General features: G+C 32.6%; 13 protein-coding genes and 1 pseudogene across 16 annotated transcripts; 7 read left to right on the top strand and 7 right to left on the bottom strand.

The window, feature by feature from the left end:
* Positions 1–5,032: 5,032 nt before the first annotated feature.
* Positions 5,033–10,138, bottom strand: LOC130823993 (two-pore potassium channel 3-like). The gene is made up of 2 exons (XM_057688856.1): positions 8,955–10,138; positions 5,033–5,742 (listed from the first exon to the last, which is right to left on the bottom strand). Exons 1-2 carry the CDS (start codon positions 10,136–10,138, stop codon positions 5,583–5,585), a joined length of 1,344 nt encoding a protein of 447 aa, XP_057544839.1. The 3' UTR covers positions 5,033–5,582.
* A 2,738-nt stretch (positions 10,139–12,876) lies between these two features.
* Positions 12,877–15,393, bottom strand: LOC130824221 (60S ribosomal protein L35). The gene is made up of 4 exons (XM_057689129.1): positions 15,270–15,393; positions 15,046–15,181; positions 14,806–14,962; positions 12,877–13,088 (listed from the first exon to the last, which is right to left on the bottom strand). The coding sequence occupies exons 1-4, from the start codon at positions 15,271–15,273 to the stop codon at positions 13,014–13,016; spliced, it is 372 nt and encodes a 123-aa protein (XP_057545112.1). The 5' UTR covers positions 15,274–15,393; the 3' UTR covers positions 12,877–13,013.
* Positions 15,394–19,014: 3,621 nt separating this feature from the next.
* LOC130824181 (probable starch synthase 4, chloroplastic/amyloplastic) lies at positions 19,015–35,869 on the top strand. 2 transcript variants are annotated; one of them, XM_057689078.1, is made up of 16 exons: positions 19,015–19,334; positions 22,032–22,341; positions 24,890–24,971; positions 25,059–26,124; positions 26,226–26,277; positions 28,176–28,298; positions 28,405–28,480; positions 28,696–28,880; positions 28,958–29,152; positions 29,230–29,301; positions 30,787–30,996; positions 32,639–32,764; positions 33,297–33,446; positions 34,830–34,891; positions 34,973–35,048; positions 35,203–35,869. In XM_057689078.1, exons 1-16 carry the CDS (start codon positions 19,192–19,194, stop codon positions 35,377–35,379), a joined length of 3,105 nt encoding a protein of 1,034 aa, XP_057545061.1. In that variant the 5' UTR covers positions 19,015–19,191; the 3' UTR covers positions 35,380–35,869. The 2 variants fall into 2 exon arrangements, with proteins under 2 accessions (XP_057545061.1, XP_057545062.1); XM_057689079.1 differs by lacking the exon at positions 22,032–22,341 and having other exon boundaries at positions 19,194–19,334.
* An 805-nt stretch (positions 35,870–36,674) lies between these two features.
* Positions 36,675–40,872, bottom strand: LOC130824180 (LRR receptor-like serine/threonine-protein kinase FLS2). The gene is made up of 2 exons (XM_057689077.1): positions 37,560–40,872; positions 36,675–37,268 (listed from the first exon to the last, which is right to left on the bottom strand). Exons 1-2 carry the CDS (start codon positions 40,723–40,725, stop codon positions 36,919–36,921), a joined length of 3,516 nt encoding a protein of 1,171 aa, XP_057545060.1. The 5' UTR covers positions 40,726–40,872; the 3' UTR covers positions 36,675–36,918.
* A 4,051-nt stretch (positions 40,873–44,923) lies between these two features.
* On the top strand, positions 44,924–49,190 carry LOC130823617 (mitochondrial ATP-independent inner membrane protease subunit 1b-like). Its single transcript, XM_057688299.1, has 4 exons — positions 44,924–45,188; positions 45,302–45,526; positions 45,616–45,726; positions 48,149–49,190. Exons 1-4 carry the CDS (start codon positions 45,078–45,080, stop codon positions 48,179–48,181), a joined length of 480 nt encoding a protein of 159 aa, XP_057544282.1. The 5' UTR covers positions 44,924–45,077; the 3' UTR covers positions 48,182–49,190.
* Positions 49,191–49,519: 329 nt separating this feature from the next.
* Positions 49,520–60,768, bottom strand: LOC130823616 (tobamovirus multiplication protein 1). Its single transcript, XM_057688298.1, has 13 exons — positions 60,197–60,768; positions 58,083–58,133; positions 57,444–57,477; positions 56,236–56,322; positions 56,095–56,146; positions 54,210–54,384; positions 53,991–54,086; positions 53,574–53,634; positions 51,411–51,475; positions 51,249–51,323; positions 51,048–51,123; positions 50,088–50,254; positions 49,520–49,970 (listed from the first exon to the last, which is right to left on the bottom strand). Exons 1-13 carry the CDS (start codon positions 60,299–60,301, stop codon positions 49,947–49,949), a joined length of 1,068 nt encoding a protein of 355 aa, XP_057544281.1. The 5' UTR covers positions 60,302–60,768; the 3' UTR covers positions 49,520–49,946.
* A 7,276-nt stretch (positions 60,769–68,044) lies between these two features.
* On the bottom strand, positions 68,045–74,626 carry LOC130823432 (cation/H(+) antiporter 15-like). The gene is made up of 5 exons (XM_057688051.1): positions 74,429–74,626; positions 72,188–73,207; positions 71,064–71,633; positions 69,824–70,564; positions 68,045–68,179 (listed from the first exon to the last, which is right to left on the bottom strand). Exons 1-5 carry the CDS (start codon positions 74,624–74,626, stop codon positions 68,045–68,047), a joined length of 2,664 nt encoding a protein of 887 aa, XP_057544034.1.
* Positions 74,627–75,807: 1,181 nt separating this feature from the next.
* LOC130823868 (uncharacterized protein ycf23-like) lies at positions 75,808–80,739 on the top strand. Its single transcript, XM_057688682.1, has 9 exons — positions 75,808–76,108; positions 77,074–77,139; positions 77,722–77,796; positions 77,888–77,950; positions 78,650–78,709; positions 78,791–78,880; positions 79,572–79,679; positions 79,771–79,893; positions 80,327–80,739. Exons 1-9 carry the CDS (start codon positions 75,905–75,907, stop codon positions 80,459–80,461), a joined length of 924 nt encoding a protein of 307 aa, XP_057544665.1. The 5' UTR covers positions 75,808–75,904; the 3' UTR covers positions 80,462–80,739.
* A 3,077-nt stretch (positions 80,740–83,816) lies between these two features.
* LOC130823869 (ubiquitin-40S ribosomal protein S27a) lies at positions 83,817–84,585 on the bottom strand. The gene has a single exon (XM_057688683.1). It carries the CDS (start codon positions 84,492–84,494, stop codon positions 84,024–84,026), a length of 471 nt encoding a protein of 156 aa, XP_057544666.1. The 5' UTR covers positions 84,495–84,585; the 3' UTR covers positions 83,817–84,023.
* A 2,915-nt stretch (positions 84,586–87,500) lies between these two features.
* LOC130824132 (3-oxoacyl-[acyl-carrier-protein] synthase I, chloroplastic-like) lies at positions 87,501–92,864 on the top strand. The gene is made up of 7 exons (XM_057689020.1): positions 87,501–88,214; positions 89,439–89,870; positions 91,132–91,305; positions 91,419–91,532; positions 91,649–91,750; positions 92,239–92,305; positions 92,546–92,864. The coding sequence occupies exons 1-7, from the start codon at positions 87,765–87,767 to the stop codon at positions 92,611–92,613; spliced, it is 1,407 nt and encodes a 468-aa protein (XP_057545003.1). The 5' UTR covers positions 87,501–87,764; the 3' UTR covers positions 92,614–92,864.
* A 1,928-nt stretch (positions 92,865–94,792) lies between these two features.
* LOC130824283 (DNA replication licensing factor MCM3 homolog 2-like) lies at positions 94,793–101,482 on the top strand (annotated as a pseudogene).
* A 932-nt stretch (positions 101,483–102,414) lies between these two features.
* On the top strand, positions 102,415–105,601 carry LOC130824545 (uncharacterized protein At2g34460, chloroplastic). Of its 3 annotated transcripts, none has more exons than XM_057689602.1 (5): positions 102,415–102,639; positions 102,803–103,000; positions 103,985–104,104; positions 104,938–105,039; positions 105,142–105,601. In XM_057689602.1, exons 1-5 carry the CDS (start codon positions 102,508–102,510, stop codon positions 105,304–105,306), a joined length of 717 nt encoding a protein of 238 aa, XP_057545585.1. In that variant the 5' UTR covers positions 102,415–102,507; the 3' UTR covers positions 105,307–105,601. The 3 variants fall into 3 exon arrangements, with proteins under 3 accessions (XP_057545585.1, XP_057545583.1, XP_057545584.1); XM_057689600.1 differs by having other exon boundaries at positions 102,417–102,639; positions 104,767–105,039; XM_057689601.1 differs by having other exon boundaries at positions 102,417–102,698; positions 104,767–105,039.
* A 922-nt stretch (positions 105,602–106,523) lies between these two features.
* On the bottom strand, positions 106,524–110,656 carry LOC130824546 (uncharacterized protein At4g18257-like). Its single transcript, XM_057689603.1, has 3 exons — positions 110,106–110,656; positions 108,163–108,483; positions 106,524–107,257 (listed from the first exon to the last, which is right to left on the bottom strand). The coding sequence occupies exons 1-3, from the start codon at positions 110,381–110,383 to the stop codon at positions 107,089–107,091; spliced, it is 768 nt and encodes a 255-aa protein (XP_057545586.1). The 5' UTR covers positions 110,384–110,656; the 3' UTR covers positions 106,524–107,088.
* Positions 110,657–115,083: 4,427 nt separating this feature from the next.
* LOC130824544 (probable WRKY transcription factor 14) lies at positions 115,084–121,746 on the top strand. The gene is made up of 3 exons (XM_057689599.1): positions 115,084–116,157; positions 118,405–118,545; positions 120,815–121,746. The coding sequence occupies exons 1-3, from the start codon at positions 115,631–115,633 to the stop codon at positions 121,557–121,559; spliced, it is 1,413 nt and encodes a 470-aa protein (XP_057545582.1). The 5' UTR covers positions 115,084–115,630; the 3' UTR covers positions 121,560–121,746.
* The last annotated feature ends 202 nt before the right edge of the window (positions 121,747–121,948 follow it).

Below are 121,948 nucleotides of genomic sequence, written 5' to 3'. Positions count from 1 at the left end.
GCGGTGTCCGGACTCTAGAAACAGCGAGAACACGTGTTAGCCATTTCACCGGCTTTTGACCGTAGCCGACACTTGTTTTAACCTTTTCTTCTGGAAATACTAATCCATCTCTGCGGCTTTACGTACGATTCCTCCTTCACATTACTGTTTACACTTCCGGTATTAGCCATTTTGCTCCATTTTATTTATTTATTTTTAATATGAAGACCACTAAATTGTTTTATACTGAGGGGATAGGGAATAAGTGATTTCCCTCAATTGTCAAATAACTAAAAACTATTTAGAATAATTTAATTTTTTATTAATTTTTTACAAAAATTTAATTTTTTTATTAACAATGAATAATCTCAATTTTAGATTCACTTACCCGAAAACATTGCCCAAATGGTGACTGCTTTTTAGATGTTAATTCTACAAAAAAAAACAAAAAATATTAACAATTAAAAGTTAAAATCAAAAAATAAACTTATTTCATTTTTTAAAAAAATTTTTAATTTATTTATAAGTTAATTTTGTATTTATTTTTTTTTTATGCAAAATGACTTAGTGTATATGTAATAAATTACTTTGGTGCATTCTTAGCAAACAACCCTTATAATTAGATATTATTCATATTTGATAAAAAAAAGCAGTAAAAAATTAGATTTCTAGATAATTTTTCCTTTAAAATATCAAGATAATAATAATAATAATAATCATCATTATACTAGTAGCAAATTTGTTAGACGGATCTTCTAAACTTGCAACTGTATGTTTAACTCAGAAAGAGAAAACAAAATAAAAAGGCTATGTAAGAGGAGCAACATAAACAACCACAATAAGGATTGCCACCAACCATATAGTTGTAGAAGGCTGAAAAACAATTTACTACTAAATATTCATTTTTTTTAAAAAAATATTTTATTTGCTGTTAAATATTAATTCAAAGGGACGAAATAGTATGCTTACATGTAGACTAGTTAATTTTTTATCTGATTTGAAATTAACTTTAGTTTAGCTACTCGACTTAATTAGAAGATAAAATACATGTAGCGACCCCTTTGTGATTTTAGCTGGCATGGGCTATGTTTTCATCCATAGAGCATTCGTGTATACAAAGATTTAATATGAACGTAAAACCTTAATCTTGTTTAGTCCGCGAACCATGACAGATAGTTGGCCTAATTTTCGATTCTTAAATGAGACTAGCCAACATGTGCAACATAACGAACTAACAATTAAATCATTTTTATTAGAAAAATCACCCTTTTAAATACTTATATGATACTCTTCATCTTAGTTTCTATTTTTACGCAATTTTTTTTTACCGCCAAATCTTAATTTTAGAAATTACAATATTTGAAATAAATTTGTGAAGATGATGATATGCATACGCAATACATGCACAGAAGATATATGTAAACTAAAAACTCTAAAATTAAAAAAATAAAAAATAAAAAGAAGCAGTATTAATTCATATCTATATATTACAAGTAGATGTACTTTAAACCTAATAAAGTTTGATGATGATAGAATAGTGTTCCTTAACAAAAGCCAATTACTGCAACTTTAATTAGAAAGGTCAAGGCAACAAATTGTAAAATGTCAAAAGAAATCTTTTAGCAGTTGGGCCCAATTACATTCACTCACCTTTTTAATGTCAAGCTAAAAAAAAGTTTGGTCAAGCCCAATAAGATTTCAGTTTATACTACTCAAGATTATTCTATACGGTCTCACCGTGAAACAGTTCTAACTTCTATATGAGTTATACTTAAAATATTTATTTTTAATTAATTAATGTCTAATACACTTTAGATATTAAATATTCACTTAAATTATTTAAAAGATGAGCTACTTTATGAGAGATCGTCTCTCAGTGAGACGAACTCAAAACAAGGAGTTCATATATTAATAATTATATTAATTGGACTACTCGTGCCAAGGATGCATCTCATTGAGGGACGGTCTTTTTACAAAAATGGTTGTTTTTTAGCTGGTTTTTAATATTTGGCTTTTAGTATTTGGTTAGTCAAACAATTAAAAATATTTAGTAGATAACTTTTAAGCCTTTTAAATTATTTACTAAATAATTAAATAATATTTAATAAATGACTTTTAGTGACTTTTAAGTCTTTTAATCATCTAATCCATAAAAACAAATTCTTGTGAGAGACGGTCTTTTTGAGAGACCATCTCTAATTAGGCCGGCTCATTATATATTTTGTAAAATATTATAAGTAGGCATTAAGAATGATGTAAGTAGATATTTAAGATATTGAAAATAGGCATTAAGAATACGAAAAATAAGCATTATATAATATAAGTAGGCATTAAGAATACGATAAGTAGGCACAAATTTTTAATGAATTGGACTTGAAATACGTCTTTAAAAGAGATGGTCTCTGAAGATACTAGGTCATCCATAAATTTGTCCTTGATCCCTATAAACATGAATATAAAGGTAGGAGGCATTTTTATGGGAAAAAAGTAGGTAATTATTAAAGTCTTTTAATTAAAAATAGCTGGTGGAAATTATTAAGTAACCATTCACCAAATCTCATTGACTACAAAATATAAGAGTAAACTTAATTGTAACAAGGATTTCGTTAATTAATATACTCATACTCGTACATAATAAAAGTTAAGTTTTATAATTTACTAAATAGATTCGAATCACGGTTTATAAATTATTTAATTTAAAATTTCTAATTATATATATAATTAAGTTATCATATAACTCCTTTAATATATTGAAACTATAAATATACAAAATTATTTTATTGAAAGTATATCTTTTACATGAATAACTAATATTTCATCCGATAATTATCCATTATAATTAAAAGATACTAAATATCTTAATTGATTTTATTTGGTAAAAAATTAATAAATAAGGTATAGTTTTAAAATCTTTTGTAACTAATTAATTAAACTAATCTGATCAGAAAGATATGACATGATATGCTAAAAAAATTTTACCTAATTAGAATTTGAAAAGAACGGAAAATTATTTACTATAAAGTCGATAAGTGTCCTAATTTTTTATGCATTAGTATATTGTATAGATTCGAGAATCATATATTATCTCAATTGGAGCAAATATATTCTCCTCAGGTAATGATCCTAAATTAGATTTTCATCTAGCTCTCACATTCCCTCGGCCTATCTCGTGATTATAAAAAGTCTATTATCGATTACAAATTTAATATACAACTAGTAAATATCATCCACATGATTCATCATAATTGTTTTAGTTTTATAACTAGCAAATCCTGCTTATAAAAGCTATAATCAACCACTACATTATTTTACATTATTGTAAAACACTTCACTTCGTTTCCTTTTATAGTTTTCATTTTGTTTGGTTATTAAATTGTTCAATAAATATATTTGACCATTAATTTTTTACTATATTTTTATGTTTGTGTTAATAATACATAATGTCGATTTCTATTTAAATTGAATATTGACCATTCTATAATAAGTTCGACAAAATTATATTTTTGCTTATAAATCATACTTCTATATAAAATGGTTAGAATATATGCTCCAATTCACTAGCATATAAAAGGATACTTTTTTCGAAAATATTTAAATTAGGTACTTTAGTATTGCAAAAAATTGAATTTAAAATTCTCATCTTTTGTTCATAGGATTTTTTAAATTTCACAATTTTAAAATTTCATTAATAAGCGGCTAAATCACTCTTATCAAATTTCACTTGCAAGTTGCAACCCATTCTCTCTAGTATTCAAGTGTACCCACTTTTTAAAAAATTTACTGCTATGACATCGTCTTATTATAAGATGAATTTATAATAATTTATTTTTGTAATTGATAATTTTAAGATCATAAGTAATCGTTTTAAGGTTATAAGTAATCATTCTAAGACTATAAAAAGTAATTATATTAAAATTATAAGTGATTATTTAAATGTTATAAGTGATCATTTTAAGACAAAAAATATAAATTGGGCAAACCTAATAGAAATGGTCTCATCGTGAGACCGTCTCATTCAATAACTAGTTGAAAATTTTATGTAAAATAAATAAGGTAATATATTATTTCAGATTTTAGTGCTAGTTTTTTAACAACTCGAAAAACAATATATATATATATATATATAAGAATTATCCTCTAATATTTAACTCATTTTATTTTGTCAAATTATATTACTCATAAAATTGTGAATAAAATTATGTTTCAGTTGAAAAATAAATATCACTTATTAAGAAATATTCAAAATTTAATTCTCACCTTACAATCAATCTTTTTTTAACAGCATATCCGTCATGATAGAAAATACTTATTAGTCACAAATTCATAACATGAAAAAAATAAAAATTCCTTGTTTGTATTTTCAACAAAGAACGCCACCCTTGAAGTAGAGGATTGGTAATGTGTTAAATTTAGAATACGGAAAAATATAAAATTAAAGTAAGAAGTCAAGCTCTAAAAATGATTGCCCTTTTTGCTAAGGTATCCTGAATTTTACTTACTCCACCACTCTCCAAAATATAGGAGTGATTCTAGAAGCTTGTCTTGTAATTTGAGTATTCCATCAAAAAGCATCTTATAAATTAGTGGTATAAAAGCTTTTCTGAGTCATAGGGTATAAATTTAGAGTGACATAGAAATTAGTAATAAATAATAAATTTTCAGTTTAATAATCAGATAAACTCATATAATTAGTTAATTTCTCTAATTAATCATTTTAATATTGTATAATTTTTAAGATTGTGGTAATTAGTTACTTTAGATTACAAAAAATGACCACTTTAAAATTATAAATAATTATCTTAAGACAATACATTTACGTTAGTCGATCCCAACAAAAATGGTCTGAATTAATGATAAACTAAACAATAGAGTATGCTAAATTGGACTTCTAGTGTGAACTATCTTTCTTAATCAGATTCTCTTATTTTAATTTTTTAATTTTTCTTTTTTCCATTGTAGAATTTAAATTCAGCATGATATTTAAATACTTGGTAGTGCTTTGATGAAGCTAAAATGCTATTGTAAAAGAATAAATTATAAACCAATAGCCATTATATAATAATCCACATAGTTAAACTTAAATATCAAACAATTACAATTTTTACCACTATAGTAACCCACAAGTCACGGTCAACACTTAACCTTACAGGCTCTGTTTTGATCACAATCGCAGTAATAGTCATAAAACAGCTTTCACGATCAAATGAAGTTATTCATTGCAGTTACCTTGGCAAACTAATACGGGCGACATTTTATACTCTCTCAACATGAACCCGACTCGAAATTGTAAGGGATTTATATTGGGCAACCCAGATAGAAACTAATTTTCACTTATCCAGAGCTCAATTTGTAAAGCATAATTTGTATTACTATAAATATAAACAATTTGCAGTAACAACCATAGCATGGATGAAAAAACTTCCAAATAAAGATCATAAAACTAAATTATTACGTATCATAGGAAACAAAAAGCTCGTATACTCGAAAAAGAATCAAAACTTTTGGCTCGATCTGATAGAATCCGAGAATCAAACTGAAGGTGTGAATTTACGAAACAAAATCTGCACTGAAGAGACTGAAAATTCGAGCCCTCGTTTCGAGTCCTATAATATGTCGCGTTGATGAGGGTGCATAAGATCAGTTAGAGTAATTTTCCCACAATTGCCAGAATCCAGCTGATCAAATTTCTTGCAAATCAGAAGAATGTCTTTATCTGACACTTTACCCATCTCCTTCAGTTTGTAGATTACATATTCCGACTTACTGCAACGCCAAATAAAACGAAGATCAGCATCATAACGATATAACGACTACAACATGTATGCATTAACATCTTGAACAATCATGAATCCCGAAAAAGGTAAGATCAGGATGGTTTACAGGCAGCAAAACTTTCAGGCAGAAGGGTATTTCCTGAAAGGTAGCATTTGTATGAATGAACTTGTGCAGTGTGATGATGAGAAAGCAAGTCACTTAATCAACGTGGAATTTCGTCGTTGCCCCCATGCGGGAATCTATGCCCGAGCGTGTCTAGGTCATAACCCGAGTATTTGATTAAAAATCCTATTAATATTAAATTGTGTAAACATATAACGCAGATAAATAGAGGTGTTCATTCCGGTCATCGTGTTGATTTCGAGTTAGATACTTTGGGTCGATTTGAAATCGAGTTTCGTGTCCATGTTGTTTTTTACATAATTGTAAATCTCTTTTGAAGTCGGGCCAAATCGGATTTGGTTACAAGGTTGGGTAAGGTTTAGGCCATCGGAGCTGTTTTGAATACCTTTATAGATAAATGACAGTTGTACACATATATAAATGAGTGTTCGGCCCCTCTTATACATATATTTTATATTTGCGTATTATTGACACACCAACTTTCCTACCCATATCCCTTTTTAGTAAAATATCACACATTTTCCACATTTATTAATTATTCACAGAATACAACCAAAAGGAAGTTCTAAGAAAGTTTCTAAAGATGTAAAATCTTCCGGCAAAGAATTAAGTCCAAGGTTCACACAACAATAGCCCACAACTGTCAGCCTACACTATAATCCAAAAAACAAAAAAAAAAAAAAAATAATTAAATCATCTTAATAGTTCAAATCAAGTGAGAATACATCATTCCTATTTATAGTTTTGTTAGTTGATGAAGTAAGAGCATTTGAAACTTGCAAAAAAGGTGATTTGCTTACTATCTATAGAAGTATAATTCAACATCAACTATAGCACAAAACTAAAAGAGGTGAAGATGAAACAAAGTCAAGAGGGAAGTGGGGAATGCATGCATAGGAATGAAAGCAATTGTGCAGTAAACAAAATAAGGAAATTCGAGTTGAAATTAAGGCAAAACAAAAGAACATTAGAACGTATTTTTTGAAAAATTTCACACCCAAACGGCTTATCTTAGTTCGGAATTGGATTTTTTAAATAAATAAAGAACATTTCAGTTCTCAAGATGGTGCAGAAACAAGGCCACATCATATCAGATCGGTGCTTCGTAAAGGTTTACAAATTTATAGAATCGGTATTACTCGCATTGTAAAGGTGTAAAAATAAACCACATTTTATGCCGCTTTAAGCTATATTTCATGATTTAGGACAACATTTGGCAATATGACAATCACATCACCTCATTACCGCACCACTGTGTGTCTATAACGCATTTCAACAATATCTAATTTAGAGACTAAAAATTTACTTAAAATTTTATTTTCAAAAGCTATACAAATATAAATATTCCTTAAAAAATATTGAAGTCATGCAACTTGGAACACATGGGCACTATCTAATAAACAAGTATCCTAGTCTTTCCCCGCCTTTTAACATCAAAATACAGAAAAAATGTCAAAGCCTTAATCTCAATATGGTATCAACTACATGAACCAAAACAAATCAACATGGCAGATCTTCGGTAACAAAATTGCTTTCCCATTCGTCCCTATCTAAAACTTTGGCTACATGAACTAAAAGTTTGCTCCCATAAATCAATCTCATACATTATTTCCCTCTATCGATTGTCATATACACTAGCATATACCGATTCCACCCAACATCGGCATAACAAATGAAATGCTATATAAGGGTATATAACAATAGGACTATTCCAGACCTCAATCTCAACAAGCTTGTGCTATAAAAAGAAAACCACACAACGTGAACCAACACTTCCTTGTCTTACCAATAACTCATAGCCATATCAGACATAGATGATCAAGAATCCCTAATAGGTTTCTGTAAGATGTACCTATAATTCAACATGAGCATGGAGTTTAGCTACAACTTACTTATGCATCTGTGTCGTTAATTTGTAACAAAAAAAAGTAAGACTTCAAAAACCCCAATGAATCCAACCACGGGTTTTGATGTTATTGTTTCAAGGCTTAGATAATCCATAGAGTATAAGAAATTAAGTGCTGAGCTTGAGCAAGCACGTGAATGCACAAATCCAACACGGTCATACGAGGGATCAAGGACATGTTTGGGTCTTTAGCTAGCATGTTTACGTGAAGGGTAAAGAAGGGAAGAAAAAGAGAAGAATTGTACAAGCAATCCAAAGGAGGGGAGCTTGTGGCTATCATTAACGGCTGCCCAAGGAGGGAGCACTGGCGTAGCTTGCAAATGGTTTGGAGGCCTTCCAAGTTGGTGAGCATTCCTTCCCCAAGTTTTTTCATACTTGTTCATATTCTTGTTTCCTAAATTCTAGTTGTAATTAGCTTAGGAATATTCTATAACTCTAGTTTGATTAGGTGAGGGTCATTCCAAAAGCTATAAAAGGGTGTTTGAGAAATCATATTCCTAACAACCAGTTGGAGAATCAAGGTACCAAAAGCTTTCAGATTGAGAAGGTGAACGCAATTGTAAGATTACAAAAGAATTGTAGCTCAACATTTTAGAACATGAAGGTGATTTTATCCCTTACTTGATTATTGACGGGTTCTTCTGCGTAAATACTTAGCCTTGTTCAGTTGTTCTTAAGTTGTACACCTCTAAAATTCCATTGTTAACTGTAGCGAGTCACGCTTTTGCCAATTCCTAACATAAAGCTCCCTTATTAGTGTTTCCTTCTCCATCACAATTCTTTACCGGAAAGAACTCCTAAAGTCTAGTTTCCACAAGTATCTTTCCCCCAGGATTGACTTTTCCCTTCTACCGTTGTTATAGAGTTCAATTCTCACCACGTACAGGAATATCAATCCCTCCGTCCCTCCCCCTTTTGCATTTAGGAGATTATCCTTACACCAAAATTAAGTCAAAACATTCACTTGTTCCAAAATCCAAATATAGAAACACAGACAAGCATATCTGATATCACCACTAGTACAAGGTAACTAATACATTAGAGCACACAACAAGTAGCATTCAAACTAGCAATCTTTAAACAAAACAGCATATTTAGCATAAATCTATCGAAACTATACGAAACAAGAAGCAAAAGCAACGATAAATGATGAAAAGCATCGGGATGTTACCTCACAAAACCGTTGTTATCCATATCAGCAGCAAGAAACTGTGAGACAGTCATATCCTGACCAAGCACCCGTTTCGCCAACAACCTGTTACGCTTATCGATTCTAGCTTCAGCCAAGTAAAGAAAGGCCCTTGCAACAGCAAGTGTGGACACAAGCAACCATATCGAAGCAAAAATACGACCGGACAACGATGTGAACGCCCGATCACCATAACCTACTGTGGTAACTGACATAACTGATAGATAAAGTGAATCCACCCATCCAAGTTTCTCAACAAAATGCATAACACAAACCCCAACTCCAATACAAAAAACCACAACCCCTAATGCTAATGTAACCTTCATTCTAATCCTCATCCTACCTTTTGTCACATCAACAAGCAAAGACCTAGCTTGATCCTCATGTTTCCCTGCCTTAACAGTTCTAAGAAGATAATTTTCTTGCAAATCCAGCACATATGTAACCATCCCACTTAGTAAAATATCAACAAATCCAAAACCAACCAAAACAAACAAAATTGAAAAGATTTTAGTAGTGGTAGAACTAGGTATAATATCCCCATAACCTATAGTACACATAGTCACAATACAAAAATACAAAGCATCAATTACTGGATGAGTCTCCCTCACTGAAAATTGCTTTCTATTAAACCAGTATATAGTAACCCCAAATGACAAATATATCAAAAGAAGCACAAAAGCTTGTATTACAATAAATTGAGAACTAGGTTTAGGGTCTTTTTCTATGTCTTTCTTTTTATCAAAATCCTTTGAAACAGTCATAGCTGGGGCAGTTTTAGACCTATGAAGAAGGGTTTTCTTGCATTGGTAGATAGGATCAACCCACCATTGATTTTGATCATGAAAACTTGTAGATTGTTGTGATTGTGATTGTGCTTGTTGTTGGGTATCAAATAAAAAGGAAAGATTATATTCTGATGGAGATGAAGATGGTTTAGGAGAAGATAAAGAGAGTGATTCTAATAGAGAAGAAGAAGCAGCGTTTTGAATAGTAATAGGTGAAGCTCTAGGAGAAACAAGAGAAGGGCCAAATATGAGTAAATCTTTATATTCAGAAGGAGTTAAAGGAAGAGAAATTTCTGCATTTTCAGGAAGAGAAGATAGTGATAATGGTGATGGAGGTATTTTCTGCCTCAACAATGGCAAAAGATGCTCTTCTTCCATTTGGGTATGTCAAAAATATTGTTTCACAGAATCCAGAATGCTGTTTCTGCCATGAAAATGGTTCAAGCTTGAATCTTTAGCTATGAAAATACAAACCCATGAATCAAAATTTGATATTGAGATATATTGCAACAAATTTTACATAAAAAACATAAAAAATTGTACCTTGCAACAATAAAGTAATAAGAAACCGTCGGAAATTGAAAGTGGTTACAAGAATTTAGGAAAATACGTTAAAAATTGCGTGGAAAAGAAAATTAAGCGGTGACATTGATGAAAAAGCAGGGGATTAGAGTTCATTAATGGCGAGAAGATTGATGAAAATTGATTGAATATGAATATAATCAGTTAAGCAGTTACACGTTGAGGGATATGGCAGGGAGAAGAGAAGTGTCAAAAACACGAGTCATGCGAATTATGGTGCAATGGCAGTGTTGCACTCTTTTCTTTGTGTCTCGAAACTCTATTTTTTTTTCACAAAATCTTGTGTGTGAGGATATTTTTTGTATATATATATATATATATATATAGATATATAGATAACCTAAATATATATATAGATAATTTAATAATTTAATCACTCTTTCTATATATATATATATATATATATATATATATATATATATATATATATATATATATATATATATATATATATATATATATATAGATAACCTAAATAATTTAATTAATAAAATATTTTATATTTTGGGAGGTGTTTAAACTAGATTTGATGACTTGATGTTCATCCGACTTTAAAACCGAGTTCGATATGGTCCGACTTAAAAATGGATTTATAATTATGTAAAAATCAATGTGGAAATAAGATTTGATTTTGAAGCGACTTAAAATATCTGACCCGAAATCAACCCGGTGACCCCATGAACACCTCTAGTATATGGACTTCTTGTTTTTCAGATTATCTCATTGAAGACAATGTCTCAGAAAAAGTAAGCTCCATTTTTTTGGAAAGTATGTTGAGAAAATTAGGGCAAAATTAAATTTAATGCTTTAATGAGAAAGTTGTACTTATTTCAAATGAGATAAGATCTAATTTTAAATTATACAAGTTTTTTTATTATAATAAAGGGTAGAGTTGAACTTGGAACCGTGCATAAAAAGATGGTATTTGCTTTATTTGAGACAAAACTCGATTTTCAACCCTAACTTAAATCTGGGGTGTAATATAATAGTTGACCCGTTTGCTAAGTCTCTCGTGTTGATTTTTTATAATTTTTATTTGTGGTAGGCTAAGAAATCATTAAAATAAGGAAGAGAGGAAAGTAATTCTTGATATGTATTGCGAGAATTAAATATTTTTCACAAGATAAAAGAAAAAGTGTTCGACCACTAATTCAATATTCTCCTCATACTTATTCTACTTTCTTTGTCTTTTAGATATTCCGGCGGTGAGATATGACACAAAAGTCAAATAATGGTGAGGATTTAATTTATATTGATATAATATTAAAAAATTTGTGAATGAAACCTAGAAAATCAAATAACGAAAAATAAAATGATGTTAAATCATTATTCCTCTATTTTCCTTTTTAATATTAGGGAAGATCAATAGTTTTGGAATTTCTTATCTTAATTTTGAGAAAATATGTTGTGTAATAGTTGAGTATGCTTTAAATTAATCAATAGTTGGATTTATTTTGAACAAATAGACAATCATTGAATTTATTTAATTTTTAATGAATTTCCTAATATAAATATCATTTTTGTTGGTCATGGTTGAAGATTTAATTTATAGGAACTTAACAATTTAAAATATATTTACAATAAAAAGTCTAAAACAACTGCTAAAAAGAAGAAAAAGAATCAATGTGAGCATAGATGATTTATGATAGTAAAGGGCAACACGTTTCCAAAAAAAAAATATTGAAGGGCGACACATTTGTAACAATTTGCCTAAGGCCTCAAAATCTCCGGCCCTATCGATGACTTCTATTTCCTCCGATAGTAGTACTAACGTCTTATTTACTTTATTCACTTTATTCAATGCGCTTATTCAATCCTTAATATCTCTAATTGTACATTATTAAAAATTATGGAAAGTTACATAAATAATCCTTGCATTGAGACGAATCAAACAAGATCCCACATAACTATGTTTTAATTTGTAGATTAATAATAAAATACAAATTAAGAATAACAAATATATAGTGTCCAAAAAGCAAATGGGACTATAGTGATGAATTGGAGAGATTATTTAATTTGATGTTTATTAGACCGATGCTAATATACGATAGATCAGAATATTAATCTATTCGGAAGAATTATTGGACGCAAGGATAATCCAAAAGCAACTGTTTAGAAGTTAGATGGATAAATAAATAAATAATCATTTTTGAAGAAACAAAAACCATTAAAAAAATTTCTAAGATAAATAAGTCAGAACTAAAAACATGAAAAAATGTTGGATTTAGATTTAAAAAGAGAGGGAAAAGATCATAAACAACTTAAGAACAAGCACGACTAAAAATTGGATTCTAATAAATTGTTGATAGATAATCAAAATAAATAAAGAATATAATTTATGTCGAAAATCATTAAGACCAATTTTGTCCATCTTTTGGGATTAAAGATCAGACATATTATGTACTGAGTTAATTTTTAGGACCTTATGAATGTTAAACGGGGAACAAGTATGCGACTTCACCTATTCATATCTATATTGTAGTTCAATTTTCTCATCGAAAAACCGAAATACACGGCCACAATGCTACTTCCTGTTATGAAAAACACCATACATTGAATAAAATGGCAGAAACAATTGTTGGCAAAAAGCAATTATAGAAGATGATTAACAAAACGTCTGAACAAAATTTCCTTGGATTGTAAAAACCTTCCTAGATGGGAATAGCCTAGCCTACACCTTGATGGCATACTTCCTCATTGGATAGTACATCTCCTTCTTCTTCTCCCTTTCCGTCTTCAAAGATGCCTGGATAAACCAACACAAATTTTAGTTTATAAGATCTCGCATGATCTTCTAAATCTAAAGAGAAACGGGCAAATGGTAAACCAAATTTCTCAATAGCACACAAATTATAGTACTATCTACACCAAGCTACTTCTTAAGTTTTTGGTAATATACACGTCTTTGTAACCGAACTCGATTTAACCCAACTTAATAAATTTACAATTATGTAAAAACAAACATGCACACAAAGGCCCGATTTTAAACCGACTTGAAACACATGATCCAAAATAATGAACACCTCTAATCTTTGGTAATTGTCACACAATAAAACACATCACATGAGCATATCAATAGAATCATTACTACATCCATTATGGGTTATGGCGCTATAGAAAAAAAGCTTTCCCTCAAAGGTCAATGGTCAATCAAAACCCCAAACCCAGTAGCAAATCAGCGTTTGTGTTTTGAACATATTTCGTGAGACTTGGACATGAGACTTGAGACATTATAAATCCCCTTGTTAAGTGAGTTAAAAGTCTCACCTTTTATTAGGCAACATTCTAGTGAGACTTGAAAACAACCCCAAAAAAACTAGCACCAGAAGAAACTGCAACAAACTTCCACAATCCACTCACCATTTTCAGTTTTGTAGTGATGCATGTTTAAGTTCATAAGATAGGATAAGCAGGCAGAAAACCAATTGCTGGTAATTTTCAACAATCATTTAGTACTTCCTCGCGAAAGCACAGCCACACACAAAAGCAGAAATTCAACACAGTTATAAGCATAAATAAACTTCTACCTGGAGGCTTCCTCCAACAAACTCACACCCGAAATACATCCTTCCCCTGTTCCATAATACTTGCACCAAACAAGCTTTTGTGCAATCGTTTGTCAGATCATTTATATTTAGAGTTGTACATAACTAAAAATTATAAAAATTTGATATTATGAAAATATGCAACGAGACGAATAAAACAATTTGCCACATGACTGTGTTTTATGATGAATAGTGCAAAATTTGATTTGGTGCAAGTAATATGGAACGGAGGAAGTACCTCATTACAAATTTATGTTCTTCTATCTGAATTCTAAGCTACACATTGGAGCTTAGGTGGTCATGCAGTAGAGAGACAAAATATAACTTATGGGAACAGCATCTAAACCATCCATAGACGTAAAAAGACCAAAGCGGCTAAGCCTATTCCTTATTTTTATTTTTGGATGAAAATGAGATTAAATAAACAAAATAGCACTTCACGACCCAACTTACAAAGTTACATCAACATATACAATAAGGATAATGCCAAAGCTTAACCAACAAATTGCAGTAACAAATGAAGATCTAAAAAACAAGATGACAACCATTGAATACTCCATACTAACAAACTAAACCATTTATAAAATATGGACTATCAACTAGTACCATTGAAAACACAGAAAAAAAAAGACCAGAATTTCCAGATCTCCTAAGTTCCTTAAAACCATTAATTTACCACCATCATTTTAAACACTGACAGCATATCGCATGGTACGAGACCTCAATAGTCAATACACAATACACAGTACAGAAACAAGAAAAATGTAGGGGCTATTCCGCCAATACTATACTATATCCTGGATTCGCACACTTTTCGATTCATCCTCCATCATACAGGCAGCAATAAATATGACAAAATCATAGTATTAGGTGAGAGATTAAACAAGTAGAGGTGCAAAACAGACCAATTAACAATACCTGGTGCTTAGTGAGGCGACGACGAATGGCACGGGTCTTCTTAGGACGAAGATCAAGAGGCAAATACTTCTTGTTCTTGTAAGCTTCCCTCAATGCCAATTTTTGCTTCTGTGACATTACCGTCAAAACTTGTGCAATCCCCAATCTCACCACCTTACTGTCGAATTTCAACACCAGTCAATAAATCAATTACATCAAAACTCAAGGATGAAAAAAAAAAAAAGAAAACTGAATAATTACATCTTGGAGAGCTTGTTCGGTGCACCACCGGTGACCTTAGCGACACGAAGGAGAGCCAATTCAGCCTTGAGATCCTTGAGTTGAGTCAACAACTCTGCCTTTGTTTTCTGCCTCAACTCGTGAACCTTGATCCGAGCTGCACATATTTTTCACAAATTCAATCAGAACATTGGGTTTGAACACATTCAAGAACAGAGATGGAGAAAAAAGGAAGAACAATTTACCCATTTCTGCAGCGGAGATGAACGGCGACTATGGATGCTCTGAAACCCTAGAAAAGAAATGGCTTACCTTAAGGAGATTAGGGTTTATAGGTTGCTTCTTTTATTTATGCTAAATCTATGGACCATAAGTCTGATTCGGGCTACCTGGGAAGCTAATGGGTTATGGGCCTATGTTGCAAAAACCTATTCGGGTTACACAATTTTTTTTTCTTTTGAAGTGAGGCTACACAAATTTTCTTGTCCAATTATATTCAAAAATAAAATTGTCTTAAAGTTAATAAAAAATATATGGGACAATAAGCATTAAAATATATTAAAATTATAATGATTAAGGCTAATCAAGTCAAAAAATATAATATAAATAAAAAAATTAGATCACGAACAACAAATAAAATTGACTAAGTTGAAAAATGTGAATATCAAACATACACGAAAGGACAAAGGAGTATTAGTTAGATTATTCAATTGATGTATGAAGTCATCTCACAGTGAGACTGTATCATACAACAATTAGTTAAATCGAACATGTTAAAATAATGCTTACTAAATTAGGTTATTTTACAAACTGTTCGGCCTCTTAATTTCTAAATATACTAAGTATGTTTCACATGTTTCACTTGTTATACTATGTCAACTCTATTGAACATAACCCTACCAATAATAACCAACTAAAACCTATTTCTTTTGTGTTCTTGGTTGTTATATTTTTGTTTTTTTACGGTATCCAATTGATTAAATCCTCAATATCTCTAACTACTTATGATTAAAATTTGTAAAAAAATATTATGAATCTATGTATTGAGTCATATAAAGAAATATTATAATTGATTATAATAATTTACATTATACACGAGTAGGGAGTATATACAAAATAAGATCAATTAATTAATAAAAAATCGAATAAAAGTACAATTTATTTTTTTTGTTATGTTAAAACCTATAAATTATAATAATAATAATAAAATCATTTAAAGAACATGATCCACTTAAATGTATCCTACATAAATACGCAATTTCGACTTTTTCTTGGTGTATATGCAAATTCTTAAGTAATAAACTCAGAAGTTGGAGTAGAACAAAGTAAAATTATATACCTTTATTTAAGTTTTGTTGTTAGTTGTGAGGATTATTTAAAGATACATAATATTTAATATTTGAAATAAATATAATTGTTATTATTAAGGTAAATGTGAAATTTATCTTGAGAATTTTTTAAGTGTTTTACTTAAATAAATTAAAACAATTTCGAAATAAAATTTTAAAACAATACCAAAATAAATTTTAAACAATCTATCGACAAAGGAAGTCGAGAAAAGCTAAAAAAAGAAAGCAAAGACGTGAGAAGGTGTCAATGAAAGGCAGACATGGCACGTGAAAAGCAAATGGCGTATATTATTGTCTATACTCTGCACACTCGTCTAGAATAGTAAAAGTCTTATATAAACTTAGTTCATATTATTTTAGTTCGAATCAAATCTAATGATAATAAGTACTTTTTAATGATTTTACTTATCAAATAAAAATATTTTATATTTTTAAAAATTAATTGACTTAAACTCAATATGATTGTCGTCATTTTTAAGAAATATAAAAATTGTGCCAGCATATATTAAATCGTATCGTTATGAAATGTTCAAAATTAGTAATTTGTCTTTTCTTTAATAGATGGTCTATACTCTATACGCTCTTTAAAACACGAACTCTTTTATAGATTTGGTGTGAACAACATAATAATAATAATAATCATGACTCTTTTGTAAATTTTGGAGCCCGTATGAAATTTATGTTATAGACCTTAATTTAAAGAAAAAAAATCAAAACACTAGTGTATGATAAAATCTCTCCATGATTATACTAATAATATTTGTCTTTTTATTACTTGGTTACTCTCGTGTAAAATAGTGTATATGTGTTCACAATAATTGAATCAATAAATTAAATAGGTACAAAAATGAATTTTTAATTAGGGCCCCTCTAATAATGGAGCCTTATGCGGTAGAGCCACTTTACACATGCTAATTGACAGCCATGATAACAATAAGTATTTTCTAATGATTGTACTTATTAAGGAAAAATACTTACTATTTTAATCTTTTAAGGTTAATGCTCACTAAAATAGCGTGCACTAAGTCTAGACAAGACTTTTCTTTAAATGTGGTCTACACTCCTATACACTCTTCTAAAATAGTAGGAGTAAAAGTCTTTTATAGACTTCGCCCACGCTATTTTAGTATGAACCAACTTAATAATAACAAATAGTTGTATTTCCCAAAATTGTACTTAATTGTACTTATCAAGTAAAAATACTTATATTATTTTAATATCCTTTACGACCTATTTGGTTGTTGGCACTAAGCAATGACAATGAGAATGATTTGTAGTGTAATTTTTTTTAAAATGTATCATATTATTTCCATAGAAATAAAACTTTGATCATATAAAGAAATTTATTTACCATTTCTATTACCACTAAATACCATATCACAAATTCTTATGAGAGACGGTCTCTTTGAGAGACCATCTCTAATTGGCCCTATCGATCATATATTTTTTGAAACATTATAAGTAGGCATTAAAATGATTTAAGTAGACATTTAAAATATTAAAAATAGGCATTAAGGATAATGTAAGTAGGTATTAAAAATACAATAAGTAGACAATAATCTTTAATGGACTGGATTTAAAATACGTCCCTTAAAGAGACAGTCTTTCCATAGACTAGCTGATACCATATTTTCATGATAATACATTAAAATGAATTTTGTAAAAATATAATTAAAATACAACAAACATAACTATATAAGTTGTCAAAAAATTTTCCTATTAAAATTACATTAATTTTCTATTACTATTCCGATCATTTAATATTTACCCGCAGCCGTTAAGGTTGGTGCATAGCTCTACACTCTACATTCTACAAGTATAAAAGATCCATCACTATTCACTACCAACCGTATAACCCACGTACATTCCACAAGTTACGATATACCGCGTGTTACAGACAACAATCTATACAATATATTAATGAAGAAATGATTAGGACACATATCGACTTTACAATAAAAATTTTCCTGCTCTTTTCATTTTCTTATTAGGAAAATATTTTTTAGCATATCATTTAGTATCATATTTACTAACTTTTTACCATATACAATCATCTAAAATATGTAATATCTTTTAATTACAATGGATAATTATCGAATAACATATTAATCATTTACGTAAATTATTAATTTTTATTAAAATAAATTTGTAATAAATTAAGAGAAGAAAATTATTTTAAAAGTTTTTCATAGATAATCCTGTATATTACTTATATGGCTATATTAAAAAAATGCACAAATTAAATAGTAAATAATAATTAATAATTAGGATAAGATATCGGTGAAATAAATTTCAAATGATATTTTATCACCTATGTTAGACAAGTTTATAACACATAAATACTTAAATTAAGTTATATGTTAATTATTATAATAAAAAATATGTTCTTTAGCTGAAAACTTATTTTAAGGTTTTAAAAGTCATTGAACATTTAAATTATTTTTATATTATTTTTTATGTGTAGAAATTAATTACTTATAATTTATATTATTTAGTGCATAATTTTATAATTATATTTTGTATAATAGTAATATATTAATAATATATATCTCAATCTAATAGCAATACTTTTACAGATTTAAAACAAATCAATTTATAGTTTCAATATACTTACAAAACATGCAAAAATTATGGAGTACGAAAACATTTTACAATTTTAAATGGATAAATCTCAAAAAGCTCATACTCCATGTCTCTGAATCAGCAATCTTTGTGGCGAAGAAACCATTGCATTTCATCTTCGTATCTTTCTTCTCCTTCTTCACCGATCATTTTGTCTCTCCTATAATTCCGCACTGTGAATGTGAGCTTTGCTACTATGGCGGCCAAGCTCCATACCTGTTTTTTAAGCCATGGATTGATCGGAGTTAACGCTAAACACTTTAATATCTATTCTGCTGATGTTTCTCGTCATTCTCATCGATTGCCTCCTGCTTCTTGCCGAATTCAGCGTAAATCGAGGTTTTTTATTTTAATTTTTTGTATATTTGTTTGTTTTATATGATGATTGATTGTATTTTTGTATGAGTTGTTAGATTGATTGAAGGATTTTGGTTCAGTGAATGTTTTGATCGGTTGTGATAATTTCTGTTTTTTTTTGGGCGAGATTGACGTTTTTGACGATTGTTTGTTGATTTCCCTTTATGTTCAATTGAAATGTCGTTTGGTGACTTAGGGGCATGATCAGTGAACCGAGAAGTGAGAAATCAGGTTAGTCTTCCCATTTCTATGGAAAAACTGTCACATAAGAAGGAGAAATGGTTCCATTAGTAAAAAAATGGAAGTATAAGGAAACTAGGACAGGTAGCAATTGAGTTGCTTAAGCAGCTATTCTTAGTTAGGAGCTGCTTAGAATAGATAACTAAAGAAGAAGGCTTAGAAGAACACTAGACAAATTACGTAGAGTTTTGTGTTATACTCCTCCCTCCTTTGAGTTTGACACACTAAGCTGAAAAACTATCACGTTGAAGTATGTCAAACTCGAAGGGAGAGATTTCTCCTTAAAGGAGTAATGGGAATATCAATCAACCTACCCAATGTAAACATGATTCTCATGTTATTATAATTTGTCAGTGTGCTGTGTGCTAGTACCTTTTTTTGATCCTTGACACTTTGCTGTGTGTACGGATATTGGAGTATGACATTTCCATTTGGCATTTAAATATGGAAGTTTTTTTTGTCAATAACTGAGTTTCAATTCATATCCATCATATGAGCTCTTTAAACCAGCAACCTAGCTCTTTCCCTCCATTATGAGTAGCTCTAATCCAAATTTAGGAAAAATTGTAAGGGGCACCTTTGTAAAGTATTTTTTTTTGTATAGAGGTATCTTGTAGGTCTGTTTTATTTGCCAAAACAGAATTTAAACAAACTTTATGGCAACAGACTTTTTAGTCCAAAAGTTGATTCTTCTACCAGAAGTTAAGTTTTATGACTGGAAAATTGAGTAGTTTTATGTGACAAGTAAACAAGTTGTATATGATATACTTCTTCCTGAATTTTTTCTTATAAAATTTACTTCTCCGTAAAGAATCTTATAAAGGGACTTACCTGCGATTCTCCTATTATTTTGAATCTTCAATCTGTTTTTGACTAGCTAGATTATTTCAGAGTTTGTATAATTTCCATCTCAAGCTTCATGTGTTTTCTTTCAATGAACTTGTATTTTTATCGAGTTTTTGATTATCTGCAGTATTGATAGGAGAGTATTGAGTTGTGGCAAATATTACCCACATCATCATCACGACTATATTCTAAAGGTTTTTTAGCTAACCATGACGAAATTATAGGCAGAGACCACCTCAAACCATCTGCATTAATTGCGAAAGTTAATTTGAGTTTCATGTTCATAGAGTGTATAAGATATAAGAACTGAAAGAGTGCGTAAAAAGTTGTTTAGGAACAAAATATGAGGGAAATTATGACTTTGAATTTACTACCATTTTAAACAATATTAATGCATTATATTATGTGGTTTGACATTTTGTTTGACGAGGTGGTTTGACAATGGAGTGTGCGTTTGTCATTTGTTGATGTTTGGTGACTTGAACTAAGTCTGGAACATGGGAAGAAACAAGTGGAGTGCTCGAAGAAGTTTCTGCCAGTAACATACACTAATCTTGGTCGAGATTATCTTTCCACTTTCTGGTTTCGGCAGCTGTTAGGATTTAGTTTATTCTGTAAACCTAATTTCCTTTGTATATGAGGGTTACTATATAAACCCCCTATTGCTTAGGTTTAGGGTTAAGAAGAGAGGAAATATTTGAGAGCCACAAATTGAGAGTTTTGGTGAGCAGGCAAAATGCTTCGTATCATCTTATTTCTGATCTCTTTACATAGTGAAATATTGCTCTCGGTGCCCAGTGGACGTAGCTATTACATTGATAGTGAATCAAGTTAAATTCCTATTGTGTTTCCTTATTGTTGTTTATTTGTTTTATTGTTTCTTGATTGTTTTTGGGCGAACGCTTCCGCTGTCCACACAACATCATTTCCCTTTGTGCGTAATATATCTTACTGATTGACATTTAATGGCCAGATGTCATAGAATTGTGATGACCCACTTTATTTGATCATGCAAAATCACTTCGAATCATCTTGTGTGATGGACAAATTGTCATAGTTGTGCATAATCACTACCTCCAATTTTTTTGGGTTTTGGAGAGGAAATGTTCCAGGATAGGTGGGGGCACCATGATTTTTGGGGAAAATGACTCGGAAATAGTATGACTCATGTTCGTGAAAGGTAATATTGAGGGGATCACATGGAATTATAGAAAGTTTTGAGAACAAAAGAAGAACACTCATATTTGGAAAGCGCCAAGAACAAAAGAACAAGTAAATTGAGGAGGGAGTACATGTAATATGGTTTTGTCAAATATAACTTAAAGGGTATAGGACACTGTTTTGTTTGATTTGTCCAAGGGTTCCTTGTTTAGAGAATTCCATAGTTTAACGGATTGTGTTCATATGTTTTAACAGTAAATGTGTGCTGTTTGAAGCATATGATTCCTTTTCTTTCGGGTGAACTTATGGATGCTTAATGTGAAAATGGCATCATAATTTGGGGACTAATGCATATAACTAAAAGTTTCAATTATAATGGATAGTTGTCGGGGATGCCACTGATATTACTTCTCATTTTATATTTTATCTCAGTCCTCAAAATAAAAAGCGGCAGGTGAAGAAAGCTTCTTCTAAGAAGATACGTATAGATGCGAACCTGCAGCCAAATCACAAATCAAATGCGGAATTTGAAAATACTTCAATCAATGGCTTCTCAAGCCCAGAACAAGAGAATATACTCAAGAATGATGTTGAAAGCAGTATGACATCTAAACAGAACAATGAGAATAGTTTGGATGACTTGGCAAAGTTAGATGATACTGTCTTCTTGTTGCCACCACCACGGAACGGTGGAAGCATCGTGTTACACAGTAATGATGTCAGTGGTGATCCTAAGCCTTTGGTAAGCTTTTTGGCTTATTGAGAAATCATTAATCATTGATTATTGGTTGAGTATTCCTGGTTTTAATATGAAAAAACTGAAAAAAGAACTGTAGCTGTAAATTTCCTTCATACTTCATAGAAACCATTAGGCAGTAGGTTGAAGAAACTTCCAGCAATGTGATTAGCAAGAAATATTTAAACTCTTTGCTACTTTTAGGATTTATGCAGGGGACTTCCTCCGCATCTTTCTAAGTTGATATTGTGTCTCATGGTGGCGCAAGTGTATCAATTTACATTATCTGAGCATAACAGATCCCTAGGACAAAAGGTCAGTCCAGCAGGCGGTTTAAACCTGCTAGTACAAGAAGACAAAAACAGACAAATGTCACATGCCACATTAAAGAATTAGTAAAGCTAGCTGACTGTACAGTGTTGCAAGGATGAATTACGTTGTTTCAGGTTGTTATATCTGCTCGTGATGATCATCTTATTTACGTCATAAACTAGCTCGTTCCAGAAAAGAACAGTAGGGGTTTGGATGTAGTCAATGGTGTGAGGCGCCAAAGAATTAGAGGGTAGAAAAGAAGAAGAAGCTGAATCTGATAGCAAAGCCCATGCCGCTAAAAAGATTCCCATTATGATTAAGTATGATTAGGTTAATAATGGTCCACTTAAGCCGGGTTTGTATAAAATTAGCCGGCAAACCGACAATACAGACGTTGTTTAATGAAATTAATTAATGAAGAGACAAAGACAAAATGTTATTAGTGATTTTGTAATGGGTTGTACGTTAAAAACTTTTTTTTTTTTATAATAATAATTGTCGACCATTCCAACATTTACACATCTGATTTGGGAGTATTGCCACCATTGGACATTGTGATAACCTTCACAGGAGGCTAGGGTTACGGTAATGTACGGTGTTCACACAGGAAGATTGTATAAGGTGGTAGCTACTTGTCAATGGTACACACTTAAATAATAGTATACTGATCACAAATATATTGTCTTAGGATGACCTAACTAGGAGGGGAAATTTGGGCTAGAATTTAGGATATTTATTTGACAGCTGTGAGTATGACGGCAAAAAGTGTATAAAAATAACATGCACGTAAAGGGATATGTATTCAAAAAAATCTTTCTGACACGACACTATGTTAGCACATTTATAGCAAATCGACGAACAAGGCCATAATGTAAGAATACCCATTGAACAACGACGTCCACGTTAGCCTAACAATTCACGAGTATAGTTTGGCCACATGATATCAAATGCTTAGCCTAGACTATAAATATAAATTCTCACAGAACCATTAAGGTACGTCTTCATTAATACTACAAGTATTTACTTTGAGCAAACAATCCTGTACTCTCTATTCCTTCATTGTTTATCCAAAAGAGGACCTCACATTCACAAATAGGTCTTAATCTTTCACATTCTGAGCGAAAGGCCATAGTGCACTCAGCCTGTTGAATTAGGCACCTTTGTGAGTGATCTTACTAACTCAGGCATCGAAAAATGTCCCCTAGATTACCCCAATCGACCTTCATTTGTTTATCTGTGCAGGACAACCACAGCATAATATAAGATAAATCTGATGGACTGGTTGATTGGGGTTATCAAGTCTAGGTTGTATATTGTTATTCTCAGACAGACTTGACAAGCTGTGAATTACAGATGATGAAATAAAATTATCCCTGTAGCAAATTTTCAGTGAAGATAAAACTACAAACTTCAGATTAACCTTGTTAGTAATAGAAAGAGGTTGTTCATGATTAACCTTTGGTAGCAACTAGCATAAATCATCGTGCAACTTCACACAAATAAGAAGTGCACATGATTTTATGAGCCATTTCCATATAGTTCATCATAATCCAAAATTGCAGAACTATTAATTTTGGGCCCCACCAAGAATGGACATATCACAAACTCTGTTTCAACTAGCAAAAAATTTTTGGGCATACCTTTGGCTCAGTCACGGAAGAAACATTGTTGCCTAGAATTCATAATACTAAGTCCAAAATGGTTTGAAGAAGGTTAACCAGTGTCTATCGAGGAGATTTATAGAGTGGTTTTCAACAAACTAGGGTGACAATAGAGGTTCTGACAACAAACCATTAGGTTGTATATGACCTTTTCTTGAACATGTATATGTGATATAAGACTTGTTCTTTCTAAATTACTATTATTATTTTTAGTAATTTGTTTTTGGTGGACAGGTAACTTTGCTACTGTTTGGTATGGAAATTGCTTGTGATGTCATCCCAAAGAGTAGATTTGATGATGCTCGAGGAAGGAGGAAGTGGGAGAGAAGGGAAGAGAAGGGGAGGAATATATTGTTTTGTACAAATGTTCCTTCCCTTTATTTCCCTTTCCTCCTCTTTGCTATCCAAGTCCCTTCATTTTCCTTTTTTTATTTCTCCTTATTTCTTGGCATCCGCACATAGCATAACAACTTGTGTTACGAACCTTACTCTTTGATTAGAAATGTTTAGAAGCTAATATCTGCCTTTCCTTTCTTCCAAAGTTCTGAATTATGTAATGGTATGTTTTTTCCCTTTTCCAGTCCATGAACCTGATTGGTGAAGAGCAGATCTCGTCTCTTCACTTTGAGGATTTGATCAACATGATAAGAAATGCTGAGAAAAGTAGGCTAGCTTTCTTCATTTCATTAACACTTTGTTTGGTATTGTTATCTATGTGTAGTAGCTAATTGATGTTCGGCTATATGTTAGATGTTCTCCTTCTCAATCAAGCCCGAATCCGAGCACTTGAAGATCTGGAGAAGATTCTCCTGGAGAAGGAAGCACTACAACGAGAAATCAATAATTTGGAGTTGAAACTCGCTGAAACTGATGCAAGGATCAAAGTGGTTACCCAGGATAAGATACATGTTGAACTCCTTCAAGATCAGTTGGAGAAAATAAGGAAAGAATTTTCTAAGAGAAGTGATGCCGAGGGTGCATTTGAAATTTCTGACGTGGAAGATGTACAGTCATTGGACAGTGATTTTTATAGTCCAAGCAAGGAGCTTAGTGCACTTAAGGCTGAAAATGCGTCGTTGAATGATGATATAAAGGCTCTTAGAGCTGAACTAAGTAGTGTTAGCGTACCAAATGGACAAGTGACTTCATTGGAGAAAGAGCGCTTGGATTTGCAATCTATTGTGAAGGACTTGGAGTCAAAGCTTGCAGCATCTGAGGAGAATGTAACTGAACTTTCAACTCTCAAAAATGAATACAATAGTTTGTGTGAGAAGGTGCAGAATTTGCAAATTCTGCTTGATACTGCCACCAATCAAGCTGGCCAAGCTATACCCGTCTTGCAGCAAAACCAGGAACTTCGAAAAAAGGTTGAGAGTTTGGAAGAATCTCTTGCTGAAGCAAACTTCTATAAGCTATCGTCAGAGAAGATGCAACAATACAATGAATTGATGCAGCAGAAAATTAAGGTGTTGGAGGAGCGTCTTGAAAGGTCTGATGAAGAGATAAGCTCTTATGTTCAGATGTATCAAGAATCAATGAAGGAATTCCAAGATACACTTAATAATCTGAAACCAGAGAGTGAGAGAGCTGTTGATGGACCTGTTGATGATATACCCTGGGAATTTTGGAGTCAAATGCTGCTAATGATTGATGGTTGGTTACTTGAGAAAAAGTTAACATCAAATGACGCAAAGATCTTGAGAGAAATGGTGTGGAAGAGAGAACGGTGTATCTATGATGCATACTTGGAATGTAAGGAAAAGACTGAACGTGAAATGTTGGTTACATTTTTGAGTCTGACAGCTGCACCTACACAGTACGTTTCTCATTGACCTTAAAAATAACAGTGCCAGTTTCTTGAATGCTATTTCTCTGTTTCGTTAATAAGAAATATTTGGAAAAATTGTTGATGCTCAGGCCTGCATTACATGTTATTCACATTGCAGCAGAGATGGCACCAGTTGCAAAGGTACATAAGACTTCCATCTTCTGGAACATGTTCTATATGTGCATGCTTGTATATTTGTGTTTAAAGTGCATGTGTGCATAGAGCCTGCCAACAGATGTCCATCAGATTGTAAAATGTCTTATTATATAGATATATAGAATTTATTATACTATAAGAGTGGTGTTCTTCTCTAACTAGGTACTTTGAAATAGCAAGTGGTGCCCCCAGAATTTTTGTTCCTACTCACTTCATTCTCCTTAGCTTGAATGTTTGCTTAACATTGATGTAAGTTAAAATCCCTCCAGTTTTGTTTGTTCAATCTAACTCTACATAATAATGAGGTCATTCCATTATGGAATTCTTTTAAACTCTCTTTTACGATCATATCTGTCATTTCATATGTTTAAAACCATACAAAGCTTCAGAAGGTACTACCTGCATTTTATCGTTGTTAGTTGATGTTACTGTAGCCAAATACGAAGAAACACAATGTCATGCTGATTAAACCCAACAAAAGAACCAGCACAGTTACTGCAGCAACCACATCCCCCGCCACTGCACTACAAGCAACCATCGTTACCTTCATCCTCCTAGTCACTGTCGCTATCCTCCTGTCACATCAATGAAAATCAAATACCACCTTGAATTAGTGGCCTTTTTTCGCAATTTACTCCTCAATGACAAATTTGTTGCAACTCACCTGTCAGTAATCTAGCCATCCATGAATATTTTTAGTATTAATTTCAAAACCATTAATTTTAAAACCCGAGGAACCTTTCAGCCTCATTTAATTTTAAGCTTCACCCCCTTGACTTCTCACAGAGCTTCACTTTCTGTTCAAAACCCTTCTTGATCCCCAAACCAACAATATAGAAATTGGGAATTCCCAAATTGCTAGGAGGAAGGTATGAGATGGATTGGCCTTAATTGATCTCTGTTTTTTTGCTGCTGTTCTTATGATCTTGCAAGACCCTGCGTAAATTTCGCCACTTGCTTACTTTTTCCAACTGCGAGAAACAATTAACTAGGGTAGCGATGTAGTTTTAGAAGATTAGAGGAAGGAAATTTATAGAATTGGAGAAATTTTTATATTTTATTTAGAAAAATTAAGGAAGAAGGAACACAGAGGTGAAAGCAAATAATTCCTTGTAATGAGCTGATCGTTTGATCTTCTTCAATACAGACTATATATCTCTGCTCCATCGCGTTTTTTCGATGATTTTCTTTTTAAATCTCCATGAATTGTGTCATGAGAGTGAATTAAGATATATCTTAGCAGAACACATTAAAAAAAATCAAGTTCCAGTTTCTCTGCAATTATGTTCAAGTGTTGATGTTTGTCACGTATCTGAGAGTCGGACTCGAACGCCTGAAATTTTGGGACATGGGCATGGACACGGAGACAACTATATTTATATCTTTATGCAAAAAGGTATTATAGTGAAGTAGCATGTATTAAAAATGATAAAGAAGTGCAATTAAAATTTTATTATTTAAAATTGATGTGTTACTTTGAAACTTGAAAGGAGTAAAGCCTGAGTAAATTAAAATATAAAGTGAAATATAAAGATAACAAGATAGCTCTGCCTGAGTACAATTTCACTGGGCTGGGCCGATATGGCATGGCGACGCCGACCACATGTGTCATGTCCGGGTAACGTAGCTCCACAGTAGTCCCACTCATGTTTTGATAGCTTAGTTTCAAATATCAGAAAGTTTAGTACCTGACATTTAAATCAATGGAAGCAAGAGGGTGACTAATTTTTGTAATTCCAGCATCCAGCAGGGGCTACTTTTTAGTTTAATACACGAAAAAGGTCAAAGGGTGAAATATTTTTGTATGTATAATCAAATTGGCATAATTTTATATTTTTGAATGGTTTCTCTTGGACTTACTGGTTCTTACTTGTGCTTTGAAGGTTGGAGGACTTGGAGACGTGGTGACTGGTCTCAGTAAAGCACTTCAGAAAAAAGGACACCTGGTGGAAATAGTTCTTCCTAAGTATGATTGTATGCAGTATGATCTCATTCAAAACTTACGGGTACACTAACTATTGTTGTCTTTCGCATTATGGTCAATATCATCTTATTCTGGATCTAGTATTGCCTATTATAATATTATGTTCCTTAACTTCATTGCTCATGCAGGCTTTGGACATTGAAGTAGAGTCATATTTTGATGGACATCTATTCAAGAATAAGATTTGGATTGGCACAGTTGAAGGTGAACGATTTTATGTGCTTGCACCTATATTGCTAGTTATACCTCTTGTGCAGCTCAGTACTTCAGTTTAGAAGTATTTGGAAGTCACAATGTTGATTATTTCTTCCTTAACGTGATCCACTTATGTACTTGATATTAATTAAAATATTAAAATCAGGCTAACTGCAAAAATGAATAAACTTGTACTTGCTCATAATTTCTCGAACTTTTTGTAGGTCTTCCTGTGTATTTCATTGAGCCTTATCACCCAGATAAATACTTCTGGAGAGGACAATATTATGGGGAGAATGATGACTTCAAGAGGTTTTCGTTTTTCAGTCGTGCTGCACTAGAGTTGCTTCTTCAAGCCGGGAAGAAACCAGATATAATACACTGCCATGATTGGCAGACAGCTTTTGTTGTATGTGTACAGCAACGTCATGTTCTACAGCTTATGTACATGATAATATTTTTGACTGAATTACTGTTGTGTTATAGGCACCATTGTATTGGGATCTTTATGCACCGAAGGGACTAAATTCAGCAAGAATTTGTTTCACATGCCACAACTTTGAATATCAAGGTTCTGCTCCAGCTCCAGAACTGTCTTCTTGTGGTCTTGATGTTTACCAGCTCAATCGGCCAGACAGGATGCAGGACAATTTTGCTGATGATAGGATTAATGCCGTCAAGGTAGAGGAATTTTCATCTTAAACATCTAGATTTTAGTCACCTAGACATTCCATTCTGACACTTTAATTGTATTTTAGGGCGCAGTTGTGTTCTCCAACATTGTAACAACAGTATCTCCCACTTATGCACAGGAGGTTCGGACGCCTGAGGTAAGAATTGGATAGTCTTGAAAGCTATTATTTTATCACATCATTGACCCCTGCAAAAGTCGCAACAAGTGTCTTCTTATCCTTTGTATCTCTTGAATTACTTGAATTAAAGGTTATGTGATTGGTGTATTTCTAAGCACCTATCTGGTCTATTTTACTATATTTTTCTATGGTTTTCTGATGGAATGGAAAATCTAATTGAATTCTTAGGGTTAATACAATTATTTAATAGTAATCGGTGAGCCTGAAGAAGATCTTAAATTCTGTTAAATAATTATGAGTGTTATTTGAGCCATGATTGAGATAATAACTTGATAAAAGTGTAATTCCCCATTCAACCTAGTAATTATTGAGTTTATCAATCCTACAACTTGATCGCATCAGATCTCTAATTTGTGACAACAAACCAATTGTCATAATTTTTAGGTTATTTTTATTTTGTAATAAACTTTTGATAAAATTAGAAATTAGTTCTAAACTTTTAACGCTTCCTGTAGGTTCGACCCTGATTTGAAAGGCTATCAACCGACACAGTGATTTTATGATCCACTTGGGAGAACCTCTGGGTTTGCTGGATAACCCCTTTTTAACCTTTATGAGTTAACCTCAATTATGATTTTGTCCACAAACTAATGTCTTCAAATGCAGTTTAATCACCTATCCCATACTCTTTACTTCTTCACAAGGAGGATTAAGTTTTTATTTCACATATGTTCCAACTTCCAATAGAAAAAGTCTTGGGGCATGTTCGTTAACATTTTCAGTTTGAGTTGTCAGTTGTCAGTTTTCAGTTTTCAATTTTCAATTTTTAGAAACCAGGAAACTGTTTTCACTTTCCGATTTTCAATACTAAAACTTTATATAGTTTTTGTTTTCTGTTTCTTCACAATAGTCTCCTTATGCTATTTCTAATCCTCAAAACAGTCAAAAGTCAGAATCAAACTATTAGAAGAAGAAATATTTGTTGGTGCAAAGCTTTTATCTTAGTACATATAATTTTGCGTACGGGCAAAGCCTTAAAAGGATCAGCTATGGTCTGCAAATTTATTTTAAAGATAGTAGTTCTGGTGTTTGCATCTATAAACTCATTGTCTGTTTCTTTTTCGTTTGCTCTTATACTTACCTGTACATTCTTCCTTATCTTGCGGTTGCGGTAGGTGTTTTGTACTATGTTCAAAACCAGCCTCCTTTTGTGTGGGTGAATGTTTATTATATGTTAAAAGCTAGTGTCCTACCAGCTAAAAGTAATCTGCTCAACCAAAGAACAAGGAACTAAGCAGCTTCATCACCATTCACCCACAACACATCAGGATCTAGTATATCCTGTGAAAAAGTGACGGAAAATATTACGCGTTTACTCACTCTCCATTTCCATGTTTTGCTTCATATGCCCTGCCATGCAGTATCATCTTGGACTGTTTGTGCTAAATAATACTTGAGATTCAGCTTGTCAAGTGCTGCTTACAGCATTTTCAAATTTTGCAGGGTGGAAGAGGCCTTCACACAACGCTTAATACTCACTCTAAAAAGTTCATAGGAATTCTTAATGGGATTGATACTGATACATGGAATCCTTCAATCGATTCACATATTGAGGTTCAATACAATGCAAATGATCTTCAGGGAAAAGCAGCAAATAAGCAAGCACTAAGAACGCAGCTTGGACTGCTTCATTCAGATTCTGTGCAGCCATTGGTTGGTGCTTTTACTTAAAATTTTTAAGGCCATTATATTTCAGTATTTTTACCATACAATCTGATGAAGTGCTTCACCTTTTAACGTGCATTTCACGTGCTTCTAAAATTTCTTCTTTAAGTTGCTTTCGCATTCCTCCCTAAAGTCTACAATTCTCTCTTTTGATGTACCTTTCAACTCTGTTCCATGTGATGATATCGTAAGATTTTTGTGTATGCAGCTAGCCAACTATCATGATTAATTTTGACTTTATAGTGTTAGCGAGTTTTAAGAAGCATGTTCAATTGTGGTTTTGAGAGAAAATTTTCAGTTCTCATTATAGTGAAAAAAACGCGATTTTGATTGCGATTGCGGTAATGACCACATTTGAGTGCGGTTTTTGGTTGTCCTACCGCCAAATATTAGTCGAGACAATGAAATATCTCGTATACCGGCCTGATGTGAGTATCGTTTCAGTAGATTTGGCAATCGTTACAACTCGGCCGATATGATATGATGCAACCTTGTTTTTGCAATATGGATCTAATCATATCGCAAAATCTCGGATGCGGGCACGGGCGTGGTAGCGGTTGACTTTCGCACCCGATGCGGATGATTTTGCGGTTGTCTTGAACTCTTGGCCTATATCATGGTAGTGGTTGGCTCGAAAAACATTACAATGCAATGCAGACGATATTTGCACTATGTCAACTGTAACATTCCATTACCCATTAAACAGGGCCGCATCGTATTGTATCGACCGTATCGTAAAGGTTTTCAAATTTATCAAACCGGTGAAAGAACCATATTTTAGGTCCAATCAAGCGATATTTCAAGGGTTAGACCTAAATCTGGCGGTATGGGCGAATGACAACCGCATCACCCTCGTTACCGTATCATTGCACCCGTTACCTCAATCTCGAGTTTGTGACCATCACTGTATTTTTGCACTATGCTATGGTTCTACTGTACATTCCATTCATTACCCTAATTCCATCAAGTGCTTCCCTCAAGTAGGGTTTGGGATGTTGGATATACGCAACCTTACCCTTGTTAGTGATAACAAAGAGGTTGTTTCACCCTTGGTATGAAAAATTTTAAATTTTGTTTGATCATTGAAAAATAACAGTTTTCCTCTGTTATTTACTTGTTTTCAGGTCTTAGTACCCTCTAATATGGTTTATTGTTATATGGTGTCATTCATATTCAAATTGTGAACATATAAGTCTCTCTTTGATTTCCTTGATGGCTTGATCTTTCCAGAATGGACTTGGCCTTCTGTGTTTCTCTCTTATTCCGTTTCCTCTTTGTTTTTTTCTTGTCCTCTTTAATTTATTACTCCTAATATTTCTTCTGTACACATTAAATTTTGGCTTCAAAGACTACTGACGGCCCCAATGCATCTTCTCCATCTCTGTTATTTCTCTCTTCCCTTAACCTGATCTTTATCAAAAATATTGCAAACATCTTTGTATATCTGCTGGCATCATTTATTGGTTGTGTCAAATCATGATTTGAAGAGCTATGTTCATTTTTTTCTGTAAGGCATGAATAGGGTGAAGTTTAGTGGTTGAATAATACATGAAACTTTTATAACTGAGACATCAACCTTTCAACTCTACTTTTTAACCACAACACTTTATCTATATTTTTGGTTGAGCAGATTGGTTGCATAACAAGGCTGGTTCCACAAAAGGGAGTGCACCTAATAAGACACGCCATATATCGGACAATAGAGCTTGGAGGACAATTTGTGCTTCTTGGTTCCAGTCCTGTGCATCATATTCAGGTAATTTTTAGTGTGATGATTGTGGAATTGTTCTGTGCTCTTGTTTCTTTGTGAGTGAAATTCTTCCTAAAGCATGTGAACCTAATGGTTTTCAAAGTTTCATGATATATATGTAGCAAATGTCTTCCATTAGAATGCTTCCTATTCTTTTAAAGGTGAACCAGGTGATTAGACAGCATAACCAATGAACAGGCTAGCGACTTAAAAGTAGTTTGCTATTACCTTCATTTAGCACTTATCAACATGCTATAAGGGTGCGAAAAGTTATATTGAGGATCTAAGTGTGATCATGAAGAATTAGTTAGAGTCTTGCAGACCTGCATTTTTCCATCGAGAAGTTTATTGAATTTTCAATTGTAGGCTGCATTGAGTTTCAGTAATGGCAGGCTATCAAGGCCTCAAGGGTGTCACAGTCAAATTTGTGTTTATTTTGTGAGCTGCAGTATCATTGTCAGTCATGATATCGATTGCTACTCGCCTTTTCCATTGTGTTTTATTTTTAATTTATACTTGTTTCCTTTTTTCTCCGCAGAGAGAATTTGAGGACATTGCGAGCCAGTTTCAGAATCATGATAGTGTCCGGCTAATACTGAAGTATGATGAGTCACTCTCTCGTTCTATATATGCAGCATCTGATATATTCATCATCCCATCAATATTTGAGCCATGTGGACTGACACAGGTAAGATTTCATTTTGATGTTGCGTTGTTCTTCAGTAGTTATCCAGAGCTGATTTCTATTGCCCTCTCTTTTCCGTCCATATTTTTGGTCTTTGATTCTCTGGGGATTGGGTAGCAGCATGTTATGAATTGGTTCAAAGGATCCAAGGGCATTATCGACATTTTACTTTTAGTTAGTCTTGGTGTTTTGTTAGTTAGAATAGCTGCTATTTATGTAGTTGTTTATTGGGCTTAGGCTATATATAGAGCCAACCTTGTAATGTTTAGATAGTTTTTGGATAATAAAGAATAAGGAATAGTCCTTTGGGAGTCAGGAGCAGACTCAAATTGCTCAATATTGTGTGCTTACTATCTTATTTTGGTTACGGGTCTTAGCCGGTTCATTACACAGCATAGCAGGAAATTGGGGGTCTCAAGTGGAGATCTTAGGTTGAAAAGCATGAGGCAACTTTGAGATTGGGGCTTTGCTATGCAAAATGCCAAAACCGCAATAACTGATTGATATAAGGGAGTTTTATTAATGTGAGAGAGCTTGCGGTCTAAATTATTAGGCTCCCTGTAAAGTGTAAAACGCTGGATATTTTTCAGTAGGTAATCAAAACCAACTAATTCATTTTGGCTTTGTCTGTTGATTATTAAGAATCTCTTTAATTATTATCTTGCACCAATAGATTCATTGCAATTTGATATGAATGAGCTGATATTTGGGAGTATTTCAGTTAATAAAATGCCAAGTTTCTGCTTGCAGACTTGCAGTGTTCCCAAAACATTTCAATTTTTTTTTGAACTGCAGCGGTCTAGATGTGATAACTCGGTTGATACAAGGAGATGTGTCTTGGTGCATGTTGTTTGCCAATGACATTGTTCTAGTAGATGAGACTAGGGAGGGGGTAAATGTCAAGTTATAATGATTGAGATAAGAATTAGAGTTACAAGGTTTCAAATTAAGTCGAAGCAAGACAAAGTACATGGAGTGTTACTATAGTACAAACGAGATAGACCATAGAAACTAATATATTGGCTCATGTAGCCGACTCCAATCTTTTGGGATTAAGGCTCTGACATTGTTGTTGAAATATTCTCTTGTATACAATAGTGGGTTTCGATTACTAATAAACCTTATGACATGTTAATTTTTATTACATTAATGTCGAGTACATTCAACCCCCAAACCGTGCCTAGGTGGGAGCCACTTGGCATTTGGGGTGATGGCATATCACTATTGTACTCCAATCAAAAATGACCAAAAGCAAAGCTAATTACTTGAGTATTGTATTCACAGTGCACATTATTGGATATTTGTGGTTGCACTTTACGATCGACTTTGGTTGATCAATCAATATGCTTTACTGTCAAAACTTGATTAATAGTGACCAAATTGCAGATGATAGCAATGAGATATGGTGCCATACCCATTGCAAGAAAGACCGGTGGCTTGAATGACAGGTAGGTTATTTCTTCACTTTGTAATTTAATACATTGATTCTTTTTTGGCTAATCTAACTCATGCTATATTTTATGCCCTAGTGTTTTTGATGTTGATGATGAGGCAATACCACCTCAGTTCAGGAATGGATTTACATTCTTATCACCTGATGAACAGGTAATTGAACTGTAATATCAGGTTTTTGTACATTTCGATTATATTAATGTTTTTTAATGTCATATGATGACGGGTTGTAAGGTTGGGACTTGGAGAACATGACTTGCTCTTTAAATTCATCTTTTGTGTCTCATATTGGACAAAATTTTTGCAGGGATTTAACAGTGCTCTTGATCGTGCAATACAGTACTACAAAAACGATAGGGAGAGTTGGGAACAGCTTGTTCAGAAGGTAATGAGTATAGATTTTAGCTGGGATTCTTCAGCCGAGCAGTATGAAGAACTTTATGCGAAGTCAGTTGCAAGAGCTAGGGCTGCAAAACGTACTTAATCTTCTTAAGTCACAGTTGATACTAGGAAGTACTGTTGCGAGGAGGAAATTTTTACCATGCAATGCCGTCAATGATGATTTCTACTACATCACTTACCCAGGGACATGCATGCAGATAAGTTGTGTTAAGGTCACAGCCCTTTGGGTCATATTTGAGAATGGTATCTGAGATGGTTTCCGCAATCCTAGCAAATCACAGGGCATTACTTGATGAAGATGATATTCCTAGCAAATCACAGGGCATTGCTTAGATGAAGATGGTATTCCAAAAAGCACGTCTTATCAAAGCGCTGTTCTGTTAGCTGATTGATGCCTTCCTTATCTTACGGAGGAATGTTTGTGTTGCACTTGTACAGATTTGTATACGCGATATGTAGAGAACTAGTTTTGCGTTTTCTTTCAGGAGGCAGGCACGTTCATTTTGTATAGCACATTGTATATAACACTTATATATTAAGGAAGGATAGAAGTTTGATCTTACTGTGTTAAATTCCTTCTAAATGGCTGTGCATGGAACAGATTTCTTAACTCCTAGATCATCTACTAACTGAAGCAATATGTTATGTGTTGACAGATTTCTAGCTTGTTGCACATATGAGGCAGCTGCCTGGGATCCTAGCCTCGGAGATTCAGGTGTTGCACTATCGTTCTATGTTGTGTGTGAGCTAGACAACTTGTTGATAATTTGACACAAGGACTTACTATTAAACAGTGACAACAGCAGTCATGTATATAATACTAGTTGATTATGAGAGGAGCAAGAAGCGGGAATTGTCTGATAATTGTTGATTTTTGTTGGTATATACTCATTGATTTTTTTTTTATTTGAGGGTTGGCTAGATATTTTCTACAGGCAAAAGGGTTTATGTTACTAGGAGTTTTGAGAAAATGGTTTGAGTATAGGTTTGAACAACTCGCATACGCTGCCGCCTGCCGTTGTTGGGCTTAGACTTGGACCTGAGTATTCTCACATTCTGTCCTTCAAGCAATTACTATACTATTGTTGTAACAGAAATAGGCAAATAGCTCATCAGCCATCATGCTCTTGCTAAAAGTTTGAAGTTTTCAAAAAGTATCCATTAGAAAATTTGGAAAGAAATTACTTCAACCTTGTCCCATCTTGACTATGTTTTTTCTTATGCATTGGTAACCATTTGAGGTCGAACTTGGTCACAAAATTACTAAGGAATAAAATCAAGACACTCATGACCAAATACTCTATCATGGGAGGTCATAGACATGTGCAAATACTCGACCACATAAGGCCCCTAAAAATTAATGCCACAAATGTTGAATTATACATAATATGCTCGAATATTTTAAGATAAAGGAGGTGGTAAAATGTTTTAATACAAACAATACGGGCCTTCAAAATGAAAAACACACAACGTCATAATATTATTTGTTAGTTTTTGCTGCACCCATGGTTATGATCACACATAATGTTCAATAATCATTTACATAACTGGAATCCTTGTAGGAATGTTACTATCTTCAGGGCCTTGAAGTAGGAATGAGTTTTCAGTTTTATGATGGAGTCTACTTCTCTGATACATTACACAAATTTTGTAGTTTCATGAGATATGACACTACAAAGTTAATCTCAGGTCGGTTTTCAGGAGCTTCAGAGGCGCAGGACAAGGCGAGTTTCAGAATCTGTACCACGACCTCTTCTTCATTTGTCGTAAGAGTTGAAGCAAGCGCAGGATCCACAACATCAAGTGCCTTGTCCTCGGCTATGCTCCTTTCGACAATATGGCTCAACGTCAAGGCTACTTGTCCCTCTTTCGCAACTCCTGTTGGCCTTTTCTTTGTGAACAACTCCATGATCACCACCCCGAAGCTGAATATATCTACTTTCGTAGTAAGACTCCTCATGTACGCGAACTCTGAGACAAAAAATGATTATTATATTGACAAGGGCGTATCTAGACCCGGGCTGGCATGGGCCATGGCCCGGGTCATGAAAAATAAAGTAGTATGTTAAACTCATGTTCATTGTTCGAACCCATGACTTTCTATGCGTTTTGACAAAGGCATTTCCAGCTAATTACACCATGCCAATGAGAGGTCATAAAATATTGGCCTAGGTAATAATTTTTTTCTGGATTCACTCCTGTTGAAAGTGTCACAATGATTACTTAATGATAAGAACTGGTGCACAACTGCACATGAGTTACCTGGTGCCATGTAACCAATGGTGCCTGTAAACGCTGACACTGTCGTACTGCTGTGACCACCGGGCAGATGAACACCCATCATTCGAGCATTTCCAAAATCGCTAACATGGGCTTCCCAGTCTCGATCTAACAGAATATTCGAAGGCTTCAAATCACAATGTATAATGGGAAAGTCGAAACCTGTATGCAAATAAGCTAATCCTTCCGCTACCAAGACACAGAGTTCAATTCTCTTCGACAATGTCCATCTTCCACAATCTGCCGAAGATTCATGAATAATATGTTCCAAATTCCCGCTCTCCATGTATTGTAATATCAATGCCTTCAACTTTCCGCTCTCCCAAGCATACCCGATGACCTTAACCAAGTTTTTGTGTCTAATCCGACTCAAGATTTGGGCTTCTCTATAGAAACACTTGTCGGATTCTGCAGGAAACTGTAGTAAATTCAGCGTCTTTATGGCTACGATTTGTCCATCTTCTAATCTTCCTTTATAGACAGTGCTCAAGTTACTTTTACCAAGAACATAACTTTCATTGAAATAATCGGTAGCAACTTCTATCTCGGTGGAATCAAATCTCTTTAATGTCGAACATCCAGCATCATTGACCTCAGGTGTCTCGACTTGCTCGAGTCTTTTGCTCTGATTGTGCTGCTTGTGCTTATAGAATAAGATCACAAGCACAATAAGTAATAAAACCGATGCACACAACAAGGGTATAAGAATCATCATCGCTTTCATGTGAAAGAAGCTAGTGAAACTCGTTTTGCTACAAGAACCGAGAAATTTGGCTCCACAGAGCCCTTTGTTTCCTCGAAAACTTGATTCAGGAAAATTTGGGAGTGTGCCATATTGAGGAATAGCACCTTCAAGCTGATTGTAGGATAGATTCAATGAATTCAGATTTGAAAGATCACCGAGTTTTGCTGGGATCTCGCCATCAAATTGGTTACGAGAAAGATCAAGTGAATTCAAATGAATCAGTTTAGCTAAACTCGATGGAATTCGACCATTTAGATGGTTTCCTGATAAGTTTATGCTTGTTAAAGTATTTATTTCATCGAATGAGTCTTCTCGAAGAAAACCCGAAAGCTGATTTGCTGATAAATCAAGGTTGAACAGGTTTTTGCACCCTTTAAGTGTTGCTGGGATTGGTCCTGAGAACTGATTATTCGACAGATTGATGGACTCGACCATCTCCAACATACCAATCTCTTGAGGAATGGTTTCGGACAGAGCATTGTGTGATAAGTCGAGATAAGTTTGCAAATTCCTTAATCCTGCAAGAACTTTCCCTGGAACCGGCCCACTGAGGTTATTGTCCGAGAGGTCTAACATTGTCAGACGGTAAAGTTTAGCCATACCTGATGGAATATGCCCATGAAATTTGTTGCCCCCCAGGTTTAAGGTCGAAAGAAGCTCGAGTTTGGAGACAGAATGTGGAACTAACCCACTTAACAAATTGTTATGTAACTCGAGAATCATAAGCTTTTTCAACCGAAATATCTCTTCTGGAATCTCGCCTTGTAGTGCATTATCATGCAAGGCGAGATCTTCCAGAAGCGAAAGCTTGGAAAGTTCGCGTGGAACTTTACCCGATAACCTGTTATTGTCTAGCTGAATGCTAAACAAGTTGCTAAGGTTACCGATTTCAGGTGGAATTTGCCCGGTAAACGAGTTTGCGTGTAGATGCAACAACCTCAGACTACTCATCCTACCAATACTCGGGTTCAATGTTCCACTGAAGTTGTTTACGCCTAAATCTAGCGTTTCAAGATTTGAGCAATTAAAGACATCATCCGGAACACTACCAAACATTGAATTATTTCCTACCGAAAAAAATGTCATATCCGATAACTTCCCTAAACCTCGTGGCAGCGTGCCAGTTAACTTGTTAAAACTGAGGCTAACAGCAAGAAGTTGTGTACAATTAGTTATACTCGAAGGAAGTAAGCCCGTAATTTTGTTATGGTTTAAGGTAAGATTCTTCAAGTTGTAAAGCTTTCCGATATCAAAAGGTATTTCCCCCGTTAGGAAATTGAAACTTGCTGAGAAATAAGTCAGGTGTTTTAGGTCGGTTAAAGAAGATGGAATAGAACCGGTGAAATTGTTAGCATGCAACATCAACTTCTCTAGGGAAATTAATGATCTGATTTCAAAAGGGATTGTTCCATTTAACTCGTTCATCGAAATCTCCAAATGGGTTAATGATTTACATTTGAACAAGGATTCGGGAAGTGTGGAACTCAACTTGTTCTTATACAACATCAACACTTTCAAGTTCACTAAACTTCCTATCTCATTTGGAATACTACCCTTAAAGTGATTGCTATACATGTTAAGAATGGTAAGATTCTCGCACAGTCCTATTTCAGATGGGATATCTCCGAAAAGCGAATTTTCGAACAACTGAAGTGTAGTCAAGCTTTTCATATTCCCTATTCCTGCAGGAATCCGACCTGATAACCGGTTTTGACTGAAATCTAAAACCCTCATTTGGGTTAGTCTCCCTATAGATTTAGGTATATACCCTTCAAATCTATTGGTATAACCTAAGAAAACTTCAAGCAAAGCTAAATTTCCTATGTTTGATGGGATTTCACCACTAAAATCATTGCTGTTTAACCCTAGTGCACTCAAAAAAGTACAGTTTGTTATACTGTCAGGAATACTTCCATTCAACATATTATTGCCCAAATCTAATGATTGTAAGTTATAAAGTAACCCAATTTCATATGGGATAGTACCCAAAAGAGTATTATTATAAAGGGTAAGTTCTAAAAGTTTAGAACATTTTGTAAGTTCATTAGGAATTAGACCATAAAATGAATTAGAGGTTAAATCAAGAACCTGAAGTTCTGACAGGTTGCCAAGAAAACTCGAGAGTGTGCCTTCGAGCTGTGTTTCGATAAGAGATATCGAGATTACATTGTTCGTAATAGTGTCACAAGATACACCAGTCCAGTTGCAATGGTGAATGGTTGGAATCCAGTCGGATAATGAACCGAGAGGGTCGTGTGTGATCGAGTTTTTGAAGGCGGTAAGTGCATCTATTTGGTCTTGCAGGACAGTTTTTGCTGATGCATTGGAGGTGGATTTTGTAAGAGGTAAAACTTGTAAAAGTATAGCATAAGTAAGGATGAAAAATGGATTTTTTGGTGTCATTATTGTGTATTTTGTGAGATTTTTGAGGGTTAAATTGAATATGTTTAACTCATCGATTAATACAAGTAGTCATTGTGTGATGTATATGAAACTAAATTCAAAAAGTTTGTTGATGAACCTTGTTTTAGTGCTTGAAGTATGAACAGAATAACTAAAAATTGTGGGACCATGGGTCAACTCAAGTCATCTCATCATCATCATCTCAATTCCGCCTAAGGCAGAGTCTGGGGAAGATGGAAAAGAAGACAGATCAATACCCTTATCACGAGGAGGTTACGATTGAAGAGAACCTTTCTACTCGAGTATCGCCCGGTATATGAGATCTCCTAAAAAAAAACCTGTAAAAGAAAATTGAAATTCAAAAGGCAGAACATACAAAATATTATTATTATTATTATTATTATTATTATTATTATTATCATTATTATTATCATCATCATATTTTATTTTTCGGTATATTTTGCTTATAGAGATTTTGATTAGGATCTATAAAAGATTAGAAATTATGATTAACTATATCCTTATTAAAAGAGACTGCGACTGATAAAACCCTCGAGTTGATAAAGTTAATTGTTTCAAATTCGCATTATACGTAAGGCCACTCAGAGTTCACACTCAACATCAAATAAATTCAATTAACCAAATGACAAGTTGCCTACTAAATTTGAAACGTCCACTAGCAACAATTTTGTTTTGTTTCATACAAGATACAACCTAACAATCATTTTTTTTTCTTTTATTTATTTATTTATTTATTTATTTATTATTATTATTATTATTATTATTATTATTACTATTATTATTTTCCTTAAATTACGTTATTTTAATTGTATGTAGTAGTTTGCAAAAAAAAAAAAAAAATACAATTGTATGCAGTAAAATAGTTAGTAATTTAGTATAGATTGGTTGTCAATAAAAATAAGTTTTCTATAATATTTATTTGTAATAGACTAATAGTATTATTTTAGATACAAAAGTATCATGTGAATGATTTTTGTATGTATTCAAAATAATATAAGAATTAAACAGAAATTTGTATAAAATAAAGTGAAAAAATATGTAATTAATCTTATTTTTCTAAATAATCTTTATCATTATCATTGGCATAGCCGTTAACCATAGAAAAGTATCAATAAGATATTCACAAATTTTCAAATTAGACGATCTTACGGTGAGACTATATCTACTAAGCTAACCAATTTAAATTATAGTTTTAGAGTATCACTTATGGCCTAAAAGTGAACACTATATATACTTATTTTATGGTGGAACAGTCTCATACAAAATTTGCTGATAGATGTCAAAATAAGTGAGAACATCTTTTACAAAGTTTTATTAAAGAAAATATTTTATTTTAAATAGAAATATCTTGTTGTAACCCTCTTATTTCAATTTTAATTTTTTTTATGGGGGACAACATTATTAAAAAATTCTCGTAGTAACCCTTTACTTTCAAATTAAGATAAACGTGAACTTATATGTCTTAAAACATTATGACATAGATATATTTTTAAATTAGTTATACCCCTCTAACAAAACCCCAATCCTCCTTATTAAGTAGAACAATTCCTAAGGAAAATTTGAGATAAATTTAAACATGACAAAATCAACGACTAATATAATAATAAAAAACTATATTAAAATAAGCAAATAATATAATAAAATTAGAAAAAATTAACATAAATTCTAAGGTTGTTTGTTATTATGGTTGCATTGCATCCTACTTGTAATTAAAGGATTACCATATGAATTAAAAGAAATTTGTAAATTAAAGTTACCATAATTAATTTCCCTATTATTATTAATTCACATCATAAAATTATTATGATAAGATTATCACACTCTATAAAAGTACATGAAGACTAGTTTGATTCCTTATTTGGCCTATTTCGTATTCATGATTCACGGGTGTCTAACTCATTAGTCATTACACATGTAGTCATGTAATATTAGCTCATAGGAGTAATTTGTTATACTTTATTTTATTTATTTATTAATTAAAATAAAATAATGAGCATACATGTAAATAGTACATCTGATTTTTCTATAATAATTTTAACTTTTAATTAACTATAAATAATTTAAATTTTAAAGAGCGTTTGCTCAAAGTATAACCGGCCCAGTTGATTATCTACTATAAAACTTATGAATAATTTGTTCATAGACAATAAAATTTATTTAAAACAAGGGAAAGACAATTGTATTGAGATACTTGAGTACAAGATAATACAAGTGAAAATCCCTCACTACTCCCACCATAAAATCTCAAGAATCACTAGAGTTTAACTCACTCATTCCGTTCATTTGTAACTCTCAAATCTCCTCGTTATGAGGCCCTCAGTTCCTAGAGAAAACTCAGCAAAGGCTCGTATTTATTAAAGACTAAAGAGTAACAAACTTAAGGCTATATACAAAAAAATGAGAGGGATTTCATCCGAACGAGTAATGTTCGTTCGAGCATACACTTTTATGGAAAAAATATAACCTTGCACACAAAAAACAGGGAGTGACCCGACCCTATGCTAAACCGAGTGCCCTAGTGGCTGCAAAAAGTTACTTGCTCTACTCCAACCCATGCTTCACACACACATTGTTCACCTTTTTTTGTAGTTCATGCGCCACCTTAAGCTTTCAATCTCGAGGTCATTATGAGTCACTCTCAATAGAAACTTTCATATCATTTCGATCCTTCTATTCCCTTCTATTCTTATCTTTTCTTTTCATCAATTTCTAATTTTTTATCCAAATAAAATATCAAAATGCATCATAGTTAATAATATTTTTTTATTAAAATAACTTTTTATAATTTTTTTTAAGTGAAATGAGCATTACCTGAATTCAATATATTTCAATGTATAACTATATATTTTTTTTTTACATGAATTTAGTTTTATTTTATTATTTTCAACTTAAAAAACTCAAGTCATAATTATAAAATACAAAATTAAATAATAATTTTGAAATATTGACGTAAAATCCAAAAACTTACTAAATTTAGAAACTCAATCCTTAAACTTCGCCACCCTTTTCATTATATTGTCACCTCTTTTTTTAATAAAATTAGTAAAATACCCTTAAATCTATTTTTAATTATAAAATCAACCATTATTATTACTAAACAAAATTTATTAATAATAATTAAATTAAAATAAAAAATATTAATTTTAAAAAGAAAATAATTTTTTTAAATCGGAAAACAAACCTAATCATACGTTTTGTGTTGAAATTTGATACATAATCACTCTTTTGGCCGAAACTTTTGATAGGAAAATCACATTACTGCAATATTTGTGGCATTAGAATCTATACTTCAAGATCTTTTCAATGATATATTATATGCCGAACACTGATAACCGAGCGAAAAATGACGATCATTTAAAGTTTTTTTGTGCTGAAATTTGATACATGTTCAATCTTTTGGCAATAACGTTTTATAGAAAAATCATATAAATACAAGGTTTGCGGAATTAGAAACTAGACTTTAAGAGCTTTCCAACGACATATTATATGCCCAATTCTGACAATCGAGCCAGAAATAACAACTGTTTGAAGTTTGCAGTGATTTCTAATGTTCAGTCGCGCGCGACTGGACCACGGTAAAACGCACGACCGGACCGCGGTGGAGTCGCGCATTTTACGCGACCATACCGCGGTCCGATCGCGCGTTTTATGGTACTATACCATGGTCCAGTCGCACGCGACTGAATATTAAAAATCATTGAAACTTTAAACAGTCCTCATTTCTCGCTCGATTGTCAGAATTGGGCATATAATATGTCATTGGAAAGCTCTTGAAGTCTAGTTTCTAATTCCGTAAGCCTTGCATTAATAAGATTTTTCTATAAAAAGTTATGCGCAAAATATTGAACATGTATCAAATTTCAATACAAACAAACTTTAAACGATCGTCATTTCTCGCTCGGTTATCGGAATTAGGCATATAATATATCATTGGAAAGATCTTGAAGTCTAGGTTCTATTGCCTCAAACATTGCAATTATATAATTTTTTTATTTAAAGTTATAGCCAAAAGAGTGAACATGTATCAAATTTTAACACAATCATATTGATTCCGCAATCATATTGATGCTCATTTTAGTTGGCCATTGTAATTCGATTTTTAGTTTTAGCTTGTTTTAGTTTAATGAGTGTTCGGAGAGAATTTTTAGAGAGATGTTAGAGATTGAAGGTTTGAAAAGTAATCAGGGTCAATTTTAAAAATTCAATATACAAGAGGTGGCAATAAAATCAATAGGGTGAAGTTTAGTCGGGTTTCAATTGGATCGCAAACACATTACGAATCCGCTTCGTCCTACTCAAGCTGCGTTTAGCTCCATCGAAGGGGAAACAAAATGGTACAATGGCTAAGCTTTGTCAAAGAAGCTTCCAATACATCTATGGCGATAGTAAAGTTCTTCTGCGTCCTTCACGTCACTCGTACATATCTTCTTGATGTTTCTTATGTACTCCCTTTTCTCTATCTCTTTTCAATGCACATTCAATTGAAACTTGTAATTCATCAATAGCGTTTATTCAATGTATTAATGACGAATCATTCTAATCTATAATTTTGCAGGCAACTGGTCCTAGCATGCTTCCTACCTTAAATATCGAAGGCGATGCACTCTTAATCGATCGAATTTCTCCTCGATTTCGTAAAGTTATTCCAGGGGATGTTGTTATTGTATGCTCGCCGGAAAACCCTAGAAAACTTGTAACAAAGCGATTAATTGCTAAGGAAGATGATAGTGTTACGTTTCTTGTTGATCCTAAAAATAGTGACAAATGCAAAACTGTTGTGGTATGCTCTCATTTTTTTAAAATTGTTTGTGAATTTTATTTCTTCTCTAATTAATGTATGTGAATTTAATTATTTGTCTAATTACATAGGTGCCAAAGGGGCATGTATGGGTGCAAGGAGATAACATATATGCATCAAGAGATTCAAGAGACTTTGGCCCTGTTCCTTATGGTCTTATTTATGGAAAAGTATTTTGGAGAGTAAGTCAATGCAGTGCTCTTAATTTCTATATATTATGATTCAATTGTTTTTTAATTTTTTGCATTTAGCCTTATAATGTTTGTTACTTTGTGCTATTATTGAACATATTACAATTTACATATTTATTTGAACTTGATAAATTGGAAACAAACTCGTTATTATCATTAAAAAGATAAGGTTGCATACATGTAACACTTTAAATCTCGCCAAGGAGTGAGCTACTTAAATTGGGATGATAAAAAATTTGATTTGGACCTGAAAAAATGGTAGAGTAGTGACTGGTGAGTATAGATAGAGGTTTATGAATGGCTTAAAGGAAAGGTATTAATATCTATGATATAAATAAGATGTGTACACTGTAGACAATCTGATTTAGTTCATTATAGTTGAAAGTCAATGAATAGTGCATCACCTTGCTTTTCAAAGTATTAGCAAATGGGTCATTGTCCAAGAATTTGATGTAATGGATTCAAGATTTTGTTTTGAACATGGTAGTTGTTTTGGGCATTTTTAATTATTTGCAGTTTGTTGGAGAGTATTGTGGGATTTTAGTGGAAGTATATACAAAAAAAGTAATCTATAATATTTTAGCAAAACTTCACAGACACGCTTGGATAAGTAAAAATGTTCTTCACCAATTTAGTACAAAGCTACTTAAATAATACTCCTTTGTGTTTATCAACTTCTTTACTGTTAAGATATTACACTCAAGCTTTCTATGTGTTACTGCTTACTTTGAGACTTAGCGTCCACACAAAATAGCTTCATTTTTTTCTACCAAGGTGGGTTTTATAGCATAGAGGAAGGTAATGATTGTAGAAATTTTTTACCTAACCATTTACTGTGTTTGCATTTTTTGACATGTTTATTGTAAAATTTGACAATACTAAGCATCTAGAATTAGGAGAAAGAGTGTGTGTGTGTGTGTTTGGGCATTATCATCTTTCAATAGTTGAGTGCCTCTGAGGTGATATGGTTGCATTGTTTTTCTGCTTGTTCACTGATATGTGATTGTGGACTGAAATATAATGTTTAGGTCAAATATAATGCTTGTTCCTCCTTCAAATAAATCTAGATTTCTAGTACATGTTTCTCATACAGGCTACAGTCTGCTGTGTGATTTTAACTGAAATATAATGCTTAGGTCACAGATTTATAACTAATATGCGAACAAGTTTTTCTTACATGTAACAATAACCTTGTGTAGCTAATATTAGTCACTGGTAGAAATCCATGAATCATTTTTTTTGTCTCATCAAACCGAAGAAATAAGGACAGTGGACTGGATTTAAATGATACATTTTTTCTTCACATTTTGAATCATTATTTCCCCCATTTTTCTTGCTAAAGCTTAGAAGGTGAGACATAGCAAGCCTTTATGGTTTGCTTAAGAATATCGATATGCTTACTAAGTGAATTCTAGACAAGACCTATGGTATATCCTACTGGGTAGGCTTTGCTTATTTCTAGGTTTTTGGGCCTTCATTTGCTGTCATTTTTTTCTTTTTTCCTTTTGTTCGGATGATGATGCAAGGATCCCAAAAGTTGATAAAAATGGTTGCATCTAGAGCATGGTGCAAAAACAAGGTCGCATCGTATCAGTCGCACTATAAAGGTTTTCATAAAAAATGAACTAATATTTCCTACATGATAAAGGTGTAAAAAAACCACGTTTTGGGCCATATTAAGGTATATCTCATGCTTTCGACTGATATTTAGGCATTACAATAATCTCATCACTCCTAATACCGCATCATTGTACAACCCTTTTTGATAAGGTTCTAAAGATGACTCTTTCTAAAATTGCTATTTGACCACAAAATCTAATGATAATGAATCAATTGGAGGTCTTTTAACCGCACATATTGGAGGAATGAGAATTGTTGCTTTCTATTATTGATTAAACTTGTATTGTGGTGACAGTTATTGATATTGGTCAAAAATAGCCAAATGCTTCTCCAGTCTTAATGTAACTAGCTTGGATCCACGTCTAACATAGTAATTACTCTCTTAACTAGTCTCATTTTCTTAACCTGATTTCTTTTCTCCCATCATGTTGGAACGTGGAGGTACAAGGACTTCTCTGGTACTTCATAGATAAGGAATATTTTCTTGTACTGACCCTTACTCAAGTATTTGTGGCAAAAAATCTAAATGGGTTTCGGTCACGTTTGTGATGATTTATGGGCACTCAATCAATACAGTTTTATGTATGTATAGTAGATTGTGATATGTGATTGTGCTGTGTCCTGTGTGTTTCAGTTCTAATTATGTATACTTATTATGATAATGTTTCATGTTCCATGTTCCATTTATAATTTAAAGGGTGTATTGTAGTTTTTTGTTTTATTCATTTTTTTTTTTGCTCTTGAAGAGTTTGGGTAATGATCTGGATCTAATATAGACTTTCGGTTTTTGTAGATTTGGCCTGTTAAACATTTTGGACGGTTATGATAGTTCCTCAGCCAGCAAAAAGGCATGCATAATTCATTGCATAATGTTTTGACATCCAAGACTTGCAGGTTGTTGAGCTGAGATTTCTGTTTATAACTTATCTTGCAATTCCTTGAAGTATGAAAGCAGACCCAGTTTGACGGTTTAAACAAATGTTCTTGAGCATAGGGTCTTTTATTGAAACAAGCTGGATGATTTTCGTGGCTGGATATGGAGATTGTTATGGTTTCAACTAATTATGTTTGTGTTCAAGCGAGGCCACCTATAGAACGATAAGCTTATATCTTCGTAGATGCTCCTCCCTTCCCCTTCCCGTTTCAATTACATGGTGCCTCAGATGTGCCGAAATGCCTTCGCTGGATTTTGACTTGATGAACACTTTGCTACCAAAATGACTTCACATTTTCAACTTTTGTTTTTACAATATTGTATTATATATTTTTTAGTTAAATAGCTTCTAATTTCCATGCTCATTTGAGCATTACTAGTGCTTATCTTTCCATCTTACCCTAGGTCATTGTTTGATTCAAGGTTTTGTTACTAGGATCGGAAATGATTGGTGGTTTTATTTATAAATATTTCTATGGCAAAAAGCCTTGTTATTGAGCAATGATAGTTTTCCACACAACATATCACTATTAGATGCAAGTATTTTAAAAGGCAAATATAATATCGTATTCAATAATCATGTAAATCAAACCAAACTCGGAGTTCTTATTTCTTTTGTACAGATTGGATGGTTGTCTTATATGAACATTAATTTTATCTATTGAATGGGCATCATTCTATTCTATTTGAAAAATATTCAATTTTTCATCAAGCGTGCATCCATTTCAAATGTCAATACACGGTAAGATTATGTATTTATTATTATTATTATTATTATTATTATTATTATTATTATTATTATTATTTGTTTGGTATGAGAATTGGAAGAAATGACATTTGGTTGAGGAGAGTCGCAACTAACAATCATGTTTACAATTTTTGAAATGTAAACTCACTTTCCTTTTTAATATCTTGCCAAGTTTTACATCAAACTTTTGGTAGGGTTGAGACACTCTAGTACAAAAAGGAATCAAACTCTTAAAATAAGAGAGAAAGAGATCACCTTTGACCAGTAGGCTAACCTATGATTTTTAGTTGTACACCACCAAACACTTAATTAACATATGGCTTCCCTTCCTCTACTCAAACATTAACCTAACAATTGGAAATTGAAAGGGTTTTGAGTTACTTCCCTTTTCTTCCCCTTTCTTGTTTCCATACATAGCTATTCAACCAAACATCCCCTTGTTTGAAATGGATTTCTCACACAAGTCAAAAGGGCTTAAAGAATCATCAAACAAATTTCTAACATTTCATTTTGATCATTTAACTAAAGTTGGCACTCCAGCTGTTATCAGCATATTGAGATATAATTATACAGTTGTTATTAACTTTGCCCATCTTCATTTCAACACATAATCCACCTGAGTCGAACTACAAAATTTCGCAAATTTCTACGTCAGTAACAAGTTCCTCCTATTTCAGCCCCCTCCAATCCATTTTTCACTTTCGAAATACGGGAAGGAGCACGATTTCTATGTACAGATAATCAAAGTAAATCAACTGAATCATTGATGTTATCGACTGGTGTAATGCATGATACAACAAACCAGCTTCTTTCAAAAATCAAGGTCCCACATTGATCAACTTCTCGAAACGATGTGCAAAACTCTGCTCAAAACATTTAACTCGGACTTGCTTCCAGCTTTGATTTACACTAAATAGGGCTTGCTTTTGAACACTGAGGCAGCGGAAGTGCAAGTTATTCGGCATTCATTTATGTTACGAAAAAATTGAACTTTGAAGCTAGAGGAAAAGGACATTATAGGCCCATCAAAATGTGCAACTACATGCAAACCTGATTATGCAAGCTGGTTACAGCAGTCCAACGCTGAGGATTGTTGGGTCTTGTCGATCCATCACTAATAAAGGTCACTATTGTTGATTCTTCGACTCTACTGGCCACCCTCGAAGGCGGCAATTCTCTCATGACCCACAATACAAAAGCTGCAGGTGTAGATGAACCTGCATGAAAATTGTTATCAAAAATCAAGCACATGTCGTGAAGTGTATTTCGTTCCTTACTCAATAGGGCATCATATAGATATACAAATTGACGGAAGAATTCAAGATGTCATTACATTACATAGACGAAAATTCGATTACGTAAGTGAAAAAGTAGTCATCTATGGCAGTCAAATCTGCTGTTGTATAATTGTGTACTTTGATCATAGTGTCCAAACATAAAAATAGAAGAAACTGTTCCTAGGATGCTCAACTTAAGCTGATATCATAAGTTCTCCCTTGACAAGGAATAGCCAAATTATGGACATAGAATGATAGAATTTCGCAAGATCAGAAGCAACCATAATTAGCCATTAACCTTTATGCAAATGTACGTCAAGATATCAGGCAGATACACCCAACCTACGTTACTCGGATTCTTCATTTGCTTCACGCACTGTGCCCGATCCTTGATGCTTGGATATTGATATGGCACTTAGACACTTCATTTTAGGCGTAAAATTGAATATTTAAACGCATCCGACACTTGGACATGTACCAGTGTCCAACATCAGTACCCGAGTCCAAGTAACATAGCACCCAACTAGCTCAATGATTTATTAAACATAGTTTAGCAAAACATCAAAATAACCGCATGACCCCGATGCCAAGTGGCTTCTGCTTAGGTGCGGTTTGGGGATTTAGATGTACACAACCTTAAACTTGTAATAATAAAGATTATTTTAGATTGACCCTTGATTGCAAACATCATATGCAACTTTATTATTAATCAGAAGCGCAAAACAGAAAGTACCTATAAAATAGTAAAGTATCAATAAGACACTAGTGCTCAAACCACTAATGTGCTCTTGACGCCAGCGGTAAAGAACCTGCGGTAACAACATTTCAGAACTAATAAGGACAATATCCAACAAAAATCCAGGAATATAGCTTATTGGACTGAAGGAGAATGAAAATAATCTAAGATAAATAAACACGTCAAAAGATACCATACTGGGATATTTGTAAGAAGAGCTACTAGAGCACTTGTTGTGAAACATACAAGAGAAACAACGGCAAGTCCGGTGACCTAAAATGAAGATGGTAAAATCAGATGACTTTTCCAAAAGAAACAGCATTTAGTTCTTATCCAAAGGAAATTTAAACAAAGAGATACCTTCCACATCTCGGATGAAGCTCCCTCCGATCTTACTTTGCTCATCTTCAAATATATTAGGAGCCCTGAGCGTGAAAATGGTACTCAGAACAGAAATTGAACAGAGATTACATAAATGGAGAGGATAGAAATACATCGAAAACTAAAATAGCAGCTCTCAAGAGTCAAAAATTACAGCATTTGGCAAAAGAGACTATTGTGTACAGTTTTCCGACGACATTGCATCACGAAAATCATTTACATATTTATAGCAAAGAAAGTTTAATACCATGTCACACAATATTTATTAAAAGAAAAAAAAAGAACATGGAAAACCAAGGAGTCAGGAAAAAAAAAATCCTAGTCATAAATACTATTAGGACAAAAGGAAGAGAAATCAATACTATTAGGACAACGGAAAGTCATAAATCCTTTAGCTTTCAATTTCTCAACTATGGGATAGATACGAGAAGATAGGCTAGATATCCCATTTTAATAAGGAAATCTTTGATCCAAAAATCCCACCTTTAGGTGGTAAGATTCTTAATACTTAAAATGATTGTTAATATTTTGCTCCTATAATTCAAATTATCAAACTTTTTTTAGCCAAGTAATTCTTTAACTCTTTTCTCTCCATTACACCAACCTTTTCCTGTTTCCAAATCCCAACACAATCTTTGACTTCATGTTTGTGCCAAAACTATGTGTGGTGAACATTATGGGACAAACTAAGTAACTGATAGCTTATTGATAGAAGTTAAAAGGTAAATTTTGAAAACCAATCAATCAAGTTCCTTTGTATATCCCAATCGAGTAGGCTCCTACAAGCCTAAGCCTACAAGATATAAGTAATCCTATCCAACAACCTTTGCATGGCAAGGTGACTCACGAACCGTGACTTCCCAAAATGACAAGCCAAATCCATCCAAATAATAGCACCACATAATATATACTCCATTGTGTATTTGCAACGAACTTGTACATATAAACCGGGAAACTTCAATGACTTTAGGAAAAAGAAAAAAAAAATCTGAAGCATGCCAAGTAACCTAAGGCAAGATCTATAACCAAACCCCACTAAAGTAGCAAAATCCCGAAGTTACCCGGAATGACAATGAATTCGAGATATGCAACCTAAATTTCCTCTGTATAATTGGGTACGAGATACAGTTTTTATAAAGATATATTAATAACAAAAGAAAATGATTATTTTTTTGCTTCAAAATTTTTTTTAAGTGGAATTTTTTACTTTTCTAGATTTTATCTCTTGATTTCCTCCCTCATTTCTTCTTTAATCCATATATGGAGACTAGAATACCTTAAAAAAAGGTCTGATGACACCTAGAACAATTTGGTTTGCGTTTTGTGGCAATTTGGAATGGACGTTCCAGGATGACGAAACGTGTCTACATCCTACGTTCCATTTTTTATGCCCAGAGAGCACCATGGCCAAGAGCAATTGTCACTAGGATACATTTAAATGTTTACTTTTAACCTGAAAGCAACTCGACAATCTGACAAATCCAAGCGGATTTTTAATGTTTGAGTTTAACAGCCAAAAACAAAATAGTTACTCTATTTACAACAGACGGGGCACCTATACCTCCTCCTTATGCCTCAACCTAACTAAGAACCGATGCTTTCCCCTCCCACACCCGCAAAAAAACAAGTATAGAAAAGCCACAAAATCTTAGAATCCCAACCAAAAGTGGAAAATTCATAAGTAATTAAAGTAAAGGTCCTAGAAGTGGCATGAGGGAAGTGTCAAAAGCAGAGAATTTAAATAGGAACCTGATTTGCAACATGTTACACTTACAGAAAACCGTCAACATTATTGCAAGAAAGCTGTTTTTAAAATGCAAATTCTAAACATGTCTAAATTCATTTAACTCGCATCTTAAAAATTATTCATGAAATAACATAACTCAGCAGATATGAGCAAGAGTAACATTGATAGTGTCAAGCATGATTTCCCAACCATCTTTTCCTTAAAGGAATCCCTATTTTTATTTAAACATAATCTCTACATAGATAGCATCCTTTTTATAGACTAAGACAATCTCTACATAGATAGCATCCTTTTTATAGACTAAGACTAACTCAAATACAAAAGTGAGAACAGAAGCACAACACAACTCCAGCTTTCAGGCAAGAACTTGTGAACACGCAATCGGAAAGTCTTACCATAACCTGCCAATGCTCCTCCTAACAGAAGAATTCCAACTGCAAAGATATCCACATAGACCTGCACAATGTTTCCAAAGTCATTTAACCACCACAACGTAACTTCTGCCTTTGCATAATGAACATTGTTGATGAGTTGGAAATAATGAGCATATGTCATGTCCTAATTCCTATCATGAACTTGACATTTTTGTTACAGAATAGCAACATACTATATATGAGAAATAAACAATATGGTACGATGAATTACACATGCATGTATTGCAACAGAATAAATTAAAGCTTTCCCATGTTGCTAATCTTCACACAATAAGAAAGCAAATGAGATCCTTAGAATCCCTTAAAAAATTCAATGAATTGAGTACACACCCACCAAAGGTGCACCAGTCAAAAGCACAATTAGTTGGAAGTTCTTACCCGAGCAACCGTTGATGAATCAATCGGATTTTTTCCCATCCCAATCCAAATTAGCACAGCAAAGGCAATCATTACAATAAAAACTGCAACCGTAATCTGGAATAGAAATAACATAGTTATCTATCATGAATCTACATATAATTTTACCAAATTTCAACAGTCTTCTGGTTAACAATTAACATACTTCAGAAAAAATATGTAAGATAGTCAACAACATACCAAGATAACAGCCCGTTGGCGGTTACCAACATGAATTGATCGAAAAGGAAGACAATGTTGATTTCTGGCAATGTTTGATAAATGTGGTTTGCTGTTGGTCCTATCCAACAAAGCTTCAAGAGAAGTATTGTCTCCCTCATCCTCTTCATCATCAGCCTGGTGGCAAAGATCCACCCTATAAATCCATCAAAAAGAAAATGCAAAAATGAAATAACAGAAAATTTGTGGCAGAACTTAAAAAACAAAACCAGGAAAAATAGTCATGACAGCATATTCTAATGATAAAGAAAATGTTAGATGCCACATGGTTGCGAAACGGTTGTGAAACAACTTTTGCGCTGATGGTATTGTGGTTATCACGGCCTATATTGTGGTCAAGGTGACCTCAACAACCTTTACAATGTGGTAAGGCAGGACATATTTTAAGTACAACGTTTTGAGTAAACAATGGGGTGAAAGAAAAATAAAAGGCAAGATTGTTTGTAGTATTAACAACTGCAAGTAGTAGATGAAAATCATCTGTACATTTACTCCTGAAAGCCTAGAAACAAAGTATAAGAGGTCTCTAATCTCTATTTGGATTGGGCCAGCTACCTTATGGGGAGTGAATCCAAGAAAAGGAGAGAAAAAAAGGGAGGCATAGTACAAACATCTATAAGATGATGATCTTAAAACATTTTAATATGGCTCTTTGTTCAATGAAGGTAACATGAATAAGCAGCCTTTTATCATTAGAAACATGAAAATTATCCACTAATGCTTTAACAGATTAACCTTCTTGCAAAAATTCTTCAACATCACGATGCCCCCATGCGAATAAATGGCTCCTAAGTCCTACCGAAGCGAGTTTAGAAGATGGGGTGTATGAACTATAAAGTCTTACTCTTACACAAGTACGGAAATTGACATTTTTTATAAGCAATAATATAAAAAGAAAATTGCATTAGAGATCACATGAAAACAAACCAATAGCATGAATTTTTAAGCAACAGAACTTTTTCAAGCACTCCTGTCCAAACAGTTTGTGCAGCCTTTCAAAAATGGGAGGAGAAATAAGTGTACATATTATAGTCTAGGAGTTTTATGTTTAAAGTCAAATGGAATATTCAAACATCAAGTGAATCTTGATTAGTGAACGTAACATGAGAGATTTCTGGCTATTAGTAAACATATATTAAAAATAAACTTCGATCATCAGTTCAAGCCATTAAAAGCTGCGCAAGTATTAGGTACCTACTTATACATTTTATAATTTAACTTTGTAATAGAATTTGCTTTAAGCTTAGAATTGACTGTAAGTTCAGATTTGCATAAGAATAATAAATGCAAATGCCAAAAGGCATAAATAAAAAATTCAAAATGATATAAGGAAAACAAAATTAACGATTGAAAGGTGAAAACAAATTGTTAACATTCAAAACAAAGATCCCTAAACCCAACGTTACACAAAGAAATTTTTGATTCGATATGAAAAACAAAACTATAAACGAGAATAAAGGTTCATTGGCGCTTGAACAAGTAATAAATAAGCCTAAATCTAGGACTTTTACTCATGCTCAAGCGAAAGCACGTTTAACACTTTTAGAAAACAAATCCAATTTAATATACTATTTAAACAATAACCTCATGATATATCTTAGCAGAAGTAGATAAATGAACTCCATAAATACAATGTAAATTATATAATTGAGAAGACACTTTCTTTAATTTTTCTGAATTCCATCAGTAAGGACATGGTTCATTTATAGCTACTAGCAGTCTAGGAGATACTTATGAAACAAAATACAGTAACTGAAGCTGCACGAATGCAACAGTACAGCTGACATATTTTCGGAAGGGCCAATATTTTATAAGGTAATTCCTGCAAATGAGAATTGAAACATACCAGTACGACAGAAGTAGAAGAAATGCCGCAAAGAAAAGGATCTTAGGTAAGGCTGCATTGAAAAAATCAAAAATCTTTAGATAACATTAGGCTCCAAAGTCAGCAACCAATCAGAGCAAGCTCCCAGTAAGTTGATTTTACCCATGAATACGAAGCCGCAGGAGCTTGACCAGCATGACCATCCATTACAAGTAGCAGTGAGAGTTAACACAAAATACAAAACATAACCTGTAACGAAATCTAAATTTTGTAATTTTGGTTCTTCAAAAGATATCAAGTTAAAGAATAAATCTGAACAAACATCACAAAGAAAATAAAACACACACAAGTCCATACAACGAAAAGGGTGCACTAAGTAAGCACAAAGAAGCTCTAAGAAAAACTAAAATTCCGCAACAGCACATTTAAACTTATTACCATCAAACCGGCGTAAATAGTTTTCTATCCCCAAAAGCTAATATTTTCTAAATTTTAAAATTCATTGATAGGCATGATTATATGTAATCTACGAGCGTACATTTACTTCAGTTTCCAACGTAATTTATCAGTGATCTCAAAATTTTTATTTGATACATACCCGGAAACAACTGAGTTTGTAGGAGTTATTTAGACATTTGATTATTCGTTGTAAATCGATGTTGTGTTGAGTTTATTTAGAGCTTGAAATCAGAGCTTGGAAATCAACAAGTGTTGAATAAAAGCAAAGAAGCAAGTTTGAGCTCATAAGTTTCAGTGTTCTGTCACGTCTAAATACGCCTCGTGTTATCTGTACCCTCATTATCATACTTATACTTTTACATTATTATAGATCTTATTAGTTTTCAACCTCCATATTACTTTTAAGTTTGTGTAGAATGTAGATATTTGTGGAGAACTGATTCTATTGCTTGATTGGATTATCAATTCTCGATTTGCGTGAGTAAATCTTACATATGTTTTTATACTTAATATAATTATTCAATTGTTTATATTTTAATTAGTGTTGATTTTGATTCGAGACATAATCTTAGAATTGAGTATAGTGTGATCAATATAAGTAAACAGCAATATAATTAGTTATTGATTGGTATTGGATAACTTGTTATAGGAGAATAATAAGTAGGGAGGGATAAAGTAGATTGAATTAATTTGGACTAACTTTAATGAAATTAATTATCTAAATATTGCATTCAATTACATTAAGATGTAGTTTAGGTCAAACAGTTATAAGGATTCTTAGTACGTGATTGCAACTTTAAACTACAATAAAGACACATCGTTACACACACACAAGCAAACAAAATCTAGAATTTATTACTAAAACCACTGAAAAGAGCAAGTATCACACAAAATATCTAGAAACATCTTACCAGCATTACATAAGCCAATCATGAGATGAAAGACCTGCAAGTACATAACACCTGATTAATAGCATCCCAATTGGCCTAAAGAATAAATACAAAAAAAGGTCTAGTTTATGCATGTCCTCCCTTAACACTTAAATATTAACTCTTTTACAAGTCTACAGAAGATGGCACCACAACTATCGTAAAAATAAGGTGTAACCTCTCCATCTAGTCTTCTTCGTTGTCGAAGTGCCACATAAGTTCCACAAAAGTGTTGAGTTCTGATTAAGTCATAAAGTTCACAGATAAAACAAATTCAACTCCATACAAAAGCTGTCTGGCCGTAGAATGTGTGTAAAAATACTCGGCATTTTCAGAAAACAAATGTCGTATATAGGTCAAAGATTTGATTCAGTCATTTAGGACCAATGGATGATACCATTCAAGAACATGGGAGCACATGAATCATAGTATAACTCTTTATAAATGAAAAGTTTCAACATCAAGCATCTAGCGGGAATGAAGACTCAAATTACCAACACGAAAATAGTACGGCAAATCACCAGGTGCTTGTAATATAAACAAACAGAAGCTACATGTACATCATGTTGGAAGTAACAGAATGATATTGCAAAATATACAAAAGAGCATGGTCACACTTACTTTTTGACGCGTCCACTCAAGTTGTGCACTTCTAGAGTGAATCCTCATTAACTGAAGCAGAAAAGTACACACGTTGAAAATTTAGGTTCTCACATCACACCGTAAAAGAAAGGAAAAGATACTCAGCTAATTGCTAATTTATCATTACAGGATAATCTCAATCAATAAGGTTTAAGTGTACGTCCTTGAAAACTTCTACCACGTTTAAAAAGGGGCCATATTTAAAGTGTATTAACCTGTACTAAATGAGTATTCTAGACTAAATGAGTATTCTCCAGGTCCCTTTACGTGCCCATGCTACATAAACCTCTATTGATCTAGTCCTTCCTGAATACAATCAAAATGTATCTTATAATGCCTTGAATCTCCATTGCCTAACCTATCTAGAAGCATATCCTCTTCAAACCACTTCTAATGATAGGGAAAAGATTATCAATCTCTAGTATCAAAATACTAAAGGGACCTGGAGGCTGGAGCTACTTCAACATGTTTTGAAACTTTAGTTACTACATCAAACTAGTTAAAACTCCTTCATAAATTCTTAGGATCCATTTGTATCATTTTCAGTTTTGAAAAAAAAAAAAAACTGAAATTGGTTATTTCAAACATACAATAAAGATCTAGAACTCTACAGAGCAATGATTCTATTCAAAAATAAAAAGCACAAGTACAGTATGGTAGGGCCAATTAGTTAAGTATGTGCAAGAGGGTAAAATATTTTCTTAGGAGAGTAGGCATTAGTGCATTACACTTTGGTCATGGCGTAGAGATGGAGGAGTATGGAAGCAACATAAAAATAATATTCAATATAGGAGTCTTGCAACATCAATTGTGTCTTGCTGGCAAAGACGAACAGCAAAAACATGGGCGATGGTGCAAGTGACCAACAGTGGAGATACGAATAAAGATGATGACAAGTGGAAGAATCTTAATAAAGAGGCAGGAGGACGAAAAATTAGAAATGTGAAGGAGGAAATAGCGGAAGTTGAAAAAACTTGTTTTGGCAATTGGGATTTCTGATTCAATAATAAGGTAATGCAAAGGAATTTTCTGAAGTAGTTAGATATTGCCGGAATTTAGATGTTTCAGACGACAAAGATGGTAATACTGGCTGGAGGGTCGTAGTTGTGCTGCTAATTCCATTTCTGTTTCATAAAACAAAAACCTAAAACGACTAAAGGTGGTATTTGCAATCTAATTGTTTGTTTCTAAAAGCCGCAGAACATTCTTTTAAAGAGTTTCCATAAACATCCTACACTCTCATTACTTTGAGGCACGATGGAAAACGGGAAACAAAATCTATATAAAATGTCTCCTTAGGCACGTGATTGGTGTTCCATAGGACCATATCTGGCTCTAAATTTAGCCAAATACCATTATGTTCTACAAATGCCTTTACTTATCTCAAATCAGTAACAATCACTTCCCATTCAATTAAAAGCCAAAAATTAATGCTATATCACAATCCATATGGAAAATAGTCTACATGTTCATACTCGATGTAGCCAAAAATTTCATTTCTCTAGATTATAATGAGTTATAGTAAAATAACGCATTAAATCATTTGCACTTTATTTTTGCTACGTTCCAAACGATGTTTGCAATCAAGAGTACGTTTTGTTATTATAAGGGTAGATTGCATAAATCCAACCCCCAAACTCGTCTAGGCCGGAGCCATTAAGCAATTTGACATCAAAGTAACTGTTATGGTATTGTCATCTCCTTGACTTATAAGGGTAGGTTGCGTACATACAACCCCCAAACAAGTCGAGGCAAGAGCCACTTGGCATCGAGATAACTAAATGTTGTTTCCTTAAGAATCAATTTCTTACATCTAGTGCAATGAATCATTCCATCAGTCACCAAATGCTACTTTTGCCTACTTCTATGTTCTTTGCAAAATTTCAAACTAATTAAATTCAGAAATCAACAAATTATCAAAACATCCACAAACACCCCCGCTCCCCCACCCCCTCATTCCCCTTAGATTCAGCAAATAACCACATTTCAAAAATCAAAATACTACCCAATACAATTAATCTCATTAACATAAAGAACTAACAAAAAAACTAAATACCCATCAAACAAAAGAAGAAATTAAGCAAAAATGATACCTGGAAGAAGGCAAAAGCAGCTATAAATGCATCAACACAAGCAATGGTAGCATAAACTGCAAAAATTGCAGGTGGGAAACAAGTTATGGCCCTCAATTCCAACATTCTTCTCTTTATCTCTCCCTTAAAAAGCTATTGAACCAGAAACACTCAAAAGAAGAGACAAAAATCGATCAGAAAAAATACCCACTTTTTTTACACTCTTATTAATCTTTTAGGAGTACATTTTGTGGGGAATTGAAGAGAGAAACGAATGAAAATGGCTAGTTTATGGGACCGAGAATGTACGATTGAAAAAGATATCTTTTGACTGTATCTGTATCTTTCAGAACAGATCCGATGTCTGGATTTGCTTTTTTGCTAAAACTCAATTTTATCTATCTGAAAGGATGAAATGGAGATAAAATGACAATCAAAATCAGAGGTTGAAATTGATGTAGGGTTGAAAAGGGGTAAAATAAGAGGTGATTAGGGTTAAAATATTGGTGGAATTTTCAAGATTTTTTATAGTGTTCATGAATCATGAATGTGATGAAGATTCCTAATTTGATCCCGGCGCTCCTTTTTGGGCTGGGGCCATATGGCATTTCAAGTTGATTCCATGTCGAGTATTCTCTTGAAAAGTTGATTCAAACTTATACTCCCTCCTATTCAGGTGAGATGTCCCATTTGACTTTTCACGGATTTTAAGAAAAGTCAAAATGGGATTCTAAGAGAGGAGAGAGAGTAGTATTATGGGTTTTTAATTGTAAAGATTAAGGAATTAATGATTCCCACCAAATTAAAAGCTGATTTTTTTTGGCACCAAAAGTTTGAAATTTTTTTGCGCCACAATTACATCGATAATTTAATTAAGTCCTAAATTACATAATTAAGTCCTAAATTACATAATTAAGTCCTAAATTGCGCCACAATTACGTTTACAATAATTTTTGGAAATTACATAAGTTTGTCAAGAGTACTAAAAATTAAAAACATCAATTACGGTATCTCCGAGAGCCTTCTCAATTCTTCAACAGCTTCGGTGTAGTTGCAGTCGTTACTGATCATGTGAGTGCGAATTTTTTTGCGATCATTGACTTCAGATTTTCCAAATTACCCAAAAAATGCATTAATAATTTCTTAAATAGCCTCCAATTTATAAACAACCAATTTTTCAAAATGAAAAATATCATCACAGTACCCACATTATTTTGAAACTCAAAATGAAAATGTCCAAAAAGAAGGAATTGAATACATATTCAGAAACTGCCGCCAACAATTGAAGAAAATTCCCAAAGCACACAGCCAAAATTTCAGAAAACAGAAGCAGATGGCGCCAAAAATGAAATGTGCAACAAGAAGAAAAAATCAATCATAACATTACAAAACAGAAAGCATAAATAGACAATGACAAAGCTCATTTATTACACAATCAACTAAAACAATGGCTCCTACAAAACAATTAACTACACAACAAAGAGAAAGCATAATGCAGAAGCTACTGTCTGCATTAAATAAGAAGGGCAAACCAGCGCTAGGCACAATCAACGCACTTGCAATTGAGTTTGAGGTTTGTAGGAAAACAATTACACGATTGTGGAATGATGTCAAGAAGCAGATGACAACCAATACCACAATCATTAACCTCAACAGCAAGAGATGGGGGAAAGAAGCAGCAAACAAAATAATGTTTGATGAAGAAAAATTTAAGGCAATCAAATATGAACTGAAGGGTACACAGCATTCAGTAGCAAAGCAAATGGAAGTGTCACAATCAACGGTGTGTAGGTGGAAGAGGAACAAAGTAATAAGAAGGCACACAAACGCAATCAAACCAGCTTTGAATGAAAACAACAAGTTACACAGGTTAAGCTTTGCATTATCTAAATGTGAATACAATGAACAAAATGATCAATTCAAGTTTAAGCCATTTACTAACGTTGTTCACATAGATGAAAAACATTTCTATCTAACCCGAGAGACACAAAGTTATTATCTAGCTCCGGGTGAAGTAGAACCACATAGAGAATGTCAATCAAAAAGGTTCATACCAAAAATAATGTTTATGTGTGCTGTAACAAAGCCTATATTTACAACTGAAGGTGATGTTTTTTTTGATGGAAAGATAGGCATTTGGCCATTTATTACACAGGAGCCAGCAAAAAGAAGCTCAAAGAACAGGAAAAGGGGGGAGATGGAAACTAAGCCAATACAGTCAATCACAAAAGAGCACATTAGAGAAATGCTTATCACTAATGTGCTGCCAACAATTAGGGCAAAATGGCCTGCTGAATTATCCAAGCGTATTTACATTCAACAAGACAATGCTAAACCTCATATAGCACACAATGACAGAGGGTTTTTAGAAGAGGCAATGAAAGATGGATTTAATATACAATTAGTGCAACAACCTCCAAATTCCCCTGACATGAATGTGCTAGATTTAGGTTTTTTTAGATCAATTCAAGCTTTGCAATATCAAAAATCAGCTTACAATGTTAAAGAGTTGCTTAAGGCTGTGAATAATGCATTTCAAAATCTGAGTCCACAATGTTTAAGGTTTGTTTTCATAACTTTACAAGCTTGTATGATAAAGGTCATGAAAAAACAGGGGGGGTTTGACTATCACATTCCTCACATGAGCAAAACAAAGGCAGCTAGGGAAGGGACTTTACCAGATTACCTCACTATTGACAAACAATTGGTTGTGGATTCACTTCAATATTTATTCACAAAGCTAAGTAATGAAAAAATGAATCAGCTTGTGGAAGTCATTGGGTATGCAGGGGGATATGAAGAAGGGGATTTGAATGTAGAAATGTCAGAAGTAACCAACAACCAAAGTCATCAAATTTCAACAGTTGCAACAGCAACCTTCGTTTAAGCAAAAGAACAGCAACCAACAACAATTTTTGGGACACAGAAGAAAGCAACAACAGCACAGAAGCAACAACAGCACTGAAGCACAGAATCAAACACAAGCATAACCAGCACAGCTTCATTAATCAAATGTAAATTCCTTTTCAATTTGGACATATTTTTGGGATCTTTAACATGGGATGTTTCAGAAGCAAACAACAAACATTGTATGTTGTTTTCAATGAAACATTTTTATTCAAATATACATTAATGAAAAAAATTGGTTGTTTTAGAACTCTCAGGTAAATTTCTTTTTTTTTTTGAAATCATTGAGTATAAAATCGAACATCTTTGTGCAGTAAACGTTGGAAAACAATCCAAACCCCCTTTGTTCGATTTTTTGGTGGCTAAAACTGCTCTCACTTTGAGATCACAGAGCAATGAAATTAAATGCATAAAAAAACGTTTAACTTAAAAATCATCATCAGTCAAAATGAACATGCACCAACACAAACAGAAACTCACTTGAGAAAGGACCAAGCTTATCAAGCCAATCTTCTTCTTCACAATCAGTATTCGAAAAAACAGCATCAATGGAAGAATATTCACGATCAGGATACATATCAGGCTCAGGTGTGTAAATGGGTTCACCTTCAGAGTCAAGTTCTCTTCCCCACTTAGGATCAGTCTCAACAGAAGTTGAGTCATCATTGTAATCATAAGACTCTTCCTCAAATGATTTCAGTCCAGATCTAGGGTTTCCATCATCGAACCCCTTAAATTCTATCTTAGAAGGCGATTTGTAAGGAGATTTGGGGATTCTCAGAAGTAAAGAAGTACGAGACTTAGGGTTTTTCATGGATGAGTCGATTTTCGAGTTAGGATTCTTCAGGGGGGATTTTAATGGCGAACTGGAGTTTGCCATGTTTTAGGGTTTTCAGAGAAGAACAAGAAACACGATAAGGAAGAAGGTGAAGCTTTCAATGGAAGATTAAGAGAAACGGCAGAATATCAAATGGGGAATGGGTAGGGTTTTCAGAGAAGAACAAGAAGAACGATAAGGAAGAAGGTGAAGGTTTCAATGGAGGATTAAGAAAAACGGCAGAATATGAAATGGGGAATGGGTAGGGACGTAGGGTTTTAGGATTATAAAGGGAGGGAGTGTAAATGGGTGGGATTAATTAAGATTTTATTATGTTGATTAATTATAAGGGAGGGAAAATTAGTAAGGGTAATAAAGGGTATAATTGAAAATAGGATAAAGTACTAAGGGTATAATAGTCAAAAATCCATGCCAAAAATAGAAATGGGACATTTAAGCTGACTTGACCATAAAAGGAAATGGGACAGTTCAGCTGAATAGGAGGGAGTATTATTTTTAATGTCTATTTGTAATATCTTTAATATTTATATATATTATTTTTAGTGTCTACCTACATTATTTTTAATGTCTACTTATAATATTTCAAAAAAATATATTGAGCCAGCTAATTAGAGATGGTTTCTCAAAGAGACCGTTTCTCCCAAAATTTGTGTTCTTTCTCACTTTGGAGAATTAGGAACTAATCTTGTAAAAGATACTTCCTTCGATTTTTGATCGTTCATTAATTGGTCTTATTTGGTATATATTTCTCCATGTATAATGTAAAACATAGTCAAGTGCAATCTTATTTGATTCGTCTTAATGCATATTTTCATAATATTAATTTTTTTGAATTTTTTGTCATATAAAATTAAAGATATTACAGATTAAAATCGTGCATTGGATAGCGTGAAAAATAAAAGTGTAACAACTATTGGAAACCAGGGGAAGTAATTCACAATCGTCATACTTATTAATTACTTTTAGTGTTGTTTTTAAAGCTTTAAGTGATCAATTTAAGACTATAAAAAATTATTATATTAAGAGTAAATTTTTATGGAAAAAATAAAAGTCAAACTAAAATAACATTGTTATTGGAAAAGAAAACTATAACAATAGTGTTATTGTCAAGAATAGAAATAATTATAAAGTGATGGAGAAGAATAAATAAAAGCATATAGTTTTCTCATTATTGGGTAAATAATAACCCCAGTGGATAAAGGGAAAATATTTCCCTCCTTTTCCTTCAAAATAGGATTGATCATCTTTCTTTTTCTTATCTTTTTTCATATCATTATATTTCTTATTTATCTTTCATCCCTTTCAACTTCACCTCCATTTACATTTTATGCTTTTGTCTGTATGTTTGACTTTTATTTTTTCATTAAATATTTATCCTCATTCCTTAATACAAGTATGGATATAAATAATCATTTTAAAACAATAGATGCACATTCAGTTAGCCTGAAGACTTTGACTAATATAATGGTTATTTTTCTATCATATAATCTAATAATTGTATTATAAAATGACAAATAACAAACTCTTAAAGGCCTTAACAAATAGTAGTTGTTTTCCATTGGTTGTAATTTATATATATGACAATTTATGTAACTTTTATAATTTTCTTAAATAATTGAGAATATTCATAAATTCAATAACTTTTAAAATTTATACAAAAAAGTTTAGAATATGTGAATAACTTGTTATAATGTTTTTAAAAATTTTCAAATATGCGAATAGTATCCTATAAATACTCCATATGTTTTATATGAATTTCTTATGAAATATCATAATGTCTTTAAAAGTGTAAAAATGACCTGTTAAATTTTTTATATTTTTATTATATTTTATTTTAAAAATTCTAATAATTATAAAAAAAAATACTATTATTCATTAATTGAAAAATACTAATTTCTTATAAATTTAAACAAATATGCATATATATTACAAAATAATATATAAATAAGAAATAGGAAATGAAAAAATTTAGAATTTTGCCAATAACAGGTAAATAAACTATTTGAAAGTGTAAATAATGCAAAGGTGAAACCTTTAAAAATAATGTAAAAGTGGTACTAATTTGAAGCGGATTATCGAAAAATCAAATCTTTAGAATTAACTATTCAAAAAATTAATATAATATAATATGTCGTATGTTAATATTTTCCAAAACATATTACGTTCCTTTGATGAACAAAACCCAACAACAAAATTAAATATTTAGACAATATTTGTAGTATGTGTTATGATTTATTCTGAATCGGTATCATTAATTATAACTGAATGATTTATATCGGTTATTAACAATTCATAATCTTTGAAAGTATTTATAAAATTAATAATAATATCAAATTAATTAATATGACCCTCATGCGAATGATCGTGTGAGTGACGTGAATCCAAGGACAAGTACCAATCTGATTTGGGTTGATCCTTCTTTTAAAATTTGTGTTAATTGTCCAATTGATAAATAACACGTATCACTACACCTTCACATATATTAGAGGGCTTAGGTTGCTAAACGGAGAATTTTAATCAATTACCGTAATTTGTAAATCAACCCAAAAAAACAAAATAAATGTCAATAAAGTAAACAAAATAAAAAAAGTAAATAAAAATCCTAATTTCTAAAAGTCCTATCATATTAAATTTTTCCATATAAAAATAAATTATCAGAATTAAAAATCACCCACATTTACTTAAAGTATCTTATTGCTAAACAGAAAGTCATTTGATAATGTGTTTTGTGATTGAGACAAGTCATATGACAAATTGTCCATACATTAAGAGTTTAAAGCCTTCCATTAGATGGATTCAAACACTATCGACCACTAATCACTATTGATGATACTTTTGCTTTTGTGACTACCAAGATTATTTTTCAATCTATTTTTGCTAATATGTTATTTTTTATAGGCATAATGATATATAATGTAATAAATGAGTCTGATACCGAATAAGAGGAGCATTAAGTGCATCATCGATATTGCACTTGATATAATATTAATCATAGGTTTAAGGATGTGTATATGAAGAACCTATTTGGTTTCACAGCTAACACTTGCCGAAAGAAAAAGTTTAATATTAATGAGGCAGACTGGATGATCTAAACAAGTAATAGTAGAAAAAGTTGCACTTGTAAAAGTTTCTCAAAATTTAAGAGATTCCATGCTCACTTCGTCACTTGTATTAGTTGTGTGTTCAAATTGAAGCACTTTGTATGTTGATCACCTATTGTTGTACATATAGAAACACACATCCATATAGTTTAGCCCTTTTTTTGATAAAGCTTATAAGCCTCCTTACAATCGACCAAAACTTATAACCTATAACTCTAAAGAGTGAAAAAGCACAAGATAACTTGTTACATCAGATTTTACATTAAAATGTACAAATCTTCAAGTCAGTCACGTACTTATAAAATATGTATAGGGAAAGGACAATGCAAAAAACGCTCCATCAACACTATGCAATTGGTTCAATGCTTTACCAACTTCATACACAACATCTTATATTCTTTTCAATTTATATATACACTTCACAATATCATTGATTTTGCAAAAAACACTACAATTAAGGTGAGAATTTTCACATAATTGAGCATATATTCAAGTAAAAATTCAATTAATTTTTTTAAAAAATTTTGGATTGGTCAACATCAAACTTCAAATCTACTAATTTATCTCACACAATATATCGCATGTTATAATTAATTGCAAGTATTTCAAAACAAGGATAAAATAAAATATCCTACCGTACGTTATCTCCTCGCGCCCCTCCCGTCCAATTTGTGACGCACTCACTCGCGTGATTGGCAGTTATCTTAAAATTCCCGCCTTCCTAAAACCTTTAATTCCAATTTTACCCTTCCCTAACCATTACTCCCGCTTCACTTTCCACTTTAAGACCAAACACCTACATTCCCTTTCTCACTCTATCGACTCTCTAAACCTCCATTGTCGCCATTATAGACTACACTATTCTTCACAATCTCTGCTTGAAATTCCTTTGAAGAAATGGCGATAAGTTCGGAATCGAAGAAAAGTTGGTTTGTAAAAAGGTTGAGGATCAAAGAATCGTGGAGACAGAGATTTTTCAGCTATGGTTTTAGAATTAAATGGAAAATGTTTAACAAGATCAAATTATCCTTCTTCTATGATTTTCTGTTCAAGATCGTCTCTGTATTCGAGGCTATTTTTCTCGTTTCTAGTCTCTGTTTCTTCTTCCTCTTCCGCGGATGCCATTTTTGATTGAAATTCTTCTCCGATCATCTCGGACTGCATTGATTTCGCTTGATGAATTGTCAGAGAAAGTCTAGAATTTTGGTTTAATTGTTTTCTTTTTGTTTTTTTCTTTAGTTTTCCTTGTAGCAACTTGTAAGTTTGTGATTCCTAGTTTTTTTAAAACGCATTTTCTTATGTGTAGCATGTTAACCTAATGGAAACTTGAAAGCTGCAGAAATTTGATTTTCTGGTCATTTTGGTATCATGTGGTTGCTAAGAGTAATTGGGAGCATTTTCTTATGTGTAGCATGTGGTTGCTAATAATAATCAATTTTTGGCCGAGATTATAAGGAAAAATATGAGAAAAGAAATACTACCCCTTATTCTTCTTACTTGTCCCATTTATTTTTTGGTTACTGTAATTGATGTGTACATTTATATGTGTAAGTAATAGGATGAAATCCTATGGGATTGATTAATGGGTGAATTATGTTAGTAACTTAATGTTTGTAATTGATGATGGTGTTTAAAGTGTGAATTAATACTTGAAGTAATCCGGAAGTTATGGGTCATGATGAGGTTAAATGAAGAAGTGCAAAAGGTTTTTGAAGATGCTTTACTATGTTCAGTCGAGCAGAATTTGTCCACCTAGGCTCTCGATCGAGCGGGTTTTTTGGTGGGTCGAGCGAGCACTCAAAATGCTTTCAGTAGCCTTCAGTATCTTGCTCGACCAGGTCGCTCAACCGAGCGAGCTCTTTGTTTTGGTCGAGTGGTTTATAAGATGTTGTTTTTGACTCTTTAAGTCCTTAGAGTTGGTGTGATCTCCTCTATAAATAGAGAGCTCATTTGTTCATCCAAACACATCAAACACAAACCCCTAAAACTAAACACATAGCCTTTGTCATTCTCTTACTCAATTGTAGTACTTTGTTTGTAAGAATATTTTTTTACTTCATTGAAATAATATAAACAAGAAACCACACACCACGGAGAACGTAGTCATCATTGGGTGAACCTCCTTAAATCATTGTGTCAATTTGTGCATTTTAATTTCTTTCAAACGTTATAAAGTTCATTGAAATTGTTATCGTTCATCAAGGTACTTCGAACCTTATCGATTTTAGCTCTCATTTCAGTTACTATTCACTAATCACTCTTAATTTGTATTGTGTTCTTAATCTAAAGTTAAAAATATAGTCATGAGGAGTTTTATTTTATTCGTCTCAATGCAAATATTCAATTAAAGATATTAAAGCTTAAAATATTGTTTCGATATATGTGAAAAAGGTAAATGTCACAAGTAAGGTGAATAGGAAAGAGTAGAAATTTTGGTATGAGACGGTCTCATCATAGTGCTTTCATGGCAACTAATATAATTATTAACATATGATTCCTTATTTTGAGGTCGTCGAGAGGTGATCTCTCATAAGAGTATCTCAAAAGACGAATTTAAAATAGAGTATCAAAATCATGAAAACCATCCATCTAAAGAAAGTATTACTATTTGATTTAAGTTATTCTAATAATAAAATGCAATATTATTCAAAACAACAACTATATAATTTCTTGACCCATCAAAATATATAACAAAGAAATACTTTATCACCAATTACAACTACAAATCAAAACACACATTTAAAATTTTCCTAAACAAACCAACTAAGATCATGGCTGTTGGAAAGTAGAAGTATGAGATACTTTATCTTCTTCACTAGAAGAATTGTCCTCAATTTTTTTCTTATTTAATCTCCTAATACTTGTATTACTAGTAACACTATTATATTGTTGCATTACAAGTAAGGATATATTAGATGTAAAATCACATTCTACTAAAGTATCCCCTAATGGCCCTAATTCTTTACACTCACTCCATTCAAGCAACCCAATTGTCAACAAAGAAAATCTATATTTTCCTCTTCCAATTACATACAAATCTACATCAATATCCAAATTTTTTAATGAACTAATGATTTCTTCCCCATTATTAACCACCATTTGAATAAAACTTATTGATTCATCTTCATAAATTCTTTCTTGAAAATTCCTCAAAAATTCATCATCAAATTGATATTCCCTTTGATTTTCTTCATCTATTGTTAAAATATCTTCATCATCATACCCACCAAACCATTTAACATAATCAAAAAACTGATCAGAATCCATTACATTTTCCCCTTCAAGAAATTGAATTACTGTAAGATTGGCTGATTGATGACCAGCCATTCTCCATGCATATGTTAATGCTTCTCTATCATCTGGGCCTCCTATAAATATCATAATGATTTGTATTTGTTCATAATTGGGTTTGTTACAGCTAAAAGAATGGTCTATAAAAGATAAAGAATGTATTCTTAATCCACGATCTACTAATAAGCCAACTGAACAAGGAGCCATTTCTAACACCTTCTGGTTTACTCCTCCAAATTCAATATCTGTCACCTGTTGGAAAATAGAATAAAGTAGAATTAAAATTTTAGTAATTTTAATAATTAGTTATTTCCTACGTTTTGTCTAAATTTTTTTAGTTAGTTAAGAAAATATATCTAATTTATCAAAAAAAATTAGTTAGGATTCTCTGAAGTCAACTCCAAATTTAAGCCGAAGGTTAAACCCATATATTTTATCACGTCCTACACACGAGAGCCTACACACGAGAGCCTTTTAGATTAGGAGTGTCAATGCAACACAAGTTTTCTTTATATGTGATGCTAAATAGAAATGAGGGGTGGATAGGATTCAAACTTATGACTTTGTATTGCTCTGATATATTAAAGAATCAGCTCAACCGAAAGCTTAAGCTAATGGTTGAAGTCAGATGATATGCTTAATAACCTAATCATTCTATTATAAATAGAGGTTGTTGAATGTAGATTGAAAAGAGACAAATACAAGCATTATAAAAATCATAACAAAATTTTGTTATCTATATCTACATCACCTCTAATTTTCCATCTATTCCTTGTTGTTTATGATGGGAGAGAAGTATTAGTGCTGTTGATTTATCTTCAGCAAGATTGCATATATCTTCATGCATTGTCTTGATAGGAGAAACAATAGTTAAATACTTGAATAATGCTGAATTATTATGTTGTTCTTTGTATTCATCAAATGCTTTGATGATCTTCTGGGATTGTTCTTTTGCTCGATCGAAGAAGATTCTAGAACCAATTTTGTTGATGAATGAATCATGAGATTTGTGTTCTATAAACATGGCGGATGCATGGCCGACTAGCTCAACAAGGTGAGTAACATGAACTAATGCTGGAAAATGATTTTTAATGTTGGTGATTTCTAAGAGGTTTATGATGCTTGGGATATTACTTGAAGTATGAAGGCATGTAATTAATCTAAGTTTATCTGAAAATAAGACTCCTTCTATGCTTCTTTGAGTATACAATGGATTATTCTTTCTTATTTGTTTGTATCCAATGCTCATTATTGGTCCCACCAAGATTGTTGATACTAATATTATTAGGAATGCCATGAAAAATGAGTCACCTGTTAAATGCTACAAAATAGTTATAAAATTTAACATTAGCATTTGATTCTCATAGTTTAGCATGAGGAATGTATATCTAAGAGGTTTTACTCTATGCAACGTTATCATCATGAATCGTGATAACAAAGACATTGTTTTTTATCAACTATGATGGCAAACATCATTATCTGCAACTTCACTTGATAATAAGTGCTCGTGATTTACTAACCTATCTTTTATAGTTCATTATAATCTAAAACCATTTGTCATTTACTTTGATGTTCCAAAAGATTTATACTTCTTTAGTTTCAGATTATAATGGACTATATGTATATTGAAATGACTAATTAAACCAACGCTTCTTATTTGTGTGAAAGTTGTAGATGATGTTTTCTACCAAAGGTCATTTTGAAACAATTCTCTTTGTTATCAATAACAATGGTAAGGTTGCGTATTTTTAACCTCTCAAATCCCCCTTAGGTGAGACTCATTTAATGAATCCAAAAACTATAGATCTTTGGTTCATCGAGAAGGGACATTAAATGATATATATGTGTGTATGTATGTATAAAAATAATACTTACCCCTCTTTCATATCCAATATTAAGAAGAGCTAATGGTAGGAGCCCTTTAGCACTTAAGAGAACTCCAAGAGGCAAGCTATCAGCAAGAGGTAGATTACATAAAACTCCACTTAGAAGTGCAGAAAACAGTTTTGCTAAAACACCCAATGCAAGAACCCAAGTGTATTTGAAGTTCAAAATGAGTTTGATCACATCTATTTTAACCCCAATTACCATAAAATAAAGTGGCAATAAAACACCATTAACACAATCTTCCATCTTCTCTATCAATGCTCTAGTCAAAATCCCAGGAGGAATACTTCTCCCTAATACATAAGCTCCAAAGATAAAATGAGAACCAATATAATCCATAAAAAGTCCACATGCCAATACCAAAAACAATATCATTTCAACAACATAATTACTGTAGTTTTTACCCTCGGGTGCATAACTAGCCATCTTTGAAATTGCGGGTTTTATCACCATATAGCAGAATAACATGTATACGACCATAAACAACAGTGTGTAACAAGTTCCTGTTATGTCAATATCCATTATATCATCATTTGAAGAAGTCGAGAAAGCTAAAGTAATATTGATAAGTCCTGTAGTACAAAAGCTATTGAACAATCCGACTAGTAAGGCTTCTTGTCCAACTCGAGTGCATAATAGTTTATGCATGCTTAAGATTGGAGCCAAGGTTGCGAACCCTGTGCCTGTTACGGCTGCACCCCAATATATAGGACTTATTGTTAGCCCATCCGATTTTAGCTGATGTCTAACAAGTTTTTGGAATAACCAATATAAGGTGTATCCACACATGAAAGGTAAGGTGAATACGAATAATGAGAGACATAACGTTTTGATTCTTGTTTGTGAGATTGGATTTGGATCTGCTTGTAAAGCTTCAATAAAAGTTGCATATAGAAGTCCCAAGTTTGCTACTGTTTTAAGAACTGTCAATGATTTTGCTGGCATTATCATTGTTCCCAGATTTTGATTGATTTTATTCAAGGTTGATGGACTGAGTGCCAACACGGTCTATCACATTACAATCAAATTCATTGTATTAGTTACAGGGAAACTAATGTCAAGAGTTGATGTAATATATATGAAATCTTAAAGTTGGGGGACTAAGAGAAAAATTGTCAATAAAATCACAACCAAATTCATAATTTTTGTTACCAATTCTATGGGGTGTTTGACAATTGGTTGTTTCCTGTTGTGTTGTTTGACTAGTTGTAGCATTGGCTTTTTTGTTAGCAGTTAAGTTAGTTGTTTAAGCCAACTGTTATTGAAATGTTTGGTAAAAATTAGCTGTAAACTATTGGCGTTTGTTTAGAAAAAGCAGGTTGTACACTGTTGGCGTTTGAAAAAGTAGGTTGAAAAGGTAAGTTAGAGGATGAGGGTTCTTGGGTTGTTGCTTAGGACTGTATGGCAGTGCTAGGCGTGCTTCTTGGGTCTGGTGTGTGGGTTTCTTGACTACTGTTGTGTTGGTTTGAGGTTGACAGTGAGTCTCGTCCTGCCTGTTGAGTTGCTGTTCTGGTCAGTTGAATGTGATGAGTGAGGAGTCTATTCTTGCCGTGTGGAGATGTGTCGTTCTTATGGTGAAGGTCAGATGGTGTGCTTTTGTGTTGTGTTATGCGTTGTGGCCCTGAAGATGGGTTAGTGCAGTAGCTCCTATGTTCGTGCCCTGCTGCAGATGTGGGCCTGCCTGAATTAGGTTGCTGTTCTGTGTTGTGCTGGGTTTTGTGCAGCTGCTGGTGTTGGGTAGAGGCGGTTTTAAGCTGCTGCTGGCTGCTATCAGGCAGAGTGTAGTGTCCTGCTGGTGGATGGCAGTCCACTGATGAGTTACTCCTTTTGTTGCCATTTGCTCTTGCGTTGTAGCAGCTTAGGGGTGGCCTACTTGGTTGTGTCTCCTTCCTTCTGCTGCCGTCATGGGCTTAATCTGTGCAGTTAGTGCTATTAAGGTGTTATCGTATGGTCCTTAGGTGGCCTGGCAGCCTCGAGGTCCTCTTTCATTTTGCTTTGTGTTTGGTTAGTGGTTTCGTCTGGGTAGCTTACGTATTGTTTAGCTTTTTGGATGCCCTTACGAGCGATATGGCTAACGTTTAGCCTTTCTCTCTCGGGTAGAATTCAAACCCGAAAATCTTTAAAACTCACAAATCAACTGCTGAATCTCTTTGTTTTTTAACCAAAACAAATTGGATCAACCTTTATTTATAAATAAAATAGGAAAAACATAAAAACATAATGTCTTACCAGGATATTAGACACAAATTTAGGCTGCCCAAAATATTGAAAAACAAGATGCAGGCCATGATTGACAGCAATAGCCAAAGCCATCTGTAAAACAAGTTGTGGAACAATAATATGAAGAGGGGAAACATCTGATCCCCAACGATATGCAGAATCAATCATCTCACCATAACAAAATTCATGGGTGTTATTATGACTCATTTTCCCAAAATATTATGATAATTATTATATGAATTATGAATTGAAATCATAAAAAAAAAAAAACTAAAACAAAAAGATCATAATTAATGAAATTATTAGATCTGTAAATGTAGAATTGGGCAATTCATGCCTTGTTAACATTGTTGAGAATGCACCATAATTAGTCTTAAAATAAAATGTGTTGATTCAGGATAAGCTAGAAAATTATTATGTTATGAGCAATAGAGGAGATGAAAATAATTATTTCGATATATGCGGTGAAAATTAAACTTCTGTCACAATGATAATTGAAAACACTTATTTACTAAGTTTATCATTCTTAAATTATCAATTTCAATCTAATTCGATTTAAGTAATTAAATATATTGATTTAAGTTGATACATTTATTATTTAAAACAAATTGTTTTTTACTATACATGAGTAATGATTGTAAAAAAAAAACAAAGCATAAAGAAGATAATTTTGGTAGAATTACTCCCTTTCTCCTGCCAAATAAGACATGTGGTCTCAATCTCATCATTTGTGGACAAATAAAAAAAATAATATATTGATATTTTATGAAAAAATAAAAAAATATATATAAATAACATAAAAAATTATATATAATGCGTGGATGAAAAAGTATAAATTTATAGATTATGACTAGAAATAAAAACAGGGAAAATTTTATTGGACTAACAAAAAAAATTTAGTAAATTTCGTACTACAAAAGGGTACTAATTACTCTTATGCCCCATCTGAAGTCTCATTTACATTTGACACGGAAACTAAGAAATTGAATATAGTAGATTACAAAAAGAGAGGTATTTAGAAATAAAAGAGAATATAAAAAGTAAAAATATCGGAGTCATATGCAAGAATATAAAATTAAGACAAACTAATATAAAAACAGCTAGTCTTTTGAGAAACCGACCATTTGAAAGACGTATCACAAGTCCAACCCATTAAAGATTAATATCTAATTACCGTATTCTTAATGACTACTTATATTATTCTAAATGCTTACTTATCGTATCCTTAATGCCTACTTTTAATATCTTAAATGTCTATTTACATCATTTTTAATATCTATATATAATATTTTAGAAAATATATAATAAATCGACCCAATTAGAGATTATCTCTTAAAGAGACCATATCTCACTAGAATTTGTGACATAAAAACGGGATTGAGCAAAGCGTTTAGCTACAAAAGCAACCAAAACATTTCCTTATCTCTTTGTACCTCTTGTTGTTCATCCTCATATCTTCTTTCCCTCTAAACACACAGCAAAAAGATGACAATGTCTGTTCAAATGCTTCTTTGTTCTCCATCTCAACACCATCTTCTCCTCAAACCAACATTCAATCCTTTTTATTCACCCAAAACTAAGCCTCAAACATCACTAACTCGCACTACTACTTCTACTACTATTACTGCACTTCTTTCTTCTACCAAAGAATCTGTCTTGAAAGATTTCCATCACCATAAAGCTCTCAAGGTATTTTCCTTATAGACAAATTCTTTATTATGACCGTCTCATCATGAGACGATCTAATATGAACTGGCCCAATATTAACTTTGAAAAAATTGTTTTTAACTTACTTAATCATATGAACTGGCCCAATATTAACTTTGAAAAAATTGTTTTTAACTTACTTAATCATATGAACTGGCCCAATATTAACTTTGAAAAAATTGTTTTTAACTTACTTAATCAGTTGTTTTTTTAGAAAAAATACATTAATTGGGCTGGTCCGTCTCACGATGAGACGGTCTCATACAAGACTTGTTGTTTCTTATAAAATCAAATATATAATTATATTTGTTTGTTTATCTTATATCGATGAATTATAATATCTCATTTGAGAATTATAAGAGTTTTATAAATCATTAGAGGTTTATCTTTTGTGATAATATCTCATTGACTTATGGAGTTGTTATGCCGTGATAATTCGTCACTTAATCATCCTGTGGGCCTATTCATATTGACAAATCTACGGGTTACCTATAAAATTGGGCCCACAAACTCATAGGTATTAAACATTGACTTGCACACATGCTTGATTAAGGTGATATTCTATCTCAAATCTATATGATACCACTAAATATTTATCTTAAGAGTCCCATTTGACTTTTCACGGATTTTAAGGAGAGTCAAAAGTGGGATCCTAAGGGTAGGAAAGACAGTGGTATGGGTTTTTAATATAAGGAAGGAAAATTAGTACGGGTAATGGAGGGTATAACTGAAAATAGGATAAAGTTACTAAGGGCATAAAAGTCAAAAACCCATATGAAAAATAGAAATGCGATAATTAAGGTGACTTGATCATAAAAGGAAATGGGACACATAAGCTGAATAGGGGGAGTATATATGAAAGTCTAGACCATACTATTTTAAAGATTTGATATTAACTTATAATGCTGAAATAATTTTACTAAATTACACTTTTTTTGTGGTGGCAGATAATCTCTGGCTTGCAGAATTTAGACAGAAATAATGTGTCTTCTGTTGTTACCGCTGCAGACAAGGTAATACAATATTGTGATTTTTCATAAAAAAATACTCCTATTTCTCTTTTGAATTTGCTAAATTCTATATCACTATTGCTCATTCACTTTATGTTAGTAGATTAGTGGGTGTTAAAGTAAGAAATTTAAGTTAGTGGAGTATGTAAAGTTAGTAAATAGGGTTGTAAATCAAATTGATGTACACTAAGTCTATTCTAAACTTTCTCGTAGAATATATGACATGTATGTATATGACTATATGAGTCCGAGTAACACAATCATGAAGCCACATGAGGCCAGTCCCTCTACGACCTACTTTCGTATTCTATTTTCATGGCCTGCATTTCAATTATGTTTAGCCACTCTTGTGAGAGACTGTCTTTCAAAGAGACAGTCTCAAAACAAGAAGCTCATATTCTTGTTTTCTCTTTAGTTTGTATTAATTGGGCTATTTAGCCCATATATGTAATGCGTCTCTCAAACAGACCGTTTCTCACAACAATTTGTGTTATGTATTGTTAGTATTGCTCGTATTTTCCTGACTAATTAACTTCTATTTTCTGGCTTTGCCCGTGGTTTGCCCTCTCGCTAATCCACAAACAGGGAGGAGCTACTCATGTTGATATTGCCTGTGACCCTGAGTTGGTGAAACTTGCTGTCAGCTTAACTACCCTTCCAGTAAGTTACTAATCACTGTCTAATCCCAAATTGAATACTTACACACCCAATTAATTCCTAATTAGCAAACTAATTGTTACACTAATTGCAGGTGTGTGTTTCTTCTGTAGATCCCTCAGCTTTCTTAGCAGCTGTACAAGCTGGTGCAACTATGGTTAGTTAACTGTTACACATTTTCTGCATTAAAACCTTGCTCAATCATGGGGCCCCCTTCCTTATTAGGCATTCATTTATGTACAAATGTGGTTTTACCCATTATGTGTCAAGGAACCAACTCAACCAAAAGCTTAAGCTGATGGTTGAGGCCCCCGGATATGTTATATATTCTAACACTCCCCCTCACACGAGAGCCCTTTAGGCTAGGAGTGTGGATGCAGCACAAGCCCTCCTCATACCTGGCACTAAATATTTCACTTTAAATGAGGAGTGGTTGAGATTCGAACTCGTGACCTCTTGTCACGCTGGCCTCTGATACCATGTCAAGAAACCAACTCAACAAAAAGCTTAAGCTGATGGTTGAATCCCCACCAACTCAACCAAAAGCTTAAATTGATGGTTGAAGACCATGCAATACATGCTCTCTTCATACATGGTGCTCGATATTCCACTTGAAATAATAAGGGGTAAATGAGATTTGAACTGGTGACCTCCCATAACTTTGGCTTCTAATACCATGTTAAGAAACCAACTCAATCAGTCATGTTAAGAGTTGACTTATACGACTAGCTTTAACAACTAACAAAAACAACAAATGCTATCATCTAGTCAAACAAACAATAAAATCAGCCAATAGCCAACTGTCAAACGTTACATGGAGTTTCCCTTACTTGAACAAGAATTCCTTTTATTGCAGGTAGAAATCGGAAACTATGATTCATTTTATGAGATGGGCAGGTTTTTCTCTCCTGATGAGGTTCATACTACTCTACATCATACTTTCACAATTTATTTCACAAAATATGAGTTGTAATTCTGATCACATATTTTCTTGCAGATTTTGAAGTTAACAAAGGAGACCAAACAGATCCTACCAGATGTGGCTCTATCAGTAACTGTCCCTCACACATTAAGCCTCCCTGAGCAGGTTTGAGAAACTGTTAACTGTTTTTAACCCATTAAAATCCCCTAATTATAACCCGGGAAATGACTTATTTGATTAATGCTTCAAGTGGAATATTTAGTGTTGCTTCCACGCTTCTGGCCCACAGGGCTCTTGAGTGAAGGGGCGTGATAGGTATACAACGTATCTTGGTCTGCAATCATCAGCTGATGTTTTTGGTTGAATTGTTTCTTTGACAATCAAAGTAGCCAATCTCATACTGTCAGGATTCAGGTTGTACTGTTGTGATGACCAGATCAATGTACCAATCAAGATACCAATATAGGTGGATCGAACACTCATCTCTACATGTGTGTTGAACCAACTTGTTAAACTCAACATTAATAGAATTTTTTATCAAATAATCTGCGCCATTATCAAGCAAACCCGTACCTAGATTCCCGACAGTTCATGTTTGGCTCAATACACACCTAACCAATGTCTCAATCTTTTAACATAAAATTCAATCATACTTCTGACTAGTGGTGTTCATTCGGGTCATCGGGTTGATTTCGAGTCAGATCTTTCGGGTCGGTTTAAAATTGAGTGTTGTATCTATATTTTTTTTGCATATTTTTATATTCATTTGAAGTCGGGTCAAATCAGATTTGGTTAAGTTTGGGTAATTTTATCGGGTCTGTTTTGAACACCTATACTTCTGACTATTGATCAACAGGCCAAGCTAGCAGAGCTCCTGCAACAAGAAGGTGCAGATGTGATTCAGACCGAAGGGGGAAAATGTTCAACCCCTTCAAAGCCAGGGGTGTTGGGTTTGATTGAAAAGGTACAAATAATCATGATTTCAAACAATATAGTGCATCACATTCAACGAAATATCGAATACATGATCTGAAAACTATACCATATTCGTGCAGGCTACACCAACATTAGCTGCAGCATATTCAATCTCGCGAGCAGTAACAATCCCAGTAATGTGCTCCTCGGGATTAAGTTCTGTTACAGTTCCAATGGCCATCACAGCAGGTGCTGCTGGTGTGGTAAGTCATCATTCCTCCATACCGTCAAAGGTTTTCACTTTGACTGTAGGGGCGGAGCAAAAACTCGCCATAAGTTTTGAAGTTCGGTTTATCTAACATTATGTTGCAAATTTGGGGCCTAATCAAATAATCAAACTAAAAATAAAGTAATATAAACTACCGTATTCTATAAAGTCACATAGGATCTTTCTCTAGTCGAGAGACTCTTTGGCCGCATTCTCCTTTATGGATATCAGTTGTCATCTTACTTCCCTTCCCAGACCCTAATCATAGTTCCTATGAGTGGGATACACTAGGCATGATGATGATATGATGATGATGAATCTATAAGGCCCTTTAGTTTTGTTTGTCTATGCGGTTGGAACCTTGGCCCATAACCACCCATGTATACAAGATCTTGGGGATGACAATCCATATGCTCTTGAACATACAGGGTGTTGGCTCAGCAGTTAACAAGCTTAATGATGTGGTCGCGATGATTGCTGAGGTTCGAAGCCTTGCTGATGCACTGGCCTCTACACAGAAGCAAGCTGATGTGGATCACCAGAATACTGTAAGATGGATGTGATTCACAAAGGGCAAAGACTATAACTTCATCAGCCAAAGAGAGGCACGAGGCGAGGGATTTCGAAAGAGAATAAGATGGGCAAGAGTTGAGATTTTGGATTAGGCTAGGTAGCTGATCTAGTGATATGCAGATAGCCAGAAATGTGTGTACACAATTGTCCTGAGTATGATAACTTTTACTTGATGTAGGAATGAAAGAGCAATTTCATATACAACATCAAGGTTCTTGATTCATATAATTGGTTGATGGACATCAAAAATTTTTATGTTGACAAGCAACTCCGTCTTAGGGATCTTTCTAAAACTGAGGGACTCTTTGGCCGCATCCTTTTTTATAGGTATGGGTTGCCGCCTTCTTCCCTCCCCAGATCTTGATCATAGTTTCCTATGGGCGGAATACACTGGTTTCGATGATGATGAAGCAACTCCACCTTAGGGATAGAAGGCTGATAAAATTTCACAGCTTCCCGACATCACATTTGTCTCAATTGAAGTGAGTATGAGTATGAATTCGGTTTAGGTGGCAGTAGGGATGTTCAAAATCAGATATCGGATCACATTCGATCTGATCCTAATATCTGATTTACCTCAAATCGAATACCGAATATCTGATTGATTATCTTTAAAATTATAATTATACTTTGTATCATTTTACAAAATCATTATAAAGAAAAAATATAGAATATTAGTTCTACCATCAACGGAATACTAATTCACAACATAAATTGCTCTATAATGTTAAGCATTGCAGTTAAATATGATTAACATTAAAGGTTTGCTTGTATTTAAAGTAAATATTTATGGAAAAATAAAAGTCAAATTAAGAAAATAAAAGTCAAATTAAGAAAATAATTATTGGACTAGAAAATTAAGAAAATATTGTTATTGAATGTAAAAATTATTTGTAAAGTGATGAAGAAGAAACGGAAAAATTAATCCTTTAATTTCCTTAATTTTAGGGTATAAGGTTGTTCATCTTTTTTTTGCTATCTTCCTTATACCATAATATTTTTTATCCTTTATCTCCCATTTAAATTCACATTTACATTATTTAATTTGTATAATTTAATTTTTATTTTTCCCATAAATATTTAAATCCGATACAAATATGCCAAACCGCTACAAGATAATTAAGCAAAATAGCCTTTGTATGATTGAACTAATGCATTTTTCATCACAAATGAAGCATTGCTCTTATTTGTTTTTTCCTGCAAGCTCTCTGTCTCTTTTATTAACTATCTGGTTATGCTACTTTGACAGTCAAATTAATAACATGAAACTAAAAACTTATATAGCTGTTTTGTATGAAATTGTCACACTATGAAAAGAACCCATCTAATATAACTTATTTTTCTAAGTGATCACTTAAAGATTTTAATTGATCACTTTAAAGTAAAGTTATGAGTGATCACTTTAAAGACTATAAAAAATCATCATCATCATCATACCCAATATTCCGCCCGAAAACAGGATATGGATAAAGTAAGGTGACGGACAATCTATACCCGTACTCTCTTCACATGGAGAACTATAAAAATTGATCACTTAAAATTTTTTTTATTTGATCATTTTTTTTTTTGACAATATGTGATCAATTTTTTTTTACAATATTTGATCATTTTTACTTAATATACTCGAGATTTGTGGCATTAGAAACAAGAGCTTTCCAACAATACAAGATATGCCTAATTTCGATAACCAAGTAAGAAATAACGACCGTTTAAAGTTTACATAGGTTTTTCGTACACCCAGTCGCACAAAACAAACACTGAACTGCACATTTTTTGACAGGGATTGTACTATATACTCCCTCCGAACCAATTTAGTTGTCCCATTTCCTTATTTGGCAAAGTCTTTTTAGTTGTCCCATTTCTATTTTTATCAATCTTTTTTTACCAAAATATCCTTAATTCACACAAGTAATTACGAATATACCCGCATATACCTTACTTACCCAACTACCCTTCACTACTTACCTTTCACTACTTACCCTTTTTAATGGACCCTACGTCCTCCTTAATAATCGTGCCTAATCAAATGGGACATCTAAATTGATTCGAAGGGAATGTTATATATCCCTAGGTGAATACTCGTTTTCAGCCTAGTATGAACCTAAGTATACCAGGAATGTATCATGTATATTCATTCCTTCCCGTTCATGAGAAGGAGATAAATTCCTGCGACATTTTTTGACAGGGATTGTACCTTCTATGTTCTAAATTCGTGTATGTGCAGCTTCTATACTTGGTTTCATGTAGCTCCTCAACTGGTATTCCATTGTCTCCCTGAATTTCTAATAACTTACGATTTCAAAGTTAACACGTATAGACTCATAGGCTATTGTTTCAGAAGGTGACGAGGTTAGTCTTGAAGGAATACTCTTAACAGAAAATCCAATGGAACATTCAAACAGCACAAGCAATATTGCAGGTGATCAATACATTAACAATAATGTTTGCCTTAGACAGTTACACTCACTTCATCTATCCTACAATGCCGAATGTGCGAACAATGTGAGTTAAGCTCAAGCTTCTTATGAATGGATCATACATAACTCTTACGATAAACAATGTGTCCAGAGATTTGAATATATGAACGGTGTACAACTAAAAAAGTCGGATGTTCAAACCATTGCGATACCAACTACTAATCGATTTCTCGATGTCATTTGTGGACTCCAACTTAGACGGGGTTACAAAGGTTCGAATGTATATTGTTCTAAATTGATCAAACATCATCATGTGCAACTTCAGATTAACAAGTTTGCAGAAGTAAGCACTACATTCATAAACTTTCAAAGCTGTCATCTTTCGATGATTAACACTGAACTTTTGTATTCACAAAGTGATGATCTAAACCACCGCACTTTGATTGCACTCATCAGGTTTCTTCAGAAAAATTAAAATCCAGTAAAATCTCAAATGATTAATGTGATCCCATAAAATAGGTGACATATGAACATTGTTGCAGGGATGCTTATAATAATATAGTGAGCATGATGCATGAAATTAACAAATAATGACACTACAATGACCAATTACCCACTAAGCCAATCATCAACTCAAGAACAACGGCAAATTCAAGATACTAGCAATGGACATGCGTTAGATTAACTTAGCTGCCATCATTTTGTGTTATAAGAAACACAATTTGATGTTTTTAGGGTTTTAACCTGGTTCAAAATTCCTCTCTGTTCAAGGTCAATAAAATTATGCACATTCTGAATTCATCAATCTTAAATTCTAACAATTTAAAACGAGAACAATTACGGATAATTGATTTATCTAGCCGCAAAATCTATTTTGTAAACAAATCAAATGCAATCAATAAAGAAAAAATGGTTAAAACAATGACACTTATACAACGCAATGAAAGAAGCTATATCTAACAATAATGAGAAGCATTCAAAATTGTAGATCCAAATATCCAAAACGAAAACAGAGTATTGTCATCTCTCAAACAAACATAACCAAGCAATTAAACTACAATAGATAGATCAAATCTTTTTTTTTTCTTAATTCATAAAAACATCTAAAATACTCCGAGAGACAAACAACAATCCCTCAATCGCCGCCAGCCTTCTGGTAAACATAAGTAAGACCACACTTACCACAATAATGACGATCAAAATGATTCGCCATAAAAGTTCCAGCACCACACTCGGCATTAGGACACTCTTTCCTCAACCTCTGAACCTTACCAGAATCATCAACCTTATAAAACTGAAGAACAGCAAGCTTTACCTTCCTATGCTTGTGCTTAATCTTTTTTGGCTTAGTGTATGTCTTCTTCTTCCTCTTCTTCGCACCACCCCTCAATCGAAGCACCAAATGAAGAGTCGATTCCTTCTGGATGTTGTAGTCGGCAAGAGTACGGCCATCTTCGAGCTGCTTTCCGGCAAAAATCAGACGTTGTTGGTCTGGAGGGATTCCTTCCTTGTCTTGAATCTTGGTTTTGACATTGTCGATGGTATCAGAAGATTCAACCTCTAGGGTTATGGTTTTCCCTGTTAGGGTTTTCACGAAGATCTGCATTTTGGGGTCTCTCAGAGAAGAGCCGCTTTCTCTCTCTAAACTGGGGGTTCTGTGGATGAAGTTTTTAGGGTTTGGGAAATGATGTGTATTTATATGATGTGCATGTGAGGAACGCTAGGGCTTGCCCGGCCCACCAATTGGTTATCAATTTGTTAAGAACGTGAATTTCACAAATTCATAAATAAAACGATATTTACTAGGTCAATAATTCCTAATTAATGATCGTAATTTGTAAATTATCACTAAAAGACAATAACAATAAAAATAAAATAAATAATATCGAAAAAATAAATTAAAATCACAAAACACCCACCCTATCAAATCCTATCACATAAGGGTGATTTGTTAACTTTACAAATCATCGTTATTTACTAAGACTTCCTCCTACTAGATTAGTCTATATATATTTAATACGTTAAAATGATCACTTATAAATTTAAAGTGATTAGTTAGAGTAATAAACTATTTATATAGGTTCGTCTTATGGTGAGAAGAATAGTTAAAAATATAATTTGTCATTATTACTGTGATTAACATAATATTTATTCATTTTTTTAGCTATCTGTCTTTAAAAAATTAGAATTTTAAAATATTATTAGAAGGTTTCATGCATGAGAACCATAAAATGTTAGAAACAACACTGATGATACTCCTTCCAAAGAAATAGGAGATGATGAAAATTGTGTGGAGATGAATGGTGATGATAAATGATGATTGAGTTATCATGTGGAAATATAATCACGAATCAAACAACAAAAATTTAAAGAGATTTGCTCTTAGTTACTAACAACGAGTAAATCCTTTTAATCTAATTTTTTCCTTTTTTCCCATTTTTAAAATTTGCTCTTTGTTATTAACATCCAGTAAATTCGTACTACAATATCGATTAAAGAAAGATAGTGTTTGTCAAACGACTAATAATTGGAAGTTGATTTAAGTCATAAAGTGGTTGATTCGGCCAATCTATTATATCAAATGGTTTAATCAAGTGATTTTGAAGTCATTGATATAAGTAGTTTGTTTTAAAACATTTTAATCGTAACAATAGACTAAAATTATCCAATAAACAATTTTGCCAAATGTCATAATAAGCTTATTTTGGGAGTTAGTTTAAAAACAAACTTTTTCAAAATTTTCTTGTGAGACCGCCTGTTCGAGAGACCGATTTTAGGAGACCCAACCCATAAAAATTGATTCATTGAAAAAATGCTAATTAATTATCATTTAAACATCATAGTGGTGGTGGTGGGGATTTAAGGTATACCTAGTAGAAATTTGATGCATATTAAGTAGTTTTTTAGGGTATATAAGGTAGGAATTTGAGGTTTACCGATAGGTATTTGAAGTTGTTAATTAAGGGTTAGAGGTATATCAAATAGGGGTTTGAGATATACCAAACAGGTGTTTGGGGTATACCAAGGTATTTAGGTTTATCAAATAAGTGTTTCATGTATACTAAGTAGGTATTTGGGATATACTAATTAGATATTTGGAGTATACTCAGTAGGTGTTTGAGGCATCTCAGACAAAAAATTTGATTTACACCAAGTAGGTATCTTAGATATACCAAACAAGTATTTTGAGGTTATAAAATAGGTGTTTGGGGTATATTAGGATGAGTTTGGGTATGTAAAGTAGGAATTTTAAGTATTTCAAGTAATTATTTGAGGTATGTCAAATAAGTATTTTGAGGTATAGTGTTTGAGGTTTACAAGAATCTAGTAATTAAAAACACCTAGGTGACGTACCATGAACCCCTACTTGACGCATCCTAGATGCCTATAAAAACTGTAGCCTTAAAGTGATCCCTTTAAAACTGTGAGTAATCACTTTAAGGGTATAACTATAAGTGATAAATTTAAGACGATGAGCGTACAGTAAGCCAATTCATTAGAAATGGTCACAAGCTAAGACCATCTCTATTGAGAATCATTTGAGAATTTTTGTCAAAAAAAAAAAAGGTGATAAGACAATATAAACTGTGAGATACTTAATAATTAGGGGTATGCACGGGGTACAAACTTGAATGGAAACTTAATGGAACAAAAAACCAAATTTTAAAATATGCTAAGATCAGAGGTCGGACCGATTCTATACGGTCTGATCCAGGTATAACCCTATTTCCTACTAGTTCGATTTGGATTTAGACTAGAGATAATTTTTATACCAAAAATAAATAAAAAGATGCATGATTCTGTAATATTTTAGCAAACTAATAATTATAAAATGAAAATATTTGAGTTAATTTTTTTTTTGTGTATTAGAAAAAAGAAATACAAAGCCCTTTAGATAAGCAAGCATGTAAAAGTACATAAAAATTGCAAATATTATTCCTCTTGAAAATTATATATATATATATATATATATATATATATATATATATATATATATATATATATATATATATATATATATATATATATATATATATATATATATATATATATATATATATATATATATATATATATATATATATATATATATATATATATCCGGTCTAATCCGATATAACTCGAATTTTCTCGCGCTTAGGTCGGATCGGACCGAAAATCCAAAATGAAGAATTAGTAAGTCCCGGAGCCCAAGTCGGATGCAATCAGTTCGATTTAGGTTCGTTCTTCACCGGTTTTAGTTCGGACCTCCGATCTTGTCTAACTTTGCACATCCCTATTAATAATGCCCTTTAAAATAAATTTATTACAAGGTAAGTTGAGAAAACTACTATACTCCCTATGTCCCTCACAAATTATTCTTACTTATTAATTTTAGTTTGTCCTAATGATTTTGTTCTATTTTTTTTTTGGCTATGATCCCACCCTTCTTCTTTTAACTCACAATTCATATCCATAAACTTATTCTCTCTTCATTTTAACCACTTATTTTTATCATTTATATACCTTTTTAAACTTTTTTTCGATATAATTTTGCATTTCGCTAAATTTCACCTATTTTACAATCCATCCAAAACAAAAAGTTCGATATAGGTGGTGTATTGGAGGTGGAGTTAATTTGGAAATTGGAATTGTGGAAGTAAAAATTGGTTTACAATGTCAAACCAAACTCAACAAACACAGCTCAACTGCAAGTGACAAAACATACACACGCATTCATTCACTCACCCTCTTCTCATTTTAGCTTCCTTCCTCGACCACATCGTCATCCATTTTCCTCCATTGTAGCTCTTCTTCTCCCCACAATTCTGCTTCTCAATCTCTCCTCTCTCCCTCCTCCTCCTTCTTCTTCTCTCTGCAACACCATCATCCAACAATGCAAGCTCTTATCTCCCCAAATCTCCGACCTTCTCCCCTCGACCCATTCCACAAAAAGGCCCAATTCCCAAAATGCAAAACCTCAAACAGAGTCTCCTTCTTCACTCCTCGAGCTTCTGTTTCTTCCTCTCAAGTAGCACCCAAAAGAGAAACTGACCCCAAAAAGAGGGTTGTAATTACAGGGATGGGTCTTGTTTCTGTGTTTGGGAATGACCCAGATGTTTTTTATGAAAAGCTTCTTGATGGGGTTAGTGGGATTGCCCCCATTGATCGTTTTGATGCTTCTAAGTTCCCTACTCGATTTGCTGGACAGATCCGTAATTTTTCTTCTGAAGGGTATATTGATGGAAAGAATGATCGCCGTCTTGATGATTGTCTTCGTTATTGCATTGTTGCTGGAAAGAAAGCTCTTCAATCTGCTGATCTTGGTGCCGATAATCTCTCTAAGGTTTATATTTTTCCCTTTTTTTGATGAAAATCTACCAAGTTCCATGAATTTTATTGGTGCGTATTATATGTTTTGTTTCTGATTAGTGGGTATCATTTCACTGTTTAATTGGCATAATTTTGGATGTGTTAAAAGATTTTCTTGTGATAATTTTGGTTAAAATTTTCAGTTATTAAGTCCCTTTCAGCCTAATTTTTATGCATACTTAGTGTTTGATGAAATGATTGAGTGAAGTTTATTTTGGTTTCTGTTAATTAAAATTGATTTGGTTGGCATTTTTTGTTACTTGATAGTTGGTAGTTATTTATTGAGTCTCTTTCAACATGAAATGTTAGACAAATGATATTATGAATCAGTTGGGCAAACAAGTATTGTATACTTATATGTTTTATTAAAAAATTAATAATATGGGCACTTTTGCTTGATTGTAAAATCAATTGTTTTCCCTGCTTCAAACGAGCTCTGAACCAAACAAAAATCTTACTCATGATTTGGGTTACATTTGGACTTTTAGTAGAGACATTAAACTCTGTTTATACCTTTTGTGCAAATGTGTCCCATAGAAAGTTTAGTTACCTCTGTTTTGTTGAGTTTTTTGTATGTGATTGGGTGAACTTTGTGATTTCTAATGATGTAATTAGACTTCATCCATAATTTTCCATAATGTAAAATTATTATAAAAACTCGTGCAATGCACAAAATTGTTAAAACAAATTTTAAATAAATTTGCAATTACATGTTTATCAGTATTAAATTGTAATGCTTTCTATAAAAGAACATTTCTTGTTGTGATATACTATTCATATATTAAGGAATAGGTTGAAATTAGCTTTGGTGCGAAATATTAAGAATTTGATATATTTCTTGTGATATACATGCCATGTAATTTTGATTAAACCAATAGTAGCGTTCCGTGTGACAAACCTCTGTGAGAACACCATTTGGAATCTTCCAGTCTTGTTGCATCACTACACTGCTACTGCATTGTAAAAGTTTTCGAGTTTACCACGGCTGCCATGACCCTTGACAATAGTGAAATCATTTGTATACTACTACCGTGACTGCATTTGAAAATTTGCATTATGGTTTTTTAGCTACATTGATCTTTGATCTTATTTGGATGTGTGATCTAATATATGTTTACATGTATGTTATCTTCAATTGTCTTTACATGCTTAAGCTAGTTTGATTCTTCATATCTGATGTATTGATTTTTGTTTGTAGATTGACAAAGTGCGAGCAGGTGTGCTTGTGGGAACTGGTATGGGTGGGCTAACAGTTTTTTCCGATGGTGTTCAAGCATTGATTGAGAAAGGTCACAGGAAAATAACTCCATTTTTTATTCCTTATGCCATAACTAATATGGCTTCCGCATTGCTTGCCATTGATCTTGGTTTAATGGGACCTAATTATTCGATATCAACTGCCTGTGCTACTTCAAACTATTGTTTTTACGCTGCTGCCAACCATATCCGCCGTGGAGAAGCTGATGTGATGGTTGCCGGTGGAACTGAAGCTGCAATTCTTCCGATTGGTCTGGGAGGTTTTGTTGCTTGTAGAGCTTTGTCGCAGAGGAATGATGATCCTCAGACAGCTTCAAGACCATGGGACAAAGAAAGGGATGGCTTTGTGATGGGTGAAGGAGCTGGCGTTCTGGTAAGAATAGGTCCTCTCTTAAATCGGGTGAAATAGTTATTGTTTACTTTTCACTATTTTATGCATTGCTTGTGATTTTATTGTTGATCTTTCCATGCTTTTGCTAATAAGTTTATGTTTCCATGTCAGAATGGCTAAATTTGGGCCAGTGTTTCATGCTAGACATATATGTATTTAGCTTTTTCCACTTATGTGCAAAATCTGATTTTAGGCCTTGTTCTATATGGATAATCTGAATCTGTTGGCCCTTTTTTTAACTCATATTTACTTGTTTGAACGCTTCAGCCTAAACGTAGTGATATACATGAAAAATTCCCCTTATGTGAACTTATCTCAATCTGTTGCCAAAAATAAGTAATACTCCTATATAGCACATGCTTCAACCGTTCAACTCTTGGTTTCATATACTAAACCCGAGAACCTTATTTGGGCATGAACACTCCACAGCTCAATTTTAGCCAAAAACTTCGGAAATATGAAATAAGGGAGTCTTAGAAAGTACTCGAATCCTAGCAACACGGAAAAACATATTTCCTCTTTGATCCTTGAGAACAAATGGAGAAACTCAAAAAAGAAAAATGGGTATTTACTTAGTTGTCTAGGTTTTGTTTGACAAATTCCATGTCTATTCAAGAACTTTGGTCTAAATGTTCATTGACTGACAAAGATGTAATACTTTTAGAGTTCCTTGTTAAGTAGTTCTCTGTGGAACAAAAATGTTAAATTTTAGAGGGTTTTACCCGTAACTCTGGGATTTACATGTGTTGTTTTAGTTTACTAGGTCATGGGTATTAAAAAGGTAGTTGAAACAAAGCTCTTAAAGTAGGCTTGAGTTATTTTTAAAATGGGAGCCTTGAGATATAATAGACAAGTTTATCCTAAGTTCACACTGTGCCTACCCACAAGGGGGTCATTCACCCTCTTTTAATTACATGGCCATTTTGCTACTCTTACACTCTTTCTCATTGTCGCATCATTAACAAATTTGCTTTCCCACCCATATGGTGCGCTATATCTTTAGGTGCCATACTACGTGTAATGCTATTAATTGAATGCTAAGCTAATTCGTATCAATAATAGTAATCTTTTTATTAGTTCACTCTAGTAGCTCTAGTAAACTATTTATTTTTGTAAACTTTAGATTGCAATCTTTTGACTGATCTGACTGTAATCAGCTCTATCTTTTCTCACCGGTGTTTGTCCAAGGATATATTTTTTCAACTAATGCTAATACTTGTTGAGCAAATCTTCAAACATGAAGGTAATGGAGAGTTTGGAGCACGCAATGAAAAGAGAAGCCCCAATCATAGCTGAGTACTTGGGAGGTGCAGTAAATTGTGATGCTTATCACATGACTGATCCACGATCTGATGGACTTGGCGTTTCGTCTTGCATTGAAAGAAGCCTTGAAGATGCGGGTGTGTCACCTGAAGAGGTATGCGTTCTTATTTTGGGTCATATTGGTTACAATATCGGATGGTGTTTGAATTTTCTTGTTCAATAAGCTATCAAAATTATATACTTGTTTTCTGGTTGATCCCTTTTCAGGTCAATTACATAAATGCTCACGCCACCTCCACAATTGTTGGAGACTTGGCTGAGGTGAATGCCGTAAAGAAAGTCTTTAAGAGTACATCTGAGATTAAAATGAATGCGACTAAGGTAAAGTTGTTATCTCTTTCTATTGATTTTTTTGCCATTCCCCAAAGCCGAAACATGATTTTCTCATGCTTCTTTATTAACGTATTGAGATTTCTGTTTATCTTCTCGGTTGGCAGTCTATGATAGGACATTGTCTTGGTGCGGCTGGTGGTCTGGAAGCTATTGCCACAGTTAAAGCTTGTACAACTGGGTGGTTGCATCCTACCATAAATCAGTTTGTAAGTTCTGCTCTGACCTTCACTCGGTCATTTTCGTTTCCATGCTCAACCTCGGTCCATCTTCTATGATAGGACATTTCACAATTTAACGGCCAATTTAACATTTTTAGCCCATTAATGTTACTGTGTTACCGTAGCTTGACAACATTGGAGTGCTATTGTGTGGAATTTTTTTAAGATTTGCTACTACACTGGCGTTTCATAAAAGTATGTTGCTACCATATAGAATATCCCTAAAAAGATACCCCTTTCAAATTGAGTGTCACAATAGTAGGAAGATTCCAGGATTACATTTGAAACATCAGAAAGGGAATCCGATTTGTTAGACCAAAGAAAATTTCTCGGTGGAGCATTGTATCATTTTTGGTTTCATCCACAGAAACAGAAGAGAGAACATGGATTGATTATTTAGTTTTCCTTCTAACGCCCGTGTTTATAACATACGTAGCTTGAGTATAAGTATAACTAATTTGTATACATTATTGCAGAATCCAGAGCCATCGGTTGAGTTCGATACAGTTCCAAATAAAAAGCAACAGCACGAAGTGAATGTTGGTAAGATTTTCCGACTTAGGTTTATATTCCTTCCGCCGTTATTTGTAGAAATCATACATGTTGATGTTTGATAAAATTCGGCAAATTTTCGAAACTATTGGAAAAACAGGCATACTCCTACGCTATACCTTTTTCTAAAGCAAATTGTTAATATGACTAATGTTTTCGAACATAGATCGTTTTGCTCGTTGTTTAGTGATATGATACTCCGTATTTAGCTCTCACTTCTTGGTCTTGCAGCTATTTCAAATTCTTTTGGATTTGGTGGTCACAATTCGGTTGTAGTCTTCTCGGCCTTCAAGCCTTGATCACTTGCTTGGTGATTTTATGGTCGTCAAGTTAGCTTCTTCGAATTTATATACTTTGTAAGTTTTGGACAAATTGTATTCTTCCGATTCTTATTAATCCGTCATGCGTTGTAGTAGGAAGCTGGGGATTGCAGCGATCCCAAGTTTCCGGAACAAATGATAGTGAGTTCAAGTTGTAGCGAAGAGAAGTAGACGGACATAATTTTCCCTCTATATGATTACTTGCTTTAATAGTCCATTCGTTACAAAAATGATGGTTGTGGTTTGCCGAATACTTTGATCTTTCCGGTGTTTAGCAAAATAGTGTGTTGGACTATCATAGTTTATTTAGGTACAAATAGATGAGTAATAAAATCATCTAATGCTAGTGTTTGGTAAATTAATTCGTTAAAATAACTCGTTAGGAATCAATGATTTTACAAGTTGTTCCCATCAAGGTGTTGGTCAATTTAGTTAGCAAATTTCAATTAACTATCAATTGTTTGTTAAACACAAAAGTATTAGGTCCCATCTTTCATGCAATAGATGAACACTTAATTTTGATTAAGGGAATTGGAATGAAAAGAAAGGAGCGTAAATTAGTATTGGAAATTGACGTTTATACGACTATCTTGCATCCGCCCAAAAAAATAAAAGTGAAAATGCAAATCAAACAATTGTTCATTATTCAACGTTTGGATATAGTTAATTAGATTTAACATCTAAAAAACTCATTTCCAATTTGCGTTAAAAATTTGAAATGTATAAGACAATTTCAAAAAATGAAAAAAAAATAGTATAAGTTTTAATTTTATTCCAAAAGTAAGCGTGAAATTTCTAAATCTGAAGTTTGGGACTGTTTGCAGTTAGTAACTGCGAACAGGTCAAAAAAGACAAAATAGTTGTTCGCAGTTAGTAACTGCGAATAATTTTTTTTTTTACTAACTGCGAACAGCTTGAAATCTCAGGTTTGAGAATTTCACGCTTACTTTTGGAATAAAATTGAAACTAATACTATTTTGTTTATTTTTTTGATAAATTGTCTTATACATTTCAAATTTTCAGTTAAGTATACATGAGTCCTAACATTAAATCTTGCCCAACTCAATTCACAATGAAGCCAAATTCAAATCTTAACCAATTGTGTTAACCAATCATGGCCTGCAATATTTTTAAAATTCGTTTGGTTAATGATTTTAATTGGTGATAATGAAAATGATTGTTGTGTAGATTTTTATTAAATGTATCATGTATTATCATGGTAATGAAAGTTTGATCATAAATATTTTTTTTATTCACAATATTTCATTACCACATAATACCACATGTTCAAGGGGTGATGCATATATGGACATTTAATTTATCAAAATTCAAAAGATATCGTTACCAAAACTATATTAACATTCCATTATCATTTTCACTATTTACTATCGCTATATCGATTACTAAACAGATCGTAACCCAAAAGCTCTTGGTACATGATGATTGAGTTGTGGGATGTAACCAGTTTTCTCCATCAAATACGAGACTTGGTAAAGATTGATTCCAGTGATGATTAAGGGTGTATACTATTAGTGTTTGTACACCATGTAATGATTCACAAACTATTTGAGATTGAATTGGTCAAAAGTTAACTTATAATTAGGGTTATCTCACAAAATGATAATTTGAGTGCATCAATTAACTATAAAAATACTATTTAAAATTATAAATTATATTTTCTGCAATTCAGAGTTAATGTCTCATTTGCTTTTCAATACTATTTACATTTCACTATTAATTTGTATTCTTAATTTATAAGTTTATATATAGTTAAGAACTCAAGTCAGATTTTATTTTATTCATCTTAATGTAAATGTTATTAATATCAATTTTTTATAAATTTTTAATTTATATTATGAATTGAATTATCGTATTGACAAACATGTAAAAAAGAAATGAGAAATTTACTTGGACCGGAGGGAGCATAGAAGTATATATGTTTTCATCAATCTTTTTTATGAAAATAAAAATTAATCTATAGATAAATGAGTCAAACCATATTTTTTTTTATTAAAATAGAAAAGGGTAAATCTGTAACTGTCCCTATAAGATAATAGTATTCCCGCTAAACAGTAGGAGACATTTACCTCCTTTTCCCGCCAAATTTGAAAGCCCTAATTTGAAAACATTTCCAGTTCACCAAAATTCCAAAACCATTTCCTCTCTCTACATTTCCCCCCAAATTCCCTATCGATAGCTGCTCAAACTCACACTCCGCCATGGATATCAGCGAAGAAGCTTTCGCAGCTCACAAGCGAACTTTCCTCGATTTCTTAGATCACGATGTACTCTTTTACTTAATTTTCAATTTCATTTCCCCAACTTCCTTTTTTCCGCTCTATCTGAACCCTAGTTTTTCTGTTTACCTCTTTTCAGGTAGGCCAGGCAATCTACATGGACACCATTCGGAAAATGATACTAAACAAGCAACGACGTCGTGTCATCTTTAACATTTCTGATCTCCATGATTATAATTCCGATTTAGCTCGCAGGTTTTATTTAATTGCCTAGTTTGTTTTACACTGATTTTTTTTTTAAATTGAAGTTGAAATACTATGATTTAGTTTTTGTTTAGGGGTGATTTTGAGTTTTGGCGGTTTATTCTAGGATGTTGAGGGATCCGAATGAATATATTCAACCATTTTGTGACGCGGTGACTGAAGTCACTCGCAGTATTGATCCTAAGTTTTTGAAAGAAGGAGAGCACGTTGTTGTTGGATTCGATGGTCCGTTTGTTTCTAGAAGGGTTACTCCGAGAGATCTTCTCTCTCAGTTTATCGGTTCTATGGTATGCGTTCAATGAATCGTCACTAAATGTTAGTTTTTTTTTTTATTGTTTTCTTCAAATAATAATAATTTTTCTAGTATTATTATGTATTCTCTCAACTGTAAATTTGCTTTTTTTTATGTAATCTGATGTTACCCTTGTCATAAAGTGGATTGATTTGTACTTGGGTACTTGAAGTTTTTATATTGGGATTTGGGTTGCTTTGTTCTAGTAAGAGGTATTGATTTGCAAATTGATAACAAGATGAAGAACAGGAAACTGCAAACAACTTCAATGTTTTCATTATTCAACTGTATGTTATTAATTTGGGAATCAATATTGGTTATTCACTTTGATTTTTGCATATTTTATGGGGTATGTTTTTATTAAGGGGATTTATATTGAGTACATGTTGCAGTTTTCCAGGATGGTTTCAGATGATTTAATTAGCATGCTTATAATGATGGTGATATGTCAGATATTGTTAAGTAGTAGTATTAAGCCCACTAGAGGAGGTTGTACTTGGTTTGTTGCTCTAGTTGGATGTTTCTAAAAACATTAATTGTCTATGATTGGGGTTTACGGATCAGGTTGAGTGGTCCATATGGAGAAATAACTATGACTCGTTTACTGTTCGAGTATATGTGCGATCGGCCAATATTATATTATTGAACCAATTAGTTTTCTGTTTCCGATTTGCAGGTTCTCTTGTGAGGCCCAAGGTGGTAAAAAGTGTTCATTTCTGCCCCTCAACCGGCAAGTTCACATCTAGAGAGTATCGAGACATTGCATCCACTACAGGCTTACCTACTGGTTCTTTCTATCCCACTAGGGTAAGTTTAATGTTCTCTAGTGGTACTTTCTCTATCACGACAAGTTGTGCATGGTATTCTAACAAATGAGCTCATTTTTAGGATGAGAATGGAAACCTTCTGGTGACTGAATATGGGATGTGTAAATACAAAGATCATCAAACTTTGTCAATGCAAGAAGTGCCCGAAAAATCTGCCCCCGATCAGCTTCCAAGAACTATAGATGTAATAGTTGAGGATGACCTTGTTGATTCTTGTAAACCTGCGGACCGTGTTGCAGTAGTTGGGATTTACAAAGCTTTACCTGGAAAAAATAAGGGTAGTGTCCAAGGAGTTTTCAGGTTTGGTCTCATTACAATGGAGCTGAACCTGTTTTTCCTTTACATAGGAATATAATACTACTGTTTGTTTTAGAAGATATCGACCCAATCATTGTGTCATCAGGACAATTCTCATTGCCAATAATGTGACCCTGCTAAATAAGGAAGCTAATGCACCAATTTATTCCACTGAAGACTTGAACATCAAAAAGATAGCTGATAGACAAGATATTTTTGATTTGTTAGGCACTTCCCTTGCACCGTCTATTTATGGACATATGTGGATCAAGAAGGCAGTGATTTTACTGATGCTTGATGGAACTGAGAAGAACTTGAAGAATGGGACACACTTAAGAGGATCAGTTTTCAATCAAATTCGGCTTCCACTTTTTTTCCCACATTCACTTTCCTTTGATTACTTAACCAATTATAATTTCTTTTCTAGTGACATAAACATGATGATGGTTGGTGATCCTTCTGTTGCCAAGTCCCAACTATTAAGAGCAATCATGAACATTGCTCCTTTAGCTATTTCAACAACAGTTCGAGGTTCTTCAGGTGTTGGTCCTCACAGCAGCTGTGACTTCTGACCAGGATACAGGTAATGTTTCTTGATATCCTCTCATTATGTGAGATTGTTTTTTGGACTGCTAAGACAAGGGATGTTTGTTGTGATCAGGAGAAAGAAGGCTAAAGCTGGTGCCATGGTTTTTGCTGATCGTGGCGTTATATGCATTGATGAATTTGACAAGATGAATGACCAAGACCGAGTTGCTATACACGAAATTATGGAACAGCAGACAGTGACCATTGCCAAGGCTGGCGTCCATGCCTCTCTCAATGCCCGATGCAGTGTTGTTGCTGCTGCAAATCCTATCTATGGAACAGTATGTTGAACTGCTGATTATTTTCTTTTGTTCCTTTAATATGACTCTGGTTTTAAAGCTAGTCTGTTATCGCAGTATGATAGGTCATTGACTCCAACAAAGAACATTGGGTTGCCAGACTCTACTTTCTCGTTTTGATTTGCTTTTTATTGTATTGGACTAAATGGATCCAGACTTAGATAGTTGCATTTCTGAGCATGTCTTGCGTATGCACCGTTATCGTTCTGCACTGGATGGAGGTAGCTGCTATTTTATTTGCTTAATTTTTCTTTAGAGATCCATTTGGGAAAGGCATAACTGTCTGTCCTGAAATGTAGGTGCTGGGTCACTTGATGGTTCTCAATATAGGGGAGAAGATGAGGCAGATGCTGGTTCATCTGTCTTTGTCAAGTTTAATAGGATGTTGCATGGGAAGAAGCCACAGAGGTGTAGGAAGCAGGAAACTCTAACAATCAATTTTCTTAAAAAGTACATTCATTATGCAAAGCGCAGAGTTCAACCAGAGTTAAGTGATGAGGTCGTTAAACTTCATTTAATTATCATTCTATATTTTTACTAATGTCTTTTGCTTGTTCAGATTATACTTATAGCACACTAAGAGCTAGATTTCCTTGCTAATTATGAAATATTTTTACTTCAGGCGTCAGAGCAAATTGCAAATGCATATGCAGAGCTTAGAAACTCTAACTCGAATGCGAAGGTAATATTTCTAGATGTTTGTATTGAGAATAAAAATTTATGGAAAAAAATAAAAGTCAAACTAAGAAAACAAGGTTATTGGAGTGTAAATTTAAAAAAATTTAAGTTAAGAAAAAGTTGTGATTAAAAGTTAAAACAACATTTCCAAATTCCGTGTACAGAAATTGACTGATTAGTATAATATACTTTCTTCTGTAGGGTAGCGGTGGAACTTTGCCTATCACTGCTAGAACACTGGAAACAATTATACGGCTTTGTACTGCACATGCCAAGCTAAAACTGAGTAGAACGGTAATGAGTTTAGACAAGCTAATGAAATTGTATTTTGAGTTCTATTAATGTTTTCAGAAGTTGTTTGGTCAAATATCCTCAATGGCATAGGCAATTATGATTATTACTCCCTCTGTTCCAAAGAATTAGCCTCATTTTTACTACTAGACGTTTGGTCAAATATATCATTCACACATTTATCCTACTTTCCCATTAAATATATCTTTTACTACTTTTACCTACTTTTCTTGATTTCACCTCATTTGTACTTGAGATTATATCTTTTGGGCAAAGGTAGTGATGCTTTTTTAGGAATCTCGCTTTACTGTAAAAGCAAGTTTATTATTTGATGCTAAGAAACCTAAAACCTTGAAGTTATTTATTGTGTTGGTGTCAGCTACTTCGAAGTCCCATTGAAGTTGCACTAGCAGACTAACATCATCATTGCCATATACTTTTAACTTTTAAGCCAAAGGTATTTAAGTAAGCTGAGTAATATTATGTTAGTGCTCGATATACCTGTTACTCCCTCTGTCAATAAAAGTTTGTCTATTAGATTTAAGGAGAGAGAAACTTAAACAAGGTTCTTCCTGATTATACATGAGTTAAAATATATTCATGTAGAATCTTATTAGATTCATCTTGATGTATAGACTTTTAATATATTTACTTTTTAAATTTTTATGAAACTTTTTTGAAGATATTGAGGTTTGAACTACTCATTGATGGATTACTAAGATAAGACAGATTTAACAGGTTTTGAATGTAGAAGCTGCTCTTAAAGTTTTGAACTTTGCCATTTACAACAAAGAGTTGACAGACATGGAAGAGCATGAGCAAGAAAGGGGGAGCGAGTTAGAAAGGAAACGAAGATCTGAACAGGATACTAACAACAATGAGCAGATTCCACACAATCGCCGCAACAGGTCTGGCTAACGAGATGAAGCAGCGATTGAGGGGTAATACCACAGCCCACAATCATTATGCCAAAATCATTCATGTTTTAAATAAGTCGAGTATAAATTTCATGGTATTTGAATTCTGTGATAGAAAAGGTAGATCGAATGGAATGCATAGTATGCTTAATTCAGCAAGTAATAAACATCAACAAATATTTGATGATGTAAATTGAAGTAAAAATGTAGGTTTAGTTTACAAATGTCACTTGCTGATATTACCTTGGTTAATTAAGCCAAACTGATCTAGCTTCTAGGTGTTTAAAACGTGGATTGAATCAAATTAATTCAATTTTGGATTCTCATGCAAAGTTATTGTACATTAAAACTGCTATACAATAATGAGACGATTTCAATATGATCTTGCCACCCGTCTTTCCCTTGATCCCTTCTTTCTTTTGCGGTTGATTATCTCCAAAATCTTGTTTTCAGCGGTGATAAGAGTATTCTTAGGCTCTCAGAGTATGAGAAGGATAAGATCTACTTTCTTTAGTCAGTATGTTTCGTTTTGTTACATGCTTGGCTCTTGTTCTTGAGAATGCTAAAGAAACCATGTGCATAAACCTATTAGTTATCCTTCAAACTGTTTTGTGAGTATATGATTTACACTACAGCCTTCTGCCCATTTTCAATGATATATAAGGTATTTGTTTGCTTTTGGATCATGATAGACCAAATTAGCACTGCTGAGTTTTACTTATTTGTTATGATATATTCTCTGTCCCACTTATTTAATATCAAATGCTGTTTTGGTTCATCCTACTCATTTTGCATCTTTTTTATTTTTAGACAATGGCCTACCATTTTCTTTTACTGGTTTATACATTTTAGCTCTCTTTAATATCATCCACGCAATTTACCCTCTCTCTTCATCAATAACCAAATATTCATATTTTTCGTAAAATAAACCTCATTTCTCTTTATTACTAATTCAAAGGGACGAAGTAATATCTAGCAAATGGTAACTGCTTGGAGTAAAGGATCAGTTAAAGAAGGAACGAACCAAGCCTGCAGCACGTTGCCAAAGGGGGGGCTCCAGGGAGGCATTGAAATAACATGCTTCTGATCTTTTGCCCATAGTCTGTAAGTGGGATGAGGATCAGAAACCAGTTTATCAAAAAGTCTTGTTATTTCCGATGAAGTCTATCTCAATACTCATCGTCACTTGTGTATGAACAAGTATCACGAGCTTAAGTCAAGCTATGCATTCATGTTCCAATGAACTGTTATCTTTGTACTGCTTCAGTTTTTGACTCAAATACCTATGGTAGTCAACCTTTGTGATAATGGAAGTCTGTTTTGTGTAAATCAGTCGAACTACGGAATCAATGGATGTAGATGAGCCTCCCGCAGACCAATCAGAAATCAACATATCACCAGAGAGGTATTTGGCCGACTTGTCATTCCTTTCTTCTATCTCGATTGCTAGCAGTATTCACCTATTGCTTTGTAATATTTCAGAGTAGAAGCGTTTAATACTATACTGGGTCAGCACATGCGAGCAAACCATCTGGATGTGTTATCAATTGCAGATATTGGCAGGGTGATCAATGCAGAGGCCGCCACGAGTTACTCAAGGGCAGACATAATGTTTCTTCTGGAGGTAGTTATTTGCACGAGATGGGAAATTTGTGATTTTTCCTGTTGTATTTTTTCAGCATTTTAGGTAGCAGCATTGTCATTTGATGAATTAACATATGTCGTTTATACCTGTGCAGAGACTACAAACAGATAACAGACTTTGATGATATGGTGCTCATGATGTAGAACTTTTCAACAGAAAAATGTCGAGCGTTAAGTTAGGAATCTGATAGTATGCTCTCATCAACTGTGCATGGATAAAGAAATAAGGATCGAAAAAAGGAAGGCGATGTCAGGAGACGTCAACTGAACAAGCTGTTTGTATAATATTATGTATTGGTGGCATGATGACGCAGGCAGGCGGATCAAAACTGAAACATAGTCGTTACAATGCTGTGTTCCATTGCTTTTATGGAAGCAACTTAGGAAATTTTAGATGACATTTAGATCTTGTTACTGAAACATAGTCGTTACAATGCTGTTTGTATAATATTATGTATTCTTTTGCTGTGCGTTTCGTTTGTGATATTAAATGGTGGTTATAGAAATAATTTATAGTCTAAAATTTCATCAAAAATTTCATATCATCCCCATGGTAATTGAACTTTGATCACAGAAAAGTTTTTTTGTTTATAAATTTTCATTACCACATAATACCACCTCTATCAATGGTAATGCATTGGAATGAATTTCATGAAGAAAATGAGATGATTGAAGTTGAACAAGCATGACCATCAAGGATGATTGAAGTTGGACAAGCATGACCATCAAGGTAACTAAGAGATTTTTCAACTAAAATTACATTAGTTTTTCTTTTTCATTACCATCGTTTATAACCACCCATCAAACAGGTCGTTAATGTACTTATTTTTTATGCTATTATATATTTTCTCTGGTTTTTAATAATTGCTATACTTCTGTTTTTCACGCTATTTATACATGATTTTAATTTTTAATATTTTTAGTTTCATATGATAAAATTTTTTTAAAAAATTAATATTATGAAAATATGTATTAAAACAAATAAAATAAGATCTTACTATGTTTTACATTATACATAGTATACCAAATAGAGATCAGTAAATTGTAGTTGCCATAAAAATTGTAGCAACTATTAAAATCCAAAGGAAGTATAATCATTAAGAAAATAAAAAGAAATTCACAAATTCTTGTGAGAGACTATCTCTAATTGTGCCGACTATTATATATTTTTTAAAATATTATAAGTAGGTATTAAGAGTAATGCAAGTAGACATTTAAAATATTAAACGTAAGCATTAAGAACACATTAAGTATTAAGGATAATATAGGTAGGCATTAATAATATAATAAATAGACATTAATCTTTAACGAGTTAAATTTGAAATACGTGTGTCAACAGACTAGCCCAGAAAAATAAGGATAAAGTTTTTCAAATAATTCAAAAAAAAAACCAACCATGACCCTACAAGTAGCAAAAAAGATCAAGACAAGATGAAAGCAGCCAATAACAATAAAGCATAACTCCTAGTCTGAGACTAAGCTAAGTTGTGTGGCAATTGCACAATGAGCGTATTGAGTTAGTGCAAACTCACAAAATCCATGGCCATCTCCTTCACGAAATCATGGGTTTCCATCTTGAATACTCTTTCAATTTCTAAAAGGAAGCCCTTCATTCCATCTTTCCCAGTCTATAAAACCCACTCATTATCTTTTTCTGTCAGAGCAAACAAGGTAATCAGCTTGTATAAATCAAGGGTTCGCTTAATTTCTGTGACAAATCAACTCAAAATGTAAATTTCATTATCACCCAGATGCTTAATTTCATACTTTATAATTCTGATATTAGTAATTGATGTCGAATTTTGATATTCTGTTATGTGTGTGTCGTAATTAGATGGAAGAAAGTGAAATTAAGGAGGGTGGAGGAGAAGGAGCAAGTACCCAGAAGAAGATATTTGTTGCAGGAGCTACCGGAAACACTGGTAAAAGAATTGTTGAGCAGTTATTGGAAAAGGGTTTCTCTGTTAAGGCTGGAGTTCGTGATATTGACAAGGCCAAAACCATCTTTTCTAATAATCCTTCCCTTCAAATTGTTAGTACTCTTCTTAACTTTGGCTTGAAATTCACTTTTATTCATTGTAATGTGAATTATTCCTCTTACTGAAGCATAATATTTTGATTCGGGGGTAGACCCGAGAATCCCTATGTAAGGGCCTAAGGGGAGAGGAAAATTATCATTTTCATCCTTCATGTAGGCGGCTAGAATCAAACCCGTGTCACAAGGATGAAAAGAAAAGCCCTTGACCGCTAGACTTACCCACGATTCTCTTGAATGTAGCAATTTAATGGTACCGCGAATTGTAATGAAAAATTTGCGCCTTCAACTGAAAGCATTATAGGTTAAGCAATTATTATGACGCATATGTATGGAGTAAGAATGTGTTTGGATAACATTGAGGAAGTAAAAGAAGGGGAATGGAGGGAAGGAAAGGATAGATAGGGAAGGGCAGTGGGTTTTCATTCTAAAATTTTCTATTGGAATTCTTAGCAGCCCGTTTGGTTAGTGATACTAAATAGTGGTAATGGAAATGATTTATAGTTTAGAATTTTTATCATTCTCATGGTGATGAAACTTCGATCACGGAAAAGTTTTTTTCTTTACAAATTTCCATTACCACCTAATGCCATCTCTCTCAATGGTAATGATTGAAATGAATTTTATGAAGAAAATAAGATAATTGAAGTTGGATAAGCATATCATCAAGGTAGCCAAGAGATTTTTCAACCAAAATTACACTAGTTTTCATTCCCATTACCACCGTTTATTACCACCTACCAAACGGGCCGTAAAGGGATTAATTTCTTACAAAATTCAAATGAATACACCCCTTTAAATCCTACCCTCTCCATTGTTGTGTGACATTTCAGTAGCTTGAGCCTTCTGTTAACATTCTGTCAAAATGAAGTTAGACTTTTAAGCTGGGATGGAAGCATAGCATTTAGTGGATTATCTGCTAAGGTGCGAGGATCAGGCCTATTTCTTAGACGCTAAAAATGTATTCATTGATTTTTACAGATTAAAGCCGATGTTACTGAGAATGCAGAGAAGCTAGCTGAAGCCATAAGTGATGATTCGGAGGCTCTAATTTGTGCGACAGGCTTTCAACGCTCCTGGGATCCTCTTGCTCCTTGGAAGGTTCGGAAAAATATTCTTTTATATCTTCCATTGCTATGTTCTTTCTTTCTCAATTAGCAGTTTTCGTAACTGTAACATTGGAAAGCTAATTGGTGTATGCTTCTCGATCATACTCTTGAATCTTCTCACTGGACACTGTGTTCGATCTTGAATAGTTGTTTCAATATCTTTCAGTCTCTTAAAATTGCGTTTCTTTGATAGTGATATATGTGGAACAATAACAATTGTTGCGGCTTCTTATTCATTGCATCCAAACGTCAGGTCGTTTTTAGAATACTCCATGTTTCGATAAGCCACATTTCTCCTAAGGACGGTTCAAAGCACAGGCCGGGTAGCCAACCGCCTAGGGCCCCCCTGATATGAGGGGCCTCAAATATATAATAGTGGCTAGTGCTATTCGAGTCTGGTTCTGACTTCTGAGCAACACAAGTGATTTGTTTGTAATTTTTTTTTATATTTGAAGTAATTTTAGAATATTATGTTATACAATACATTTTATCTTGAATTTATTTTCTTGAGTGGAAAAAGTTCTTTTGATATAATGAAGGGCCTCAATCCCCATTTTGAAAGATATCGCAAAAATAAAAAGGGCCTCTAAAATCTTTGCTCTGCCCCCTGATTTCCCCTTTAGTGACCTACTTGAAATATAATTGCGCACACAGGTTGATTATTATGGAACACTAAACCTTGTTGAAGCATGTCGCAAGCGCGGTGTCAAGAGGTTTATTCTTATCAGTTCCATTCTAGTCAATGGTGCTGCCATGGGACAGTTGCTCAATCCAGCCTACATCATTCTTAATGTATTTGGACTCGTACTAATTGCCAAGCTACAGGCCGAGAATTACATCAGAAAATCGGGTATAAACTACACTATTATTCGCCCTGGTGGTCTGAGAGACGATCCTCCGTCTGGAAACATCGTCATGGAGCCAGAGGTGATTTTTGCCCTCGTTTTTCCCTTCGTGTTATTTTTTGTTGACATTTGTGTAATTGTGCTTGTACTAAATGCGCATCGATTTCTGCACATCTTTTTGTAGGATACACTTTCCGGAGGCAGTATATCGAGAGATCAAGTTGCCGAAGTTGCTGTTAAGGCGTTGATTCATCCCGAGGCTTCTTACAAAGTAGTAGAGATAATTGCAAGTTCGGATGCTCCTAAACGTTCATTTGAAGAATTATTTGGCGCGATAAAGCAACGGTGATTCATGCACATTATTTGAGTATGGTGTGACAAATTTTATTCATTTGAACAAAAAATTTCTATGTGCTTTGCCAATTGATAAAACTTGGTTTCTAAGTAGTTCATGTTTGAACATTAAAGGGCGAAACGTGCCCCTTACAAAAGGGTATAGAATCGTGATTCGAAACATTGAAATAACTTTTCTCACTTGTCGTTTGTATCTAGATGAAAATTTTATGTTTCTTTTTTTTTCTTTTACTATTATGGTTGTATTATTTTCTAATTTTGTGATATGACTTTTGATTATGATCAATGTATTTAGACAATGTCATGGCCTATCTCAAGCTTCCGAAACACTAGATTAAAGTTTTTCGTTTCTCATTTCATTTCTTGTATCGAATCGAATTTCATTTTGTGTAACACTATACGAGAATCAAGAGAAAAAATGAAGTAAAATGAACAGAAGATTACTGATTAGTCACAGAAGAATGTTGATGTTAAGAAGAAAGATACAGAGAACTCAAACAACTACAGATCATGAGAACTAATTGGGAAGTGATTCAAGAATTTAGAAGAGACAAGCTGCTAAAGAAGCAATAACAGCAACCAACTCTGCATTGACGGAGTTGGAGCAATACTCGTTGCATCTTCAACAACAACTGCTGCCCCAAAGGCGGAAACTAATGAGACAATTACTATGATCGCGACAACGAAGGACTTCATTTTGCAGGTTTCCATTGTTTTGCTAAAAATAGAAAGTTTCTGAAGCACAAATTGGAACAAACTGACAGATTTGGCAGTATAGTTATAATTATAAACAAATGTAATTTTCCAGCAAATTGTGAATTTATGTGTATATTTAACAACAAACAGAATCATTTGTAGGGATGTGGGATATCATTAGAGTTGAGGATTATGTTGGACAATTATTAGGGTACTCTTCTTTTACGCTATAATGTTCGTTATTTCTATGAGACTGAAGATTATATTTAATTCGTTTCGGATTATAATGATTAATGTAAAATAACTTATTAAATTATATGTACTTTTTATTTATGTGAAGTTGCACATTATGTTTATTTCCAAAGGTTAATCGGAAACAACTTTTTATTAGTTTTATCAATACAAGGGTAAAAATGTTGTGTGCATCCGTACTTCTCAAACCCCACCCTAGGCAGAAGCCTATGATATTGCCTGTTTAATGCTTAATGTTTATATTTTCTTTGGAAACAGACATTAAAAATTAAGATTTTACAATTTTAAATTTTAAAGATCAAGAAAATGCAAGGATATTCAAGGCCACTTTACTAGCCTGATAGTTCAAAGCAAGCTTTCCTACTGATTATGTACATTTGCAGAACTTCCTACAATGAAAATCACTAAACATCAACATAGTCGCCATCAGTATAAGGAAAGTCCGGAATCATGTAAACACAAGTGCAAAACACAAAAGGTGGATGAAAGCACGCTATGTTCTTCGACCAAAATTCTTTCACGGCCAAGAAACAAATTACTTTAGACGCGATTATAAGTCTTCATCGTGCAATTTCACGTGCAGTGAATATCATTTGCTCTTCACGTCTAATGATAGTGATGCCTGTGGCTAATATTGTTAACTCGTAAGCCACACTCCATACAAATTCAATGGAAGTGGAAGACAAGGAAGCTCGCACCAACTTTTTCGGCTATGTTGCCAAACTTTAGGCAAGCTTCGGAAGAAACTTAATAACATAGCAACAGTCAAGTGAGCAGGCGCCAGCCAACCAGCAAAAATGAAAAAATTCCACGGCCTGCACAAGTCAGGTTAAGTTTGGTCTTGTTTCGATGCAGTTGCAGCAGACTTCACCTTCTCTAGTTGTTTTCGAATGTAAGCCTGTCTAAGCTTCTCTCGACGAGCTGTTGCTTGCTCTTGCCTGCGTACCTTGAGTTCAGATGCCTTTTCTCGGGCTTGATTCACCTCTTCATGAACTTCCCTAAACGTTTAAATTCGAAAAATGCAAATAAATTCATGTTTAGCATAAATTTATAAAACAATCATGTGCTATGGGTAGCATCAAAACCGAACATTAATGTAGTCTATGTTCACATTGTACCAGCAAATTTCCCATCAAATCTTACATTAAATTATTTTCTCCAAGGTATCAAGAGCAACAAAAGAAGTTCTAAAAGTCTTAAAATCAAACAAGGGGATCCAATCTTCATGCTCTACGGATTATCCATCCCAAATGTGAATGGATGTATTGCCACTAGAAGTTAACATCTATATGCTGATCAATTCTATCTCTCCATTCATCCGTTCTTGTAATGTTTGCCCGTTTTTTAATATTCGAAAATGCTTGGTAGTTCTTAATTATAATACTTCCTCCGTTCCAAATTAGTTGCAACATTAAAAAAATGACACTATTCATTCATCACTCTTAATTTGTGATTAATTTTTAATCTCTAAGTTAAAACATAGTCGAGCGAGATCTTGTTTAATTCGTCTCTCGCAAAGATTATTAATATCAAATTTTATATTTTTTGTTATACATAATTATCGATATTAAGGACTGAATTAATGCATTGGACTGCGTGAAAAAGCAAACGTTGCAAGTAAATTGGAACGGAGGGAGTAAAATAATACCCTTTTCTTCCTTTCCTCACATACTCAATTTTGAACTTTAAGGATTGATATACTCGGAATATTTCACAATGGCCATCTACCTTGTGGAAACCTAAGTGTCTATTCTATCAATTTCAATTCATTTCTTCTTATCCTAGTGTAAACAAAAATAGATAGATAAGTAATTTTGTTAAACGGATGTCACAAAAGAAAAGTATTTCTGAAAAAACAAACACCGAAAATATAAATATAAAACTCCGAAAGATAGCGACTAACCTGACAAAGCGTTTGTGCTCATCAATGTCAACAATTCCAGTTGTACGCCCCAAACCTATGGGCTTGGAATGGAAAGGAATAAAATCATCATATTCACCATTTTCCATTTCAGGTATTTTACAGGAAGATGAAGCATTAGCTTGCAGGTTCCGAACTCCATCTTCATCTTGACCCTTGCGGAAAAAATCAACACAATACTTCTCATTATCTTCCTCATCTGGAAGCTCTCCCCTGGCAAGTTTTTCATATAACTCCGCCTTTTTCTCTAATGCTGCATAGCTAGCAGAACCATCACTTACAGCCTTGAGTGCAAGCTTATCCCTATAGTGACATCAAGGAAACAATTGTAACCCAACTGAAAAAAATATATAAGCATCAACGGAAAAACTGAGAATTACATAGGCAGAAAGGTCCATTAGCAACAAAAATTTTAGGAACCCAAATTGTTGTAATCTTAGAACTTCCTTTTGAACTCATCACATCAACACCAGCATTGTGGCAAGGCCTATAAATTTATTCTTTTAAAAATCACTTGGATTAAAGTAAATATTTAAGGGGTAAATAAAAGTCAAACTAGGAAAACAAAAACAAAGTTAGTTAAATAGATGATTAAAGAAATTTAATTGTTAAATTGGTGGAAGAATTAATTAGAAGGTAATGAAAAATAGAGAAAATAGCAATTAGTTCTCTTATTTTGGGTATAAACTTACCCTAGGGAGGGTGGAGGGAATTCTTTACCCCCAAGTGAGGGAAATCAACCTCTTTTTTATGCATCTTTTTTAATTTACTCTCGTTTACCTCTATCACAATTATTTCAATAACTTTATTTGCATAATTACCTTTGTTCCATTAGTTTGACTATTTTACCCCTTGAATATTAACTCTCAATCAAGCAAGCCCTTAGAAGAACAAATTTATAGTAGGAAGTGTAATGCTCTAAGCTAATCGCAGCACTAATGCACCAACAAAATTATGACTTATTGTTTCTATGTTGACCAAGAAAAAACTTCCTCATTCCTCGACTCTCAAGTCTAGTGTCACATGATTCGCTAATCGTCTTGCGAATCACGAACCGAAAAGGCGAATTATGGTAGGTTCTAGACTATTTTTGATCAATTTTAAGCGAATTGCGAATCAGAAAGGCCAACTAACTAGCGAATTATGTTTCACCACTCCCAACTGCTGAGACAATCACAAATGAAATTTAACTATTGGAACCCTAGTAGTCAACCTAGGTAATTAGCATTATTCCATAACCATGGCAATTGGAAAATTGAACCCACTTTTCCACATTGAAGATAATTTTATAGGAATTCTTACCATCTTAATATGTATTATATTGTGTCTCAATAGCCACTAGCCTTTAGGATCTACTAATTTGTTTGCCTCCATAAAGTACTGGCATGCGCTTCTCTAAAACCTTGTAATCTAAACTTAAGTTTCAGCAATCCAGCCAACACAGAAGCATCAACCCGGAATCGAGCTACTTCTAACAATTTCAAGTGACTATACTGAACATAATTCCTGTCAAAATATCCCTAGAATCTAGAAACCTTCAAGTCACTACACTAAACCTTCTTCCCATGACCCCATCTTTCACAATCTTACTTCCCAATCCCTCGTTCTACAACATAAACCCTAATTTAACCAATATTTACAGATAGCAATCATTCATTCTCAACTAAAATCAGCATCCTAAAATTTTGATAATATCATTTGGATCAATGGGTATTAATCCTTCCATTCCATTTTAACCGTTTTACAAATTCAATAAACTCCCCATCAACTGTTTTTCTGATATACTATTAATCAATCAAATCAAACCTAAAATTAACATGGATATCTTATAAAAAACAAAAAACCACAATTGGTAATCAAACCTACCAACCCACAAAAATTAAATTCCCAAAATGCAAAAACGAGGATAGAGAAGGAGAAATTACTGATGAGCACGAGCATCAACGCCAGAATTTTTGCGAACAAAAGGGTCATTCGAGGAGACCTTGTTCTTGGCACGGTGGTATTCAACATCAGTTCCAGAAAGTTCTTTAGATTTCTTGGCTTCTTCCTGGGATTTGTAGAGTTCAACCTTTAGTTCTAAGATTGAAGAAGCGCCAACTCCTTCAATGGCTTTATGCTTTTTGGGCATAATAGTGGATTCAGTGAGCCATCCTAGAGATTCAACCACTACCCTCTTTCTCTTTTCTTCTTCTTCCCCCATTTCGCTTTTCTCTTTGTCAATCTTCACTGCAGATTAAAAATGGAAATTATTCTCCTCTTCGTTTGGGCTTTGAAGAAGTTTCACAAATTGATCAACATTAGCATGATTTTTCCCCTAAATAATGTAGTTAAAAAAAATCTGAAATCCCTAACTTGCCCTAAAATTAATAATCACGACAATATTCATCTATCTGGATAAGGTTGGTGCTGTGTTATTACTTATATTTTAGCTTTTTTAGCGTAGGTTTTGAGACAGAAGGGTTAGGACTTAGGACTTGGGTAGAATTAGTGTTTTTGAAAACAAATCTATTTTATTGATTAATAAAGTTATTAAGTTAATAAATAAAAAGTTGGGATTATATGTTCATATGTAATAAAAAATATATTTCTTTTGGTTTTTAGTAGTTATTATATTTTTATTTTTCATGTTTTTTAATGTATGATTTTAATTTTTAATATTTTTAATTTCATATGATAAAAAATTCTAAAAAGTTAATATTGTGAAATACGCATTAAAGTGAATCAAATAATATCTCACTGGACTATGTTTTACTTTATACACAGAAAAATATATATCAAATAAGATCAAATAATAGTTGCTACATGAACTGTATCAACTAAAATCCAGATGAAGTATAAAATAAAGTTAGTGAAAATATTAAGGGATCGCAAATATTGATAAAATATAAAAAATAAAATTTGTGATAAACATGTGGGGACCATAAGTAATATAAAAATGTTAAAATAAAATTTGTAGAAAATATAAGGATACCATAAGTTTTATAAAATATTAAAATTAAAATGATTAAGACTGATTATGTTTATATATATATTTGGAATTAATTATGTTCAATCTAATGTTGAAATTATTGTAGCAAAATTGGATTATTTTAGAAAAAAGAAGCACAAAATTAGAGATGTAGATACTAATTTTATATGCATGCGGAGAATATGACTTTCTATTACTTTATAATATAATAAAATCTAAGTCTTTAGTTTTACTTATAATTTGAAAAATTAAAAAGCAAATAAATTTTTTAAATATTATAAATAATCACTTCTGAATTTTACTCCTATATTAATACACACTAGTAAACATTACCAGTAGTTTCATAATTTATGAAATATCAAAGGTTTACAAATTTTCGTTTCATCAAATTATTATAATGATTAGCTTTAAAACATGCTTATAATGTATAAAATTACACATTAATTTGTCTTAAAAATATCATTTAGAAAAAGAATTTTGAGTTCTTTCTTTCTTTTAATATGAGTTTGATGCTCATGACTCATATAATATATGAAAGATTAATGGAGATGTTTGGATTAGATGTAAATATTTAAGGGGAAAATAAAGTTAAACTAATGAAATGAAAGTAAATAAGATGCATTTGAAGTAGTTGAAATAGTTATATAGAAGGTAAAATGAGCATGAAATAAAAATAATGAAGCAAAAAGAAGATGATTTTCTTTATTATAGAGGAAATACAGTCCCCCATCCTCCCTAAAATAAATATTTACCCCACAAATTGAAAGTTCTCTTTATTTTTCATTACTTTGCAATTATTATTTCACTAATTTCTCATTTATCAACTTCGTTTTCTTACTTTGACTTTTTTACCCCCTTAATTATTTACAACCAATTCAAACATGCCCAATGGGTTATTTTTTAGTACTTGGCTTTTACATTGGTTTTTTTGTTAGCCTTTTGACTTTTGGTTTTTGGCTTGTCAAACAGCCAAAAAAAAATGTTTGATAAATGACATTTAAGTCACTTGTTTCAGCAGGCTTTTAACCTAAGATAAAAAACTACTTCAATTAGGCTTTTTGTTGGCGTTGTTTATTTTTTTTAATAAAGAGTCAATAGTCAATACTTAAATTTATCAAATATTTTCATAAATAGCTGACTTTACATCTAGCTTAAAAGCAAACAAATACAACCAATATTTTTCATTTAATCAAATAATCCGACTAAAAAAACCAACAACCAACAATCAACAATGAGTTGCCGAACATCCCATAAATCAATTCCCTCTCTCCTCAAGTGCAAAGCTCTCTCATCTACATTAATTAAAAAAGAGAAAAAAAAAAGTTGGGAAAAAGAGAACCGGAGGAAGAGGAGAAAACGTTAGCCGGGAAATGCGGCTACAATCCACATGGTGGTAATGACTAATGGTATCTTTAATTCCCCGTCACTACTTATTCTGAAATGACCCCTTTTTTGTAAGGGGAGGAGTATACAACTATGGACTATGAACTCGCAACTTCTTTCTGTTATAATTCCTTTTTTTATTTAAATATTCAATTATAATTTCTTGGTATCATAATACTTTCTTTATTTTTTTCTATTTTATTTTATAATATTTGTTATATTATATTATATCTCATGAAATAACTTGTAAATATTATTATATTTACCTCTATTTTATTCCTACCTTATACTTTATTTACTTATACTCTTTTGTCATTATTTAATGATAACAATAGTAATACTCCTTCCTATTCATCTTACTTGTTTCATTTATTTTTAGGCACTATTCACTTATTACTCTTAATTTGTATTTTACTTGTAATCTATAAGTTAAAAACATAGTCATGTGAGATCTTGTTTAATTCGTCTCAATAAAAGAATTATTATATCAACTTTTTTAATTTTTAATTAAGAATAATTTGAGATATTAAGGGTAAAAATGTTGTCTTGACAAAAGTGAAAAATTAAATGGGACCAGTAGTATAAATAGGAGAAAATATTTTTCTATTAATCAATTATTTTCTTAATATTTGTATTAAGACGAAATAATACAAATAATGTGAAATAAAGATAGTATATTTTGAATTTTGATGATGAGGTTCATTTATGTACTACTTTATTTTTCTTTAAAATTAGATTGACTATATAATATAAATTAATTTAATGTTTGAAATTTTGAAATATATTATATACTTTCCTCTCCTTGAGAGCATTTCCGCTAGAAATTTAAAGTTAACACGTGTGCTTCATCTACAATGTGCTAAGTATTCCCTTCGAAATGAGCAAATTGAACCAAGCAATTCACCATTTATGAGTTGTCATTATCAATAAAATCAGTCACATTCTCTGTAATTCATTATCATTCATCAAATAATAATTTAAACATGCTAAATACGGTTATTTGTAATGTTAATAAATTACCCTTATGTATTAGGATTTGATAGGGTGAGATATAATTATTTGTGAAGTTAACAAATCATCCTTATGTGTTATGATTTAATAGAGTGAGACTTTTGTTATTTTAATTTATTATTTTTGGTTTTGTTATTATTATTCTTTTTATCTTTTTGTAGTGATTTACAAATTACGGTGATTGATTAAGAATTTTTTGAACTGACACTCCTAAACTAGAAATTCTACTTGTTTATTTGCAAGATTAAATTGGATAATTATATTATACTTCCTCCCTTCGAATTAACTTGCAATATTTGTTTTTTCACGCAGTCTAATGCACTAATTTAATTCTTAATAAATCTAATTATATATAATAAAAAATTTAAAAAAATTGATATTAATAATCTTTATAATAAAACGAATTAAACAAGATCACATCTAACTATGTTTTAACTTATAAATTAAAAATACAAATATGAAAGAAAGGAAGTAGTAAGAAGTGTGATATTGAACCCCATAATAAAAGTTTCATTAAAGAAGTTAGAAGTAGGGAGATACAACACCACATTCATTTATTAGTATTATTATTAGTAAATAGTAATAGTATATATAAACAATCATATACAGTTGCAGAATTTGACCGCCCATTTTTTATGCTTCGTCATAAATCAACCAGCTCAACCCCTTAATTATTATTTGTGTCTTTCATAATAGTGGATATATTTGAATAGTAATACTCTTTCTTATTTACTTTAATTGTTTTTATTAATTTTTCGAACGCTATTTATCTATTAATTTTAAATTGTATTTTATTATTAATTTATAAGTAAAAATATAATTATGTAAGATTTTATTTGAGTTGTGTTAATGTAGTTTATTAATATTAACTTTTTATAATTTAAAATTATACACAGTTAGATATATTAAGAATTTAATAAGTGTATTGGATAAAGTGTATAAAATGAATAACGCACTTAAATTGAATAAGAGAAGTACTATTTATTTCCAATTTTTTATTTTTGTAATTTCAACTCCTGTATATGAAATAACTTAGTTATTTGAAAGCTTGTTTTATTCTTCTTAAAACCTAGTTTATTAAGGAGTATGTAGTTTCATAATTTTTCATTTAGTCAAAATAAAATATTTAATATCAAAATATGCATTGAATTATATAAAAAAAAATGTTGCTAAGGGGGAAGTATTATTATTATTATTATTACTTTTGTTTTATTAATTTGCACTATTTTTTATTTGTAGTTTCTTTGTTGATTTTGTATTTTTTTTTTCTTGTCTATTTATCTTAATCGTTCATTTTTATGATTTATATTTTTTTTCATTTTTCAACTTAATTTTCCCCTCCACTAAACTATAGCCCCTTTTATGTGAGACCTTTTCATCGTAAGTTGAGTACATACAAAAAAGATCATTATGTTAAAAATTTCTTATTAGACTATTTATTTAAATATAAAACACGTCTCATAATAAAACCATCTCATATATAAGAATTTTATTAAACTTTGCTTTTTACAATCTAGCAAAATAAGAGGAATGGAAAATATTATCAATGTCATCCTTCCATTATCTTAGTTCTCTAAATTCCCTTTCTCTCTCTAGATCACCCGGGTTACGTGCTACTTATTGCTGTTTTAAACTGAAAAGTCAGCGCACTTCTCTCTCTTTCGTTTCTCTCTAATCTCCATTACCATCACCATTCAAACTTCTTAAGCTTCTAATTTCCATACCAAACCATATTCCTTTCTCTTCCAACCTCATTCAAAAAAACACTGTTTTATCTTCTTTTATGCAACTTATAACTTTACAAAATCAAATTTTATCTCAGTTGGAGTTTATTCATATGTAATTCAAAAATAATTAAATCTCGTCTTAGTTGAAGTTTACACCACTTTCATTTGAACCGCCATTTTTTTAGTCATTTCCTTCTCGCATTCTAGTCTCACCACTTTCATTTCATCTCTAGCCCTCTCCTTTTCTCATCCTGACCGCGGTAAAAGTGTTTTTTTTTTTTTTGTTTTTTAAAAAAGGGGTTTTAGTTGGTAGTTAAAGAAAGATCATTGATTCTTGTATGGTACATAATTAGTTACGATGTGCAGCAATTTCTGCCAAGAAATAGACGCTTACCAAGGCGATCTTGCAGACATCGTTCGTGCCAGTGGCGGTTTTATATCCACACAAAACTCTCCAAACAACTTGATTAGTAATAATACTACAAATCATCATACAACCCACGCCTTTGATCAATTGTCTACTCCTTTTGATTCAAATTATGCAAATATATCTCGAGAAGATAAAACAATCGGAGATGAACAACTAGTGCAAGTTATGGCGGCTGGGTTTTCGCCGACGACCTCAAATAATAATATTAACACTAGTTATTGTTCTAGTATGCTGCAAATCTCATCAAATAATAATAATAATAATAATAATAATAATAATAATAATAATAATAATAATAATAATAATAATATGAAAGTGGGAATAGGAATAGGAAGAGGGTATGGAATGATGTGTAATGAGATGATATTAAGGAATAAGAATGGAAGTTTTGGTGATGCTTCTGATCTTGCTGCTGTTCAGATCCCTTCTCCACGGAATCAAGGCGTTAAGAGAAGGTTAGTCTTACTTTCTTTCTTGTTAATTATAGTTACATTTTTTTTTATGCTATTTAATGTATTGTTAATTTTGATGATTAATATTTATACGTTGCACACAATTTGAAAATATTAAAAATTGATGATATGAAATTATTTATTAAGTTGAATTAAATAAGATATCGTTGAAGTAATGTAATGCTTTCCAAAGGTCTTCAAACCTTCACCGAGCTTAATTTATGCTAATTTCTTAGGTTCGACTCAAAAAAAGTAATGTCATGCTCTTTATTTTTTATGTTTATTTATATTTATATTTATGTTGATTGATATTATTGTGATTTTAATTTTTTCTTTTATGATGTCATTCATTGAATTATAAATAAAAATAGTTAACTTAAATAGAAATATGATAATTTTGAAAATTTACAATTAAATAGTGAAAATCATTTTTCTATTTTAAGTTTTTAGTTTTAAAAAGTTTTGAAATGGAAAACAAAATATATAACAAACAAACCCCTACTTTTTCATTAAATTTTTATGTGTTATAAACTCTTTTTTTGTGAAAAATTTTTATCGTCTTAAAGTTAGGAATATAATAAATCATATTATATGTTACGACTTATGTGTATTTATGATTTCATATTCAGCATATTCTTTAATTTTTCTAAATTATTTTTTTATTTTTTTTACTTATATTATTATCAATTTACAATGTTTTTCAATATAACAATGCTCCACGAGATTCAAATTTTATTAACGTGTATTATTTTATGGTGAATAAACATAAAAGAATGAATGAAGTACTTACTATAGCCTATGACCTATGAGAGTGTAACAACTAACTTGAACTAGAGATAGTATCAAGAACTATTAGGTCACTTTGATTTAATTTGTTCCAAGAGCAAATTTCATGGAGATTTAGTGGTCGCCAATCATTTAAAAATAAGAGAAAAATATAAATAAGAAAATAAATTTCATGGAGATTTAGCTTAAAAATTAATTTTAAATCAAAATAAAAATTATTTATATTAGTTTTCCTATCGACTTTTAGCTTTTTAGCTACATCTCTCTAATAAACAGTCTACAATAAATATTTAAATTTGACCATACACTATCGTAACAATTGAGTCAAACAACTATATTAAACCGCTAAATAAGAAAATATTTCTAACTGGTCAAACCAGCTAATAGCGATTTATTACAAGTATATGGTGACTTACTCTTAATCTTAATGAAATAGAAGTAGGAAGTAGGATTAATTAGATTCTGTTTCGGTTTTCATGTGTTGGTTCATGTAGAAGCAGTGACCTAAACTGAAGAACAGTAGCCTATGTTGTTTTATGTCAATCAAATTGTATGCACCACTACCAGTTCGTGTCAGAGAGAACAGATAAAATCACTGTTATAACTGCAGATGAATAGACACAATACATATCCCGTATGTCTAAAATAGACTTAATAACCCGATATTTATATGACCTTGTAATTAAACTTGACTTCACCCAACTTCAAAATGAATTTAAAATAATGTAAACACAAAATTCGATTTCAAACGGACCCGAACATGTGATCTGAAATGAACGTCTCTAATCCCATCTTAAAGAAATAACCCCAAGTATAAAGAGAAAGTCTTAATATATAACGATGATTTGTGAAATTAACAAATCACTCTTATGTGGTAGGATTTGATAGAGTGAGAGTTTTCTGATTTTAATTTACCTTTTTTTATTTTGTTATTATTTTTTTGTCTATTTATTGTGATTTACAAATCACGAAAATCATTGGTGAAAATCAAGAAAAATAAATTAAAGTGTTAAAAAAAGAGCAATTCGTTTTTTATGGGAGACGAAAAATTGCGTGTATAAGATGAAAAGGTATAATATAACAAATACTTTGATTTGACTTTAATTCTCGTTCATGTATTTGATTTACCTTTTTATCTCATATACACAATTTTAACCCTTGGATGAATAAATAAACATTGCAAATGCTAGAAGCGTTCAAGACAAATATAACGACTTAATAATTAACGGATTTGTAATTAGATCTAACTTAGAGTTGACGTCAAAATATATTTATTATTATGTAAAACTTTATGTGAACACAACAAATCACAATTTTAAACCAATCTAAAATAATAACTTAACTTGAATTTAATCCGATAATTCGAATAAATATGTATACGAATAACTTATTATAAAAATTTATATTTTAAATATGGTTATTTTCGAAACATGTTCACCTAATAAAGTTCAGAATTGGAAACAGGAAAATACAAGCAAGGAAAGTGGTGTGCATACCAGCACCAGCAGCAGCAAACAGCAGACAAACAGGAGAAGTGGTTCCATCTGATCTCTGGGCTTGGAGAAAATATGGTCAAAAACCCATTAAAGGATCACCTTATCCTAGGTAATTTTCTCTTCTTTCTCAATTTAGGTCATTTTTTATTTTGATTTGTTTAATTTATGAAGTATTGTATTATTTCCTACTTCTAATAATAAAAAATAAATTTTTAAAAACTCACAAAATTAATAAATTTGCTATTAGTATTAAATTAAAAGTAAATATCTTAATAACATAAAAATCAATCTCGAAAATATAATCAACTCGAATTGTATGAGATTATCTCACCATGAGACGATTTCATATAATTAGCCTATTATTCTAATTGATTACTTTAAAATTATAAATAATCACTTTAACATACTTTATAGTATATATAAGTAAATCAGCCTAATAAAAATAATCACCATAAAATAAATCTATGAAATCTAATACTTTTAAAAGGACAAACTGATTCTAGGCAAGTGAATAAAGCATTTAAATTGATATAATGAAATACTTCTATTATACTTCCATTTTCCAAAGACAAATAACTTCATAAATCATATTTCATTAACTATATATTCAGTAGGTCTCTTTGAGAGACAGCCCAAAAGCTCAGCCCAATTTATAAAAACACATATTACGCGTATGTATTTTACAAAATACCTATATAATTTTTAGTAGTTATTTTAAACTAGTTTTAGTGGCCATTTAAACTAGTTTTAGTAGGTATTTTTGCATACTTAAATAGACATTTTAAATAATTAAAGTAGGCATTTCAAACTAGTTATACTAAATATTGGGCCTCGGTCAGTGCTATGGCAGCTCTGGTCCAAGTGGATGAATTTAAATAGTAGGTGGGGCAAAATTAAAATACGGAGAGAGTAGTCAATTAAGACGACTAATTGGCCTTTTTATATGGACGATGCTCTTTTTAAATGCATCTTATTATGAGCAAATTTTGTATGAAACTGTTTCATTGTAAGATGAATCTATTTAAGAAGATCAAAATTAAAAAAGCGATTGTTTTAATATTTAAAGGGATGTTTTAGACTTTAGTTAAGTTAGTTGAACAAGTTAGCTTAATTCATACCTTTCAAAAAAAGTAAGCTTACTTCATAACTATCTTGTAATTACACCGTAGTAATTGAGAATTTGTGCCTTATTATTAGTTGCTCACATAATCTAAAATGAGATCGTCTCGATCTCATCTTATGATGAGATCATTTCGTTAGACTGGCTGAATATACATTTATTATTATAAAGTGATTATTTATAATTTTAAAGTGATCACTTATAATTTTAAAGTCAATTAAAGAAATATGTAGGATCGGATATCAGCCTCAAGTAAGAAGCAAACACATTTTATTAGTTGAAGCAACCATTTTGAGTGCTAAAACAAAAGGCATTAGTCTATCTACACTATTTTGACGTAAATCATAAGGAGCAAAGGACTTTATTTGTGATACCATAATTGTATTTTGTTTCAATTGGAGCGTATATATTACTTTTCAGAAAGTTTTTGAGTTTAATTATCACCTAACACTCTTTTTTTTCTTCCTCACTCGACCTAAATTAAAAAAAAAAAAAACATTTTCTGAAATGATTTGAAAAAGTCTAAAAATAGACTTAGTTCACACTATTTTTTTTTCACTACTCTTAATTCTACATTGTATTAAGTCACACTCCATATTTTCTACTCCACTAACATATTTTTTCCCTGCACTTTACCGGGGCACTATGACATTAGCATGTTTAGGTTGGTAGGCACTATTTTATTATCTATTAAGTCCACCCAAGGGTTTCTCTTAAAGCTAAACATAACAATAAAAAAATGTTGCAAAATGAGAAGGAAGTAAAATTATGAGTATTGCTTAAATATTACTTGAATAAGAATAAGAATGATTAATAAAAAAATATATTCTTTTCGCTCAATTTATTTAGCATTATTTGTTATTTTGGTTCGTCCAATTTATTTTGCATCATTTTTTTATTTTCAACAATGGCCCAAAATATTATTCCATCTCTCTTGATTTATCACCAAACACCGACTAAAACACTCAATTTTACTAACTAATTTCTTCAAAATGCATGTATTTGTGTAACAATCTGTAAAAACAAGATCGCATCGCATTGTGCGCATTGTGCGCATTGTACAAGTTTCAAAAACAACGAAACGATATTAATTTCCCACTTTGTAAAGGGGTAAAAAACCGATTCTGGTTCGTATCAAGAGATATCTTATGATTTCGACTGATATTTAAACATTATGATAACCTCATCAGTTTCGTTACCACAATTGCACTGCATTCTTGTACTATGGTAACAATAGTTTGTGTTGTAAATTTGATAGGGGATATTACAGATGCAGTAGTTCAAAAGGTTGTTCGGCAAGAAAACAAGTAGAAAGAAGTAGAACTGACCCAAATATGTTGGTCATTACCTACACTTCTGAGCACAATCATCCTTGGCCTACTCAAAGAAATGCCCTTGCTGGTTCTACTCGTTCTTCCTCTTCCAATAAGCCACCCTCCCAAAAACAGATCAACCACAATCCCACTACTAATAATCCTCTCTTCAATGATCCATATTCATCAAAAACGAGCTCAAATTCGCCCATCAAACAAGAACAAAGGATTTTAATCCATACAGACGATAATAGGGTGAGCGATACTGGGTTGATGACTATGACTATGACTATGACAAATGATAACAAGGTGAGCGATACTGGGTTGATGACTATGACTATGACAGATGATTACAGGGCGGGCGATACTGGGTTGATGACTATAACAGATGATAACAAGGCGAGCGATACTGGGTTGATGACTATCACTATGACAAATGATGATAAGGTGCAAGACGAATTAATAAGAATTAATGAAAATGATGAGGAATTGTTTAATGACAGTTATAGGCCATTAATTATGGCAGAATCAAGCACTAATCAAGATTTCTTTGCAGATTTAGGTGAGTTTGAGAGTGATGAAGATCCATTAAAGATGTTTAATACAAATACTTTTAGTGGTCTATTTGATGATTGGAATACCAACAACAATATCACTATTAATGAGGACACTATTGAGAAAAAAGGGTGATTGCAAATTGGGAAAGATTTTTTATTTTTTACTTCTATTTATGATTGATTATACATACATTATTATACAATGTTTTGTTTTGATTGTATTATTATTGATTAGGTTAACTAAGTAGATGATTTGTATATTTATTAACTCATGGTGTTTAGAATCGGTTTTATCTCTGTTGGAGATTAAGTTTTATTTGTTCGGATAAAGTTTTGAATTCGACTCCAATTTAGCTTTTCTCTTCTCCAGTCTACTTCGTAATATAAAACAACATGCTGTTGCTATTAGATGACTTCTTCCACAACATTTTTTTATAATATTTGAAGTTGATTTACCAATGTAATAATTATGTAATTGTTTAAACGTTAATTTGCTTACTTATATGTAAGTTGTTCAATATC

The sequence above is a fragment of the Amaranthus tricolor genome, chromosome 9, assembly GCF_026212465.1.
Source record: "Amaranthus tricolor cultivar Red isolate AtriRed21 chromosome 9, ASM2621246v1, whole genome shotgun sequence".
Lineage (NCBI taxonomy): Eukaryota > Viridiplantae > Streptophyta > Magnoliopsida > Caryophyllales > Amaranthaceae > Amaranthus > Amaranthus tricolor.
Note: the sequence above shows the minus strand (reverse complement) of the source record. Positions and strands in the feature narration are given on the sequence as shown.

Excerpts from the sequence above, each read along its gene's own strand:
- LOC130823869 (XM_057688683.1), bottom strand. The coding sequence starts at position 84,494 with ATGCAGATCTTCGTGAAAACCCTAACAGGGAAAACCATAACCCTAGAG.
- LOC130823432 (XM_057688051.1), bottom strand. The coding sequence starts at position 74,626 with ATGAGTCATAATAACACCCATGAATTTTGTTATGGTGAGATGATTGAT. Across the intron at positions 73,208-74,428 it reads AATTTGTGTCTAATATCCTG|ACCGTGTTGGCACTCAGTCC; the intron begins GTAAGACATTAT and ends GTAATGTGATAG. Across the intron at positions 68,180-69,823 it reads CTTCTAGTGAAGAAGATAAA|TCCGAGATGATCGGAGAAGA; the intron begins GTATCTCATACT and ends AAATCAATGCAG.
- LOC130824545 (XM_057689600.1), top strand. The coding sequence starts at position 102,508 with ATGGCCATCTCCTTCACGAAATCATGGGTTTCCATCTTGAATACTCTT. Across the intron at positions 102,640-102,802 it reads TTTCTGTCAGAGCAAACAAG|ATGGAAGAAAGTGAAATTAA; the intron begins GTAATCAGCTTG and ends TGTCGTAATTAG. Across the intron at positions 103,001-103,984 it reads ATAATCCTTCCCTTCAAATT|ATTAAAGCCGATGTTACTGA; the intron begins GTTAGTACTCTT and ends TGATTTTTACAG.
- LOC130824132 (XM_057689020.1), top strand. The coding sequence starts at position 87,765 with ATGCAAGCTCTTATCTCCCCAAATCTCCGACCTTCTCCCCTCGACCCA. Across the intron at positions 89,871-91,131 it reads GTGAAGGAGCTGGCGTTCTG|GTAATGGAGAGTTTGGAGCA; the intron begins GTAAGAATAGGT and ends TCAAACATGAAG. Across the intron at positions 91,306-91,418 it reads CGGGTGTGTCACCTGAAGAG|GTCAATTACATAAATGCTCA; the intron begins GTATGCGTTCTT and ends ATCCCTTTTCAG.
- LOC130824181 (XM_057689078.1), top strand. The coding sequence starts at position 19,192 with ATGGCGGCCAAGCTCCATACCTGTTTTTTAAGCCATGGATTGATCGGA. Across the intron at positions 19,335-22,031 it reads CGAATTCAGCGTAAATCGAG|TCCTCAAAATAAAAAGCGGC; the intron begins GTTTTTTATTTT and ends ATTTTATCTCAG. Across the intron at positions 28,299-28,404 it reads ATCTCATTCAAAACTTACGG|GCTTTGGACATTGAAGTAGA; the intron begins GTACACTAACTA and ends TTGCTCATGCAG.
- LOC130824180 (XM_057689077.1), bottom strand. The coding sequence starts at position 40,725 with ATGACACCAAAAAATCCATTTTTCATCCTTACTTATGCTATACTTTTA. Across the intron at positions 37,269-37,559 it reads CATTGGTTACATGGCACCAG|AGTTCGCGTACATGAGGAGT; the intron begins GTAACTCATGTG and ends TTTTTGTCTCAG.
- LOC130823993 (XM_057688856.1), bottom strand. The coding sequence starts at position 10,138 with ATGGAAGAAGAGCATCTTTTGCCATTGTTGAGGCAGAAAATACCTCCA. Across the intron at positions 5,743-8,954 it reads GATAACAACGGTTTTGTGAG|TAAGTCGGAATATGTAATCT; the intron begins GTAACATCCCGA and ends TTGGCGTTGCAG.
- LOC130823617 (XM_057688299.1), top strand. The coding sequence starts at position 45,078 with ATGGTACAATGGCTAAGCTTTGTCAAAGAAGCTTCCAATACATCTATG. Across the intron at positions 45,189-45,301 it reads ATCTTCTTGATGTTTCTTAT|GCAACTGGTCCTAGCATGCT; the intron begins GTACTCCCTTTT and ends ATAATTTTGCAG. Across the intron at positions 45,727-48,148 it reads ATGGAAAAGTATTTTGGAGA|ATTTGGCCTGTTAAACATTT; the intron begins GTAAGTCAATGC and ends CGGTTTTTGTAG.
- LOC130824544 (XM_057689599.1), top strand. The coding sequence starts at position 115,631 with ATGTGCAGCAATTTCTGCCAAGAAATAGACGCTTACCAAGGCGATCTT. Across the intron at positions 116,158-118,404 it reads AATCAAGGCGTTAAGAGAAG|GAAAATACAAGCAAGGAAAG; the intron begins GTTAGTCTTACT and ends AATTGGAAACAG. Across the intron at positions 118,546-120,814 it reads AAAGGATCACCTTATCCTAG|GGGATATTACAGATGCAGTA; the intron begins GTAATTTTCTCT and ends TAAATTTGATAG.
- LOC130824546 (XM_057689603.1), bottom strand. The coding sequence starts at position 110,383 with ATGGGGGAAGAAGAAGAAAAGAGAAAGAGGGTAGTGGTTGAATCTCTA. Across the intron at positions 108,484-110,105 it reads GTTGATGCTCGTGCTCATCA|GGATAAGCTTGCACTCAAGG; the intron begins GTAATTTCTCCT and ends ATGTCACTATAG. Across the intron at positions 107,258-108,162 it reads GAGCACAAACGCTTTGTCAG|GGAAGTTCATGAAGAGGTGA; the intron begins GTTAGTCGCTAT and ends TTAAACGTTTAG.
- LOC130824221 (XM_057689129.1), bottom strand. Across the intron at positions 14,963-15,045 it reads CCGAACAAGCTCTCCAAGAT|TAAGGTGGTGAGATTGGGGA; the intron begins GTAATTATTCAG and ends GAAATTCGACAG. Across the intron at positions 13,089-14,805 it reads GTCGCCTCACTAAGCACCAG|GCATCTTTGAAGACGGAAAG; the intron begins GTATTGTTAATT and ends TGGTTTATCCAG.
- LOC130823616 (XM_057688298.1), bottom strand. The coding sequence starts at position 60,301 with ATGTTGGAATTGAGGGCCATAACTTGTTTCCCACCTGCAATTTTTGCA. Across the intron at positions 54,385-56,094 it reads CTTCTACTTCTGTCGTACTG|GGTGGATCTTTGCCACCAGG; the intron begins GTATGTTTCAAT and ends ATGGATTTATAG. Across the intron at positions 50,255-51,047 it reads GATACTTTACTATTTTATAG|GTTCATCTACACCTGCAGCT; the intron begins GTACTTTCTGTT and ends ATTTTCATGCAG.
- LOC130823868 (XM_057688682.1), top strand. The coding sequence starts at position 75,905 with ATGACAATGTCTGTTCAAATGCTTCTTTGTTCTCCATCTCAACACCAT. Across the intron at positions 77,797-77,887 it reads TCAGCTTAACTACCCTTCCA|GTGTGTGTTTCTTCTGTAGA; the intron begins GTAAGTTACTAA and ends CACTAATTGCAG. Across the intron at positions 79,680-79,770 it reads TGTTGGGTTTGATTGAAAAG|GCTACACCAACATTAGCTGC; the intron begins GTACAAATAATC and ends ATATTCGTGCAG.